At 44.8% G+C, this 143,224-nt stretch overlaps 1 protein-coding gene across 5 annotated transcripts; it reads right to left on the reverse strand.

Annotated features, from left to right (window-relative positions):
• Positions 1-16,301: 16,301 nt before the first annotated feature.
• On the reverse strand, positions 16,302-117,711 carry spop (speckle type BTB/POZ protein). 5 transcript variants are annotated; one of them, XM_035404774.1, is made up of 13 exons: positions 117,623-117,688; positions 91,824-91,906; positions 86,317-86,421; positions 81,375-81,466; positions 57,585-57,811; positions 55,677-55,798; positions 55,089-55,240; positions 43,219-43,346; positions 32,655-32,832; positions 31,396-31,451; positions 27,226-27,348; positions 25,666-25,808; positions 16,302-16,566 (listed from the first exon to the last, which is right to left on the reverse strand). In XM_035404774.1, the coding sequence occupies exons 5-13, from the start codon at positions 57,660-57,662 to the stop codon at positions 16,422-16,424; spliced, it is 1,125 nt and encodes a 374-aa protein (XP_035260665.1). In that variant the 5' UTR covers positions 57,663-57,811; positions 81,375-81,466; positions 86,317-86,421; positions 91,824-91,906; positions 117,623-117,688; the 3' UTR covers positions 16,302-16,421. The 5 variants fall into 5 exon arrangements, with proteins under 5 accessions (XP_035260665.1, XP_035260664.1, XP_035260666.1 ...); XM_035404773.1 differs by lacking the exon at positions 91,824-91,906 and having other exon boundaries at positions 117,623-117,711; XM_035404775.1 differs by lacking the exons at positions 91,824-91,906; positions 117,623-117,688 and adding an exon at positions 117,537-117,558.
• Between the last annotated feature and the right edge of the window lie 25,513 nt (positions 117,712-143,224).

The raw sequence follows: 143,224 nt of genomic DNA on the forward strand, positions 1-143,224 counted from the left end.
TTAATTTGTGCAAACTTGGCTTGTGGATTCTGGTGTGGAAAAAGGTGCCTGGCAACATATCATACTTTGAAAGGGAATGTGCACTTTTCAGTGCTCACACCATAGCAGTGCAGATCACAGCATGGCCAAGGATGTAGCCCAGACAATTGGGCATTCCAAATTGGAGAGAAAATGGGCGGAAAAGCTTCAGGTCAGTTTTAATTAAATTAGGACTGCGTCCATAAGGTATACTGCAAACCCTCATATTCTCTGTACTTACCCTCGGAACACTGGGGATCACATCTCCAAACAAGAAACCAGGTGAGAGAAGACTGTTGAGATGACAGCTGCTCTGTGTCTGTGCTGCCGATGGTAGAATTCTTTCATATGATATGCTAGTCATTCTGCCAAAAAATATATATATATATATATATATATATCAGTTTACAACCATTTCATTGATTAAAATAATTATACTGCGTTTTGATGATTTCTCTTCATTTTGGTGAGCAGATGAACTAATGTTAGGACTACTGACCATACCCAAATTGTGCTCATGGGGATTTATCAACCTCTGATCAGTCTAATCAAATAATAGTTTTAACAGATTATTCTATGGGAATAAGAATAATAAAATCTCATGAAACACTTGTTATTAATTTCCATTATCAGAGTTTAAACCTTCAAATTAACTTAAATCATTAGTCTTTTGTTTTGTGCAATTTGATGCAATCAATTTGGCCTGTGGCTATCACAGAAAACTATCATGTTGGGTAATGTGGGTGCAGTATGGATATTTAATATATTGAATTGTATAAATAAACACTACTTCCTGTTCTCTAGGCATTGGATCTAGGGTTGTCATAATATTGGTGTCATTATTCCCCCACAATGCATCTGAATGCAGAAACCGACAACTGCAGTGGATTATAATACATTTGAAGCAGCAGATAAAAAATATTATCTCTGAAATGGGCGGTAATACACTCTTCACTGCACTAGGTTAATGACTATCCTCTGCCGAGTTTTACTAAACCATAGGTAATTTCTGCACGTTGTTTATCCATATATGTGCAGTCAAATGCAAACGTATTGGGACAGTCGTGTCAAAAGTCAAGTTGTTTTTCCTTCATACCAATCTAATTTGTTTTTCAAACCAAACAATGACTATGAAGCTAAATTCACTGCGCCTGCATTTATTAATTTGATCTTTTTAAACCAACATTACAAATTACAACAATACCATTTAATGAGTCAAGTCCCCCTACTCCAAGTTAGTATAAGTACTGGGACAAAAGACTGTCAGCTGTTTCAGATTTCACAGGTTTGCCATATTGCTCTAATTATTTATGAATCGAAAACTGTTAGTGTCAGGGCATAGGTTATATAATTTGAAAGCATTTGTAGAGTCTACTTTATAAGCTAGAATATACATGACAAGCAGACTGCAGAGGGCCAGAGAACAGAGTATGACAACCAAGGTAGCTATTATGAGGATGAAAGAAATGAAAAAATAATTTGGGGCTATTCAGAATGTTTGTGTATTCCAAAGTCATCAGTATGGAATGCCCTAAAGAAGTAACAAACTGCTGGAGGACACAGGAATCAGCAGCGATCGGGCCGCCCAGGGAAGACATCAGAAAGGGATGACAGGGTGATTATAAGAGCCGTGAAAAAAGATGCTAAATTGTCGGCTCGAATAATTGGTAAAAGATATCCATACATTAGGGGTGAAAGTATCGTAGGACACAGACAAAAACCTCTCATCGGGATTAAGAACAGAAAGGCAAGATTGGAATTTGCAAAAAAAAATAAAATAAATAAATAAATTATAAAACAGATGAGCCTGATGAGTTTTGGGAACAAATCTTGTAGACAGATGAGACAAACATAAACCTTTACCAGAGTAAAGAAGTGTGGGGAAAAAAGAGAAACCAGCACTAGCACAGAGAGATGGCAATTATCACAATGACTATATACTAGGAAATCTAATTTCAGCAATGTTGTCACTGCCACATGATAAATTATATGCCAAACTTTAGGCCATCCGTTTTATTATTAATCACTGCTGATTATAACATAAATGGGTGTGCTTTTTCATCCATAAGGATATATTGGTTTTTCTTTCAAATGATACCCCAAGCCATGATACCATGTATTTCTGATGATATACAGTACAATAAACTATTATTTAAGGGTATGTGACACTAGGCAAAAATAGGGGGAAAAAAATTCATTGGTACTCAAGGAGCTACAAATAAAGCACTCTATCTTTGCTGAGGCCGACAGAGACAATAATCACTTTTCACAGGAATGCGCTTACGAAGACAACAAACATACACTTACGTGATAACACGGGCGCCAGGCATGGACATAGCTGCACCATGTTGATTTTCCTGTAAGTGCACTTAATACACATGCAATAAAGAATTGTTTGGTGAAATTTAAAGAACTTATGAGAATTGGCTCGGTAGTTCTGCACACATCAACATTTCTTATTTTGCTAAATGGAATGTCCTCAGAGTCAGACTGCCCTCCTAAATCCCAATCTAGCAACCACTCCTCAGAAGAGCAGGGAAAGGATCCCCTGTTGTTAGACTCCCTATTCTAGCCGCTCCTTACATGCAGTAACAGATTGCCTCGGAGTGCAATATCAGCGTGCCCCGGAGAAATAGAAATATGGAGAGAAGATGAAAGATACGGGGAGGGGGAAAGAGGTGGGGGTGGTTTTAAAAGAAGAGCTACAGTATTAATGAGGTCTGAAAAAACAGTTTCTTCGTAATATTTTCAAAATAGTTTTTTCACAATTTATAACAAACATTTATCAAAAAAATATATACTGGTGACAATAATTTAATTATTATTTAACATCAGCGCTAACTTTTAAGCAGACATATCCCACTTTAAACCATGTTCTGCACAGTGATGTACAATGAGTTCAATCAGTGTTAGATGGCAATAGACAACAATAGCAAATTGTCATTTAGAAAATTCATAACATTTATTGCAGAACATTACATGATTTAATAAAAGCTGATAGACGGAGTCTTGAATTAACCTAAATGATTATGAACTCCAGTCCACGTTTCCCATTCTATTCCTGATAATGTATTCATAAATGTCTCCAAGAGAGACCTGATTTTGTCTCTCGTTACTCAGACAACTCTATTCACAACATATTGCCCTTTAATTTCATTCCAGCAGAGTGCTTGCTAAATTGAATGAATGTACTGGATAGACCAAGACCACATATGAGAAGCCTCATATTGCTGAACCAAGAAATTGCTAGGAGTTATTAGCGGTGAAGAACGAAGGGGAGCAAAGATTACAAGAACCGATAATTCTTGAGTGCTTGGAGATCTGAACAACAGTAAGAGAAAAGAATCCTTTGCATTTTAATGAAATCTTTGTTTGGGTGTGCAAAACCAAAGGCCACCAACACAAGAAGGAAAGAAAAATGTGGCACAGGAAATTGCTGGCCTTTGATTGAGCTTGCTAAGCAATTTTTAAAAACTAGACGTGTGTTGATGGAACTGTGTATTACATGTGGGTAGTTTTAAGAAATGAATTACATTGATTACATTTCTGGGTGTGTGTGTGTATATATATACATATATATACATATATATATATATATACACATATATACATATATATATATATATACATATATATATATATATACGTATATATATATACGTATATATATATATATATATATATATACATATATATATATATATACATATACATATACACATATATATATATATACATATATATACACATATATATATACATATATACATATACATATATATACATATATATATATATGTGTATGTATGTATATATATATGTATATATATATATATATATATACATATATACATATATATATATACATATATATATACATACATACACATATATATATATATATACATATATATATATATGTATATATATATATATGTATATATGTATATATATATATATATATATATATATATATATATATATATATGTATATGTGTATATGTATATATGTATATATATATATGTATATATGTATATATATATATATATATATATATATATATACACACACACACCCAGAAATGTAATCAATGTAATTCATTTCTTAAAACTACCTATGATATATAGGTATAACTTCCTATGATATATACATATATATATATTATTTTATACCACTGTAAAGATTAAATCGATCACTTGGATATTTGGATGTTTATATTGCAATATCCAATGATAAGAACGTTTACATAATACATTTAAACAAGTTACATACAGCCACCATTGATTAAAGGTGCTATGTTCTGTAGTGGCAAGCGATGTTTTGCTAATTCCCTCTTCGTTCAGATTTCCAGCACATTGACTGTGATGCTCTTTCTGCCATCCAGTGACATATTTAAAGCAGGCTGGAGTCAAACCGGAGAAGTGGTGCTTGACTTGAATCAAAAATGAATGCAGCTCGTTAACAAAATGAAGGCAGCGGGATTAAATTGCAGGGCCCGCTGCTATTTGTAGCTGTAGTGCAGCCATGGTTTCCGAGCACACCTTTTCAACCACGGTGCTGAAAAGTCCTTGACTCTGCATTTCTGCCACCCATTATGATCACCACTCGATTAACACTTCTCTTGTCAAGTATTATATTACTTTATTAAAGCATGACGTTAACATTAGTGTATCTCTGCAACGCATTGTACCTGTGCAGTGTGTGTATGTGTGTGTGTGTGTGTTTGTCTGTCTGTCTGTGTGGTACATGTAGCACCTGGCTGAACAGTAACAGGCAGCGTTTTCACCAAATTTGCCAAAGGATGGATTCTTCCTTCATCGCCATTTAGAGAAGAATCAAAGGGGAACACAAGCAGGCACAATACACAGCACTTCAGTTTCAGTCCTAAGGTAAAAATAGAAGGTTGGACAGTTTTCCCAGGAAATGTCTCAAGGGAAGTTGCACTGCATTTGATTCTGTGTTGCGACCTTTTGGCACAGTATCTGATGGGATGAAAGAAATCAATTCCTTTATGAGTTTTTTTCTTTCTTTCTTATGAATCATACAGTTTGTCATTGTCATTTTTGAAGGGTTTTCCCCCTACATATTAATATCAATGGGTAGCACAAACTAATGGGCTTGATCAATTTTTACTCCACCCTTTTCTCATTTAGAGATAATGATTTACATGTAATGATTTATAAACACACAAGGCAGGCTACAGTCAGACATAAGGAAAACAATCATGTTCAACAAGACCTCTTCAGGGCAGGTACCTATAGTATTTAAGCAGCCAATTCCAAATTATTTTTTTCTGAAAATAACTATGTGTGTCAGGTCAATCCGCCTGAAAATAATTCAATGTCTTCAGGCGATTGACCTAGGAATTTTTACATTTGGAATAGGAACTTTCTTTATGGTCCTTTAATATAAATCGCAATAAATACTGCATTCTGATTAAAGCTGTAAACACTATGAAAATGAGTCACATCACATCTCTCTGAGACTAATTATCAGTAACAAATTACAACTGTAACAATGTCCTTTGTGCACATTAAAATCACAATTTTTTTTGTCAACTGTAGTGATGTGGAAGCATCAACGGCTAAATAAAAGAAGAAATAAACATGATAAAAATGGCAATACCTGCCACTATAACACAGACAATGGATCACCAGTGGACCGTGCAAATGTTCATCGGACTGGACACAATCCATCAACATCAATCTACTAATTAGGTTTCTGTCATTAATCCTCAGTGAAACAAAGTTTCTAAGTGTTTCAATTATTTCAGTACAACTAGAGACGACGAATGAGTTTGGCATTTGGTATTCATCTCCATCCTAAGATCATCGTCACATCCAGGCACTCTCACACTGCATATTTCAGTTGGAGTTAAGCTAACTGTAGCACAAACACACACACATAAACACACATGAAATCGTTTATGCTACATCGATCTGAAACATCTGCATTCCCACACACAGACGAGTCCCACACATGGTCATTCGGATGGTCAGTCGGTCTCTCTCTCACCCTCTTTCTCTTGGTATCTCACAGAGAAAGACCTGCCTTGATCTACTTGCACAAAGAGGTGAAAAAAAGAGGGGGGGGGGGGGGAAATGCTCTCATCTCAAACAGCCTCCAGCTTTCACTTTGCATTTTAAGCAAGACAAAAGATTAAAGCTCCCTCTTGAATGCTGCAGCACCCAATTACACTCCCCGGACCTGCAATGAAACCTGCAGTTTAGTCACGCTGAGGGACGAGGTGCGGGGATCCGCAGAGAGGAAAGAACATTTGTTTTTCCTTCGTTCCCCCGCGCCAAGCCAGCCGATGATCAAATGAGTCAGGCTCTCGCTTAACGGTCAAAGACAGGCCCGCCCTCACACCGGGAGGAAGCTGCATCTCCCGCACTGATCTGGGGGGTTCAAGGAACGGCCTCGGGTCCGTGCCGAACACGGCAATGTTATTTCTCATAACTATCCCCGTTCCCCTGAACCTTGACATCTTTATTTTCTTCTCTTTCTTCATAAAGCACCCCCATAACCCCGACAGACGCTGGTTTCAGCACAATCCACGATTGATTTGACAACAGGAAACGTCACCACTTGACTAACAAATACTCTGACTCGAATCTTGTGCATTTTAAGACTAATGTGATTTCAAACTGACAGGAGGATGTTTACTCCAAGGTGAATGTCTTCCTGGAACTGGGGGGGACATAAGCACAAGGATAAATTCAAGCTTAAATCCAATCACAGTCTGGGGAGAGGTAACTATACTGTAACCAGGTTCACAGATAAGATTTTGCAGCTAATACTATCCTTTGCTATCTTAAAGGCAAAGCCGAAGAAGTGGGTGAGAATGCTGCATCTTACTGGAAACCGCACAACTCTCATTGTGGCCTGAGGCACATCATGCTTCAGGCCACATTCAGACTTCAGCACTGCCGCAGTCCACGTTACCCCTTCCACATCAGCACAGCAGAAAATCTAGATAAGGAAAGGGGGTAACTGTTCTTTATCCCACACAAGCTGATAAATGCAGTAAATACTTTTTACAGGAAAAATATATAAGAAATTCTGTGAACAAGGGCAATTATATTCATATATATATATATATATATATATATAGTTTTTTGTTGTTGTTTGTTTTTTTTATATTGGTGAGAAACGCAGATTTGATACCTTTAAAAAAGATCTGCCTTCAAAGAGGGCTCATCTTGGGAGACTGCATCACTCATAGAGACAGGGCTGTGATGAAGGCTGCACAGGAGGAAAGCCAGAGCAGAGTGGTGTAGTGAACCCCGTGACTTCTCCCCCCGCCCCGCCCGGCCCCTCTCGCCTTGGCCAGGAGAAAAAGCGGGTCCCTGACGCGTAACCTTTCGGCCCATTTGTTGGGGGATTTGGAGCTACGGCTCGGTCAGTGTGCAAATTTAGAGCGGGGCCAAGGTCTGCATTTTAATCAGTGCCATGCAAGGCTCGGGTGGTGCTTTGTGTCTAATGAGCCTGAGAGAGAATGTTTTCATTTAGCGAGGTTCAGGTAACAAATGGTCCTTTGCATCTCTCTATCTCTACCTCTCTCTCTAGCTCTTGCTCACTCTCTCTCCAACTCTCCCTCTCTCTTTCTCTCTCTCGTGCTCTCTCTCTCGCTCTCTCGCTCTCTCTCTCGCTGTGCTTCTGTTTCTTTATGGAAATGCAAGGCATCAGGGTAGGAGGGTTCAGTTAGATCATTTAAAAGTGTTACAGGTCTCATTATCAGAAGGCTGGGGAAGGGGGCTCAAATAATTGCATAAATCTGACATTAATGATATCAGACCAGTTTAATCTCAGGTGCCCCTGCAAAAAATATTCAAGTGAAGCACTTAATGCTTGACATTTTGCAGTCCATTTCGCTTTCATTTGATAATTTATAGTGATAGCTAAATACCATGTTGTGCAGAGACCCAACGCAGACAGCCGCAGCTGTAAGTTTGATAACACACAGCAGCAACAGAGCGCAAGCACACCAGAGCTTGTGTTAACTGGTTGCCAGTAAAAAAGGCTTCTGAACATTCTGGGAAATGAAGGATAGAGCAAAGATAATGGCTCTTACCATTTAAAATATGCATTTCACTTAGTCTGCCTCATAAGTACACCAATATCTTCTCAGCAAATCACCTTCCAGCTGGCTGGTAGGTCTGGTAGACACCAAGCTCGATTTCTATTGGATCAAAACCACACCAAGAAGTCACGTGCAAGAGGCTACATGGCTAATGGGACTGTCAAGATGCACCAAAATTTAGGAGACGTTTAATTTAAAGCAGCTGTCCAGTTCCATACAATGAACTATCGCCTCAAATCAAAGGATCATAGAACAGATCAGATTTTTTTTTTTTTACCTCTTATAAACAGACCATTTTTATTCTCTAAAAACATGATAAACTTGAATAGGCCTAAATATAAGATTGATATAATCAGAAAAGGTCATTGCTATTTCGGCTTGCGATAGACTTTTTAATCAAAATGAGATTTTACCTCAGACATGCAAAACTGAAAGTGGTCAGAAACACATAATTGTGTGACCTCCAAATGCGCATTAGCATCTATTTCAATGTTCCTCACAATTTAAAATGATATTCCTACCACTTAAAATATTCAGTGACCTACCTTGTTAAAACTTGGAGAAAGGAAAATCAGCCATTGTATGTGCTGCCCTAAAAAGACATTAAGGATATAACTAAAAAAGAATTAAATTGAGAAAAATTACTTCAAAATTATTTTTTTTTACTGTCCCAAGAAAACAATTGTTGGCACATAAGTGGTTAGCTTACAGTGTACTACCATACTTATTTTTAATGCAAATAAAATCAAACCTCTAATATGCCCTTTGACTCCAAATGAATATGCTGAATAGACATCAGCAAGTGACATTAACTACTAATAGCGTGCATTTATTGCATTTATTTTCGTTCCTGTTTTTATTGTGATTTAGTCATACAATAAAGTCTGTTTTTTTTTTTCTGGAGATTGAGAGCTTTGAGTTGCAGATGAAACTGGGCTGGGGGTGTTTGTTAATCAGAGACATTGGTAAAACCTTAGTCAAAGATATAGGCTAAACCTTAGAGACGTAGGCTAAACGTTAGTCAGAGACATGGGCTAAACCTTAGTCAGAGACATAGACTAAACCTTAGGCTTTTCAAACTCAACTGTGCTCAAGCCTTTTCATGGCCATGATGCTGGCCTCCTGAAATCGCTCAACTCAGACATGTATTGCTCCTCCAACCATTTTACAAGTGAAAACAACAAATTATGTGTTCTAGCTTTATTAGTACGTGATTCACTGCAACAATGCCAAATATGGAGTTTCTAATCGCCACTGCTGCCATGTAGTTCGTCCATTTAAGGTTTAGCCTATGTCTCTGACTAAGGTTTAGCCCATGTCTCCGACTAAGGTTTAGCCTATGTCTCTGTTTCGTATTGTTTAACCCCTTAACTGGCATTATTTGGACCAGAGTAGGTTTATTTGCAGTTATTGCTTTTTTTTTTTGCAGGGAAATTTTTTGCAATCTGGTCACACAATATACTGTCTGAAAGTGTCAAAACTTATAGCAACAGTGGTTCCATATTTAGTAGCATGTGGACACAAAACCAGCTTTGGGGTCTTCACCTTCTATGCATGTTGGAAATCCACAGACGATACAAACCATGGTAAAGACAGTATCCTTGGAACATGGAAAGGGTCCAGTGAACAAAATACTTAACAGTTTTCAGTCCCAAAAACATTCGTAGTTCATAGTACTTTCCATTGTTTACTTGGCAATTTTACAGAAAATTTATAAATTTTGTCCATTTCTTCATAGCATATACATCGAGAGTACTGTCGACATGGGAAATGTTAATATCTCCAGTTTGTATGGACTCTCTGGAACAAGATGAGCCTACATTCAAGGTTCTCTGATCAGTACTGGCCAAGCAGTTCCCTAATATAGCCAATGGGACCCACCGTGTGCAAGCAACAACTTGACATGGACAATCTAAGTTGACACCAGAACACAGCCGAACAATGTCAAGCTATTATGCCCATGTCTAAAGAGCATTGGAGGCATTGGAAGAAATCACTAATCTGAGTGAATACACCTAAGGAGGACAATAAAAACAGCTTTGACACTACAGCAGATGACAGGTTCAATGTCCCATTTTAGCTCAGTGAGCATCTAAGCATAAAATCGTAGGTGAGAAAAAACTTCCACTGTGAGCTTCTGTTACTTTGTTTCAGTAATATTTAGAGTCCCAAGGGTTACTTTTCAGAAGAGACCAAGATTATGCAATTTTCAAGAACAGTAACCATTTATTTCTGGTATGTCATTTTTGGGCTTGTGTTAAAAAGGGGGTGCTTGAGAAGGGGTCAACATAGAAAGCAAGCCTGTGTTATATTGAATGTTCCTTGAATACAAAATGTAACTTTCATATTGCCTAAAACTGGCCTGTTATACTGATATTTCATTGATATTTCATTTAATGATTTTGAGAACTTATGGGGAAAAGTTTTCTTCTTTATATTTCTCTCTTGGCCAGTTTGTAGTTTTGACTCTGATACTGCTCTAATTCGCTTCAGTACCTGCATTCTTGCTTACTGCCATTATAAGCATTCTGCTATTTTATCCTCAGTTCATCATTACTTTCTGTAACCCTGTCATCTGCCCCCACGCCATCTCTCTATGACACACCACTTTAAAAACACAACTCTCATCTAATTTTCTCAAATCATACAAGGCTGAATGTCTTCACTCTTCAATATTTGAATATTAGCTTTGATTTAATTTCCTTATTTTTAAATAAAAAGAGTCTAAACATGAAATAAGATAAAATGGCATATAATACAATGTGTGACAAATAATGAAAGCAATAGGTGAACCTCATGGAATAGAGAAAACTTACTTTACAAACTTTATCATTTAAGATTAAAAAGGCATAATAATACGACAATAATGGTTAAACCAGGTGTTGGACAAGTAAAACTGTACAACGCCTGCCTGATTGGGCAAATAAAAATTCAGGGCTGATTTAGCAGTCAGATTTCCATGTGGTGCCAATAAGCTAGCACAGGAGCTCTTGTGTGTGAAAATAATCACGATTAGGCAGGGGTCCCATTGGTTGCCGAGACCACTGACCAATCATAGCATCGGGGTACAGTAGATCCTCCACCTGAGTCATCAACAAAGTAAAGTATTTAGTGACAACCGACTGCAGACAACAGTCCTAATACGATGACACTTCACATTAGTTCACATGGTATCTCATTACTGTTTAATAATGCAGCTAAACAAATAATATGTATTAGACTGAAACGGTTCAGACAACATCAATGCTTTTCATTTCATTTATTTTTCATGCCAGTTAATTAACATTTGTCACACTTTAGTTCACTAACTCTGCTGCATCAATGTGAATTGTTCCTGTTAAAGAGGGCATGAAGAATGTTGCTCTGATGCTAAATATAATAATTTCGAACATTATCAAACAATATCTGATTATACCACATAATAAGTAAGTTAAATGTTATTACAAAGGCTTCGTTTTTTTTCAGCACTTCACAGGAGACCCTATACTGCTATATAAAAACTATATCTGGACAAGTATAAATTTATTTTGGTCAAGTAGATTCCTATATCACAGTTGCCCAGTGCACACTAAAAATGTGTTTTTTTTTTTGTTTTTTTTGCACAGTGCCATACCTTGATAAAGATACATGGCCAAACTGAATCTTATTTTTTACTGACTAATCAAAAACAATGGTGATATGTGATGTCAATTCAAGTTTGTACGATTTTACAAAAATACTGTGTGTGCGTGCGTTTCCCTCGGGAATCTATCTTCTCCACTAGCACAGCCGGCAAGACTGGGAGGTTTTTCATGTTTTCGAGAAGATCAAAACAAATTCTCGATGGCCCTCTTCCTACCATGCACAACGCCCATCCATTCCCCCCCCCCTTTCCTGGAAAAGAGAGAGCAGGCATCAATCTTCACCAAGCAGTTCCTCCTCTTAAGCTCAGTGGGCTGACACAGTGCTTGTCAGAGAGTTTACAGCATTGACCTGCCGTGCCACCATCCCCGATAAAGAGGGTGAGTGATGTGGCAGGGAGCGGGGCGGCTCGATCAGCATGCAAAAGCACACAGCTCCTGGAGCAGACGCTGAGCTCCACACTCCCCTCATTCAGCCATCCATAGCCACACTGCCAATGCTTTACACTTGCATGCGCACACATTTTTTTTCACCCCTAAGTAAGAGGCATACATCACAGAAGTAATTTTTCTTCTCAAATGCCCATGGAGGAAAAAAAAAACTATTAAAATAAGTAACATAAATGAGATTTCCTTCAATCCATATATTCTGTTCTGCATGCTCGCTGTAAATTCAAATGGACATTTACAAAGACAAAATACTGGTCAAAGATTCAAGGATATGGAGGCGAAATGGGCTTATCTTCACGGGTTTAAGCGCAATGCATGCTCTTGGGGCTACAATTTTAGCGCTGGAATTTTTAGGGTGGAAGGTAAGTTAATATAATTCTTATTATATAATCTCAAAGATTTTTCCAATGCTGTGTTTAAGTAATTAATACTTCAGTTTTCATTATAAGAGACCGGTTTAGATTCAGTGGCTTGTAATGACTTTCCAAGATTTTAGAGAATACCGGATTTCCATGACCAAATCGCAGACTTGGTGCTAAGCTGTCACGAGCATTTCACGAACAGAAAGTCATTAATTGTAAAACACCACGGCGGTTTAATGAACAGCCGCATAATGCGATAACGGAGTTCAAGTGAAGGGTTACCGAATTGATATGGCTTCCACTCCCTGACCCCCCACCCCTTACCGCTGCCCCCGCCTCCTCTCCCTCAGCGCTCACACTGATGGCTGGGGCTGAGAGCCCATCTGCCTCTCCTACGAGCTGCCACTCATCGTTCCCATAGTGAGAGGTGACCGGACCCCTCAGACAGGGGATGCATTCCAACAGCACTGCCATTCATAGCTTATCATCGAGTCTCGCTACCTTATTTTACAACAACTCAGGAACCGACTGGGCTGTGAAATGACCTCCAATGATCGACACTGCAGGTACAGTACATAAGCACAAAAATCCAACGGTCTCCCACCCGGGCCTCTAGACCTGTTTTGCTGCCACCCAGCAAAAATTATTTACATCTTACGAATCTTACAAATTTTACTTCCAGCTGACAATACGCGGTTAAAAGTATCATAAGAGAACATGTGCGCGGAAAAACTTCAATCAATTATTAAACCAGTCCCGTAAAATAACAGATCAAAATGCACCACAGAGCCACATATAAATATTATGGCAAAACACAGTCAGACCACTTGAAGTTCAAGTAATCGCACTCAAATTATTACCACAGATGAGGTGCCTTTTAACATTTATGCTGAAATTACCTTCAGAAGAATGCAAAAAATGGCCCGCTACCCAAGACATTAAGAGATATTTAAGCTACTGCATTCATTTCAGCATTTCACCAAATTTACAATTCAAGCTCTCATGGAATCCTGCCCAATTCTATTAGCCAAAACGGCTCAAACTAGTATGGCATGCAAAGCGTACACAGGAATCGTAGCATTTTAGTTTATTCATAGGCAGTACATAGCTGTTAGGGAATTCCTTTTAGCCTGATTTCATTCATTTGTTTACAACTCAATTCTCTCAACAGAAAATGAGAAAGACAACCGCCAAGATGTGTAATAAAAGAATACGGTGACACAAAAGTAGTCCAGTAATTGTATAACAAAGTATTAAACATGGGGTCTTGTTACAAATATATTTGTGGTTTCATTAAATATTAATAACGATTAGCACACCGAAACTCCAAACAAGGATATACAGTACGTACTATGAGATGGGAGTAAATTACAAAGCAACTACTTGCCTTAACATTCTGCCTTTCATCCACGAGCAGGAGTCACATCCATTACAAAAAAGGAAACTGCATCGGTCTGTCGTGTAAACAGTAATTTACTCTCTTTTCCCACCACGTGGGAGTTCTTGAGGACATTTCTGGCTGGTCTATCCCAGCACAACAATCATCAGCGGCGTAGCATAATGGTTAGGGAGCTGGGCTTGTAACTCCTGAGGTTGTACCGTAGGTTTGGTTCTCAGGTGGGGCACTGTCGTCATATCCTTGAGAAAGGTAACGAACTCGATTGCTTCAGTAATATCCAGCAGTATAAACGGACTGTATGTAAAGAACGTTATCAGTGTACGTTTATCTGAATAAAGGCATCTGCTAAATACCTAAAGTTGCAAATTAAAAGCTCCGAGCAAAACAGTACCCTCAGAGAATTGAGTTTTCATTGACCTGAATGGGGCGCACACATTCCCTGGCATGAATTACAGTATTTTCAGTTAAGTACTGGTGTAACACGTCCATCGTTTATAAATCACTGAACGGAATCTCAAAGGAGAGTTCTTGCTGCAAAATGAGAAATATGCGCCCGGTATGATTAAAAAAGACACATAAGAGCTCCAATTGAACTGACATTTAGGTGTTGGCAGCTCGGCTGAGATATCTGGTTTTCCAAATTATAAATCTGACAAACTGACTGCCAATAAATGACTCCAAAATCTTCCTGCTGTAAAATGTATCTTTAAAAGAACCACTAACAAACTTTTCAACTAAGATTTGAGCATGTAATGGAAATAATCTCACGTGGATAAAAACTACATCCAGTAGTCATCTCAGGATCTGACCTTTTTTTAGCATGCATGAGACAAGAAATTCATTTCCTGTAAACACTTAAGTTTGCACAAAAAAATTTAGTACACTCAAAGTTGACCCTTGTTGTTGTAGATCCATTTAAATTCACAGAGGACTCGGACAAAATACAATACAAAATAGTTGCAATTTATTCCTTTAGGAACAAAACATTGTTACAACTATTTAAGTGTCACTTATGAACACCACCTATTATAAAGGAAAGGAAAGAAAGGGATTCTTTTTCACATGGAATATTGAAGGTGATTGCATTTGAGTATAAACAGTTGACGGTGTTTCATTTTTTGTTGGTTTTTGCATTTTTCTTAAAGAAATAATCTGGATATTTTGAACATTAAAACGTGTTCATTCAATTGTTTTTTTTTTTTACCCCAAACCAAAAACTGTCGTTAGTTTTTCAATTTTGTGGATGAAAAAGTTTCCTTAAATATGTTCAAAACATTGAGGTTTGTACAAACTGTTAAGAAAAAACATCTATAGTATAACAGCCTTTTTCTGAAATTAAAAAAGGTCAAAAGGAAGATCCGCATGCCTGATTGGACCTTGGAATTGTTATTGGCAATTTTTAGTTTATTATCTGAGCAACTTGACTTTTGGTTACTTTTCTCTTTTTGTACAGAAACCGAGGATTTTAATACACAAGTGCTACTAAGAGGAAAGAAAAATTCAAATACAAATGTCACAAAAATTAATTTACATTGTTCCAACTGTATGCTTGCGTAATTATATTCCTATATATCTTCTCTCAGTTGCATTTTTTAACAGCAAGCCAAGCAGAGTCCATGTTTTTCTTCTTGAGTCTCCTCAGTGCTCAGCTACTGGCTGGAATGTCCAGTCAACTCCCATATCTTCCTCTTCAAATTCTCAATATAAAGTCATTGTGGGCATGTACAACTGAGACCAGGAGCAGACAGACATCTACAGTAGTGCAAAGTTATCCGTTGCCGTTTTTTTTTTTTGTTTTGTTTTTAAATATCCCTCCATTTTTGTTTCTTGTGTATTTGCAGTTTTTGCAGAAGCCTCTGGAATGGCCGATGGCATCTTGGTGTCAACGGGCTTATCTGTTCCTTCACCTTGCTTTTTTTGATCTTCAAATGTTCCCCGCAGACTTTCACAACGCATTCTCCGATGTCACTACGCAGACAGGAGAGGGGGATGATGGGATAAAGATTACGAACTGTGCCTGGACATTTCATTTTTTTCTCTCTCTCTTCCATTCCCATTTAATGGATGCGGATTTAATATAACGCTATTAGTCCTTTCCCCCGCGGAGAAAGTCCGGCGAGTTTTTTTTCCCCCATCGGCCTGCTGGGCTGCCTCACTCCTGGTGGCGAGGTCACAGCGTGCGGCCTCTGGCTCACAGACGGGGCGAGCCGCACGGCAGCCGCCTGCCTCACGGGTCACCCGTCTCATCCCTCTTCGTTCTCCCATCAAGCTTTCTGAGATACAGATACAGCAGTATTGGCTGAGGGGGGTTTCGAGGGGGGCGGGGGGGTTGGCGGCGGGGGGGGGGGGGGGGGGGGGGGTTAGGGGGGTGGGGTAGATGTTTAACAGTGGACTCATCAGAGTGTCTGGAGGTGGAGGAGGTTGGGGAGGGAGCAGCTGAGAGCTTAGCTACGAGGGGGGGTGGGGTGGTGGGGGGGGGCACTGCTCACTAGGACTGTTTCAGCCGCTTGCGGGGCGGCCCCAGGAAGGGACACTGCGCGGAGGCCAGGGAGCGGTAGGCCTCGGCCACCAGGTGCGGGTGAGAGGCTACCATGGACTTCCACCCCGAGGTCTCCATCACCTCCGCCGCGTGACTGAAAGGACAGGGAAAGAGCATCCGTTAGTGTCAGAGGCGACGCGCACACACAGAACAGGCCAAAAGTGTAATGCCAGCTGTAATTTTTTTTAAAATGACTTCAGGTAGAGAAGAATTCAGTTAATATATGCACATTTATTGAACAACAATACAATTTTTTTCCCCCAATTTACACCTACAATAACACAAAAATAAGACTTACTTAAAAATAATCTTAGACACAACTTTCGTTTAATTACAATTAGATTCATTATTGTAAATCTATCCGATAATTTTGCAAAGCGGGAGCTGGATGGGTGGGAGGGAGCTGGACAGGTAATTAAATTGAGTGAAATCTTATCTACCTCAAGATTTTTTACCCCATGTAGCCTAATACCTTTAGCCTGTAGTGCAAAATAGGTACTAAAGTTGCACAAAATAAAGCAAAGGCGGCAGCGTTAGGCTTAGATGTGCAGGGCCAAGTAAACATCGTGGCAAGAAGGTCATTCTGAGTTAGAAATTGCAAAGAAGCTGGAGATTTTCAGGTGGAGCGTTCAGTGCACACTCAGAAAGTTCCAGTCGATGGGAAGCGATGTTTACAGAAGATGAAGAGGCAGAAGACAAATATCTTGTGTTGTCTAGCAAGAGAAACCGCCATAAAACTGCACCACAACTATAGGAAGAACTCAATGCGACTAGAGAGAAACCAGTCCCCCTGACTATAGTGAAACGGCAACTACAAACTGCTGGTCTAAAAGGATGTGTATGTGAACAGTTTCTTTAGCTGGACACCACAAGATATTTATATTCTGCCTCTGATGTCATCCTTCTTCTTCCTGGTCTTCTCCTATTAACATTACTGCCCATCAGCGGGGCCTTTTTAAGTGTAATGAACACTGCACCTGGAAATACTATCTAAGCTCAACTCCTTCTGCGGCATATTTCTTGCAACTTGGGTGCCTATTTTTCTTACATTATAGGCTACATGCATTAGGCTACCTGTGGTTTTAAAAAATGAAGGTAGATAAGATTTTACTCAATTTAATTAGCCAGCAACCTCCCTCCCACCCCTCCACCCCCCACTTTGCAAAATGATTGGATCTTCCAATAATTTGTTTAACTGTAATTAAAGCCAAAGGAGGCTATTTCAAGGAGTCATGTCTAAGATTATTTTTCAAGTAGACCTCATCGTTTTGTGTTATTATTGGTAGAAATCAGGGAAAAAATGTTATACTTTGGTTTGTTATTCAATAAATGTGCATAATTCTTCTCTAAAGGTTTTCTTGAAAAAAAAAAAACACAGGGGGCCTAATACTTTTGGTCTGTACAGCATACACATTCACAACACAAACCCACACATGCACACGCCATTAACAATTAAATCAGTTCTCTCTCCACACATGCAGCTAGGGTAGGCAGTAGTGAGGTCATCAATGACATCACTGGCTCTCTGCTCTCCACCTCCCTTCCCCTGTGCTGAGGAGAGAAGGTTGCCGTGCGCCCAACCTGCTCGCAGGTGGAGCGTGATTAGAAAGCCTCCACACCGCGTCTCTGGACATAATTATACACATCTACTGCCAGAGAGCACTTGACTCCTGGTAGGCCTCGCTCCTCAGCCCCGGCGAGTGTTATTACCCACTAATACGCACCCGGGCTGAGGCCCACCTTCCCCCCTAACCGCCCCCAGAGAGAGGCCCCCCGCGACTCAGCCTCGTGTCCCTAAAGGGCTCCTTCTCAGCGCTCCGTAGACGGGGAGAGAACAGCCCTTTAATGGCATTTCGCCCCTGTCGCTCCACTCGGCTCCCGCGGCGCACACTCCTGGCACGAGCGGGACGAGAAAGCCCCGCCCGCCCACGGCGACGCATCGGTCCTCCGGGGGCGCCAGACTGGGCTCCGTGTGGGCCGGCTCCTTCCCGCGGCGTACGTCCGCATCGGCTCCAGGACGGTTCCCAAGCGCCCTCCCCCACCCCTGCTCTTGCCATAGGCTCCTCAACTGAACGGCAGCTCCTCATTCGGCCTTGAAAGCCGTCCTGAGGTGATGCGGTGGGATAAAAACAAAAGAATAAGGGGGGTTGGGGAGAGAGCTGCTCCGGCGTACCTATTTATAATGGAAGAGTAGCATAGCGCTGCAGCCCCAAGCCTTGCGGTCCCCCCCGAGCGATGCCAGAGATCGCCTCCATAGCCGGACCGCGCCACTCGGGCGGGTAACACATCCGGGTCCGAAGGGGCCGCCCGAGAGCTGGCGGAGGTTATTAAATCACAGCCAGGGCCGGGAGAGGGGCTAGGGGACCGATGAGACTGGAAGATGTTTGAGCTAACCTTTTCCAAGACTCTCAACATCCTGACGCAGTGCCACCCACCATCAACCTACTACCCGCAGGTGACTGACGGAGAAAATAAAACTGCTATTGCCACCTTAATAAATTCTGAACCTGACAATCATCGGCTGCTGGTGGTGGGGGTGGGGATGGGGGTGGGGGGGACTTGTGTGACTGTTTTGGGTGCAATATTTTAATTTGCACATGCTAATTTGTTGCAGGGGGAAAAAATGACAGGAAAATGGAAAAGGTGGTGTCAGGACTAATCAGCAACAGGGAAAAGAAAGTTGAAGTCCCCACTGAGATAAAAGACAAGTAAACCTGAAACTTGAGAAGGCATTTAAATAATGCAGGGCACTTGTTACTGGCTCGGGCCCTTGGTTTTTGAGGCTAGCCACATCACCCCACCCCCACCCCCATGAGGGCAAGTTTTTTGACAGATGCTCGACTGATTACTTATCTGAGCAACTGGCATCACCGTCGGTTAACCCCCGAAACCACAGAAAAGGGTCAGCGGAGACACATTAGCACCATTAATACTTCAATATTCAATTGAGCAGTTGATAGCCCAGCACATATAAAGCCAAGCAGAGACTCTCAGTGCTTAAAGCAGAGCACTCTGCACAGAGAACTTCCACAGGGAATGGCGATCCTTGTACCCGGCCTCAGGGCTGAGGTACAAAAGCAACGCAGCCACACGCCAATTGCCTGGGACCGTCCTGCAGCCCTGCCGTCCTCAGGCGGCACCTCAGGGCAAGCGGCGGGAGAGAGAGAGAGAGGGCCAATGGAGGAGGCGGGTCTGGCAGGCACGGCTCCGCCTTCGCCTTCGCGTCTCGCTAAAAGCGCGGAGCATTCCTTACGAGCCTGCTCAATTTTCAGCCATTAGGGCAGAGTATCCCCCGGGAGGCCAGGGGATTTTATCCCGAGCGCTTCTTCTGACCAACCGCGGAGATGAATCGAATGCAGAACAAAGCCAGCTTTCAGATGCCTCGGCTTCCCCTTCGAGAAAAACCGTGTCACACTCGCTGAGTGCAAAACAAACAGCATGGCAAACGAGGACAAAGGAGGGGTATATCCCACACGGACGTGGAAGATGGAGAAAATCACAAAGCTCCGACCGGAAAAATCGCAATAAAAAATTAAAAGCATTCGGAGCGGTCAAAGATCAAATACCAGAGGGCTCATTTTGTGCAGGCTAATGACAAAATCCCTGGAACCAGGCCAGTTGCTGGTACGTTCTCAACAGACCAACTTCTAGGGAAAGCAAAATGAAAGTCCGGCCAAATTTTAGGGATTACACATAACAGTCTCGGATTGTCCAAATGGCATGGGGGGTTCAACACTGGGTACATTTACATGCACACCAATCATTTCATTTTAATCTGATTAAGGCAACAGTCTACGGATTGCAGAAGTTGTCATGTGAAATTCATGTATATGTTTATCTTAATTATCAAAATCGGTGTAAATATAACTATTAGGTGACCTAGATTTTTGCTCAACCTTTTGATTTGGAGCAGGTAAATGTCTGGAATTACACCAGAAGTGGAGTGTACACATAGCAGAAGTTTGCAAGTAGCTATACCAGAAGGGTCCACAAGAGGATTCTTGTGGCCTGCTCAGAAACTGCCTTCAGAAACAGGGTTAACAGTCCTTGCACATTACTGTTAATGAAATTTTCATTAACATCCCAATTAGCTAAATTTTTTAAGCCGTGTTAATTTGTATTATGGTGAATGCTGCATTTGCTTCTACCCTTTTTGAAACTGTTTTAAGTACTTTTTCCATCTTTAATGAACAAAACCATTTATCTTGAGGGTAGCTTATCTGTGGTAGTTTTTTTTCCCCTAGGTGAAGTAACTTGTTCGTTATGAAATCATGCTTTCAAAGTAGATTATCCACACTACTGATATATTTCAGTGCACAGGCCAAGAATGTTGTTGCTCTAGGTCTCCAGACCTTTGGAAACAGGTTGTACAACTAACAACCTCTGTTCACTCGGTGATAAAGAATAATAACATGCATACAGTACACAGCAAATGTCAATATAGGCAAATATAGGTATTTAGTTTTAGCATGACTTTCCCTGAGAACAAAATAAGTGGAGTGCCCTGCTATACAAATTACTTAAACAGACCTCAAAAGCCATGGCAACTTCATCCCAAGACTTCTCTTCCTTTAGGGTGTCCTTGTAAAAGGTGTGCTGAAGGCCCTACAGCCCCCAGTGCTTTTCCACCTCAATAATAAACCTTGGGTGGTCCATCTTGACAACCATCTTGAAAGACTGGATTTTCTTTAGGTTGTGTTGTGACTTGTGATTGGTTAATCTTTCATGAAGCCAAGAAGATCTATGCGTTTCTACACCCTTTATTTAGGCAACGTGTTGAAATAACCGCCTATATATATTTACTATCCCACATCCATTTAATTTCTTTTGGTGATAATTCAGTGACACACCCAATGTTAATTTAGAAAGGGATATTTCAAAAGCAGACCGGACATTTATCATCAATCGTTAATAATCGACTCTGTTAATAAACATCAACAACAATAAAGACGTGACAATCATCAAATACGTGGTCAAGGACTACGTTTCTGCGGTGAAATGATGGAAACACGACCACCGACAGTGTATTTCCACAGTGTATTTCTGTGAAATCAGCACGCCAGGTGAGGAGAAATTACACTTGACGCCAGCACACCTCACACATGCTCTCCGCGTGCACTCGTACAGCAGCTGTGTGCCAAAAGGAAGCAGGCTCTGCACTGCCTTTGTTAAGAGTGTGCTCCGCTTCCAGCATAATCCCAGCCTCATCTGATTTCTTCTGGCTTTTTTAAACTGTGCGTGTGAAAGGTCATCGCTACGCTAACATTTTTAACAAGGAGCACATGCGCTCATAAGTTAAATTTAGGAGCACAATAATGTATCCCAATTAGCGAATGGGCTCCTAAATTATTTTTTAATTATCCAGTGACCACACATCAATTTTCAGTAGCAGAAATTTCCTAAAACGGGAGCACTGTACAACCCTGCCAGACGCATTGAACCGAATGTTGTTCAAACTCAAACTAACATGGCAAACAGCAACACACAGTGATGTGATAAGTGGCGTGCAGTTATTAATATTAAATCATTTTGGACAAATAAAGTCTCTTCACGCTTAGTCAAATTTAAAGAGCGGATTATTGCCTCAGTTCTGACTTTATAGCAATTATTTAAAGAATCCATTTAAACCCGGGTATTAGAGAAATAGTGTTATTCCAAACCACGTAAACGGAATATTACTGCAAACTTAATACTCACAACAATTTGGATGCCAGTGTGCATGTAAAAGTATCCAATGAGTTTATTCACCTGAATCGATGTTCCTCAGAAATGCTCACTACAATGTCTTTGACTGCGGCGTTTGCATCGGTGTCTGCATACGCATCTGTGACACGGGTGTGTAAATGTGTGTCTGTAAACATGGTGAGTGCACATGCCTGCATGTGGAGTATACAGTGGTTGCACATGTGTGTTTGTGTGTGTGTGTGTGTATGCATGTATGTACAGGCATACTTGACAACACTTCTCATCGAAACCTATAGTCCTGCTTGCCCAAGTCCCCACCAGCCCAGCTCCAGGCAAAGATTACATTCAGGCCTGGGAAACAGGCAGTGTTGGAGGAAGGGGGGGCTGTGTCTGACTGGGGGGATTAACAAGGGTTAGAGGGCAGAAGAGTGGCTGAAGAAGGCTATTATATTGGTTGAAAACATGTTTTGTTTTCTATCTTATTGATTTTTTTTCTCTGCGAGAGGGTTCATAATGCTTTGCTGTTGGGAGTCCCCAGAGGCCAATTCTCTGAAAACAACAATATTGTAGCAAATTAAACTGTCATAAAGCCAGGGCTATAATTAATAATGAGGTTCAAGTAAGGAATCTGCATTGCAAATATAAGCTTCCAACCACATTTGCTCACAAAAAAAAACAGTGAACATATAAGCGAGAAATAAATATCAAGTACAAAAGATAACAGCTGGACACAGTTATGCCTTTTAATGCAGCGCTATAGAACTAAAATAGAAATAGTTTTATGTAACGCATAATAAGATTCTGCTGACACATTTTTGCACTCAAGTTTTTTTTTTATAACTACTGTCTGATTTAAGTTTTAATGAAGGTTTAATTTCAGCAGGAATCTGTCGCCAGACTTGAGACTCCAGAGACTATATTTTCAGTACTGCATGCGCTGCTTGCTTGCTTATCTAAAAGACAACAGACATGAAGCTCTATGACTTAATATTAGGCTATGTAGATAGGCCCAATAATGTATACATGAAAATAAGATGTTATCCTTGAAATGACTGCTAAGAAACTGAAGTTACACTGGTGAGTTTGTGAGAACATCTACATGTAGTGAAGTCATGAGGGTAGTAGTGACAGAGTAGGCAGCCCTGTTACTTTATAACTGCAGAGTGTGCTGCTCTAATGTGACCTAGTCTATATACAGTTAGCGCATTCTTCCCATGTCGGTGTCTGTTTCCTGTCGGGACCGTGTATTTTTTCCACAGAATGAAGACGTGCTATGTATATATGCAGGTGCATCTAAACTGCCCCCTGTGTAGGTGTTTCCTGCTCACGGTTCAAGGTCTGTACCTTCTAGGTTCAAACTCTGGCTCACCAGCACCCCCTACAGGACAACATGCTATTAAAAATGGACCGGTTGATATAGAAAATTATGGATTCCGGAAGACTTAATTTTGTAAATATAATAAATAATAATATATATTTTTTTTAAGATATCAGAGAATGGACATGCTTCATTGGTAGCAGTCATAGAAAGATGGTAAATGGTAAATGGACTGCATTTATATAGCGCTTTTATCCAAAGCGCTTTACAATTGATGCCTCGCATTCACCAGAGCAGTTAGGGGTTAGGTGTCTTGCTCAAGGACACTTCGACACGCCCAGAGCGGGGATCGAACCGGCAACCCTCCGACTGCCAGACAACCACTCTTACCTCCTGAGCTATGTCGCCCCTGCTGTGAGAGAAATCCAGCACGATACACAAGTTTTATACCCTCAAATTCACGGTTTAAATCACTGGTATTTGAAAACAAAATCAAGGGAGTTGGCCTGACTTTTTGTTTTCAAAACAAGCGGTGTATACCGTGAACCAATCAAAGAGGTTGGCCAGCTCATGTCATGAACCAATCATCAGTGAGACTGCCCTTGCGTGGTCACATAACAGTCCACATAGCTAGATGTCTCGACAAAGACAGAAAGAGTTTCACTAATGGAAGATGACTGGACTGATCTTGCATCGCTGGTGCTATCTACTGTCAAAAAGAAGAAAAGAAAATTGGATACAGCTCGCTATAATAGTAAAATAAGCATCAAAAGGCAGCAAGCGCTTCAGAAGCAGGTGGAGTTGAAGATCGATGTGGAGCAGGCACTGTTTCTGCTGGACAGTTAGGTCTAAATTTTAACACCAATTTATCTGGACTTTTTGCCAGCCAATTGTACCTTCAATGAATTTAGCCACCAAAGTAGCTTGGTAGCTAGTATTGATAACATTACTTTATTTGGTGGCTAGTTCTTGAAAGAAGGAAATGCTCGCTAACGCTATCTGTGTGGTAGGTGAACTTAGGTAGTTTACCAAGGCTAGGTAGGTACTGTAAGCTAAGGCCTATTGGATAAATCATGGCGGTTAAAACCCGCTAGAACTCTGCTTGCCAGCTGAAGCCAGTGTCTACACGACCAGACACCAAAAGGGTCCTAAATCAGGGCCAAACCTGCCCCAACACACGCTCTGCCACATAACTGTTTGATTTAGCAGCCAATTATATGATTACAGTAGTGCGGCATGAATTGACTTTGAAAAATGCAAGTAACCAATGTAGCTAGTAACGTGAACCTATAAAAATACGCACAAACATACTCTTTCTCTGTGGGCAGTGCCAACATGTGTTTTGATTTACAAGATGCTTTCACAATATTGCAACCTTTGAGAAAGTTACCAACTGCAGCTTTCAGATGTATTCATCAGAGGGAGAAGTCATTAGACCCTACTTAAAACAATCTGCATGTCATAAATTAAAATGTAAAAATGTCATACAACATTTGACCCTCTCCAAACTGCAGATACAAATGAAATAGCCACAGGTCTGCTGAACCAAACCAAAGTTTCTCTATTGTGCCATAAGAACATAACTGATTTTCATTTTCAGAATTCAGCCCAAAGCAAACGGAGACTGAAGAGTGTTAATTACCTGAGCTCTTTCCATGTGTGAGAATTAAATTGTTAATGTGTCTGCTCCACATGTCAACATGTTTGAAAGTGCTGCTTATTGTCACGTCAGTTCCCTCCTGTTGGCTGGGCGCACTTTCACACCATTTTATCTCATTCTATATCTGTTATCGCATGTAGTGCTTCATGACACCTTATTTATGAGTGCATATGAATAATGTGCTTAAACTTCTGTAGCTTTTACTTTCCATTCTCAACAAGCATTCACTTTGATTGGCTGCAAGTGGCGTTAACTTCAAAGATTCATAAAATGATGGAAGTTTGGCTGAACTGGCATTGCTGCATAACCCTTATTATGGAAATTAACATAATGTGCGTCTACTGTGCATGCGTGTGTGCGCATACGTGTCTGACAAGATTAAGGTGAAGTATTTAACAGAAGACAGCTGGAGGTGCTTCAGGAAACTATGACTCCAACGGCAGAGGCTCCTAAATCCTTGATGGTCAGTGGATGGTGTCACTGTTAAGGGCTGGTGACGGAAGGGCAGGGCAGGGCGTGGTGTGACTCACTAGTTGATGAAGTCGACGGCCTGAGTCTTGAGCTGGTCGGCGCTGTGCAGGTCGGCGAGGATGAGGATCTCGGCCGCGTTCTCCACCGACAGACTGGTGCACAGGGCGTCCTCGCACATCACCTTCAGCCGCTCCAGGGCATACTGGACGATGGGCCAGGGGAGGAGCCACATGGAGGGAGGAAGAGAGCGAGAGAGGCAGAGAGAGAGGGGGGGGGGGGGCCAGGGGAATGGAGACAGAGGGTTGAAGGACATTAAGGGAGAGATAGAAGAGGAACGAAAGGAAGGTAAACCACGTTGATGAGGGTCATTCAAAGTTCAGAGTCTTAATGACTAAGCGTGATGACCCATTCAATTTTTAGTGCCATAGCCTTCCACATTGTGCCCTGGAGAGAGAACCACCACAGAGAGATGAAGGAACACGAACATAGTCATCTGGCTTTTCAAGGCACTTCTACTTTTTTCCATTTGGTATCCCCAATCACAGCCGAATTTGTAATGTTTGCGAACTATGCAAAAGCATGGTCATATATGGTCCCTGCCGCCAGCTCAGGAGAGCGAAGGCTATCAGCGGTTCTCTGAAATGCGCCTTCCAGCCAGGTGCTTCTTTTCACAGCGCGCTCACAGGTCATGCACTCACAGAGCAGGGGTGGAGGAGACCCATTCATACGTGAGTGCCCGGAGAGCCAGCAGGAGTAGCTTGAGAAACTAACAATGCTATATATCCCTACTGACTGCACCCCTCCCATATCCCTGAGCACCACGAAGCCAATTATGCCGACCACATTCAGCGCTGGCACAGGTTGAATTCGATCCAAGAAGCAAGCGGTGCTTTTACAGAGTGAGCTACCCAGCAGCCCTATTCTTTTCAAGGCACTTTGATGACTTCCTTATCTATCACAATTTAAAATCAAAAGAATTATGCTGGAATTAAATCAAGAGAAATATGTGTGCCTAAATCACAACACAGCCCGATTTAAAGTTTTCACTTAACATCTGAAGGCAGGAGAAAAAATTTATGTGGCAGCTGACTGTTTATTTGGCCGCTACGAGAGCAGAGAATTATAAGGCCTCTCAGAAAATCTGGGAGAAGGTCAGGAAGTGCAATTCATTTTCACTTTTTCTTTCTTTGCTTTCTTTTCCTTTCCTCTTTCTTTGGTCCTTGTGAGGAACATTGTTCTGTTAAGGTTCTGCTCCCACATGTTTTGTTGAGCTGTCAAGTCTAATAGGCATCTTCCAAACTTGTCACTAAGTTTTGTGCGCAAGAATGATATTCACCCTATCAGAATAAAAAAGTTATTTAAAAAAAAACCTTGAGAGAAATGCTAAGGATAAGATGTTCATGAATTCAACTGGTTTCCAGGGGTGCATTAAGGGTAACAGTTCATTTAACAAGTCAGGATGATAGAAATTCTGTAGTTTCTGTTATTTATGGCAGTACCTATGCATGACCAGCATTTAAACATTTTAATGACTTATTTTAAGATTTTACATCTGCTCCACTCCACAGGTCTAAAATGGACGTATTTTAACTTAATTTCTTTGTAAGCTGGAGGCTCACCTTGTCTGCTGCTGCCAGCAGGTCATCGGCCATCTTGTCCAGGTTGGGCGCCTTGCCCGTGTAAATGAAGCACATCATCTCTTTGAAGACTTCAGGCTCCACGTCGTTGATCTCCACGCGGTTCTAGGTGGGAGAGAAATCCACACAGGGGAAACCCAAAGGCTTCGCTCAGCATGGTCTCTCACACTACTCTACCACTGGATGCAAACGGACTACTCATTCTGGCCACTACACCACTGAGGCACAGCACATATTTCTCATTCTTACATATATTCTTCCCGCACCCCCAAAAATTCACAAAAAAATAAGTGGATTTTATGACTTATTGTTTGAGTCGAAAAAAATCCAACATGGCTTTGCATCATTTGTCTACCTTCAAATGCGAGCTGGACAAATACATCAGTTTAATTGACATACTGAAGTGGTACAAACATTTATATTGGGCCAAATGATAATCTGATATAGACCCTTCTGTTTGCTTGGGTCGTCCTAACATTTGAACAGGTCCATCAACACAGAAAATAGGAAAACTTCTGTATTCATTGGTAAACCAAATAAAAGACAACGACCAGAGCAAATATAAGCCAGTGTCAAAGAAATGAAAAAAAAAAAAAAAAAAAAGAAAAACTCAAAGCGTTAAAAAAAATAAAATTAAACTCAGGTAACCGTGCTGCTTCTCACGCATATTAACTCCGTCTCTTTTCTGAAATGAAACAGAAGAAGTCATTTCCAACGAGCGGAGCCTGCAGCTACGAGGGCGCTCTTTATCACTTGTCTGCATGGTAATGCCAACCCAAACGTTTCCTCACTCCGACGAGCGGAACCGGGCGGCAAACCAATTATAGCTCCGTTTTATCTGAGCCGGAACACAATGCATTTCGACAGGGTCAGCCGTGGCAAACCAACATTTAATGCACTGGTTTATTATTCTGCTGTTCACTTCTAATGTTGTTTGGAGGTGGGGGTTTTTTTTGGGGGGGGCGGGGGGGTTTGCATAGAAACTTTTGTCTGTTTAAGCTAGTCTTCCAAACGACTTCATTAAATTTTCTTAGTTTTTTTAAATAGCCTAATTTGTCTTTATAGGCTACTCCAAAAGAAGGTTAACTTACTCATCCACTTCCTCTTCCTAAATGTACAGATACTACCTTCTCCCTCTGATTGAAAATAGGACACTTAAGCAGTAATTCCCATCCAAGCCTAGCAAGTAGCAATCTCACACCGACACGGCTGCTAAATCTCTACAATCAACGAAATGCTCAGTTTGAAGGGCCAAATACTGTGGGCAGGCGCACGCACACGCGTACGTACACACACACACACACACACACACACTCTTACAGCATGGGTCCTACACACCTCTGCAAGCACGCCCACCCACCTGTGTGTGGAGCTTAGCGAAGATTATACACTCATAATACAAGTCCAGGTCTCACTTGCAACTACAGGTTTAGCAGTTATCAACAAACAGTTTATCAGTTTAATAGTTGTAGCTTTACAATTTAATTTCCGTATTTTCGTTTGCATCAAAGAGTGGACGCTGAGACAGAAACCAAGAGGTGCAATGAGGTAAATAATTTGGGAAAGGGAAAGTAAAAGTCATGAGATGGTATGTGGCACAATCCGGAAAGACTTGCACGTCGCCCTAAATAACACCTTCAATGTCAAGTATAGAATATTTCACATATGCTTCTTTACTGTTTATACTTTTCTAGTCCATTTCTCATATTCCTGTTCCATTGCTGACTGACACAGGAGACTGGGTCCAGTGCTGGGCTTTTCTACTGTAAACAGGGTTTGGGGGTAGAACACAAGGGTCTCGCAGCGATTTAACCTCTATACTCCTGCCCTAAATCTCGAACCCTAAACAGTGCTCCAGTTTGTCTCCATTAGCGTGCGTGCTACTGAACGTTTACGTTAATTTTTGCTTTTAAGCGCCGTTAGGCCGCCGCGGCGCACGGGGAATGGTGAACTGCTCGCCCTTTCAACTGGGCCCAACTTCCCTATCAGAACACAGAAAAGATTATTCCATTCTAACACCGTGTTCTTTCCATTTAGTTTGGTTTCGCATCGGCAGTCTGTTTGACTGCTCCGAGAGAGGAGAGAGGTTAATACGAGGGAGGTGGCACTAAGTTTTTAAATAATATTCAAAATAAAGGCAGAACAAATCTTTCTTTTCTTTACAACTCTGCCTGCCTGCCACCCACCTTCCCCCATTTCTCTTGCACCCCACGGTTCCACCGGCAAAATCGTTTAACCCGCCGAGGCGGCTCCTCAAAGTGAGAGGACAAATATTTGGAGAGGATTAAATTGAGGGAAGGGGAAGCGATTGAGGGGAAACAGTCCTGCGGCGAAAAGAACAAGGCAGACCTGAGAGAGCGGCAGTTTCAGTAATGACCTGAAGCGCCGGAGGTCACGCTCAATTCTGCAGACACAATCTCATCCCGCCCGCCCCGCGTTGCTCCTACAGCGCTTGACCCGCGGATCCAAACCGACACAGCCCCGCCGTGTGAGTGGGGCATGGGCTTCTCGCACGAGGGCGGACGTGCACGCGGGCTTCTCGCACGAGGGCGGACGTGCACACGGGCTTCTCGCACGAGGGCGGACGTGCACACGGGCTTCTCGCACGAGGGCGGACGTGCACACGGGCTTCTCGCACGAGGGCGGACGTGCACACGGGCTTCTCGCACGAGGGCGGACGTGCACACCGGCTTCTCGCACGAGGGCGGACGTGCACACGGGCATCTCGCACGAGGGCGGACGTGCACACGGGCTTCTCGCACGAGGGCGGACGTGCACGCGGGCTTCTCGCACGAGGGCGGACGTGCACGCGGGCTTCTCGCACGAGGGTGGACGTGCATAAAGATCCACGGCCTTCGGCCACCGCCCCAAAAATCCACGCCCCGGCTTTCGGGCTTTCCCTTCCCTTTTTTCGATAGACGAGGGCCTTGTGCGGAGATAGTTATTCACTGCATGCGTATGCTCGACGACGCGCATAGTTTAAAAAGACGTCTCACAGCCAAACACGCTTATTCACTCTAATGATAGCAGAAAATACTACCGACAGTTCATCAAAAGGCCTCTCAGCACGGGATTGACTTTTTATCATTTGCATGGCGTTTGCGCGATTAAGCGCGCGTTTGCCTACAGGTACGCTTCCACCGAGAAGCGCCGCCGCTCCGGAGCTGACGCAAGGCGAGGAAAGAACTCCCCCCCCCCGAAAGCAAACCGCGCAAAAACGCCAGGGGAGGAAGCGAACGCCACCCAAAGCCGACCCCGCGTAGCGAACGGCCCCGCGGTCTGACGCTACCCCGCTACGCCGGAGGACCCCAGCGAGAAGACGAAGGACGCGGCCGTCCGTCCGTCCCCCCCCCCCCCCCCCCCCAGCCGAGCATCAGTATTCAACGGCGAGGGCCCGCAAACGCATAAACTGCGAATGAGGTCTCTTCGATCGCTGCGGAGACGGGGCTGACAGGCGCTCGGATAACAGTTTCCAGCCCGACAGGAATGAGATCATGTTAATTCGATCCAAAAATAACTGACAGGGAGGTTTCCTTTGAGAGGCACCCCGCGGAGCGTGGCGCTACTGTCGAGGATGGGGGGGGGGGGGGGGGGGGGGGTCGGGGGAGGGTCGGTTATATCTGACACCCCCACACTCTGGGAGACTAGTTAATGAATCAGGGATCCGCGGCTCTGTGGCTGTGTGCGCACGAGGGACGTTTTCCAGAGACGGAGAGATTGCGGCGGATTCTCTGGATACAGGGATCAGTGAGTGCAGATACAGGTGTGAGCCCCCCCCTCCCCCCCAGCACACTTTCAATACTGAGCCTGCAGTAAACATACCGGCGTAGCCACACCTACAATTCAACTGCTGAAATATGGATAGCTGGCAGCTCAGACCCCTCAGATGCCAGTTACTTTCACAGTAACAGTTACCTTTATTTTTATTTCTGCATGTATTTTCGGCAGAAAGCCGTACTACAGCGAGGGGGATCTTGTCTTTTGACACACCATCTCTGTATCTGAAGTCATGCAGACTATGTTGCAGAATGCAGCGCACGCCTCATCGGTTCCTTCCCTCACTGGCCCGACGGAGGAGGCGCAGCCGAGGAGGACGAGGGCCGCGCTGGAGAAGGGGGGCTGGGTCGGACGGAAGGAGGCGCCTCCACTCACCTTTTTGCTCTCCTCCATCTCGTGCTCGAACATGGCGCTGAACACGGGGGAGCGCGCTGGAACAGAAGGGGTGCGTTAAACACAGCCGGAGTGTGTGTTTTCATCACACAGGCACAATACTCATACACTACAAGAGAAATACTATTTCTACACCATGACAGTACATCCCCCTTTGGAGGCAACAAGGAACAGCACAGGAACTTGCATCTGGCACGCTGCACTCCCATTTTACCAACATTAACACAACATGACTATTTAAAAAAAAAAAAAAAGATAAGCAGTTAAATCTCATTAGTGAAGTATTTAATAAGGATTCGTGTCGGTTCGATTCCTCTCCTCGGTAATAGTTATAAGTGGAGTACGCCGCAATTCGTCTCTCCGCCGGTGTCAAAGCAGAGGGAAAAAGCTGTCAGTAAACACGAAAGGCTTAGCGGCGAGCTAACAAGCGACCCCACGCTGATTACAACAGGTAGGACTGTTTGGTAGGCAGCGCGACTGTCGGGAGAGACGGCCCCCGTGACAGGAGCCTGCATTAAAACCCTCTCCACTGCAGCGCAAACCATTATCCACACCTCAGCTCACCGACTCCATAATTAGCAGCCAGATGAGTCTCCGGTGGAAAATCCTCCCCCTTCATAAGTCCTTAAAAACTGCCTGCATGTAGTGGTACTGAGCCACAGATAACGGATGGCGTGGCACTGACAGTCATTTAAGGGCTTTTATTTCTGCCATTGTGGACGAGAGAGAGAGAGAGACAGAGAGAGAGAGAGAGTGTATATGTGCGTGTGTGTGTGTATGCAAGTGAGAGTGTGTCTGTGTACGAGAGAGAGAGAGAGAGTGTGTGTGTGTGCATGTGCATGTGCATGTATGTGTGCGCGTATGCCGGTGAGAGTGTCTGCATACGAGAGAGAGAGAGAGAGAGAGAGACAGAGAGTGAGAGACAGAGAGTGTGTCAATGTGTGCATGCATGAGTGCATATGAAAGAGAGAGAGAGACAGTGTGTGTGTTTGTGTGTGTCCGTGTGTGGGTGTATATCAATGAGTGTGTGTGTGTGTGTGCGTGTGTGTGTGTATGTCAGTGAGTGTGTGCGCGTGCGAGAGAGAGAGAAACGACGTAGCACGTGAGTTGGCTTAATAATTCTTAGCTTAATAAGCTTAAAAAGCCTTAGAGAGTGTGATAGTGCACTGTTCGTAGTGTGTGGTATTAAGAGTGTTTCCAGTGTGCACGGTCATGCAGCCTTTCCCATGGCGAGACTCTACCTGCCAGGATGGCCTTGTGGGCCTGGAACTCCTGCCCAGCCACGCAGAGGGAGCAGTCGGTGAAGCGCGAGTTCTCCCAAAGCCCGCCCAGCTCGTCGGCCAGCCGGCAGTCCGGCACCTTCACCATGTTCATGGTGTTCTGACCCGAGATGTTCACAGAGTCCTGCACCACGCTCACCTGCAACACAGGAACAGGCCCGACCGTTCAGTCACTCAACACATCAACAGGAGCAACCATTCAGGCACTCAACACATCAACAGGTCCAACCATACAGCCACTCAACACATCAACAGGCCCAACCATACAGTCACTCAACACATCAACAGGCCCAACCATACAGTCACTCAACACATCAACAGGCCCAACCATACAGTCACTCAACACATCAACAGGCCCAACCATACAGTCACTCAACACATCAACAGGCCCAACCATACAGTCACTCGACACATCAACAGGCCCAACTATACAGTCACTCAACACATCAACAGGCCCAACCATACAGCCACTGAACACATCAACAGGCCCAACCATACAGTCACTCAACACATCAACAGGCCCGACCATACAGCCACTCAACACATCAACAGGCCCGACCATTCAGGCACTCAACACATCAACAGGCCCAACCATACAGCCACTCAACACATCAACAGGCCCAACCATACAGTCACTCAACACATCAACAGGCCCAACCATATAGTCACTCAACACATCAACAGGCCCAACCATACAGTCACTCAACACATCAACAGGCCCAACCGTACAGTCACTCAACACATCAACAGGCCCAACCATACAGTCACTCAACACGTCAACAGGCCCAACCATTCAGGCACTCAACACAGGAACCGGCCCGACCATTCAGCCACTCAACACATCAGCTCAATCACTCATCTGACCAGCCAACTGCATCTCCACCACATTTTTATTAAAGCCAATTCAACACACCGGTTGTCTAATTACAGGAAATTGCAAATACGATTCACCAGTAATGTGAATATTTATAGGCTTCGGTGCCCACGGGGCTACTGGACTGCTGACTGGCGATTCGACGCTAAACTTCTTCACGTTTCCCCAAGACTTCCTGCGTTTGGCTCCATCTACACAGGCTGCTCCTCTCCCCGTCCCTTCCTGTGCAGAGGAAACCCCTAATCAGTGGTGGGTGACGGCCTGACAGCCATCGTTGTAGATGGGATTGCACTCTTTTGTCTGCGTGACACGTACTGCTTTCTCTACCGAAACAAAGGAGGACAAGTGTGACAACAGACTTCAAGAGCCTTCCGCTGTGCCAAAGAAACTTCTGAGGAATGCCTCCAATTTCCTTCCAGCTTTGTAAAACAGAGAGACGAAAGCGGGAGAGAGAGAGACAATCCCTTTCATTGTCTGCAACTGATGAGGAGTTCCTTCATCTGTCCATCTGACAGGGGGAGAGGAGAAAAGCGAAAATGGGAGGGAAAGAGAGGAAGGTGGGCAGAATGCCAACGCAGCCCGGACCTGGAGTGGAGGCGGGGTCTCAGGAAGGCAGCAGGCTGTGCAGACGCAGCTGCAGCCTCAGACGGAAGCTTCCGGCAGGGAGCACGGCTGGCTGCGGATTCCGTTCTTCCCACCCCACCCCCCTTTACTGTGCGCATGTAATTGTCTTTAATTCTCAGTAATGTGCGCAGCAGCTGCTTACCTGCTGCAGCCAATGCACCCGGCAGAGCGGTCAGAGAGCGGGCCGAGCTCCGCCCCTCACCACAGTGCGTACCGCGAGGGTCCCTCAGCCGTAAAGGCCGGGAACCGGCCGTTTTCATGTGGCCACAAACATCAGGGACCCGGGGGGGGGGGGGGGGGACGGGTCGCCAAAGCAGACCGAAAAGGGTGGCTGTATTTATCACCCACGATGAAGAGGTGAACTTAAAAGTCAGACAGCCAGCGGATTTAGTGCTCGGCCCTCCTCCTCCTCCTCCTCCTCCTCCTCCTCGCGGTCGGCCGGGGCAGCGAGAATTTAAAGCCCTCTCCTGTAACTCGGTCCGAGCGGCGTACCGAGATGCGCGATCACACTCGCGCTTACCCCATTTCACAGTCCGGAAGCCGCGGGCAAACGGATGGTGATCTTTACGGAACACTGAGAGGGACGCGAGAGGGGAGGGGGGGGGGGGGGGGGGGTGAGAACCCGGCTCGGCTTGGTGCGCGCGCGGCTGTCGGCCTGCGAGCGTGTCGCTGGCGTTATTACCGCAAGCTGTTTATTCGGGGCTGGTTTGATTTGATTAGTTTTGGAGAGCGCGCGCGTGTCCCTGGCAGTCTCCGCAAGGCCGACTCCGCCACCTGCTCTGGCCCCCGCCAGCCGCGCTCGTTCGTCTCCATCCATCTCACCCCAGGACCGCGCATATGCTGAGGAGCTCTCCCCTCTCCGCGTGCCAGAGCGCCTCTTAGCAGGAGCGGGCTTCTCCGCGCCCGCCTTCCGAGGGCCTGGACGGCTACGGGCGAAGTCTGGAGCGCGGAGGGGGCAGCGGACAGCTGTAGGAGCCGCTGAAGAAGCGGCTCGGATCGAAACCGCAAGCGGCAGGACCGGGGTTGCCAGACGGGCTCCCGGAGAGCCGACTCCGTCCGTACAGGGTCGTGAGGGGTCAGCTTGGGCTGCGAACGCACTCACCCTCGAAGCCGCAAGGCTGCCCGGCCGCAGAATTTGAATGCCTGTTCCCTTCTGACATTTGACAGTAAAATATGATTTCCTTGCACTTTCGGAGTATTTTACATATTTTAGTTCTCCATCGCTTGTGTTTCAAATACTTGAAAGGCTCGTAGCAGTATTTTACATTTGGTAAAATATGAGAAGTGATCAAAATGTGCATTTTAAAAACACACACTGGGGCAAGATAGCACTGATTTGTTCCAGTGAAAATCGCAGCAGTATTTCATCTGAAACAATATGATAAGCAATTGAAAATGTGAATTTAAAATGGACACACAAGAGCAAAGATGCACCCCCTGAACTCCTCCACCACCAGTGCCAGGGTACAAGACAAAAGCAACGTGCCGGTATCTTTCAGCTGGAAAATAGGAGGACTGCCAGGAAAATGTAACAAAATAAATGAACAAACCACAACTCGGCTTGCCTGTGAATGAGAACAGAGACATATTTGTCAAAGAAAATCCCCTAATTACGTTGAAATTGAAGAAGGAAAAAAAACAAATAGAAACCGACTAGATGCAATTGTGACTCAATGTGGAGAACAGTGTTGAGTAACGTAATGAACACCCATTAAGGAGGCGTCAGTATGCGCCTGACAAATGGAAAGAAAAGAAGATGACTTCCGCAGGGCGAAGGCAGGGAGGTTCCTCCCACGTTGGGCAAAGTGCTCCGAAGCTCAGGCCGGGCTCAGGTACAGGAAACAGACACTATCACTGCTCTCAGTGCCGTTCCTCATTTCCTGCAGCGATATTACAAATCCAAGGGCCCATTGTTCAAACTGGCAAAGACTCATCCATCGTCCATTCATCTCCAGAAAGCCAAAATCGAAACCACGATGGAGCACAGAGGGCTCCAAAAACAACAATAGTTCTTCTTATATCTACTCTCTCACCCTAGTATCTTTCTTCTCAACAGCCAACAAAGTTCTCGTCACATGCACAATCCAAGTTGCGTCTGCTTTGAGTAGAAGCGAGCCTCAGCGTGCTCAGTGAAGCGTACGAGCACGGCGAACGTTAGCAGCTCCTCTCTGACATCAAGAAATGCTACTAGGACTGTTCCCCGCCACTTCGCCCTTCTCCTGGGAAGAACAGAACATCAGTTCTAAACCTAAAGTAACAAATATTTGTCAGACTGGAACCTGAGAAAAGGACCAGCCAGCTGGAAAGTAACTTCAGTACTAGCCTGGTGGCCAGACCATTTACCACAGCTCACGAGCTAGCAGTGGCCGAAGGGTCCGGAAATGGTCCTCTGAATTTGTCAGCTTGTTGAGTCAATACTATTGTCTAGCATGTCTGATCACATTTCAGATGGAAACTGCCAGCTGCAATGGGTTTCAAATGGCCCAAAAAGAGCTTTACCAGAGCCAATATGTACTCTATGTAGCTATGCGCTCAGGATACCTCAGTATCAATGTCATCAGAAAACCCTGCCTTCATATCATGTCACCACGTGGTCACATGGTTCATCACTGAACAGAGGATGCAGGCTCCTTGCAGCAGCCCAGCTGCTCAAAACTCAAGACATGCCAAAATTCCAGATTAATTGAGCCCACAATATTTTAGAAAAATTAAGCCTGTTGTGGTACTACTATCAAAAAAAACTCAGTTAATATTTTACTGGTAAGGACAAACTAACCTCATATCACTTGTACTTCCACTTTCTTACTGCATTGTTAGTCTTCCACAACAGTACGCATTTGTTCAAGTGTTAACTAAATGTACGATCTAATCACTGCTGTATGCGAGGGTCAGCTAATTAAAGCAGCCTCAAAACAGTGACATTTATACAACTTCACTTTTAATTTCCACATTTGGTTTATGCTCCCTCATTAAATGGTGCTCTTTAATACGAGTGAAGGGGACAAGACCATGAGGTGCCTTCCGTGTCTTTGCTGTTGTCTTCAAAGTGCTTAACCCGGGATGGAACAATCCGAAATAATATCGATGCCGCGCAACAATGGCATTCAAGCGTGCCTTTTGATGGGGCCATAAATCCACACAAATGGAAAGTCGCTGGGCTCTTACATAACGGGACGGAAGCCAGGGCTGATGTATGTGTGCGAGCGCGCACCAGACCCCGCTGTATTAATCACGCTCCGGGGGACGCGTGCCTGAAAGCCGACACCGAGGGCAGACAGGAGCCATCAGTCTCCCTCTCCTTCCACAGGAATTAATCACTCACTCATTAGCAGCTGGGATAACCGCTCTGTCACCACCGCTCAAGGCGAGGCGGCGCGATGCACTGGGCGGGGGGCGGGGACGTGGCGGAGAGGGAGATGAGGACGAAGAGAGGAAGAGTCACTGAAGGAGAAGCAGAAGAGCATGCCGATGAGAGGGGACGGCTCGGGTGAGTGAGGTGGCGTGACGTTGGCACGGGCGTCTGCTCGCCCTCACACCACCCCAGTGTGACAGAAGCGTTTAAAAACACTGCCACTTCCAACGCGCAACAGCTCGGAAACAGGCGAGCCCACGCGGGTCTCAGCCAGAGACGGACGAATAAAGCAATGAACACTGTGCCACGAAACGTAGCAATCCCAGGTACAAAGTGTCAAATTCCAGCTAGCCGAGTTCCAAACTCGACTGTCTACGGGAACAGGCAGAAAGCAGCGACAAAAGTGTGGAAAAGGGTGCCTTTTGTGCCGCAGGCGTGAACAGGCTGGGCTTTCGAGAGAGAAAAAACACTCCCCGCCCAAATCTACAACCTTCATTTAGTCAAGTTCATCATACGGACTGCATCGCCACGGCACCGGGCCAAAGGTTCCCTGTTAGCGGGCTTAGTGCAGCTCATGGTCAGATCTTAATGGAATAATAATGACCTTTACCAGTGCCGTGCCTCTTATGGACCCCCTGGCAAGCAGGTCAAAGTTATGATTTAATCCCATTAAATACGTGCAGTACAACATAAGAGGATCCTAATAGAACGGCAATGCTGCATAATAATACCGTAACATGAATTATTCATGTATGCAACAAGGCATCAATCTCTTTCACTCTTTTTTCTTCCGTCGAGATATTTATCAATTTTCCATACGTGATGATGCATGAAAGAGCACAAAAAAAAATAATAATTAAATAAAAAGTTCATTAAGTTCCAGGAAAATCTCCCCGCCTCCCCACCCGCCTCCTCCTTGCCTCACTCATTTTTCCAATAATTTCAGGCCGGGTGAGTTTTTCAATCAGCCCTGAACATGCTCGCGTCCGCTCTACCGGGGGCTGTTTTAATAGATCCGTGATCTTTTAACTCCTCGTCTGGCCCGCCGCAAAACTCATCACCAGCTCTTTATAATGCATGACTCTCCGTCCGCCGAGCGTGTGAGCGGAACGTCAAAGTAAACAGCGCGTCGGCGCTCCTTCTCTCTCTCTCTCTCTCTCTCTCTCTCCCCCTCTGTTTTTTTCTCAGTTCCCTCGGATTGAATAATACCCCATATTTCCAACACCCCCCCCGCCCCCCCCTGCCACGCACCCAGACTCACACACACAAAGCACTCTTGTGCACAGCCACACAGGTGCTGGAGCGTGCACATATAGACTGATACAATTAACCCAGACGCAGGGGAGCAGACGAGAAACTCGCACAGCCTAGGACGGGATTGGAGTGGGGGGGGGGGGTGTTCTGGAGCGAGGGCATTGTGGGACTGCGTATTTACAAAATGGCCTAGCGTTGCGGCTCGGCCATGCAGAACTGGGCACGGACTCCTGATGCAATTGCGGCGACCGCTGGGAGCGGTCTGAGTGATTTTGGGCCCGGCGACCCCAGACAGTTCCGCTCTTTGTGTTGACCTCCGAACGACTCTCCAAAGGCTCCAGTCTAAACACTGTTCCGCCAGCACAAAGGAATGCAAACAAAGGGTTGTTTTAAATAGCCTGTAGGTCAACGCACATCATCGTATGCCCTGTATGTCCCTTCCCAAAGGTTTGTTTTCATGACAGAAAGCACTGCAATACAACTAAAAACCCACTGTTGACAAACATCAAAATTCACTTAATTACTTCACAAAAACGGCCCATGGACACTATGCTTCTGAGAATGATGAAAAGAATTCAGCACAGAAAGAATCGATACAATTTTCTAATTTCGCATTCCTCGCAGAACGCTTTTCAACTTGATTGGCTATCTCCAGGCAGCGCTGAGGCTGTCTATCTCTCATCCATCTCTTCATGTGTTACTCTTTGAGTTACAGACATCACACAACACATGGCAGCTTGTATTTCCTGGGCTGCTTTTAGACTGTTTATTCTGATTATTAATTGTAGTTTTAAGCAAAGAACAATCTTCTATCCCTTTATCTCTGCAAATTCTTGTCTAAACACTAAGATCTTTGCTTTCCTAGTAGACTGCCATATGCTTCTGTGTTTGGTGAACAATTCTGTATTGATTTTTTTTTTTTAGATGAACAGACATTTCCATTTCTGAATTCAACCTGAAGGTTTCCTTTGGAATAGTGATGACAATTTAAGCAGAGCACCACACGCATGCTAAACATCATTCTCTTGATTTTGGTTAAGATGCCGCATTTTGGATGGGAAATTAAATCATCTTGGTGGTCCACCAGTGAGCTCTACAGTGGGAGGACATGACGGCCATGCCTACAACAGAAGTTGGCAAACTGAGACCAGCTCAAACCCAGTCCTCATCAACTTATTGGTACCCTCCTGTATCGAGCTGTACAGAGCAAAGGAGCCACAGCACTCTTATTGGCCCCCCTGAGGTGGCACATTTAAGAGAAGGCCTCCAGAAAACTGTGTCTAGTAAATGGCATTAGCATGGTCTGGCTGTAAAGCTCAGAATGGAGCCTGCACTCACACCTATGGTACTGAAGTAGGGAATCCTATCAACACCAACATCTCCCTCTCTCTCTCCCTTTCCCTCTCCTCCTTGCTTCCTCTTCCCATCTCCCTCTCTCTCTCCCCCTTCCCGTTCCCTCTCCTCCTTGCTTCTTCTTTCCATCTCCCTCTCTCTCTCCCTCTTTCCCTCTCCTTGCTTCCTCTTTCCATCTCCCTCTCTCTCTCCCTCTTTCCCTCTCCTCCTTGCTTTCTCTTTCCATCTCCCTCTCTCTCTCCCCCTTTCCCTCTCCTCCTTGCTTTCTCTTCCCATCTCCCTCTCTCCCTCCCTCTCTCTCTCTAGTCAGAGTGGCGCCATGCCAGGGTGTGGGGGGGGAGCAAACGAGCAGCAGCTGCAGCAGCCTCCAAAAGGGGCGCACGGCATATGGCACTTCCCTGTAAAGGATGGGCGCTGTCATGAGCAAAGTGCTTAAAAAGAAAGAGAAAAAGAGAAACAGTAAAAGAGAAAAAGCTGAACATCAGCAAAGAGCTAGTTCATTCCACAGGAGCAGAGTCTCCCTGCTGGGCACCACACGTGGAGAGAGTGGTGTGACTGCAAGAAAGAGAGAGAGAGAGAGAGAGAGAGAGAGAGATAGAGACGGAGGGAGGGAGGAGTAGGAGAAAAACAAGATGTGCACTGTGGGCACTGAAGTTTTTTTTGTTTCTTTTCATCATGTTACTCATACTGATACAAATGCAGTGTAGCATCGGTACTTCGGAAACAAATTAGCCAATAACGACCAACTGAACAGAGAAATATTATCTAGAGCAGCGCGGGGCCTGTATGAAAGGACCGCGGCGTCTCAAAGTGTTCAGACGGAGCATTGGAAGGCCTTAAAACAAACCACATTCTGTTAGATGTTCACAGGGCAACAAGAAGAAAAAAAAACACACTTTTTATCCATCTCCCCACTTACTCCCCCCCTCCTCCACTGCTTACTGTCTTCAGGATTTTTTCCCCCTTTTCTTTTTGAACACGCCATCCCAGTAATGACAGCCAGCGCAGCGCCTTTAATGGGAACCATCTCCTCATTAAATACCTCCAGGTGTCTGGGGGCTCTGGCAGAGAAAGAGAGGCGAGCTTGTTCACCCGCTTTCGACATGACACACCGGCAGCTCCCCAGAGACACTTTCAAGTAACTAATACCGCTCGCCGTTAAAGCAAAGACAAGTTTTTTTAAACGGTCAACGATGCGGGGATTCTTTTGGCATCAGTCATATACCGCCGGCTTCAACTCTCCCTATCAAACATTCAGACTTATTCCTCGAGGATTAAATGGCTGCGTTTAGGCAAATTGTAGGCTCCATCTTAGGCAAATTGTAAAAAAAAAAAATTTAAAAAAAAAAGCTACCAGCTTGAGTCATTGATCCACTTGAGGTTCGATGATGCTACTTGGAATTAAAAAGAAACCAAACATTGAAATCGAGCAGAAAGTACGTTGGTAGATCAGAACAGAATTTATCACGTCTGGCTAGCGGCAGAAACACATACATGACAGCCGAATTCATTTCATCAATTAAATAATTTACCAGTGCAGTTAAAATGAAATAGTGCCAGTGACAGCCAGACTATGAAATTTTGATTTCCAGTCCCAGCTTCATCATAGTATTCGGGTGAAAAAGCAGTTGATGATACATTCTGCTTGGACAGATCCACTTCAGCCGGCTCCTGCTTCGAAGTAACTGGATTTGACTGGAAATGTGATTTTGACAAGCATCTCTCATGGAAAAGTAAAGTATCAAAATAAAACGGCATTCAATAAAAATAACGGATCCACTATTTAACACGTACATAAATGTCGCCTGTAGCCCTCGCCGAAGGGATCACCATCAAGCTTCACAACAAAAGAAACTGTTGCAAATTGTTGACTGAAAATCAGATTGGAGACTGGACCAGGGCTGAACTGAATTAACATGAACTGTCTCACCAGCTGTTTTTTTTTTTTGCGAAGGTCAGGTTAAACTCTGAATCACTGAAAATAATCAGCAGGCCATCGGCACCTGTGCCTCTGCAGACGAGTACAATGGCGCTGAAATTAAGTTGTTGCCATGAGCGATACGAGCCTTTGTTTCCGCAGGCAGCTCAGAGACGGCAGAAGGCAAAGGCCCCTCCACTACTGCGCTGATCTGGGCCGGGTAGGCACTGATGCGACTGACAGGCACCGCTGTCCCATCGTGTGCCCGGTGCCCTCTTCCTTTCCTCCTACCTATTTCCTCACATCAGTAGACCCTGTGCGGAAGCACTTCAAACGAACATCCACACGGCTTTACCCACGCCGGAAAACTTTCCGACACCTCCCTACCATACCCACAGGGTTAATTAGAATTGTATTAAACAGCCACCACACGCTATTGAAACATTTATGGCTGCATGCATAACGGGGAAAGATTAGCATATCTAGAGTTGAACCTACGCCGGTTCGCTTCTGAAAAGTGCTAGCTGTGCTGAACAGAGCCCGAAAATGCGATTTCTCTTCATGTCGAATTCAAAGTAAAGGCATTCACCTCAGATCGCCCGCTAAACGCAGCCCCGGGCTCCGATTCCCAGAGACCGGAATCGTTTCTGAATAAATAACAATGTCGCAGCCAGCAGGTTAAAGAGATGGAACCTGGGCTCAAGGTGCATCGTGTTTCACATTTATCAAAGCTAAGAAATTGATTGTAAAATCTCTCGCTCTTTCTCTCTCTGTCTCTCTCAGCGACAACAGCACAACGACTTTAGGAACAGTTTAACAGGGTACGTGGACAGTGATGCTCCACGCAGCAGTAAATATGTCCTGGTGTCTCCGTTAGGTACAATGCCAGTAATGTATCATTAACAGTAATACAAGTCATCATGACTCCCCATACCATGATGAGCACAATGAGCTGGACAGAGAACAAATAAAATTCATTCTGTAATAGTTTTTCTTTGGGAAAAAAATCTTTCAGAAACAAGTTTTTTGCGATTCATGACATGCTTCCTTGCTAAAAAACTGACCTCCAGTCTCTGTTTAGTTCACAAAACATTATTTCTGCATGAAGAGAATGCCTGTTATTCCATGGCATGATGGGGAGCGGTCCTACCTCACAGAACAGGGTGAGTTTGTCATCAGGGAGCAGTCCGTTGGCCTCGTCCAGCAGGAAGTCCCGGCGAATGAACTTCTTGAAGCCCCAGTCCTTGCCCTGGACGAAGCGGTAGGCCCTCTGGCTCTCTGCACACACACAAAGTGAGCAGGCGTCAGAACAGCCATCATATTACCTCACAATCTCATACATTAATGATTCCTGACAGCCAGTCAGCCTGTCCAAGATTGCTTTAAAGAAGTACTAGGTATTAAGTTAACACTACTAAGAAACTCATACCATTTACAAATGATTTAGTTCCATCAGACTCTGGTAAGACACCGCATAATAATCCTTAACCCTTTTCACATCAGAGATGAAACATGCCAACCGCACCTTTAACACTGAAGGTTGACACAGTGTGTCACAATTGCCTAATGTGTTACAATTTAACACATTAGGCAAAGCCACAGTGTACCCCCTCTAGTGCGCATGTGTAAGGTCTACATCTGGATATTAAAACCGTTTGACTCTTTAATGGTCAAAGCAACTTGCAGACCCGTTTATATTTTACCATGAAGCTTTTCACACTGTTTCCTTCAAAGGCAGTTTTTAACAACAGAATGAAATGGGGGGGAAAAACGGCTATAGTTAGCAAAATAAAAAATGATTACCAATGAATTATTACCGGTGTAAATCAGAAGGGCAGAACACCCTGAGAGTGGGAGAATTATGAGGCCGTATGAAGCTGATGCCAGAGACCATCAAACCGCAGGGAAATTATGTGTCTGTGCTGCAACTGCTTTGTGTCTCAGGGTGTGCATCAGGATGTGTTGCATCCTAAGGAGGACAGTTTTTGGCTGGACCGCAACAGCGGTGTGTCTGTGACTGACTGAGTGAGTGAGTGATGAAGTTACACCATTGGTCGGCCGGTTTGACCTGGTCATGTTTTATAAAGACTGTACTCGGCACAACCATCCGGTTGAAGCGCGCAACCCAAACTCGCGAAGCCCGCAGCACATGAAAGTAGTCCCACGCAGCACAACGTGTCCAAGCCGGCATGGAAAGCAGACGCAAATACGAAAGAATCCAAAGGCACAAACGGGGACATCTGTTCTCCCCGAGCGGAGACGACAGAGAGCGACGGAAGGCCGGCATCTGCGGCGCTCCCCGCTCCCCGCTCCCCCCCCCCCCCGGCGCCCGGGCCTCCATCGCAGAGCCGAAAGCGAGGGGGGCGTGGCCTGCTATCCGCGGGCTCCGTCGCCCGGTTCCCGCTCAAATTACAGCCCTTTTTACAAATCACAGCGCTTTTAGCATCCTGTGCGCCTCTCGCGGCTGTTTTCACTGATAAAAGCTCTATACCTCAGCTGTTTCATAAGGACTCAAAGAGAGGGAAGTAATTAAGTGTCATGCAGGGGGGGGGAAGGGGGGCGAGGGGGGGCAGGGGGGCTCATAGAAAACCTGTAGGAGTGGCACTCAGCGCCATGCCGCATCACATCGCACCATGTGATAACCCACTCCACTGCTGAATGGGTAAGATGCCTTTGCATGGGCTAAGAGAGGTAAAAACCTACACAGATGACACAGATAATTGCTCGCCAAGTAAAGAAGTGCCAGTGGTTTCAGTGCACAACCGACGTGGAGCCTTCGCTGAAATTAGTGGAGGAAGACAATCTGGGAGAAGGCTAAACCTATCTGCCACTTTGTGAGTGTGATCTGAGGAGGGAACCAAGGTTATGAATTGGTCATAGATCTGCGCACTAAAATTTGGTCCAACTGAGGTTCAAGAGCAGAACCCTATAATCCTTTGAGATATCTGAACCGTTCTGAACAGGTTCTTGATATATACCGTACTATAATGCACTATACAAACATTTTATAAATCATGTTCAGTTTTTGCAAATGTTGATCAAAAACTGTGTTTTGATATTGCCAACCCTCAGGAACAGTCACTCTTGCAGATAGATAGGACAGACTGAGCCTATGTATCAGATGAACTGTTCAGCAATAAGGGAATACAGCATAGTATTGCAATACAAAGTGAGTGAGACTTCATTTCTCATTCTTTAGTTGCACAAAAAAGGAAAAATAATAACTCCACTGTAACAGACAGAGATACCCATTCGGACAGACAGGAACTGACATGGACATGTAAGCCAGGTTGGAACAGAGGATTAAATAAAAATCAGCCTCAGTTCAATGAAAATCACGCCAACAAGCTGAATTCTCTGAACAATTGACTCTGAACTCGAGAAGGGAACAAACAGCACACCTGTCACCAAAGGAGAGCAGGTCTGTTTTTTATCCTCCCCCATTTCAATCAGTGGAATAAATGAATTCATGTTCTTACAGCCAGGCAGTGACTGAATGTTGGATGGGGCTGGTGGTGGTGGTGGTGGTGGTGGTGGTGGGGGGGGGTTGAGTGTGGAAGTGCTGGAGTGCGGACTCCAGTTTAATTCCAGTTGTATGGCCTTTTACCCCACTACAGCACAAAACCCTCTCCACCACCACCACCTCTTTTTTTCCGCTTAACGCGTTTGTTGCCACCGCCACTCGCTTGCTTTGTTAACCGATTTGTCCGACATCAAAGCTCCCTCTCCCCTCTCTCTGCATGCCTATTGTTATGACTTTTTTTCCCTTTAAGCAGAGGTTCATACTCTGCGGCGAACGAGAGCGAGACACCCCCGACTCGGGCAGCTAAATCCCTGTGAAATTGAACACTTTCAACAAATGACACGCTGAGGAGGTGCTGCCGGCCGGCCCCGGCCCGGACGAAAGAGGAGGCGTTTTTTTCGGGGATAAAGCCAAGTGTCGCGGTAAGCTTGGACGGTGCGGTGGGAGCTGGGCTGGGTTTCTAACCGAGCGTGTGAAGAGCAGGCAGCGGCGACGGTGCCAGCAGCGTTCCGAAGCGAGGCCGAGAGGCGGCGGCCATTTGGAGCGTTGCCTGCGCTCGAAACGAGCCGTGCGCCTCTTGGACCGGCTCTCGAGCCCCGCTGCATCTGGGCTTCGCTCTCTCTCGCGTGCCCCATCATTCCTCTCCCGCCCAATCAGGCGCCTCACCAACCTCCGCTGCGATTTTTGGCCAACACGTTCTACAGCCCCAGCAAAGTAGGGTGGCGGTTAGACAACTGGATTACTCGTCCTAAACTGTTTAAGTAAACGTTCATCTGTAAAAATTGGAAATATAATGTGCAAAAGCTTTCTTTCTGGGTATAGACCAGTCAAATGCTGTGCATGGTCACAAAATAGTACATAATGTCCTAGAATAGGACACACCCACACCATGAAATGCAGACAAAACAAATTCAAAAAAAGAGACCAGAAAAAATAACAAAACTGAAATGTTGAGGAATAAAGAACAAAATAACAAAATACAGTGAATGAAAACAAGGTCCTAATCACTGCAGACCAAAAACTTGTATAATACCTCAATCAGACTTTTAAATGGTTTTGTTCTGTCATGTGCTGCACAAATTTTGAGTGTGAGTCCTTGCTTTGATATGCACAATGACTACCTGACAATTAACCTAAAGACTGAATATCTATTGTTGCTATGACAAGCGCTAGACCAATTAAGGAAAAATAAGTTGCTGAGCTGATATCCTGGCCTGTAATAAATAAACTCACATATAAATACAGCCCAGGAAAAAAAAGGTGCTGATGGTTATATTCACACATTCAAACAAACCATAATATGCAACTAAGTTAATGACTAGACACTGCAGGAAACCTCATAAAATTCCAACCCCCCCCCCCCAAACCCCCTCCCCTCCCAGAAAAAAAGAAATGAAAAAAAGGGAAGAATACATGTTTGATGTCAACGCATCAGACAAATATAGCAATAGGAACATGTTTGTGAACTCTAGATGGTGAACAATTAGTAGTACAGGAGAAACCGCATTCCACCCTGTTGCCATACATTTTCCACAAATAACATGGTTACATGATCTGGCATATATGATGCAATGCACTGACTGAAGGTGACAATCTGAACCCATTAGCAAAGGTACTTTTACTGTATATGCAATATGGTGGCAGTCGCACGATTGTGGTCAGTTGCAGTATGTTTTTAAGTACATATCAGTACAGCAGTCATGTTATCAGCCTTCTTGCAACATTTGAAGCTTCAGTGAGTGAAGACATCAGGAGAAATGACGGAACAAATTAACTTATCTGTAATACAACAACTGCTGAAAAGGTCACATCCTTCAGGTAAACCCCTCTCACAAACTTGTCTGTTGAACTACCCACTGTAACTCTTTACTGAACAGACAAAGTGCATCACACTCCTTTTCCATTTGTTTACCTGCAGGTGAAGCAGCCTAACCTTTGGGGTAAGAGTGTGGCAAATGCCAAGAGTGATTGTGTTTTTTTTGGCGGGTCGACCAAGTAAGAAGAGACGGGCCTGCAGGGAGGGTAAAAAAAAATCTGTGAGAGAAACTGGACTGAATTTTTCCAAGCCTGACCAGGGCAATGATTTGACAGTGAATGATTGTCCATTCATAACCTGGAATCGTGTTATCGCACAGATACAAGATTCATAAATGAGGAAAACAAAAAAATCGACATGTACACCTCTCCTCCAATCAGCAGCTGTAATTGAACATGGCCTGCAGAATATGAAACGGCCACTGACACACGGGTGAGCGTAATGGGCTAGTAAACCCACTCCATTTGCAGTGCTCTTTAAACAAGTGTACGGCGATGCAGTAATTCAAGACGTAGCCACGACCGGCGCTACCAAACGGGAGAAAAAGAGTACAAAAATGATGCAAAATTAAAAAATAAAAGCAATTGAAGAACAGCGCTGAATTGCTTGACAATAAGGCCTTATTTGCAAGACTATGCCCTAAAAGGTTGTGAGCAGTCTTCCTGTTGAAATTTTAAGCATAAAGCTACAAACACGTGGGCCTCTGGAAAATTCTTTGCATTTTAGTACAAACCGCACAAAATCTTTCTAATTCACATCGCATTCATTTATCGTGTGTAATTCAGAGAGTCAAGAGTGAAGGACCTTCGGAGCACCAATAAACTCATTTCACCCTCTATTCTCTCGTCGCATCCAGCCTCCCAGGTTTTCCTTCTCAACTGCATGGACAAGCCAGCGACACACAAAAGGGTCGAGCACGCCTGTGAGGGTCCGGGGCCGCTTTTAACACCCGCGCACTCACTCACTCGAACCGCGAGCGCTCGCGGGCCAAGCCGGCAGAAACGGAGCAGCGCTCGGCCGAGCCCGACAGGCTCCGCTAGGCGCCCCGCGCTGCGCGGGCCCGTTTCAGGGTACCGCAGGAAGAGCGCCGCCCTGCCGCGGAGCTTTGCGCCGCCCCGCTCGCCGTCGACCTACGGTCAGAGTGCCGGGGCGAGCTAAGCGGCGCTAGCAGAGCAAAGCCTCCAAACTCCACGACCGCGTGCAATTCCCCAACGGCGGCAAGAGAATCCAAGGTTTCCGCCACGGAGAACTTTAATCCGCGACAACCCGCACCGTGCCAAATGTTATGTCCTAACGACCAGGTTTTGAATGAAGAATGAAGACGCCCGGGCAGAACGATGCCGGTCTCCACTGTGGAGAGGGAGAGAGAGCGGCCGCTCGCGCTGAGACCTGCACAAGCTCCGCGGGGGTCGGGCGTTTTCTCAAGGCGGTTAGAAGAGGAGAGACGAACTGCGAAACAAAGCAACGTCAGGAACAGGGTACTGTTATTTCTATGCTTTTTTCAAAGATAAAACTGAAACGCTGAAACAGAAGATGGAGGCCAAATTGATGAGGCTATTTGCAGCAATTACACTGTTAATTGGAGCCCACAGCGAACTGCAGGTTAGGCGAGCCTTGCAACCAGCCGACCAGGAAAGCAGGGTGTCAATCATGCAGGGTGTCAGCCGAGCTATCCATCAGCTGTCCGTCCGTTCCAGCCACCCACAGCAAGTCACTTGGATTACTAATGTGTCTAGTTTAATTAGACAGCCATCTAGTCAGAACAGCAGTGTGACTTTGTGAGACAGTGATTACATCAGTCAGTGGCTTCCCCCAACAGTCGTTCTGCGTAATAATGTCAATCAGTCAGTGTCAATTTGTAAACCAGTGCGCAAATCTGTCAGTGAAGCTAAGTGGGACTGTTCTTAAAGGGGGTAAACCAGCACTTGAGTAAGTGGTCCAATAGCTGGCTGGTTACCTTTTGCCAGGCTTATGACCTACAGGACTATGGGCCTGACCAGGCTGACGCTCTGATCTAAGATAATTCAGCCCAAGATCTATGGAAGTGCTGCTTTAATAAAGGAATGCTGAACTACATCCGATGAATCAAGGTGTTGTGCAGATAGAGGACCGTGGACCCCTGGTTGAAGACCCCAGATATAGTGCCAAGTGTGGGGGGGTGTTCTGCATCAGGGCACAAGCCATAGGGAGAAGTGAAATCAGAAATACAAGAGGCTTAATGCTATAACCAATCAGATCGCAGGATTTCTTGCGGAACCAGTTTCACAAAACTCACAAACTAATTTGCCTTTCCCGACGCTCAAGAGGAAGAAGAGCATCGTGGGTCAGGACTAATAGGGGGTAAGCTTCCCACCTTTCATTAAAGCAACATCATATAGGGATTTCCGTCTAATTCCATTTTAATGACATTGCTGTGTCCTTATTATCTCTGCCATGTTTCAACTGTGACCACATAAGTCACGCAATCCCAGGGTTTTGGCCCGGTACACAAATTCCCAACGGTGATACACATTATTCATCACAACCCAGCCTTCAAAAGCATAAATGAAATATTACCGAGTGGTATGATCACGATGTGACACACTGCCAAAAGCCGTTCAGTACTTTCATATTGAAGCGAGCTTTCTGTTTTCATCAAACGCACTTACGTGTGATCCTCGCCGCAGAACCGCGATCACTTATTCAAACAGCTTAAAAGCGCAGGAGTGAATGTGGAGAAGTCGCGCTCATAAGAGGATGTGTCGCATCGATATCATTAAACTCTCTGAAAACCCTTTAGCTCACGAAAACCCTTTCGTACATTTAACGTTAGATTGTCTTCATATCCCTTTCACTGTTAATAATTCTTGAAGCATTCACTGCTTTAGATGTCGCTGTTGATTTAATACGGGGCTCTGCTGTAGACCACACAGAAAAACCAGTTCAGCTCACTGACAGGGACATTGTATTACCAACCTGAATCAGCATTGTGCTCTTCTGGCAAATACAATCCAGACAAGACAGCCATTTCATCATCATCTCATCCCCCTGTATAGCTGCCTAAATAAGTCGCCTATGCCTACACCACCAATGCAAGGTCTGAGCATCAGTCAAGAAATTTCTAGTATTTGAGGTGAGCCAAGGTCTATGGAAAATAACAAATTCTGATGTCATTACTATTGTTTATTTTTGTTAATAATAATAATAATAATAATATGTGTGTATTGTGTGTGCTTCCGTCACCAACACTACTGGCTGCAGATAGAGATCTGGGATGTGTAGTTTTGAGGAGGTGCGGTGGGGGGGACAGGGTTAAGGTCCCCCCTCTAAAATCCAAATTCAATCTCAAATTTAATCGTCTCACTCCATTTGAACCAGTCTGCTGACCGCATCACTGCGGAGCCCGTATGTGTTTTTCCGTCGCACGATGAAAGCGACAGAGTCACTTCCTCGCGTACTGTCCCTTTTAACTCCCCGTTTAGTGCCACCACGGAAACAAAGGGTTCATATCTTCCTCCGAGCGGCTAAAAATAACAAATCAGATTCGCATTCATGTTCGAGAGACACACGCTGTACTGGCACCAGGCAAATTGTCGATGTTTAGGCTACATATACAATCTCTATGGCACCAATATAAAACAATTGACATCATCAATTACAAATAACCTTGTCAAATGCTCAGCGAAATGGAAACACTTTACTTGATAACAGCCTTCAGAGAAACCCTGCCTTGTTTTCCATCATTGTTCTATTAAGGCTTTCCACGCTGTCACACAAAGACAGCCTTGTACTAAAGAACATTGCCTAACCTGCCTTTCAACCACATGGAACTCTCCATTTGGATAAATGCTTATAAAAATCGATACGGGGAGCCCTCGGAGCTGTCAGGGATTTAAAAAAAGAAAAGAAAAAAAAGCTTGGAGCTGCGGTGGCGTTTTAAAAGTCGGGGTCTCGAAGGAAGAATTACAAATGGCCCTCCTTAGAGAGCGGAGACGCGCACGGCCGGGAGGAGAAACGATGCGCCGGGGAGAATGAGGCTGGGGGTGCGGAGGCGCGACGCTCGCGTCGGTAAATCCATCTCCATTAGCGGCTGGGCCCACCCGCCCGCCAGCCGGCCACGGCTAGGTCTGCGCGGCGCTCCTAAAGGAGGGGGGGGGGAGGAGGGGAGGGGAGGGGTGGGGGGTGGGTGCACAGCCGACGGAGCGGCCTCCGCTGCTCACGCTTCAGGGCGTCGGCCCGGCTCGTGCATCAGGGCCCGTGTAAACAGGCTGAGGCCGCTGAGCCACAGGCCGACGCAGTAAACGGCGCGCTCGTAAAAAACGAAAAAAAACGCGCGAAGGGAAGCGCGTACGTCGCCGCCACCGCCGCCGCCCCCCCCCCACCGGTCCCTCGGGCTCCGCCGTCACGCGGCCCCCGCCCGCCGCGCTCCCTCTATCCTCTCGTACCGCCGCGGCGGGGGCCCGGGGGAGTCGCCGCGGCGGCCACTTCCGCGACGGCTCAATCCGGAACCCGAAGACCTCGCTGTCACGCCCGCCGTGAGGAGGACCTCGGAGGACCGCGGCTGAACAATGATAGATTGCGCGCGCGTCTGAAGCAAGAGTCGGGGGGGGGGGGGGGGGGGGGGGCTGGGGGAAGGGGCCAAGGCGAGGCCCCACCAAACTAATCTCGCTCCTAACGCTACCGGCGACGGCTGAAGCAGATCCTCCAGGGGGAGGCCGAGATCAGCGGGAAAGTGCCGCTGTATTAACCTCCCGGCTGGCTCGCCGGAAGAGCTCTGCTGCTGATGAGGGTCCCGTCCTCTCTCTCTCTCCGCGCTCCGCAGGTGGGAATCGCACGAGTCATTACGCCGCCGTTCAGACGCAAAGCGAGCGCCCGGCGCAAAACGCACCTGCTTCTAATAGAGCGGGCCGAGCCTTCGCAGGGAAACGAGCTCGGGCTCCGGTCCGGTCTTTAAGGCTCAGAAATGCGAAAAACGTGACCCCCCCATACCCATGACCACGCGATGACGCGGCGAAAAGGGAAAAGGGAAACGCCAGATGTCTGGCCCACAATTCCCTGCAGGGTTAAGTCAAGCTGATCCGCGTCTCTGGTTTCGGCTCGCAAACGGGTGCCGAGATTAGGGAGAGATTGGAACGGAGTGACAGCTGTACTGGCAAAATGAAACACAGTTGCTCCGAGTCTCCTGAATTACGGAGGATTTGAAGTTTAATATGGTTAACTGGATCAATATGAAACAGTGCACGCTCCTGAATGCTCACACACACACAGACAAAAACACAAATAAACACACACACACACACACACACACACAAATAAACTAACAGGCACATACACACACAAGCATACACACAAACACACGCACGCACACACGCACACAAACACACACACACACACACACAGAGCCAAGCCAGGGAGCTTCCTTGTCTGCCTCCACCCGTTAGAATTCCTACTAAGCTGTCACATTTACAATTCTACTTATGTTCAGTTGTCCAAGCATGGGAGAAAAAAATATCAACGTTAAAAATAAATATTTGGAAATCCATTCCAATCACCTGTCACCCTGTGAGCTTTTGCATCTGGTAAGATATGTCAGCAGAGACACACGAACAGTGACAGCTCAACACACCTGTTGCGCGAAGAAAGAAAAAACCGTCAATGCGCCTCACCACGGATTTTGAGTACCGTGAGGCTAACTAAGCTTTTCAGAGACGCACGCAGTGCTAAACCTCCGTTTCGCTTTCTTTTACCATGACGGCAGCAGCCATTCATGGGCAATTCTGCAGCGTGACACTCGGCGCTGGGATAAAAGCACAGGGACAAAGCCGCAGAAGAGGTCGGATTCAACCAGTCCTCAGAATGAATTTGACGTCACTTTTGTCGCTTTACTCCTTCGAAATACGGTAGAGACGCGGTGATACGCACATCGGTTATGGACTGACTGGTCAACAAAACACGCCGTGAAACTAGGCAGCATAATGCACCTGCCCCCCTTACCATCACTGATGAAAAAACGGAAACTAATCGAAACATTCAAGGAAAAGAGGTCATGCTTACAAAAAACCGAAATACTGTTAAATAAAGCAGGGGAATAATGTCAAACATTTTGCACAAGAGGCAAAAGATAGTGTCTCCTTTTTCTCTGAATTGCATCATTCAGAAAGCTCATAGAGCAAATGAATGAATGTTCTAAGGTGATACTGACTACCAGTGGTTTGTTGTTGGCTTTTACTAACATTAAAGACAATACCTACAATATGTAAACACCATTAAGCAAATAAGACCATATTATGCAAGATTCCAGTCAACAAAGGATCTGAGTTTGTAAAATGAGTGCATTTTCATGACTTTCAAAGGTACAAACAGTTCTGAGAAATCTTCATTCCTGATATCTTGGCATTTCTAATGTTTATTCTCCCTTGAATTGTTACATATCATTTTTTTTGTTGGTAAAAATGAAGAATATTTTAAATGGACCCCCTAAAACTGGAAAAACAATGCCTCACTCCCTACAACATTCCCCTCCAATTTGTCTTATGTGCCACCACGGACATTCTTCTGGGCAGGACTGCAACAGCAATATGGAGCAAATAAACAAATACAAAGGTGCTAATGACGGCCATCTGCTAGCCGTTAGTGCGCGCAGGGCTATCAATCAATGCACGGAAATGCCTAGAAAAGCACAACATCATACAAAACTGCATCCCTTCAGCAGTTAGCGTTTAGCACAGATACAGGCAGTCTAATTGCTGAGGAGCTGAAAGAGTCTGAAAGATCTCACTGGTTTTATACATTATGCAGCAGGCCACTTCCCTTTCTGCACGGTCTTCTCTGAAATGGCTGTAACGGATGCATTTCAACGCCTTTAAATATAAGGAGGGAAAGTTTCCACACATCCAGTGCTCCACAGGATACTGGAGAAACTAACAAAAGGGGCCACATCCAGCACGGAGAAATGTAATTCCAGACCCGGCTTTCTCCTCTCAACCCCAAATCAATTAAAACGGGTTCGAAATGGAAGCATGCAGGGTTTCAATCCCTCAAAAGAGCCCAATATGACTTGTAAGAGTTGCTTTTAATTAAAACTGAAATTGCCTACTATGCTTTTAATTAAATATTGGGAAAATGGATCGGTCCCACTGAGATTGCGCACCCATATGGCCACCGGCAAAGCTGGTACACACCGGCGAGGGAGAAACAGGAGGTAATTCGGTCCAAACAGAGACAAGGCCCGTGCCTTTGCCCCCCTCGTCTAAAAGAGTCCAAAACCAGATGGACAAGTCAGCTAAACTGTTTTGACAACGATATTTTAGTCACGTTAGCCATTTCTGTCAGGACCGCAAACCGCAAGTATACTATGAATTTCGTTTCGTTTTAAAGCGGTAATAACAAGCATTTCATCATATTCAATGTAAATGAAACAAGCCTCTCATCTACTCGTCAACACAAAAGGCATACATTATGATGATTGGACATGTAAAACTGGGACAAGTAAAATATTGATGGATGAAAACCCACACAGTGCCAGAAATACTCAAAAATAACACAGCAGGTGGGGGGGGAAAACCCCTTTTGTTTACCTTCAGAATCTGTGTGTTCACACATCTATGCCTAGATTCATGAACGCAAGGGAAGCTTGTTTATGCTTTCAACGAGGCTCGTAGCGACGGCACAAGTACCAGCCGTGCCAACGAGGTCAACTCACCCATGGCTTTGGTCTCCTCCCCCTTGGCATTGAGGATGGAGAACTTGAATTTGGCACGGACCTCCGCCTTGGGACAGCTGACCAGGAGCAAGTAGAGGGACAGGTAGTCTTTGCTCTCCTCGTCCAGGCCTTTGGGGTTGACTCGCAGACACCTGCGCGGCAAGAGAGCGTGCGGTCATCAGCTCTGATTGGCCGAAGTCACGTTGACCCTTTCCCGAACGCAATCGAGCGCATTAATGCTGAAACCGAGCACTGCGAATCTGACATCAATGAAGGCAATATTACCCTTGTATAATTTTGGTTGGATGGTTATTTTATTTTCATTTGAACAAAGAACATTGGAATTGAATGTTACTATAAGCCTCTGTTGGACCAAAGCCATGAACAGTGGTACCAGTTTCTGGCCTAGTTTTGAAAGTTCTGCTTCTTTTCTCATATTAAGGCCAAGATCACTAGGAACGGACTGAACAAGTGAATTTGAGTGACTGAATTGACACCGGGATGGAAAATCTTACAGCTAACAAAGGTCAAAGACCGACTCTGCATTTACTTGTCTCCCTAATATACCACACCGTTTCCCCTTCTCACCATTTGAGCTTGTCATTGGCTCCCGAAGAGAAGGTGGAGCTCTTGATGACTTCGCCCATCTCCTCGCGGCAGAAGCTGAAGTTGTTGATGGTCCACATGTAGGAGAACTTCACCACTTTGATCTGAGGGAGGATGGTGAAGGGCAAGAGGAAGAACATAGTTCAAAAAAAACAAAGCAAAACCCCCCCCCCCCCCCCCCCCAAACAAATACAAAGTGCACGGTCATTCCAAGCTTCAAAGCCGCACATCAAAAGTGCCTTTCATCTCAATAAACACTGACAACGCGTTGGCAAAAACAAGAGAGAGCGAAATTAAAGACGGGACACACACAACAAAAAAAAAATTGACGAATACCGCTGGAAGCCGAGCGGAACGGGGCATAAAACAAACGCGGGGATATCAAGGAGTCCCATCAGAGGGACATAAATACAAAAAAAAAGACTAAATTAACGGGCGGGGGGAAGACAAACTGCGCGGGACGTGACGGCGTTCACGCATTTAAACCCGACATTCAATCTCCATCAGACAGGCACACATGAAATGTCACTCTGTCTCCGCCACTCCCCCCCCCCCCCCCCCCGCGCTCTCGGTCCGGTACGTGCGCCTGACAACCCGCGCGCGCGCCCTGGCGCCGCCGCGGCGACGGCTCCGGCGCGCTCGAGCACCGCGGCGGGCGCCGTTTTTTCGCCAAACCTCATTAGGTGAGCGAGATTAGTTTGTTTTCATTAGAGAGAAGGTGACGGAGGGAATATTCCATCGGAATATGAATTTCGGCGGGGGTGACACCGCGCATTAAAAGCAGAAGCCGCCTCCGAAGCGGACGGAAATTAACCGGCGATTACGAGGTCTGGTTTGGCTTCTTCCGGAACATGTATAGGCCGGTAAAGCGTACACAGCACTCCGGGTGAATGCAGGTTTGGCAGATTATGTCAATAGAATATTGCCCTGATGCCATGTAATTATTCATTATCACTATTATTTGCTCCATTGTCACAATTTGCCACATCTGTGAAGTTTCCCTTCTGAATACGAAAGTCAAAATCGTGACGTGTAATTTTTGTGACGTTCCTAAAAAGTTTTTGAGTTCAAGGGAAATGTCCCTTGCTTACTTTATTCCTTGCTTAAAACCGGCTTTCTTCTCACACATTTACGCTAGTTACATGACAGATACCCGCACACACACACCATCGCTCCCTTTCTGGCTGTCTCCAGTACTGCAGACTACTCTCTGTCACACACAGGGTCACACTCTCTAATCTCCCCTGCATTCCCCGTTCCTGAGTAAAACGCCAGCGTTCTGAGCACGCACGCACAAACACACAAGCACGTGTGTAAATGCACAGACACACATGCACACAGACCACCCTTCAGCGAAAGTGCCAGCTCGATGCACCATTCTCTCGCATGAACGCACACAAACGCATGCCATCTTTAACCAGCAATTTTCAGCACGTGCACATATGCATATGAAAAAACATACGTCAGTCATCGTCACCTTGTGTAATGTAACTCACACACACCCACACCCACCCCCCACCTCCCTCCCCACACACACACACACACACACACACGCCCCACCTCCCTCCCCACACACACACACACACACACACACACACCCACACCCACCCCCCACCTCCCTCCCCACACACACACACACACACACACACACACACACACACACACACACACACACACACACACACACACACACACACACCCACACCCACCCCCCACCTCCCTCCCCACACACACACACACACACACACACACACAGACACACACACACACACACACACACAGACACACACACACACACACACACACACACACACACACACACACACACACACACACACCCCCCCCCCACCTCCCTCCCCACACACACACACACACACACACAGTCCTTACCTGAGTGTAACACCAGCTCTCAGCCACAGGCCCGCTTGACATTTCCGCGGGGGGAGGAGGACTTGGTACTCTTGACATCGCCAGCTTTGACAGCGGGAGTGTACGGCCAGAGCACCGATGTCCAGGGGAGGGAAAAAAATTTAAAAACCACAAAAATGCCTCTGAATCGCTGGTCCAGAGAGAAGAGCAGGGAGACAGAACACACACGGGCAGCAGCAGTCTTCCTCCTGGAAGAAACGGAAAAGCAAGAGCCCCCTTTGGTCATCAAAGCTACAAACCGTCACTTTCAAACGGATAAAAAACGCTGCCCGCACGTTCACAAGCCTGGCAACACACGGCCCATAAGGGGGGGAAAAAAAAAAACACATTTATTTGTCGGTGTGAGGTGTCATTCGAGAGCCCGGTGGGAAAGGTGGCTCACGCACACGCACCTCGTGCTCACGCACGCGCACGCGCACGCACGGCTACGGTCTCAAACGCAAGAGAGAGGGGGGAAAAAGGAGGAAAGACAAACAAGCCTGGCTGGAAAAACTGCAGTTGAGCATGCATGTTTGTTTTAAAAAGTGCCTCCAAACACACAGAGCTGAGCGGCATTAGAACATTCATGTTCAGGAGACCCGGCTGCTCATCCTCATTAGCGTTCCCTTATGTTTCCCAGACACATCTCCCGCGTCTACAGTGAAGCGGCGTGGACCGCTGCCCGGAGCCTGTGGCTGCGACTTGAACAAATTGTCCCTGAACTCTTCGGGACAGTGGCGGATCGAAGGCCAAGACGCCGGCGGATCAATAGCAACCACAATACAATTAAGCCTGAAAATGAACTGCAGATAAACAAGAGGCTCCCAATTTTGAGTCCATTGCTAAAAAAAAAAAAAAAAAAGAACAAGAAGCAGGTTTAGCAGGCTCGCCACGCCTGTCCCTCCACCGTTCCCCTCCAGACATCATCTCCCCGGCGCTGTGATGGAGTGGGTAACCATCTGGCAAGAGGAATGATAACTTTTACAAAGAGGAAAAAAAAAAAAATCACAGTCCTGATCGAGGTGCGCTTTCCAGCGCAACTATGCCACGGGCACGCTATCCCAATTCTTTAGAACCCAGCGAATTAACTGAAATGCCACAACCTATTCGTTTTCTTCTGATGAAACGGGATTCTTGTCAGATGAATTCACCTGAATTAAAATGGAAGCAGAAAAACTGATAGCTGAAACTGCTGGGCATATAAACACCTTCTCAGACAGGCACTATTTTTGGGCATTTGGCTAGAACGTGCCACAGAGAAAGGTATATCCTTGTATATTGAGTTTTAAGGACAACAGCAAGTTAATCCTGAAAGTTACCATCAGCATTTTGTGCGTTCCTAGGCAGCACATTTTTTGTCAGCTTGCAAACCACAAAAGACAAAGGTGAACCTTGAGTCAGAACACAGCTTGTTTACATTACAAAGCATTGCATAGATTGAAATAAAAAAATATATATTCAAACATTTAAACAACAAATGTAATAGACACACCCTTTTACCGTCTATGACATTGACTGTAACATTTGGCTTGAATCTAAAGGTTTTGGTCCTAGGGAAGTGTGAGTTCTTTAGTGTGTCCACCCGGGGAGCCTATTTGCATAAGTTCACTGTATGTTGGTAGGACACCATCTGTATCACAGGTGATAACAATTACAAAAACTTCACAGTTCATACTTCTATCACACTCTACAAACACACACACCCAGACACACATACACACAGCGAACCACTGAAACCAACACCAATCAAATCAAAAATCACATCTCTCCATTTACAACACATAGATAACACAGTAGAGAAAAATACAAGTTAAAAAGCTGAATGAACGTATCTGCCTTTAATTAAGGCCAATGCCCTCATCACAAAAACAACAACATCAAATGAATGAGCCCATAACCACTCTGGGTAATATCATCTGTGGCTTTGCAGATCCTGGCATACCCGCTTTGGAGTAACCGAGTTCTCTAAAATACGCTGGACTTCACCTGTTGCATTTCTGAGACGAGCATAATACAATGTATTGCACACACCTGTTACCTTTTTTTTTTACAACACTGTGTAAACTTGCCACACAGGCGATTTATAAAATATAAAACCGCATAAAATCACAAAAGTAAATAGTCAAGAGAACAGCAGTTTCAAATAAATGGCTCCGAGCAGCCACATTACACAACCAGAAAAATATCATCTACTTTAGTTACAATAAATATTCTATTAATGCAGGCTAGCACCCAACACATTACTGTGTGTCACAGGGGAATTGTGGCTATACTAATGCCTTGCTATGGTATACAGTATGCAAGATAAATGACCTTTTTAACCCACGGTAATTTAGTGTTTACCATCATACGAGCATGCTACCGCAGTTACTTGGTTAACTGAATACCAGGAGAGCCCTAGGAGGTATTCATAAATGATCACATTTAAATGGAGCAATAACCTACACCTTGATTGTAACCTATCCCTAAATAAAGAAATAATTTTCCTATACTGTACAATCGATCTGATCCCAGTGCTGAGCATTAAAACACATGTAGTGGGCACTTCAAAACTTAAAGACGGCAAGAAGGGAGCATGAATGCTTAAGAATGGGCGGGAAAACAATTTTTCTGCTTTATATGGCATTAATGATTTACTGTTCGGAAATGTTTAATAGCACTTGATGTCTGAAACATCAAGACTGATATAACTAATGTGCATACCTTTCTGGAATTGTAACCTATTAATCTTACTTTATTTTTAAACAGACTACTGATTTCTTAATGACCAACGATCAAACAAGCAGTTAGTGACATCTTATTGGAACATTAACTGTTCTTCCTCTACATCAGCTTTCGTATCTCCTGCTCAGTGACCCGCTACCTTTGTCTCTTTTGAAAACTGATTATGTTCTGGATTTTCTTTACATCAAAAACAGTTTACTTCCAACAACGTTCTCTCGAACAACGGTGGTAAATATAGTGCCCCTTGTCAACTCCTTTTTTATTTTTATTTTTTTTATTTATTGAGTGTATTCAGGGTCTGAATACAATACAAACAATATTTCAACATGTTACATAATCATCATTTCTTGAAGAACTCAAGTTACATGATTTGACCCTGTTTGAGTTGCTCATCCACAAGTACCCTACAGTCACATACAGTTGTCACTACAGGTAATATTGCATCCCCACCCACCCAAACATATACACACTTATCACTCGCTCACACACACACACTTTGCCCCTGTCACCTCATGGGTTTGCACAGGTCTGGACTTCAGCTAACACCTGCGGAGTTGGCTCCCAATTTACTGTAACGCACCAATACCAAACAGTGAGCATGCTGCGATTAAACTGCAGGCAGAAAAAAATAAAATAAAATAAAATAAAAATCTAATATCTGTCTTGGGCTCTCCAAAACCAAAATATTACAAACTTTAAATGTCAAAAGAAAGAATACATGCACAGCAATTACAGAGAAACTGAAAACCTGACAGAGATATACAGGCAGACTGCGAGTTTAAAGAAAGTTATAGGAACAGTTATTGCCGTGTCGTAGGAGACATCACTGAGGGAACACTGAAAGGACAGCGCCGATCTGCCAGCGAGCTGGCAGCTTCTGACTGTCCCACTCAACATTAACCGCTTCTAGCGCTGTTAAAGAACAAGTGCGTCTGTCAAACGTGTCGAAAACAATGCGTTGTGACACCCGTAACGCTGCACAGAAGACACTGTCTCTTCGGGCCTCATTACTCCGTTCCCTCAGACACTCGCTCACCTCAAAAACTTGTAGCTTGCGCATGTAACCTGACGCACAGTTGAGGCGGTGTGCATTTTCCACTGTTTTTGTCAATGAAAAAGTGTGACTTCTTACAGTTTCCCGCCAAAAGAATCTACATGGTGTAATTCAGCAAGTAACTTTCAGGCTCATATATACCCCATTTGAGTTCACCGGTCGGTTCATGACTGCACGCGTGCATGGTACACAGACACAGACACTCACACTCACACAGAGTGAATTACAGCCCTGTCAAGGAACCATTTCTGCCCACCTAATGTATGAATTAAATTAAAAAAAGGTATGAAGCATAAGCAACAAACACATGTTCGTTTCATATGAACAGAAGCACTTGAGATCATCATGATCTGTCAGATCATTCAGTCCAAGTTTTCACAGCGTATGTACGAAGAAAGCAGGCATTTTATCTAAAAAAAATAAATAAATAAATATGCCAGCAGCCACGACAATGAAAAGTTAGTTTTTTACATAATGACAAACTGACAATGTAAACCACAATGTGGGCTGAGAATCTAGGTCGCCGCTGTAGACACGAGTTTAAATAATGTAAAAATCATAACCATGATCGTTTGTATCCAATTGTTTTTAATTGGCATCTTTTCTTACATTTTGTGGTCTGATCAGCAAAAAAAAAAAGAACTGCTGGCACTGTTAGTCAGTAAAAAAAATAAAATATTAATCGCAAAGTTGGAGAACAAGTGAGCCTGGATTTGCAATTTAAATGACTTTTTGGCAAGTCATTCAAAGCAAACTATGTACAATCCTCTCACCACCTCTCTGGCTCCTTATCCATCAAAGGTGTGCGTTACTCGTCTAACTGATAAATCAAGGTAATATCTCACAAAGAAAAAACAACTGAAAGTCATAATAATGGTAGAAGTGTTACTAATAACTGTCATTCAAATAAAGCAGGACGACATTCAGACATTTGGAGCTGAACTGAGATTTTTTTTTACAGAAGCTTGAGGAACAGCAGCAAAAAGGACTTGGTAATCAAGATCGATAGTTTGCTCCGTATAGTTATCCATTATTCTGTCAAAAGGCAGGAATAATGAGACAAAAATAAAGCACTACGAGCATACACTCTGTCAGAAACTACTTGCAAAAAATTATGAGTGGGAAGAGTTCCATTAGAATTTTAGCTAACTAGCCATTCAAGCTGTAATTATACACAATATAACAAGTTGAATATATGCCACTGCCCCTGCATCGCAATTGACCCATAACTCATAGGTAAATATTAGCGCTGTGCCCAATAGTGGCTTCCATGTCGCATGATAGAATTGGATTGATGGGGCTTTGCCATTAGAACACAACTACTCCTCTCAACGCGCGCAAAACTCCCTGCCTGTCGAACCACCTTTACAATTTCATTCTTTTTCATTCTACTGGCGGAAAATGCAAAGAAAGGGCAGGACAAGACATTTATATTCATTAGATGGACGCCCTCTTCACAGTGGCCACTGACTCCCAGACCACATCGGATGACTATACAGAACAAAAGATGGATCTACGTACAGTAACACAGAGGTTAAAAAACTCGAGAACAAAAAATGTCAAACGGATTTCACCTCATCCACATAAATCCATGTTTAATACAGAGCTGCATTTTTGATGGAACCAAAATAACTTATTGGTATTTAGAATAAGAAAAAAAACGTAACATTTAAAAATCTAAATATAACACATGTCCTTATCCTGGGTCCTTAAAACTTGCAGGCAACTCCCCTTATGATCACCTCCTGTCTGGAAGTAAAAATCGACTTCCGACCTCTGGTCAGCAGGCATTTTTAATTTACCTTTTACTCACTAATGGCAAATGCACTGGGCCTTCGACTTTTCAGTGTTTCATCATTGGGAAATCCCACCAGACTTGATTCAGACAATACAAAAGGCCAGAATATATTCACTATACTCAAATGAAATTATACGTTGTAGAAGTAATGGAACGGAATTATGTAATAATGGAATTATGAATGACAAGACAAAACTGAGTATGGGAAGAAGTATGGAAAATGGACTGGACAAGCCCCAGCATGGGGTGATCCATTCCCAGATACCTGTACAGTGGCATGGTTCAGTACATTACAATCCTCCTTTATTAGCTTTTCTCTTTTAGCTTTAATTCTAATCTCAAACATTAAAATAAATCTGTGTGCTCGCGAGCAATTCATGTTCTCATAGCTAAGCAGCAGTTGTAGGGAATGGTGGAGGGAAAAAACCTTTACAGGTACAACCGAACAAACAGTGAGAAACATAACAGAAGACCCAGACCGCAGTATACCTGCGGTGACTGGATACTTCCACGTTTTGTTGTGTTCTTTGGAGGGGCAAGAACTTCTGAGTTCGTTGTATGAATTTCTGTACTCATAAACAAGAGGAGGAAAAAAGAATACACATAAGAGCTTACATTTAAATTCTCTTTCACTCAGGACTTGAAAGTGAAACCTCAAGTACAAAGAAACCACCCACAGCCTCTCCCTCAGGGCTGAAGGAGCAAACTCACACAACTCTGTTAAAAGACTTGAGCCTCACAGGCAGGCAGGAGTCAACAGGATAGAGAAGTCCCAAGAATCTGAACTGGATAATGGAAGGATGCATTGCCCCCTCCACACCAGTCAACCAACGAGAGCCCTCGATCACCGTGCAGAGAGAGCCGAGGGCACGCCCACTCTCCAGCACACAAACAGACAGCTCCATAATGTTTGGGACAACTACCTTTTTGTTTTTCTCCCTTGATTTTGCTCATTACTCCACACTTCTAAATTTGTAATCAAATAATTCACATGTGGTTGAAGCGCACACTCTCAGCTTTTATTTAAGGGTATTTTCATACACTTTGGTTTCACCATGTAGAAATTACAGCATTGTTTTTTTTGTTTTTTTTGGGGGGGGGGGGGGGGGGGGCTGTGTGTGAAAAATGGCTGTATTTATCTTCTACAGGGTGAAACCAAAATGTATAAAAATACCCTCTAACAAAAGATGAGACTCTGCATTTTAACCACATGCGAACTGTCGGCTTAGAAAATCCAAAATTGCGGAGTACTGAACCAACTCAACAAAACGAATGTCTTTACTGTCTTTGTCCCACACATTACAGAGCTCACTGCATAGGCACACCGATGTGCACCCAAACGCAGGACCATTCAGGCACTCGCAGAAGCAAGGACCCCAGAATGCAACTCTCTGCTTCCCATTTCTCTCAAGTCACTTTTCAATTAGTTTGACAAAAAACTTGTTCCAATCAGCTTAGGGTTAATAAGGGAAAGGCTGGCTACATAAAGCTCATTCTCGCCACTACCAGAATAATATCACTAAGGTTTGCTTCCTTCCTTAAAAGGCTTCAGTTTCAATTCAAATTAAGAACTCGTGGAGGGGGGGGGTGGGGGGGGGGGGTGGCTCACTTGACTAATTACCAGTCCAGGTTCAAATAATGGAGGACATGGTGGAATGGCCAGGTGATGAGCGGGAAAGAGAGGTGCGCATTTTCCACTCCAGAGCTCAGGAGAATCGACTCGCCACGGTTTCCAGGTGCACACACTTCTAACGTGGACCAACTTTTCTTTTTTTTTTAATCTCGAGACTTCTCAACCGTGGGAGGGGTACGGAAAACAAAATGGGCTGATCCGCGCCGTTGCCCGCTAAGTAGAAAAGAAGAAGCGAAACTCCCCCGTAGTGATAATTCAGTGGCTTAATTGAATATTAAAAATGGGAGGATGTAGAATACTTGCGTTGAAAGGCCTAAATGTGAGGGGAAAAAGACAGGCATGACTGAATTACTTATTCCATGACAGACCCAGCAACAAAAAGATTAAATCCCTAATTACATTACATTACAAGCATTTAGCAGACGCTCTTATCCAGAGCGACTTACACAACTTTTTTTTTTTTTTACATAGCACTTTACATTGTATCCATTTATACAGCTGGATATTTACTGAAGCAATACAGGTTAAGTACCTTGCTCAAGGGTACAACGGCAGTGTCCTTACCCGGGAATCGAACCTGCGACCTTTCGGTTACAAGCCCAGTTCCTTACCCACTGTGCCACACTCCGTCCCTGTATAACTGTAAAACTCCCCCCTTAATAACGGCACACAAATCATAGTTTTAAGGTAGGCACAGCTTCATGTCTAGATCAAAATGCTTGTGCGCAGAGACTTGCACTGAACAGACCAATGAAGACTGACTTAGGAGGTTTTTACATTGGCAAATGAAAACTTAGGAGGTTTTTACATTGGCAAATTAAAACTGTCAGTGTTTGTGTGTTCCTATCGACAGCTTGCAAATGCAGGGACGTTAAGGCACAAAGAGCCTAAATATCACGCCATAGGCCCGAATCCTTGAAATAAAGTTTCCCATAGTGCACTGGGGCTTCAGCTTCTCCTCTCTGATCCTCAGTGGGTACTCGCACAGTGACACAACACAAACATAAACCTACTGTACACGTTTGCACCAGCTGGAATTCTCCCTTCCACTGTGGTCAGGAGTCATCCTCCAGGAGATCCCGGAGAAGGCGGGACTCAAAGCTTCGGAGTTTCAGAAGCGAGCGCGCGCAGGGGGGGGAGGCCGCCTGGTTATCGGTCTAAATTACCCGCGAGGTGCCAGTCGTCCATCTCCCGCTCGGCGGGCCCGAGAGAGCGCGTCCTTCAGCGCTCCCCTGACGGGAACGAAGCGCCCCTCCCCTCGCGCCGCCGGGCTGCGTGAGCGATGGGACGACCTTCCGCGCAGCGGGGGCCGCGCCCCCGGCACCGGGCCCGGGAGGCGCCGAGCCAATCGCGCCGCCGTGGCTCGGCAACAGCGCCACCCTGAGGCGAGCGCCGCGCCGCGGAGACCGGCGAACGAGCGGCGGCGCGCTAATTAACCGATTGCTTATTTTAGCCTTGTTTCTTCCCCCGCCCCGTTTCCCCCGCGCAGGCCTCAAAGGTTGAGCGCTCCTTTCCCCGGGGTGCGGGCTGGGCTGGACGAGGGGAGGGGGCGGCGCTGAGAGCTGGTGGATCTCCGCGCCGTAATTATGCCATTTCAGATTTAAAATGCTAATTAAGTGTGCGGATCTCTTCAAAGTCATGCAATTTCTTTTGCCCTCTTTTTTTTTTTTTTTTTTTTTTTTTTTTTTTTTGCATTTTATATAGCGTCAGCAAGCCTTCGGGGGCTCTGTGTGAGAGACAGAGAGTGTGTATGTATGTGTGTGTGTGTGTGTGTGCGGGCGTTAGACAGTGTGTGAGAGCGAGTGTGTGTGTGTGTGTGTGTCTGCGTTTAAGAGAGACTGTGTGTGTGTGTGAGAGAGAGAATGTGTCTGTGTGTGTGTGTGTGTGTTTGAGAGTGTGTGTGTGTGTGTGTGTGTGAAAGAGAGAGTGTGTGTGTGCGTTTGAGAGAGTGTGTGTGTGAGAGAGAGAATGTGTCTATGTGTGTGTGTGTTTGAGAGTGTGTGTGAAAGAGAGTGTGTGTATGCGTGTGTGTGTGAGAGAGAGTGTGTCTGTGTGTGTGAGAGAGAGAATGTGTCTATGTGTGTGTGTGTTTGAGAGTGTGTGTGTATGTGAGTATGTGTGTGTGTGAAAGAGAGTGTGTGTATGCGTGTGTGTGAGAGAGTGTGTCTGTGTGTGTGTGTTTGAGAGAGTGTGTGTGTGTGTGTGTTTGAGAGTGTGTGTGTGTGTGTGTGTGTGCGTGAAAGAGAGAGTGTGTGTGTGCGTTTGAGAGAGTGTGTGTGTGTGAGAGAGAGAATGTGTCTATGTGTGTGTGTGTTTGAGAGTGTGTGTGTGTGTGAGTATGTGTGTGTGTGAAAGAGAGTGTGTGTGTGCGTGTGTGTGAGAGAGAGTGTGTCTGTGTGTGTGTGTTTGAGAGAGTGTGTGCGTGTGTGTGTGAGAGAGAGTGTGTATGTGTGTGTGTGTTTGAGAGTGTGTGTGTGTGCGTGTATGTGTGAATGTGCCCACGTGTCTGTGTGTGTGTGTGTGTGTTTGAGAGTGTGTGTGTGTGTATGTGTGAATGTGCCCACGTGTCTGTGTGTGTGTGTGTTTGAGTGTGTGTGTGTGTATGTGTGAATGTGCCCACGTGTCTGTGTGTGTGTGTGTGTGAAAGAGAGTGTGTGTGAAAGAGAGTGTGTGTATGCGTGTGTGTGTGAGAGAGAGTGTGTCTGTGTGTGTGAGAGAGAGAATGTGTCTATGTGTGTGTGTGTTTGAGAGTGTGTGTGTATGTGAGTATGTGTGTGTGTGAAAGAGAGTGTGTGTATGCGTGTGTGTGAGAGAGTGTGTCTGTGTGTGTGTGTTTGAGAGAGTGTGTGTGTGTGTGTTTTTGAGAGTGTGTGTGTGTGTGTGTGTGTGCGTGAAAGAGAGAGTGTGTGTGTGCGTTTGAGAGAGTGTGTGTGTGTGAGAGAGAGAATGTGTCTATGTGTGTGTGTGTTTGAGAGTGTGTGTGTATGTGAGTATGTGTGTGTGTGAAAGAGAGTGTGTGTGTGCGTGTGTGTGAGAGAGAGTGTGTCTGTGTGTGTGTGTTTGAGAGAGTGTGTGCGTGTGTGTGTGAGAGAGAGTGTGTATGTGTGTGTGTGTTTGAGAGAGTGTGTGTGTGTGCGTGTATGTGTGAATGTGCCCACGTGTCTGTGTGTGTGTGTGTGTGTTTGAGAGTGTGTGTGTGTGTATGTGTGAATGTGCCCACGTGTCTGTGTGTGTGTGTGTTTGAGAGTGTGTGTGTGTGTATGTGTGAATGTGCCCACGTGTCTGTGTGTGTGTGTGTGTGTGAAAGAGAGTGTGCGAGAGCGAGCGTGTGTTTGAGAGTGTGTGTGTGTGTGCGCGCGCGTTAGAGAGTGTGTGTGAGAGCGAGCGTGTGTGTTTGTGTCTGCGTTTAAGAGAGAGTGTGTGTGTGAGAGAGAGAATGTGTCTGTGTGTGTGTGTGTGTGAAAGAGAGTGTGTGTGCGTTTGAGAGAGTGTGTGTGTGAGAGAGAGTGTGTCTGTGTGTGTGTGTTTGAGAGAGAGTGTGTATGTGTCCACGTGTCTGTGTGTGTGTGTGTGTGTGTGTGTGTGTGTACATGCTTTTCAGTAAGAAGGCGGGGCCGCTGATAAGGTGCCTCTGCGGAGCGCTCCCGAAAAGCTCCGCCCGGCTCGCGGTCCTCCTCCTCCTCCTCGGTGAAACACAGCCGCCGCCGGCAGCAGCAGCAGGGCCGCCGCCGCGGGAGAGGGCCGGAGGAGCGGAGGACAAGAGCCCCGGCGGCGCCGCGGGCCAGAGGTGACCCGAGGTCCCTTCCGAGAGAGGGAGACCCCCCTTTCATAAGAGCCCAGAGAGCCCGGGTCCCGCTGCCCTGCCGCGGGCCTCGCCGGGGCCCGAATGTTCACACAGGTCATCACGCCGTCGCTCGCGATGGCTAACAGGTCAGCGCCGCCCGGGGCCCGCGTAACGAGGCCGCTCCGGCGGCGCGGCCTTGCGTGATGGGTTTCTGAGCCCGGCGCCCAGGCGATCAGAGGCGTGCGAGAGAGACCGGCCTCATTAAGGGGGGTCCTCCCCCCAGGGCTCCATCTGCACGGTCCCCTCATTTGCATCTCCGCTACAAAGGGGCCCCGGCAAAGAGCCCGCTCAGCTCCGAGCGAGTAACGGAAACCTAATTAATACTTTTTTTTTGTTGTTTTTTTAAAGAACCTGGTCACACGCTACACTGTTCCCCCCCCCCACAGCAACAAAAAAAATGAAAGGCGCCACAGAGAAAGAGGCGCGTCGTCCTTCAGCTCGACTTTGCCAGGTAGCGCGTCCGCCGCGATTAGCGCCGAGCGCATTTCGAACGCCCCGCGCGGGGGCGGGCCCGCGTAATTACCTCCGCTCCCCTGTTCTGAGAAAAAGGGGGGGGGGGGGGGAACACAAAAAAAAAATTAAGCGTGTTACCTGCTTTTCCCACTTGCTTAATCTCCTCTAATCCCACCCGAATCGGGGAGGGGAAAAAAAAAAAACTGTCACCTTCGTGCTTCCTGATCGCCAAAGGCACGCAAAAAAGCGAAACGCGAACGCGCTATATTATGAGCGTCCGTAAAAAAAAAAAATAATAAAAAAAGGGAACGCAGGTGCCTCCGCCACGCCAGCGAGCGGTCGGGGGAGTGGCGGGGGGGGGGGGGGGATGGGGGAGGTCACAGTCTGGGGGCCGCTTCGCTCCCAGCCGGAGCCGGGCTTCCAAACCGCGGCGCCGACCCCCACGCAGTTAGCCACAGGGTTTTCATATTTCCCGGCGCACGCATCGAGGTCCTCCCCGCGGAGATCTGTGCCACCGTCAATACATCGCTGATCAATCTCCGGTACCGCGGGGCCAGTAAATCTCTGTGAGGCGCGGGGCCACACGCCGCCCCTCCGAGAGCGACGCCGCATCAAAGCAGAGGTGACTCAAACGCACCGCTCCCCTCTCTTCAGAATGGGCGGGCGCAGATGGTAATTTACTCATTGACTTCTGGCCTCTCCCTCTCATCCCCGACCCCCGAACTCTCGTCGCTGCTCAATTGCGTCCGTCAGTTATTAGTCATTTGCCAGCGGGTTTAAAAATCGATGTTTGGACGTGGCCAGCTTAAACGAGCCGCTCTTGCCTGTTAAGAGATACCGCCCGATTCGCAAACCAAACGAGCGTCGCGAGGAACCGCGAAAAGTCCCGTCGGGAAAGGTGACCGGCGGGAGGCGACCCCGACTGGAAACAACCCGGAGGCCGGCTCCCTCCCCCCCCCCCCCCCCCCCCCCCCTGTTCTAACTTCGATTAAACCCAGGAGGCGAAAAGCGCGCTTTTAAAAATTCCAATTAATTCCAACTTCCAGAGCGGCTACCAGCCTTTCCCTGTGAAGTTGTTTGTGTATAATGCGTGCCCCCCGCCCCCCCTTCCTGGAGCGCCTCGTGCATCGTTTTGCATTTTGATGGGGTTTAAAGTGTGCGCGCACGCTCCGACGCGCAGGGACGTAGCCTCGGGTTCCTCTGCGCTTCTTATTTCCCCGGACACCCGTAAAACGCTCCGAGGGCGTTTCCCCCCAGCTATTCCCCCCCCCCCCCCCCGTCCCCGTCCCTCCCCGCCTTCCCTCTCTCACCGCTCGCTCGCTCGCTCGCTCGCTCTCTCGCGCTCCCGCCGCTCCCCCGGCGGCTCCCGGCGGCGAGACGGCCCCTTCTCCGAGCGAGCGGGCGGTTGAATTTCGCGAGACCGAAACCCAGACGAGGGAGCGCGAGGAGAGGAGGGGAGGGGAGAGGAGCGGAGCGGGGCGGGGAGGGGAGGGGAGGGGGGACAGGATTCCGCGGGTCGGCGGGCAGTGGGAGCCCTCGGCTGAGCCAATGAGACCCGCTCTAATTAAATAAAGAAAGCTGTCACATCTCCTCAGCCGACGGGCCGCCGGCGGGAGCCCGAGCCGACGGGGCCGCCGCTCTCTTCTCAAACTCTCACGGCTCTCCGGCGGGGGGAAAAAAAAAAAAACACCGCGCGCGAGCCAGCCCGACTTTCCCTCCGAAACGTCCCCCCCTTTCTATGACGATCCTTCCATTTAAGACCCTGCCTCCTCCCTCTTCTGGCATCGAGCTGGGGCTTCGTTAAGTTTCCAGGTGCGTAGTTCCCACATACGAATACCACACCGTACATACAAGAGAGCTGGGAGGCCCGACAGACCAGCAGAATACAAGATGAATACAAACTGGAGAACAAATTTAGAATATTTTCTTTTTTTTTTTCGTACTCCATTCTTCCAATTTGGAAGCATCCAATTTGTGCACCTTCACACTCATCGCCGCAACCTCCGTCAATTTGAGAGCACGGGCGAGAACACGCTCCCCTCAGAAACACGTGATGTCACGCCAAAGCTTCTTTTCACTCTCCAGCCCTCCAGTTAGTGCTAGTCCACCATCTGAAGTTTATTTCATGTTATTTCAGTTTTCGGGTCGGTTTCTGACTGCCCCACGCGGTCATAATGAGCATCGAAGGACGCTTTTGATACTTACAGAAGACGGGGACATCAAGCCAGCTTCACAACGGTCAGTTTAAAACACACACTAAAACAGAAAAAATATCAATGGAGTTTGGAAAGTGAACTATTGCCATAAGCTCGGGCAAGCAGAGGAGGACAGTTCAAGCGTAGCTTGTGCTGCAAGACAGTAGGCCTCAGTTTGGCCAGAGTGAGAAATAGCTTAGACTGGGATTCCTCCTTCCCTGGGTGCCACTTGGTAAATGGTAAATGGACTGCATTTATATAGCGCTTTTATCCAAAGCGCTTTACAATTGATGCCTCTCATTTGCCAGAGCAGTTAGGGGTTAGGTGTCTTGCTCAAGGACACTTCGACACGCCCAGGGCGGGGTTTGAACCGGCAACCCTCCGACTGCCAGACAATCGGTCTTACCTCCTGAGCTATGTCGCCCACTTCAGCCGATAATGTGCCATCCTCCCGGGCACCAATGCGCTCTGGATTGGAAAGACCAGGGGGGCCATTCACACAGTGCCTTCACAGGACGAGCCATCCAGCGGCCCTGAGGAATCATCATTAAGTGCTACGTACCGTATTATAGACCAATATATTCAAACTGCTTAATGCAAAGTAGCATTTTTGCCCGTTTATTTTACGGCTAATGAAAGGCTACAATTGGGAAGGGAGACAAATAAACATAAATGGTTCTAAAACACTGACAAGTTGTTTACCATGTACAGACGCATTACTTTTGAAGCCCGGTCCAGTGCACTTACCACCCATTTATTTTAGGATCTTCATGCAGTGCTCTTATTGGTAGCTTCTACAGAGGAACGAGAGTTTCCTGTCACCTGCTGACATTTTGATGCGGGTAACAGTACTGCACTCTTTTCCGAAACAGAACACGCTGTCCTCAGTTACTCCAGTTACTTCCAGAAGAAAATTTCACAAAATCCGCCGAACAACTCATTTCCCTTAACCGACACTTCCCATGGTTGTGCAGGTTGATGACATTTAAAACTGCAAGATGGCACTCAAGAAGTGCAGCGCGCACCTCTGCCAACACTATGCAATTATCAAGATATGCCGGTTCCACATGTCGGGTATTCACCAAAAGCTAATCATTTCCTTCCGATGCCCTTCACGTCAGAAAATGCGCGCGTTTTCGCAACCCTCTCAAATCGAGCGCGAGATACGCCTGTTCAAGTTCCAGCCGCGGTGAAGTACTCTAGCCGGTTATCACACCACCATATTCATTGGGCCAATCGGTGAGTGGAACCAAGCTCCCCAGCACCCCCATTTAGATTGACTGGGCCAATAACGTAGGGTTTGCCTCTTATGTCTGAAGATAGGTAAGCAAAGTGTCATGGCGGTAGGCGACATCGTCTGGAAGGTGCACGGCTTTTGCACACCCTCCTTTGGCCAATCAGGGCGAAACTGTTCTCCTTTGCCCCACGACCAAGCTTTCCACAAAACGCTAATTCGTTCATAAAATTAAATTGGAGATATCCTGCTAAGCGACAGGACAGAATGGGGTGAAAACATTACCCCTGTCCACTCGAAAGTGAGAGACGTTCAAAGTCTCGAGTTTCCTCGAGTGAACCTAAACTGTGGGCCTTTTCAAACATTTTCAGGGAGCAAACCTCTCCTTTTTACGACAGTAGATGCAAAAAAAAAAAGGCACAAGGCGTCGCCGGAAAAACGAGGATCCTTCCTTCGGAAACCTCACCTCGTCTCGCCACTTTAACCTTCTCTTTTTAACCTCACGCCCCCCCCCCACCGCAGAACTCTCGAGCGGGCGCGACCAGGCGCCCCGCGGACCAGTCCCGCCGAGCCAGACGTCCCAGCAACTGGGGGGTGGGGTGGCGGAGAAGACCGCACGCAGGGAGAAAAACTACCAAAAAAAACCTCCTCTCCTGCAGGGAGCTGACAGGTCCCACTGTGACGGGGAGTTTCGGGGGGGGGGGGGGGGGGGGCAGGTTTGAGCTTATTCCGCTCAGACCTCCCCCTGCCTGAGGAAACGACACGCTCCCAAACGCACGCGACGGCTGCTGGCTTCGCAGCGGGGCCGAAAGCAGGAAGTGAGCGCGGCGAGAGCGCGCCAGCGCTGATCGGAGCTTGGCAGACTGTGAGAAGTGTTAAGTGTCACAGTGTGCTCTTTGCATCAGCATGCGGCGTTGCTCTTTTCAAAGGGAAAAAGGTAGCGCGCTAATAAGTTCAGCTCCGTCCATCTCCCGTTCCGTACACAGGGCCTTTGGTGCTCCCGCTTCATTTACCTTTCCAATTATCCATTACTTCCCCCGCTTTGTGCAACTCCATTTTAAAAAAAAGTTCAAGCAGTGTTGAAAAGTAAACGTTAACTCCTCTGGGAGTCTCTTTACTTGATGGGGAAAAAACTTAAAACATCATCTTTTAACTGTATTTTGTACAATTAAGCATTTAAATCAAGCAGACGAGCATTATGAAGTCAGATGCCCGGTGGTGTATCTAGCATTAGTGATGTGATGTGCCCCACAACCCAGAATCAAATCCAGATCTCACCCAAATTCAAAGCCGAGTGGAACACAGTTGGGGACAGGAGGGAAGGTTTGATTTGACGGGATATTCGGTGCCTAGTCGCACAGCAGTGACCCCTGTGGTCAGGCAGGTATACGCTGGGCCACTGCACATGCAGTGTGGTTCTCTGGACTGGAATGGCTGCACAGCTCAGCTGGTGGGCTCCAGTGTGAAGAAGCAATGGCTGGCTGAGCACATTATACAGAGCCTCATATCAGCTGCTCATTTCAAATGGGAAAGTTCAATGAATTAGAGGAGTAAAACTTTTACCTCCTTTTAATGTATACATTAAAGCAGGCAAGCAGAAAGACGGAAACAAAAGACAAAAAAAAAACTTACTCTGACAAAGATGAAACCAGATAGCATGTCCCACTTAGTAAGGACAAAAACTCTCAAGAACGAACAGCGACAATATATCTTCAAATATGCTCACTTTACTGTTGCAAACTGACGCTTTTCGACAAACTGTCTTCGTCAAAGTATGAAAGATGGAATCAGCACAGAATTACCAGACCAACGGTGCACTGCCAATTGCAATGTGCGCTTCAACAGATAGCGTTTTTGTTGACCAGCAAGACATTATTTCTTCAACTGCACTTCTGTAAGGCCATTCATGTTGTGAAGTAAAACAGGTGAGGGAGATTAGGAGGAGATTAAAGTTGTGCTGCATGTTGCATATGGCGAGGGAAGGGGACGAGAGCGATAAAAGTATGTACCTATGTTGCATTTGATTGGTTGGTAGGAGATTGACTGCTGCTTGTGGCTTCACAGTAATGTGGACCCCTTAATTTTAATAGTAAACGAGGATAGACAGTGGAGTTCTACCACTTGTGAACAGCCAGCTCAACTCCAAATGCCCCAGTGGGAAAGTCCATCGGCAATTAATCAGAACACCCTCCATCTCAGATGAAGACCCCGTATAGACATTAGGAAGGGAGAAGACCTCAAGAAGACGCTGCTCCCACCGAGGGTTAGCCCTGCACGCGGGGGGGTTAAGTGTGGATAGTGTCTGCCAATCTGCCTTCTTAAAGCACCTCCTCAGAACTCACGAAGGCACTATTATTGCCTCGGGGATTTTAAATGTCACACAGATAAGACCGCAGCATTGGGCGCGCACAATGCCAGTGTGACATTTTAAAGCAACACTTCTTAAGTCAATGGCCTGCTACTTGTTACCTTGTTCCAACTTCACAAACTTCGGCAAAGACCCCGCCACCTCACGAGGACTCTTCCGAACCTTCACTCAACCCTCCCGGTCAATACGAGTGAATAAACTTTTTAAATCGCCCTAATAAATCAAGCCGCACATCCACCTCAAATCCCTTTAACAGATTAAAGTTCCCTAACAGCACATTAACTTCTATTTTCCAATTTCCCCCCGTTCTAATCTAAATCAAGAGTAAAATCAAGTCTCCTCGGAGAGACAAAGGGACTGTAGAGCAGGGGAAATTAAAGGGGGGCGGGGGGGGGGGGGACGCCAGAGCGGATCACAATGGCAGAGATGTTCTGCTCCCTTTCTAATTAGCGGCGGCGCTGGATGTCTGAAGGCTGAAGGGGGGAATTATCCAGCTGACAGTCCTTCCTCCTCTGGCTGTTAGCAGGCCTGGCCCCTGACGGATGTGCGAGACCGCCAATGCTCACAGCTGCCGCGCGGGCGGAAGCCTCCTCCCCGAGAACAGCGGACGAATGGGGTTTGAGCTGCATTGACATGTCTTAGGTGGGCTGCCTAAGTTTTCTCAAGCTGCCTATTGGAGAAATCATGCAACAAACAAAAAAAAAAAAACCTGTGAAACAATTACAAATAGTCTGCTATTTATTGTTACTATTTGGTCGTGAATGATACTGAATTTCAAGTTATGACAGTTTTGACTGCTTTCGAGTTTACGTACAACCTCAGACACGCTAAATTAACTTCAGTAGAATCTGCTTAATTGCATAAAAGAATGACACAGTATGCAGAGGGTGCCAGCAACCGCACATACTACTCATATAGTATAGACGTGACTTTCGACAAAAACTGCCAACCTTCGTAAATTTTGGCGATTTTGTGTCTTTTTATGGCAATTGCCGGTTTATTTATGAGAAATCGGGCGACTTTGAACATAGATTTATAGATCATTATGCAATATAAGTAGCCATAATTCCATGAAAATATAGAAAATATGCGATAATGGTTTATGCAAATATGCAATCTCTTTACAATGGAATGAATGGGAAATGGTTTGGGATTTGGCAAGTCTTAATGCAAATCCCAAATTATGTGATAATCCGTTATGCAATTAAGTGGATTCTACTGTATTGTCATTAACCAGTTTTTGCCTATATGTGCAGATTGAACTGAGAAATAAAATTCTGAAAAATCTTTTATGTTGTTACAAGGTAAGCTACAAGTTACACCAGTGACGAAATGGTTCAAGCATTCTTTGAATGAATGTGTAAAAATAATTTAAATACATTAAGGTGCCATTTAGGTGGATTCATTTAGTTATAAGGTTAATATAGTAGGCTAACCTAAATATTGAGTAACAAAAATGAAATGCAATTGAAGATATTGCAATTCCATATACTATTATTCAGGTAGAATGAGCCCTTACAATGTGTTAATTCTTCATTACAGACTATATTCCAACCAATTCTGGCACTTACAATGTGTAACTCTTCAATAAATATTTAAATTGTTCTAATTTGTCATTTTTGCCACATGCTTCATTTTAATAGCCTAGATTCTCAATGCACAGTGGTGGTCTCTTGAAGACTTCACAGAACTTTACATTCTAAAACAGCGAAATATAGGCAGACAATGCAACGAGTTGACAGTGGCAGCAAAGCCTGACTGACAGCAGTCGCTGTCACAGAGTCACCACCTAAGCCGTATTCTGAGCCAGAAAAAAACCCTGACAAACCCCCCCCACCTTCACGCTGAGACCAGCCGAGCACAGCCCACTGACACCACTCACACCGGGCACTGAAACCAGTGTAATTAGGGTTAGTCTAAATGAACGGTAATACAGTACCCATCCGGAAGGGAGCAGCACCAATAAAATCACACACCCCTCCCCAAGGCTGACGAACAGGCCCACGTTCCTGACATGGAGACCAGCAGGAACAGCATGTGCTGACACCACACCAAGGCCGAGCGCCGGGAGAAGGTTTGGCGAACGGCGACATGGTCACATGATCGCAAAACAAGCAGCACCAAACAACCTCGTTGCCGAGGTTCATTACCGGTCTCTCTTAGCGACGGGGGTAACAAAGCAGAGCGTAACGAAGTGAGTTAATGAGAATAAGAATATCAATTATTCTCACGCACGTGTGCAAGCACGAGGCGACATACTAATGCAATTGCATGCGTTATTCCAGGAGCTTGCACTGCGGGGAGACGCATTCGGGAAGAACAGAAATCAGCCGTTGCAAGCCGCCTTCTCATTGGCTGAGGCGCGCGGCAGCTCGGAGGAACGCGCGTCCAGCCTTCCGAGGGGTCACCGGCGTCTGGCGTTCGCACGGAGCTCGAACGCAAGGGACCGAAGCGGCTCTGCCGCGGCTCGAGGACGACGCGCTCGGGCGCTGACGTCCAGCGACTCGGAACGCCACGTTCAAACGAATTTAAAACAGCAGAAAGAAAGACGGAGGAGCCGCCGGCGTGGTTAGAAACGGCTTCAGCAACGTTTCCTTAAAGACCCGCGATGGAGAACGTTCGCTTTTGTTGCTGCACGTGACAAGGAATTAAACACTTGGCAATAAGACCCGTAAAGAACGCATTCCTCTGCGACCGAAGAAAGTCCCACGATGCCTTTCCAGAAGCCACTAGCAGGCCCGCTGGAGACCATCTCTTCCCAGCCTTCTCGAAAGGAGGAGATGTGAACGAGCCTTACGATAATTACTTTTGCTTTCACGCGTACCTCTGTCTTCCGTCTCACATCGCAATTCAATACTCAACACAAGTGTGAAGGGGATAGGAGATGACAATTTTCTTTATGCCAGCTAGTACTGGTCAAGCAGAAAATAAATATATTTCTGAGGGAAGACCTGAAAGGTGTTGTGTAGGTATAGGCACTGCCAGTCCATACCTGCCATCCTAATATGCTGGCACATATCCAGCTGAAACGCAGTAACCACCACGGAGGCCAAGGGGCTGGGTCAATATTTTGAGGTATTAGAATCTTGAAAGGTTTCATTCATTTCAATTCAATAAACTTTATTTATCCCCAAGGGGCAATTAATTGCTGGGCATGTTATCAATCAACATCAAAAACAGACGGGACCTAATATACATAATGACCTGACGTCACATATAATAGAAATTTAAATAAACAAGTAGAAAAGAAAATTCAGTAAAAAAAAAAATATATATATTGCAATAAGAAGGGTATTTAAGATGGATTATGTATGTATGCATATAAACACGCACATGTACACATTCACTTGTGCCACTCGAGCTCAGAGTGGCATAAACCACAACTACTGCTAACATATTCACATTATACACGCTGTTACAAAATGATCAGTGGAGAGAGACAAACAAGAGTGTGGTCCAGGCGGTTACAAAATGCAAGAATGGGCCAGGGCATAATAACGGCTTGTTGCTTTGTATTCTTAGGGGAAATACAGCCTACATTTCCCCTCTTCATCTGTGAAGAACGAGGCACTTTAATTGGAATGACGCAGATCACCTGGCATTGACGGATTTCACTTTGTGGCATTCACAAAATATTACAAATAAGTACAATTCTACCAACAATAAATGGTGATGTTTACAAGGTACAAATGAGATTGCCTTACCAGACAACAATTCTATCACCGGTCTTTAATGCACCAATATGTTCAATAATCAAAATTCCACATTTAAACACTGGGCCATTAGTACCCCAGCTAGAAACATTACCTCACTGGCTATAACAAACAACATTTCCTCGTTTTTGAGTATTTTTGAAGAGAAACAAAGTTTTTGAACCCAGTCCACCGCCGTGAGTGAGCCAAGCCATCAAGCTCCTGTATCTATCCCTCTTCTCAGCTCCACAGCCAACTGTCATTTCATCAATAGAAAATGAATTTTTGCCCATTAGGGCTGTGTGACATATGGAATCGCAGGTTTTTTAAGCGTAATAAGAATAACTGCTGCCATGGGGCGTATATGCGATCTTTCATCTTTTTTATGTAATCATACCTGATGCGGTAGTAAACAGCCAAATATCAGAGGAATGCGGAATGCTTCAGGGGAAAAAACATCATCGCTGATATCTATTGGGTGCTGATAAGACAGCCAATCAGCAGCAAGGACTTGCATTTTCCACGTGACTTAAAAAACAAATCACAAGGTCACAGAAAGGTGTACGACCTTGCTGCTGATTGGCGGTTTAATCAACACCCAATAGACATCAGTGATGATGTTTTTTTTTTCCCCTGAAGCATTCCACATAGCTTCTGACATTTGGTTGTTATTACTAATTTGGTTGTTATTACAAAGATGTAAAAAAATAAATAATATAAAAAGGCAAAAGATCGCCTATAAGCCCCATGGAAGCAGTTATTCTTATACAAAAAACGCAGTTCATGCATCATGTACCATGCAGCCCTAATGCCTATTAGCCTAGTTGGTGTGCTGAATGCAGAGCCCTCTGATATTCTGTTGTTCTATATCAGATTTTTAGTACCTACCTCCTGCAGGTTTCTAAGCTAGATATTACAAATCCCTTTTAACTTCCCTACCCCGTATTACATGGCTTGTGATTTCTTAAAACTATAATATTTATACTTGTTATATAAAAACAAGTAAATGTCAACTGACTTAACATTAGTGGAACTAATGCTTCAGAAATTCAAAATGGCAGTTAACAAAACAAGTAATTTCCATAGTAAATGAGAATTTTGGCAGTGAATATAATATCCAGTGGTTATAGCTAACCCTATAAGCAGGTAAATATTCTGAGATGTCAACTACAGTGAATGTAAAAATCAAATGAACACCAGTCACAGCTGGGCCATATTACATAGGGAGGTGAAAACTGTCAAAGGACAATAGTCAGGCTTGTTGAATCATTTGCAGCTAATTTCTTAAAAACAACTAGCTTCATGGAACAAACGTTTCTATCAAACCAGAATACAAAATTGGGGGGGGAGGACACAATTATGGGTTCTGTTACTTAGCTTGTATGTTCTGGCTAGCTAAGACATAGCTAGGGTGGCTACAGATGTTCACAAACACACCATTTTGAATTTTGTAAAATTGAAATCTTACATTTTAAAAAACAAATTTCAGCGCTTGTACGTCCTCCTTTACCATTTTAGGCTTTCAAAAGAAAGCCAGAGACAAGCCAACTGAAGTCCAATTATACTCTGCATCTATAATGGCGAAGCACATGATTTCATATCAATCCCCACAGGTGCCAGTGTCTCCATTTGGCCTCAATGTGCTTCATTACTCATCCATCCTGTTCTGCGCCAATCGGACATCTTGCCCCCTTAGCAGTGATCCAATGGGCTGCGTCCAAATGTAAAGTGGTTCGCAGGTGTGGGGAAGCTGCCTAAACCCCCATAAATTCAACCAATGCTCCATTGTGGGAGGTTTAAAATGGCGGAGAGCAGCATAAACCTGTGCGTCCAGATGTACAGATCAGTGGAGCCCCTGTCCATCAGAGGGTACAACGCCAGACAGGCAGGGGGAGAGAGAAATAAAAGAAAAACAAAGAAGGATAGAGGCAAGAAAGGGATAGCAACAGGCAAGGAACTAATCACTGATGTGAGCGATGCCTCAGGCTTTCTATAAGCAGCAGAAAAATACAAATAAGATTCAATCATTGAACAACATGAAAGTTAACGAGCAGCAGGGGAAGCTGCTGGCAGTGTTTTACATGGTTGCCAAGGCAACTAGAATTAGACCCCAGGATAACAAGAGGGCCATGAGGCACTGAGAACAGGTGACAAAGTAGAGGCAAGGCAAAGATGGAGGAGAGAGAAAGAGTGAGAGACAGAGAGAGAAAGAGGGAGAGCCTATATGTCTGTAAACTGTATGTCCACGCATATGTTCATGTGTTCAATGGTGTATCTTCTTTACATGTTCTTTTCTGTGCTTTGGCAATGTAAGTTGTATCTTGTCATGCCAATAAAGCGTTTTTGAATTGAACTGAATTGAGAGAGAGAGAGAGAGAGAGAGAGAGACATGTGTGGCTGAATATGGGGAATGACATGCCTTTCACAGAGCTCTCCCTGTAAGGCGTTCAGCGTGCCCGCAGTTCAAATGTGAAACCTGTTGAAATGCTAATGAGCGCGCCTGGGCCTGTTCACACACCGGAGGGTCTGAGCGCCAGGGTGCTGCCGCGCGGCGTAAATGAGCCACCGCCTCAGATCGCAGCCGCCCCTAAACCGACCCTCTGCTCACTCCCCGCTCAGGGAGTGGGTGAGGGGGTGGGGGGGGGGGGGGGGGGGTTGAGTGTTGCCAGGCAACCAGCAAGGGCGCCACACGTTTCCTGGCAGAGCACACGCCGGTGAGCGAGAGCGCGTGTCAGTCAGCAAGTTGTGTCCGGCGTAGGAGGCGTACGCTAACCAACCTGCAAAGCTGCCCCCTGCTGCCCCGCCTCGCTGTGCCGCTGCGGTCCCCGCTCGCGCGATGCCGATCCCCCACGCCGGAGTGACACGGACCCTGCAGGGGGGAGAGGATACGGTGGGGGCGGGGTCAGCAGCACTCCCAAACAAAGGCACGCGCCAACGCCTGTCAGACACAGCCCAGCCGGAACTCTCCAGAACCTTTCCTACGGGGCAGACCGACCCGGCCAGGCACACAGATCCCCCCCCCCACGCACCTTCCCTGCCCAGCAGACAAATGAGCGCTCTGCACAGTGACTGAACGCTGTTCCCCACTTCACAGCACACGCGGTTCACCGGAGGACCTGATTTGGAGAGATTTATCGCTCGCGTTTTGTGTTTGAGAGACATTCAAATTCCCAGCAGTGCCAGCATTCGGGTCAGGGACTCGGAGAAGCCTGAAGAATGGAAGTGCTGTGGGAACCTGAGGTGATATCATGCCTTCAAGCACATGCATCCACACAAAAAAAAAAATAAAGAACACCTGACAAGATCATCACATCCCCCCCCCCTTCTCACCCCCCTCGGCATTTCACTTTTAGTGCACCATCTTGGGATTTGCAAGCGAAGTTAAAACCGCAGCTTGTCTCAGCCGAGGGAGGGAGGGAGGGTCTGTACCGCTCTCCATTAGCAGCAGGATCCAAACATCCGGGAGGGAGGCTCCCCAGGCATCCCTGGAGATCAGGTGGCCTGGCCAGCAGAGGGGTGAGCGACGGGGCAAGGCGAGCGCAGTCAGAGCTCACTATATCACGCGAGTTGCCGCCGGCAACCGGTCCACATTGACGTCAATTACCGGGCTGACTCAGGCGTGACGGCACGGGAGGGAGCGACGCCGCCGTGCAGAGGCGGGCTACTGCAGAGCCTCCACAACAAGCCAGGGTTGCCATATTAATGTCATTCCTCAGCGGGCCTGTGGGGCCTGCGCAACCCCCCTCCCCCTCCCCCTCCCCCTCCCCTCCCCCGTTCTCATCATCTGGTCTTCGGAGGAGGACTTAACCCAGTTAGGTCCCACCGGGCTCTCAGAGCCACACGAAGGTTTCCTCGCACACAGGCGCGCAAGTCTGCCCGCGGCGAACCCTCCCGCCCCCCACCGCCGCGGACGGGCCACGGGCCATCGAACCCGCCAGTCGCAGCCGAGCTCCATCTTCACGCCACGCTCCCGCTTTGCTGGCCCGGAGACGGGCGTCAGCAAACACGGCGAGCCGAGGCGGTTAAACACTGTCTGCCTCGCAGCGGGGGGGGGGGGGGGACAGGCGGAGCGGCGTACGCGCGCGTCTGCAGTCTCCAGAGCCAGAGGTATCGGTCTCTCCGAGGGGGGCCGTCCGCTCCCCTGGGCCGCGGGGGGGAGTCGGGCTCTGCAGAAGACGGGCTCGTCTCGGGGGGCGAGGGGGGTTGGGGGGGGGGGGGACGCTAACAAAGAGCCACAGCTGCCTCACTTTAACTGTGAGTCGGCTCGTACCGTCTCCCACCGTCGAGGCCGTAAGTCATCGTGAAACAAGCGACCCGGGGCCAGAGCGGTTCGCCGCGCGGCTCTGGGAAAGGCGCGTCGGGCGACGAGCCTCCCGCCGCCAGTCTCCGGCGGCGCGACCGGAGAGCAGAAGAGCCTCGGGAAGCGGTGTTTTGACAGGGGCGGGCCCGGGGGCGCGTAGGACGGATCAATGGGGCGTGCCGGGGTAATGGCACATAAAGCAGTGTCGCGGAGCGCGGCTGACAGGCGCCGGCCCGCGCGAGCGTGTGTGTGTGTCCGCGCCGCCGCCGCCGCCTCCTCCTCCTCTCCGCAAGCAGACGGAGACAAACGACCTCGCCGCCGACACCGGTCGGGGACAATTTCACCAATTTATGAGTCTCTCTCGGCTTCAGGGAGCCGGTAAACGATAACCTGGGCCTCATCCCCCCCCCCCCGCCCCCCGCCCCGCCGCGCGCACACACAGACACACGCGCGGGCACCTGCACCTATGAAATTTAGCCTTTAGTTCTTCATCCATAAATTCAATTTGATTCAAAAGGCAGGGTCATAAATTCTGGTGTCGGTTGGCCGTGGTCTCTGCTCCCGGTGATTGTGTTTTTGAGCTGAGCTATGGTGGCAGTCACTATTACAGACAGTGCTGAGGGGGAGGACAAATTCACCCCAGTGTTTTAACAGGGGGAGGGGGGGACGACAGGCACCACTTCCACCTCCAATTATTAATTACTAACTTTTACATAAGTCTGCAAAGTCCGGTCATTTGCGCCCTGCTTCTGTCAGTTAGCCATTGAAACGTACAGTGAGTGGAATAATGTTTGGGGAAAACACTTTTTTTTTCTTGATTGGGCTCTGTACTCCACAATTTTACATTTGTAATAATTGTAATGTGGTTAAAGTGCATAGTCCCGGCTTTTATTAAAGGATATTTTTTTTAATACATGTTGGTTTCACCATGTAGAAATGACATAAAATTTTATACATGAGAGTAGTCATGCTTAGTACTTTGTCACATATCCTTGGTATGCACCGACTCCGTGACCGATAAATAATCACCAGGTGCTGAGTATCTTGTGGTACTCTGTCAGGCTTGTACTGCAGCCATCTTCAGCACATGCTTGTTGCAGGGGTGAGTTACCTTTAGTTTTCTCTTTAGCACATGAAACATGTTCAATTGGTTTCAGTTCGGGCGACTGACTTGGCCGGTCAAAAATTTTCCAGTTTTTGGTTTAGAAAAACACTTTAGTTTTAGCAGTATGTTTGGGACCATTGTCTTGCTGTAGGATGAAGTGCCGTCCAATGAGTTTCGGGGTATTTGCTTGAACTTGAGCAGATGAGATGCTTCTGTATACTTCAGAATTCATTCTGCTGCTGCTACCAGCAGTTACGTCATCACTGAAAACACATGCCATAAATGCCCAAACCATAACACCCGCACCACCATATTTCACTGGGGTGGGGGTGCTTTGGGTCATGCGTAGCTCCCTTCGGCCTCCACACTTTGCTCTTGTCATCACTCTGATTCAAGTGAATCTTTATCTGTCCACAAGACCTTTTTTTCCCAGAACTCTGCAGGCTCTTCAAGATACTTCCTTGCAAACTGAAACCTGGCCATCCTGGTTTTGTTGCTAACTAGTGCATCTTGCAGTGCAACCTCTGTAGTTCTGTTCAAGGAAGTCTTCTGCAGACAATAGTCAATGACACACCCACAGCTGCCTCACGAAGAGTGTGTCTGATCTGTCGGACAAGAGCTTGGGGGTTTCTCTTACCAGGCCCTTTATGATTACTGAGCTCACCAGTGCTCTCTTTCTTCTGAATGATGTTCCAAACAGTTGATTTTGGTAAGTCTAAGTTTTGGTAAATATCTCTGACTGTTTTTTCTTATTTCCTAGCCTCATAAAGGCTTCCTTGACTTTCTTTGGCACAACTCTGGTCCTCATGTTGACAAACGGCAATAACAGACTCCAAAGGCAAGCCCAGAATCAAGATTAGATACTTAAAGCTCTCTTGTACCTGCACCAAGGAAGCAATGAACACACCTGATTAATCTGAAACATCTGTGAAGGCCCAAACATTTTTCTACCTGAAATGGGGGGCTATGTTTAAAAAGTGCTGTAATTTCTACATTGTGAAACCATGTATAAAACTATTCATTCATTAATAAAAGAGAATCTCTACTTTAACCACGTGTGAATTGTTTGATTGCAAAATTGTGGAGTACAGAGCAAAATAAAGAAAAATATGTCTTTGTCCCAAACATTACGGAGCTCACCATCTGCAAAACGTGCGCGCATTAACAAATGCACATTGAAATGGCACACTGTCATTTTCATTTAACGCAGAATGCATTAAAAATAATTTAATAAATGAAACAAAACAGAGCCAATAAGCTCTGTACCATAAATTTCACCAAGTATTTGAATTGTAAATAAAAAATGCACCAGTACCAGCAACTTACAGTTATTTCAGTAAAATGAGAAATAAAAAAAACGAGATGTTGCAGTTCCTGTGCATTTTTAACTGATGCTTTACTGATGCACTGTCTATTGAGGCTTCACAGTTTCTCAGGTTAGCCTGGATCAGAAACCTCCCTCCCAAACACTTGGGACTCCTGGAACATGCACTCCTGCTTTCCATTCTTTCTCCATCGTTATCTCTGTCCTCCATTCACATTTCTCTCCTGCTCTTTCTCCTTCCATCTGTCTTATCTGCAATATCTCTCCATCTTTTCTTCTCTCCCGGGCACCGCGTCTTTATATTTTTCTTCATTAATTCTCCCGCTCTCTTAAAGGCTATACGTTTTCCGTCCCCTCCTGCGATGTCAGCACTCTCTGACTGCAGGCGCTCTGTGTTTTTTTTGAAGGTTTTGGATGGGGAAAAAAAAAAAAAAAAACATTATGTCACACGGGGAGTCCGTTGCGAGATGTACCGCCGAACCAAACGTGGTTTTCGACTTCCGGAACACGGCGCGGCCGCAGCGACGCGCTCCGTGGCCTTCGACGCCTCCGCGTCTCTCCCCCCAGCCGTCTCACTCTTCACACTCATCGTGTTGCGGGGCGGTTAATGAGCCGGACCCGTCGCCCGGACGACGCCCGCTTTAATTCCCCAGGTGGTTTATTGCCCGTTTACCCTTTGGCGAGGTGCTGGACTTAACTGCTGCTGCAAACGCCCCAGCCGTACAAAGGCATAAAACGTGAAAACATGTAAACCGGGTATTATTTCTCAGCCTGCTCATAAAATAAATAAATAAATAAAAGGAAACGGGCCGATCTAATTGAGGAACTGTTAGTGGCCCGCGTCAGTCTATCACACTCTTCCCTCAAGGCCACAGATAGATCCCTCCCTCCATCTTTATGTTTAGTTCTGCTCCCCGCTATCCTGGTCTCTTTCCCCCCCTCCCCTCCCCTCCTCCCTCCCTCCGTCACCTGTCTCCCCGGTGCACTCACCCAGATCAAAGGCCCCCAGGCATCTGTGTGACTGGATGCAGCACAGCGGCGGCCGCGCACGCTCGCTCTGTCCGCGCGGCGTCCGCTCCTCGTCCGTCAGTCGCGCTGCGGGGACAGGCAGGGGGGGAGAGAGAGAGAGAGGCTTCAGTCGGCGGGTGAATTACGATGCGTGCTCACAGCTCTGTCACCGAGAGGGGGGCCATTTTCCTCCCCCGCCTACATCCTATTAAGCCCCCCCCCACCCCCACCCCCCCCACCCCCCCAGGCACCTCCGAATCAATGCCGCAGAGACGCACGAGGGGGTCTCGTCTGCAAGCCCCGCCGCTTTGCGGGCGCTATAGCCTGCAGGTCCGCCCGCGCGTCTGCGTGTTAGCGCACGTGACTTATAGCGGAGCGGGCCGGACTGAGCGGCCGCCCAGGCTCCGGACGCGCGGCCCTTCAAAGACTGGCGGGACAGCTTCGCTTCTCTTCTCGTTCCAACGGCAGTCGCGCCCTGACGACGCCGCCGCGGGTTCCCCCCCTTTTCTAGAGCCCCCGGCTCGCTCCCCGCACCCGGACTGCGGCGCCGCACCCCTCCGACAGCACAACCGCGGGCACACAAAGCGCACCGAAACATCCTGCGACAACGAGAGATCGCTTCACCACGGTGCCGCTTCACGCAGGAGAACTAGGAGGACAGCCTTCTTTGGCAGTGCTGAATAGAGTGACGTTACACAAGAGCATTTAAAAAATGAGACTAAGCCTTACATCTCGAAGAGGGGTGCCAAACTTCGGTCCTGGAGGGCCATGGTGTCTGGAGATTTTCAGAAAGAGTGACTAATGCAAGTCACTGATTGGCTAAAGAGTCCACACACCTTGTTTTCAAGGCCTTAATTGGATGCTGATTGAAAGGAGACCACAAATGCCTGGAGGCACTGCGGCCCTCCAGGACTGGAGTCTGAAACCCCCGATCCAGAACAACAAGCTGAGGCTGCAATAAATCCAGTACAAACAAAAGTTGTGTAGATTTGGCCGGCTAAAGAGCTTATGCGTTTCAGTACATTACCGGCAACAAAAGCGCAGGTTAGCTTCTCCCAGGCCACTGTATTCACGGACTGCATTGCAATAAAAAGACAAACACAAAAAGCGAGCCACAAATGCCAAATGTTTTAAACGGTCTGGGCAACATGGCAACTTCCAAAATAACTCCAACCATAAACAGAGCGTCAGACAGTGTGTTCTTGACATTAACCAAACCGTCTGTTCAAATTTTAAAGGCAAGGTAGAAATGATCTCCTCCTACGGTTTGTGAACACAGACAAAAAAAGTTGGGTCAAAATTCCACCAGTGTGATTCGCAACAGGCTATTCGGACAGAGCTAACGAACCGACTGAGCATGGCCGTGACCAAAGGCCTCAGCCCTGAAAACGAGTTGAAAACTTTTGGAAACTACCAAAAATGTGTTCCAAATGGAAAAAAAAAAAAAAAAAAAAAACTGTATTTGGCGTTAAAAGAAACATTTGGTACAAGGGCAGAGCCAGGGTTTGGTAAAACCAAGAGGAAGGTGTATCTGTGGACTACAGAGGGTCTGCCGTTTGGCCAGCTCTACCCACATGACTGACAGTGGAACGCTGGTCACTGCCACAGCCCTGAAGGTCCGGCAGCCCGCCTTCACTGGCCAAGACTGCAGCAGCCATTCATTACCTCAGTGAAACCGCTCGTCAAATTATTTTTCACTTTCGCTTTTATTACCATCGAAAAAATCACGAAAAATAACTGATGGGTCTCATTATAGGGGCCTACATTCTAATTTATGAGCTTTATTCATGAGAAACCACTTGAGGCACTGCCCTACTACTACTACAAGGAAACATTGTTTTGGTATTTTCCACCACGTTTTACATTGTTTGGAAACTCCCCAGCTGTGTAACCTAGTTAACGCGGTCTACGCTCATTCACACAAAACGTCGGGTAAGGTACGAGAGAAAGTGTCGGCAACAGATATTTGACAGCCAACAGACAGCAGCTAGCCGGCAAAAAAAATATTCATTCACCCAAGAAACGCTTGCGTTCACGCCAACATTCAGTCATTTAGAAAAAAAAACAGTCGTTTAGAGCTACGGCTTAGAGAGATTAGCGTAAAGGTCAGGTGCAGAGATTAGCACTAGACCGCGAGCCACTGATGCAGCCCTTTTCCCTTAAGAGGCCCCTCCGTGGCAACGAAGGCATTTTTAGCCCCATCGTTAAGGAACCACAAGCTTCTACAACGAAAGTTAAAAAGCCAACCGTAATATTATGGAGGCATCTGACGTCTGACGTCAGATACTCCGCGTCTTCGCGGCGCGTGGGAATCGACCCGAACACGCGGGACGCGAACGCGAACAGCCTGTCTCGCACGGGTCGGTTTTTCCTTCCCGTTCCCACGCTTTCGGAAAAATACGACTCGCCCCAGCCCCTCCAGTCGTCGTAAAAAAGGGCCCATAAAGATAAGCACCGCGGCACCCGGTAAACTGGCGTCCATAAAAAAAAAAAGAAGAAGCCGGGCCATTCTTATTACAGGGGTGTCGATCTCGCGTAAGTGGAACAGAAACTAATTATAAAAGCCGACGTGATGTTTACTTATTCAGCAAGCAGCTGCAAATAAGCCTATGGATCCAGCTCCCGGAGGGGTAGCTAAAGCCGTTGCTGACAATACTGTAAGTGATATTTTTTTATTTTTTTTACATGGGGTGGATTTCTTCGTTGAGAAACGCCAAGTCCTTTTCGTACCCGATACCTACACGCAGCCCCCGTGCCCATCTGCATTTCTGCCTGTCTGTACGCCCGCCTTTTGTCTAACTCCAGGCGCACCTGTCCAATCGCAGCTCTCCCTGGCAGCCGTGGCAGACGGACAGGCCCGACTCAGCGGCAGGGTAATAGGCCCGGACACCAGGAAATGATCACCGCCCAAAGCGGGCAGTCCGGTAATCGGGGTCGACCCGCCGCGCCTGCGCCCGCGCCCCCGCCCCCCCCCCGTTCCCGCTCTCAGCTCGGTTGACAAAAGCGGCTAATCCCCCCTCCAAACTACACGGACACGCGCAAACCCGTTTCTCTGTCCATCTGTCTCTCTCGGGCCGCGGGCAGGCGAGACGGACGGGCCTGGACCCCGCGACCTTCAGGCGGCACACGGGACCGTCGCGCGGCGCCACGCGGGAGAGGGTTCAAGGGGAAGGCTCCCCGGGGGGGCCGTTCCCTCTTTATAAATGGCCTCTTCAGCACGCAGCCTTGGACCTCAGGCGGAGGCAGGGCCGAGAGCAGATGGAGGGAAAGATGGGGAGAGAGAGAGAGAGAGAGAGAGAGGACGAAAAACAAAGCGAGGCGCGGGGAGAACGGGCGAGCGGGAAAAACGGCGGATGAACGATGGGCCCGGCGCACCGGCAGGCTGATGAAAGAGAGGACGCCGACGGCGGCCCAGACAAAAAGGAAGGACGAAAAAGGGAATTTAAAAAAGCGACGCGAGGAAGGAGAAGAGACGGATTCGAGGGAGGGCGGGAGGCGGCAGGGCAAGGCAGGGGGAAAATAAAAAGAAACGTCAGCTTGAGCGAAAACGGGAGGAAGGAGAAAAAATGTCCCATTCCGGAGTTAAAAAAACAGACCGCTTGTCTTTCTTTTTTTTTTTTTTTTTTTTTTTAAGGAAGGGATTTTAGAGAAAATGTCTCGCCGGAGGGGTAGTTGGGGGGGTTTGAGGGGGGGGGGTTACATCAACCGCTTGACTACATTTATAAGGCGCCACTAAGACTGAATAAACTGTCACAATTAAGAGCGTGGCTGTCATCCGGGGCTGGTCGCACCCCGAGCACCCCTGACACCAGCCCCTCCACAGCTGCTGCCACGCGCCATAATGAGCGCAGCCTGCCGCCAGATCTGGGGGGGGGAGCGAGCGCGAGAGGGGGCAAGAGGAAGAGATGAAAGGAAGGGGGCGAGCGAGGCGGCGACGCAGCTGCAGGTGCTTGGGGCCGGAGTGCCCTCGCCTTCCTTAGCATGCTGCTCATTTCACCCAGAAACCAGAGCGCAGGTAAGGAAATGAGAGAGGGAGGCAGAGGGGGAGAGAGGGGGACTGAGAGAGAGGGGGAGAAAGAGAGGGACAGAGAGAGAGGGGGGAAGAGAGGGACAGAGAGAGAGGTGGGGGGAGAGAGGGACTGAGAGAGAGGGGGGAAGAGAGGGACTGAGAGAGAGGTGGGGAAGAAAGGGACTGAGAGAGAGGTGGGGAAGAAAGGGACTGAGAGGGGGGGGAAGAGAGGGACTGAGAGAGGGGGGGAAGAAAGGGATTGAGAGAGAGGGACAGAGAGAGAGACAGAGAGAGAGAGAGAGAGAGAGAGAGAGAGAGGGAGGTCAAAGCTGACGTTGCGATGCAGCAGGCGCAGTCACAGCCCACATTACAGTCCATCACGCTGAAGAAAGCCGGGGCTGCTCCCGGCGCATTAGCCCAATCAAACCCAGGGAGGGCTGAGACCGTCAGCGGCTAACGCTAATTCTCCACGCTAACGAGCGCGCGTCAGCGCCCGTCTGAGGGAGGGGCCGGGGCCCAGACCCGGGGGCGGCGCCGGCCCTCAAAAACACGCCCGGGCCCCGGCGACTTGACGGCTCTCGTTCCTCTCCTTTTCTCCGTTCCCTCCCTCCTTCCCTTCCTTCCTTCCTTCCTTCCTTTCGACCACAGATGGCGGAGCCTCCCCTGGGCATGGCGGCAGGTGCGCTGCCCTCTCCTCCTTCCTTTCTCTCTCTTTGGTTCTCCTCCTCCGCAGCTGTGAGACGCACCGGGTCTCCATTTTGGCTCTCTGCCTCTCAGACCCGCCCGTTTCCCTTGCTGTTAGAACAGCGCCCCGACTACCTGAGAGACAATGTCTGCCTCTGTACTTCCCCAAACAGCACTGTGCGTGGAATACTGTCCGAAAAGTTTCCCCTGTGACAGATATCCATGATGCACTGTGCTTGTGTGTGTGTGCGTCTGTGTGTGTGTGTGTGTGTGTGTGTGTGCATGCTTGTGTGTGTGTGTGTGTGAGCTTGTGTGTACGTGTGTGCGCACAGGTGCTTGTGCATGCATGTGCGCGCGTGTGTGTGTGCGTGCTTGTGAGTGTGTGAGTGTGTGTGTGTGTGCATGATTGTGTGTGTGTGTGTGTGTGTGTGTGTGTGTGTGTGTGTGTGTGTGTGTGTGTGAGCTTGTGTGTACGTGTGTGTGCACGGGTGCTTGTGCATGCATGTGCGCGTGTGTATGTGTGTGCGTGCTTGTGAGTGAGTGAGTGTGTGAGTGTGTGTGTGTGTGTGTGTGTGTGTGTGTGTGTAATTCTCTCTTTCCTGGATCCTTTCAACACCCCCTGAATACGTGTTATAACAGTAAATCCTGACTGGGGAAAAACTTCATCTTCAGGCCCTCAACACCACTCTACATTTCACATCTCCATTCAGCAAACCCTCTTTCTCCATCCCTCCATCTCCCGCTCTCTCTCTCCATCTTCTGCTCTCTCTCTCTGTGAAAGATAGCGCTCCATCACCTCAAAAGGAGACGCATCACTCTTCCTGCACCGGAGCAGGGACAGGAGACGCCAAGACCGGGGCTGGCGACTATCACTCTTCCCTGGACAGGAGAGAGAAGGGGGGTGGGGGGGGTGAAAATGAAAGGGGAGGGAATGAGGAAGAGAAAACAACAGACTGCGGGGTGGGGGTGGGGGTGTGGGGGTGTGGCGGTTTTGCGGTGAGACGGTTTCGAGGTTTTCCAATTACCGGCCAGCGACCGCAAAAGGAGCGGCGCCCATCGCGGGCCGCTCCCGAGGTGGCGACTCCAACGCGTTTACCCGCCCTCGTCTCCGTAGTCACCCCCACCGCGCTCTCCCCTCCACGCACGCATGCACGCCCTCCATACAGCGGGCGCCCGCCCTGCAGGAAAGACCGACCCGTTCTCGCGGGCACGTGCGGGCCGCCTGCGGGCCGCTCCTGGTCCCGCTCCCCGCCCGCCCCCGCCCCCGCCGCCCCCCCCCGCCCGCTCCGCGCCTCCCGCAGCTGTCGCCCGGCCCAGCGGTGCGCCCTGGCAGCCGGCAGGAAAATGACGCCGGAGGGACGGGGGGATGGGGCGCGTAATGACAGTTCTGGGGCGGGGGGGGGGGGGGGGGGGGGGGGGGCGGCGGGAGGTGACGTCTTAAAAAAAGGAAATAAGCGGATCCAGAAATAAACGCACCGGCAGGACCCGCGTCATGCATATGATGCGCGCAAGAGCCTCCCCGGGACGTTTAGGGTACGCCGCAAAGAGAACGGCGCTAAAGATGGCCGCTAAGCTAAAGCTCGTCCATCGAGACGCCGGAACCATCGACCGCGGCGACGACCCAAAGGAAAGGCAATGAAAACACAGCGTCAGACTCACTGAGGGATCTGAGGGCGGCAGCCGTTCCCAGTTAAATCACAGATGAAAGAAAGGAAGGAAGGAAGGAAGGATCGGGTCAACCAGGCGCAAGACCAAACGTGGGGGAAAAAAAAAAAAAAGAAATTGCGGACACTGGAACAGAAAGAGGGTGGACTTCAAAGAGACGCCACCGAATCGGGGGAACGAGAGAGACCCTGGGGGTCAGCCAGAAGCGGGACGCGGGTCCAAAAGTGGGGGTCCGGTGCAGCGGAGCGGGAATAACGCTAACGCGCCGCAGCGTGCGCGCGGGGGGGGGTCCGAGGGACCGGCGGGCGGGCGGGCGGGATCGAACGGGTCCGGGACGAGGCGCGCCTCCTCGGGACGCCCCAACGGCAGGGCAGAGAGGGAGGGAGTTCAGGAGCGGATCGACGAACCCAACCTTCCGCACGCCTCCGAAGAGACGGAACGCGATGAGAAGGCGATCGGACTCCACGGCGCTGAAGTTTCATTACAGAGTCCGGCCAGCTGCACAAGGTTGGGGGGGGATAGAGCAAGATCAACCGCCCGTCCCCCCCCCCCCCCCCCCCACGCCCCACGCCCCACCCCCCCAACGACCGACCGCACACCCCTTCCTTTCTTTCAACCGTAGCAGGTGTACACAGACGCGCGACAAACGGCAGAGGCAGAGATGAAAGGTTTCACAGATCGTTTAGCAGACGCGGGGACGGCTCTGGTACCGGGGCTGCAGGGGCCTGACACCGCGCATCTGTGGCTTGGGGGGGGGAGGGGGGGGAGGGTCACAGCCGAGCAGCAGGAGAAGAAAGGAACGGAAAATGAGAGAAGACAACAAACGTTAAAAGCCGGCCGAGCGAAGGAAGAAAGGCGGGACCGAAAAGAAGGGGAGGAACCAGCGGAGAGAGAGAACGCAGTCAGCGCGGCTGAGCGCGAGCGCGCGGCGCGTGGCTGGTCAGCGGGGAGCGGCTTACCCAGCGCATCGGAGGCCGAACCTCGATACCGCGTCGCCCAACGACGGCCTGGCGGAGTCAATGCCAGAGGCGCCGCGACGGCTCCGTCGTACGGTGAAATTAAAAGCGGGCTACCTTGTGAGAGAGACCTGGCACAACCCGTTTCCAACACGAAATGGAAACAGATTCACTGTGCACGCAGCATATCGCTCCAGTGGTCATCTACCAAATATTCATTTTCTTTCTCTCTGAGATTTGACATTCCAAAGCGCGCACGCGCGGTCCTAATTCACCTCTTGATCACTCTGCCTACGCGCCAACGCTGATTTTGCGTGTTCAGGGGAGTCGCCATCTTGTACAAGGGTTGTCCCAGAACCGAGTGAGCCCAATTCCAGCCAGGGATGTCGGCTGTTCGGCCCTCCAACGCTCCCTCAATAACAAGAAAAATGAAAGTTCTGGCTTAAAAGCGAGTGTTAACCCAGCAAGCACAGCGTTGCTTAATGCCGAGTCTTTAAAGCATGGCTGAGCTAACCGCATTCATGTGTAAGTGGACGGAGTGTAGCACAGTGGGTAAGGAACTGGGCTTGTAACCGAAAGGTCGCAGGTTCAATTCCCGGGTAAGGACACTGCCGTTGTACGCTTGAGCAAGGTACTTAACCAAAATTGCTTCAGTATATATCCAGCTGTATAAATGGATACAATGTAAAAATGCTATGTAAAGGTTGTGTAAGTCACTCTGGATAAGAGCGTCTGCTAAATGCCTGTAATGTAATGCAAGTTGACTGCCGGGTCATACCTTTTTTAAAAGACAATTATCATGTTCATTGCAGTTTCGTCTTGTTCGCAAACAAGAGTTGCGTCAAACGATGCTAATTTTGTCTATAAAAGTAACAACAACTGATAACAACAATATAAAATAAATTGCGTAATCATTGGAACGTGGTAGTTCACTGTGCCCAGCTGTTAAGTATATTCTTTTTTAAGTGACGGTTTATTATTGATAATGATTCATTCATTCATTGTAAATTCCGACCTGCAAATTCCTATTTGTTGCAACAGACCAAAAGTGCGTCCCCCGCTTTTTATGCTCCCGATCGCCTCGATGCCTGCCCTCGCTTGTGATTGGCCCTCAGGCAAGTAACACTCAATTACACGCAACTTAAAACAGAGGGGGAGCGATTAGGAGGTGAATTATGGGATACAAACCCAAAAAAAAAAAAGGATTTGAATATTGTATTCCAAAAAATAACAATTACATATAAATTTGCAACAGTACCGCATTGCCCTAAAATCCATATGACACTTCAATGTACTTCCTGTTATGTGTACCGCGTCTCCAAAAGGAGGTGCAAGGAGGGTACAAAGGCTAATACGCCAGATTTACAATCACCGCTTCTATATGGCAACAAAACAAAGCAGGGTTGGTTAGCCATTATTTACTACAAGTAAACTGGCTGACAACAATAACGGTTCTAACAGCTTGGCGTGTTTTATATTGACCGTAAGGTTCTCGTTCCATAAATCTGACCTGAGGAACGACAGGGTACATTTAGGGATGTCCCGATCCGATCAAGGACTATCGGTACCCGATACCACCGTATTTTCAGGATCGGCTAGGACACGCGCGATGGGAACCCAATCCCATCTGACTCCGATAAGCATATTATTTCTTGCCTGTAGCAAAGCTTCGCCTCTGCACTTTCTGACTCACACTCCCGTGAACAAACACTATCCATTCGCCACCTCGAACAAGGCTGTTGTTTATTGATCAAGGCGGTATCTGCGACGATGTTTGCTGCGTGGACTGTACACAAAGTCCAAAAGCAGCACTTGCAATGCCAGTGCTTCAATGGGCGGCATCAGAACAGCTTCTTACAGTACAACAAATCTGATAAAGCATCTGACGAAAGACCACTGAAAGGAGCATGACTACAGCTATAGGCTATAACTACCGGTATGAATTCATGCAACACCGTTCAGTGTTCATTCTCCCAATAAAAGTGAAATGGATTTTTTTTTTTTTTTTTTTACAGCCATGGTAGGCTTTAAGTTTACTTCTCCCATAATTTGCATCTGCAAAATCAAGTCCCATCAAATGGAAATGGAAATAATATGAAAAATATCATGATATTTTGGCCATATCACCCAGCTCTACTTCTCTGTAGCCTACCATTTGATAATGTTGCATTTGGAGACCATTAAAGAAAAAACTTTTTTAAAATGTCAGCCATATTGTGTACCTGTATTTAGGCCTACTTATTCTCAAGCAGAATTATTTATTTTTGGTATTTTGTATGGGTATAATTTGTTTAAGCTTATCTTGCCTGCCCTGGAATTGTTTTACTGATTTGAAGCCAAAATGGGTGTTCTTGTGTGTAGGCTAGCTGTTTGAATCATTTTAAAAAGACAAAAAACAAATAATATCGGTATAGGATCGGTTTCGGCTGATATTGAATGTGGGGGACACAATTAAGTACATAGTTTCACTCTCCTATTGGAGGAAACACGATCATTCAGAAGCAAGAGATAACCTTCGGAAACATGGACCAAAAAAAAAAACTGAAAGTAATTTTTATTTCCCAATCGAGGATTATTTGAATTTTTCTTGAAAATCTCACGGCTCTACGTTTAACAAGGCTAATTTGCATCAGGTCAGATGACAGACTGCAATGGAAATGTGCACGTCACTGAAAGCTCTGGTCTTGCCGACATTTTCATACAGGCTAATGTAATCAGTCATCTAACCTGGAACGGACTGAATGATAGCAGACAGTAATCACCCTGTCTAATACGCTTCGTTTATGGTGCCTTGTGCACCTTTATAACACGACGCCCAAATAAGGCAAGAGCAATAAACAAGTAAACACATTACAGTATGCAAATACCCAGCACTGGCGTGAGCTTATAATGCTGTACCCTAGAATATGCATGGAGCAGACACATAACTCTATCTGACACTGTTGCATCAGACCAGGTACACTTACTGTTCACAATGAAACAACTGCTGAACTTTTCCCAAAGATATCAGATTACAGGTTTTAAAACTTTCTCAAAATTCACATCCACGTGTGTATGAGGATTACACACTGCACTTCGCTAAACAGTACAAAATTCCCACATTTCTAGCTGTACAAGACAGGACGTTTTTTTTTGTTTTTTTTTTTGTAGAAAGCACATTGGATTTCCTCGTGTATGAAACGCGCTATATAAATAAACTTGAACTTGAACATGATCGCCCAATGAGGACTCATGACAGACACCAGAAAGAGCTCGTGCCGTTTCCTGTTCGGTTGCGTGTCCGGTGCCCGTTCGCTCCCGGTGCATTAGAGGGAGAACCGCAGGCTCGCTCGTCAGTGGCAGAAAAAAAAAAAAGGCAAAGGACGCGCATCTGTGGAGAAAGCGAGCCCTTCCGTTTCACCGTGACCAACCACTAAACCGTAATGGCGCAATCGGACTTGAACAATTTGAAAAGATTTTCAGCAACTTTTCATTGAAAGAAAGGGCCCTGCTGCTGTGTGCTTATCTGAAGGAAAAAAAGGACTGCATGTGCTTCTGCACACTGCTTCAGAGGCGAAACGAGGGAGACTGTGAGTCATCCCCGACTGTAGCAAAACACAGGCCGCGCGATTTTTCCAGTAAACGGTGTCCCACGGCAACCGGATAATTGCATTTGGCCACCTCAACACTCAAAATGAGAGGAGTGGCTGCTGGGGGGAGACGGGGGGGGGGGGGGGGGGGGGGGGGGGGGGTTAACTTAATTTACCAATAAAAAGCATTCATTAGGTCCATGTGTTTGTAACTGCAGCTTCTGGCTTTGCCACCTACTGCAGTTTCGCGGTAATTCATTACGACTCCGCGTCCACGCTGCGCACGGGCGAAATGGAAAGCGGGAACACGTCGGACCGGATGCTAACGCGTCCACAGCACAGCGGACACATTCTGTCAGCGCGGCGCGCGCGCTCGGATCCAGCCGGAAACGTATTTAACGCGGACAAAACAACTCACGAATCAGTGAGCCGAGGGACGAACACACACTTCCATTCGCAGCATCACCGCTGAATCCTACATGGGTTCAGTTCAAACCAAGCCATCTGAATCCTACACGGGTTCAGTTCAACCCAAGCCATCTGAATCCTACACGGGTTCAGTTCAACCCAAGCCATCTGAATCCTACACGGGTTCAGTTCAAACCAAGCCATCTGAATCCTACATGGGTTCAGTTCAAACCAAGCCATCTGAATCCTACACGGGTTCAGTTCAAACCAAGCCATCTGAATCCTACATGGGTTCAGTTCAAACCAAGCCATCTGAATCCTACACGGGTTCAGTTCAAACCAAGCCATCTGAATCCTACATGGGTTCAGTTCAACCCAAGCCATCTGAATCCTACATGGGTTCAGTTCAACCCAAGCCATCTGAATCCTACATGGGTTCAGTTCAACCCAAGCCATCTGAATCCTACATGGGTTCAGTTCAACCCAAGCCATCTGAATCCTACATGGGTTCAGTTCAACCCAAACCATCTGAATCCTACATGGGTTCAGGTCAAACCAAGCCATCTGAATCCTACATGGGTTCAGTTCAACCCAAGCCATCTGAATCCTACATGGGTTCAGTTCAAACCAAGCCATCTGAATCCTACATGGGTTCAGTTCAAACCAAACCATCTGAATCCTACATGGGTTCAGTTCAACCCAAGCCATCTGAATCCTACACGGGTTCAGTTCAAACCAAGCCATCTGAATCCTACATGGGTTCAGTTCAAACCAAGCCATCTGAATCCTACACGGGTTCAGTTCAAACCAAGCCATCTGAATCCTACATGGGTTCAGTTCAAACCAAACCATCTGAATCCTACACGGGTTCAGTTCAAACCAAGCCATCTGAATCCTACATGGGTTCAGTTCAAACCAAGCCATCTGAATCCTACATGGGTTCAGTTCAAACCAAGCCAATGGACGACTTGTTTGAGGCGTAAAAACTAAAAGATTTCCAAAAATCCTTAACGCTACAAAAATGATTTATTTCCAGCCAAGGAGAAAGCATCATGTTTTTTTTTTTAACCTAACTTTCATTAATTAAGGCCATTTTTTTTAGATTGGTTCTAGCCACAAACACTGCAGTAAGCCCTTTGACAACTAGAAGGCCAAGAAAATTCAAGAAGACGGATCTGATGATAAAACGGAGCGAATACACTTAAATGCACTCAAGTACAAGCACTTGACAGGATACTCAGCTACTGGTCAATCCATTCAGCGAAACACTAAATTCTAACTTTGGGGAATCTTGGTAGCAGGCCATATAGCAGTGAATCTGCCAAGTGTTTAACAGTGAGCAGTGCTGTTTCTGGCCTACAGCTGGGCCACTCCTGCACTTCATAAAGCAACGTCTCTTAAAACCACCGCTGCATACCGTATTAATGGGCCGCATTCATAACTTGGGCATGAGGAGAGCGTCTGAGACGCACGGCGCAATGACTGAGCGCGCTTTAAGAGAGGAAGGGCCGAGGCGTCGCGGCGTCTGCTTTGGGAGAAGCGGTCGGGGAAGCGGCTAAGTCGGGACGCGCAAGGGCACGGGCCCGGAAACACAAAATCAAACTGAAAAGTTTGTTTCGCCTTGCGCAAAGGGGCGAGAGAGCGAGGGGTCCCAGCCATCCCTCGCATTAAACAGAGCCCGACGCTCAGCGGATGAGCCGGCGAAAAGCGTCGCGCTCAAAAACCCCGGAAGCCGAACGGCCGCGAGCGCGATTGATTATTTTTCCTCTTTAAACTTTCGCCGGCTGTAAAAAAATCTCAACCTTTACAAACCCGCACCCCAAAAGAGCGATAAAGCTCTGAGCTCTCGCAACGTTATCTCCAGAATCGCTTTTTTCGCCGAAGCTAAAAAGGCGCAGGAAAGGTTACAGAGTTCACAGCGAATGCAGCGGAGAGCCAGGAGAACGGGAGATGAGCAGAGTGTTCCCATCATTTCCCAATCTTCGGCTCTGTCAAAGCCAGAGGCGCCTCCCTTAAAACCTGATCTGTTCCGTCACCTTGGTAGGTGTTAACTACGAGGTGAATAAAATGGCTCTGATTAACCACTTCAAACGTGTAAGACATTTTTTTAATCACAAATGCAGGCAAGATGCTTTGCCATCAGCATAAGAGTATTCACCCCCCTCCCCCACCACCACCACCTAAAATAACACAGGAGATGCTTAAAGTTGTGATTCAAAATTAAAGCTGAGTACAGTGACAGTTCCGACATTCCTGCCCGCTAGAAAGTATGTGACATAGTTGTGAGACACCCATTGAAGGTGTAAAACATCTAATATCAAGGGCATTTTTCTTTTTTTTAAATGTCAAAAACTGGGAAATCTAATTGGATGCACCTTTGCTGCCTGGTCATGCCTACAGCAACCTCAGTGGCTGACCATCTTTCAGCCCCACACCTATTTTTTATACTCAATACAATTTTTATTCTGCAATTATATTTAACTCTGCAAGAACTAACATTAAAATTATTATTTCTTGTCCAATAACATTTAAATAAGAAATAATAAAATAAAATCTTTTCTCACAAAATAAAACATTTCATTGTTGTCATTTTTTACAACTTATTTTTCACATTTTTCCTCTAAACTTTTTCCCTGTAAGTGTAATGAATTTATATCTAACATTTCTCAGTTATCAACCAGTCTGCACATAGTTCACTCATCAAAGGCTGTGCGCAAGGACACTGTTACGTTTTAACAATGTTGTCAGAGGGCCCCGGAACACTGGAGCGCTTTGATTGAGACTTTCCGTGGACACAGCTGCCGTGCTTCTGTAGAAAGTAGTTTTTAATGAAAACTTGCACGACAAGGTCTGTGGATGTACACGTCTAACTGTGTCGTTATATTTGGAAAGCGACGTTGCCGTGGAGTTTTTCAAATATAAATCTTTGGCGCTTCTGGCACCACGAACATTGGCACCGTTGAGGTCCATGGTGAGCTGCAGGGAATATCTCCAAAACTCGTCAAATCTCAGCAAAACTATTTGGATTGATATATAGCACATCGAGTGGAAATACAGTTTTATTTTATTTATGGGCACACTGCCCCTTTAAAAGTAAACCATTACATATTGATGGAGCACTGTCATATTTCTATACCTGCTGGTTTATTATTAGCATGTGAATTCATTCTGCATCTCATGCCCATTAGACTACACATAAATATGCGGTTCAGTCTACAGTCCATCCATTGAAATATGGAAAGACAGTAGTGAGCAAGAAACAAGGTAGCCTCAGATTCATTATCTCACTTAGCAACACATCAGATGTGAAAATAAAGCTCAGACTTGTTAGCCTAGCTAATTAGCAATCATATAAAGTTATAAAACCACCCGCCTACCATAAGAACCTCATGTTGCACAGTAACTCGTCTGAGTGGAGTTTGTTATTCCGGTAAAAAAAAACATAAAGAAGAGTTACAAATCTGACACATCAGAGCTTACATCAATAAAATTTATGTACTGCAGAAAGTCACAAAAGAAAATAGGAAGAAGGTTAATTAAAATAACTGCATTTAGTATGACAGATCTGTGAGAGCACTCTTACTTGCTTTAGCAATTTTTCTAAGGGTGTCTGCAGAACTGGAAGCATTCTTAAAGTGCAGAGTATGAATGACAGAATGAGGAACATTTATAAAGGGAATTAGTTTTTAACCTTTCAAAGAGTCTGAAAATAGTATGTGCTCATCCATCATTCCTCAGGTCCATGGTAAAATACTAACATCAGATGAAAATCTTATCTACAGCTCCCAACAACACACTGCATCCTGCTTCTAAAGAGCAAATGATGTTTAGCCATCATCTGGTCTTCATCAAGGCATTGCGTCATTATGCACTCACAAGTCTGAGAACATTTTACACACACAGGCCACACAGAACATGACAGGGGGGCTGGCACCAATCAGAGGAGAGGTTAAACTCGCGCCGACAGCCACCAGTACGTGGGCACTTTGCTCGTCATAACATGGAACCGATTCCGGCTAAAAACCGCCCTGCCTGTATGGAGGCCAACTGTTCCCACCGCTACAGATCATATCTGACTAATAGCCAAAGCTGGACCTTGTGACTATGAGACTCTGGCTCCACTTGGGGTGAGCACCTTTATCACCTGACCCACTCTGGAGCAGACCAACTGCACATAAAGTTAAAGGAAACCTCATCTTAAATCGTGTTATTTTCATGTTATACTACAGGTGTGTGTTCTATCAAATATATTTCACATGAGCAAAAAAGAAATAAAAAATTCATCGACTTGCAACATTTTCAAGATTCTTCCCTGACCCGAGTCTGGTTTAGAGGAGGCTGTGGGCATTCCACGATATGCAAACGTCATACATACAGAAAGCTTCATAATGGTTTTTTTTTTTTTTGGCACAAAAGTCAAGGAACGGTAACCTTAATTTGTCTGGCAAAGTTGATGCTGCTGCTAGTGGTGTTACAGTACAGTACATAGCGAGCTGAATGCAAAAGACATGTCAAACTAACTCATCTAGCTATGCAGCTAACTGTACCTCGTCTCACTTACCAGGAATAATGATCTACGAAAGTCAGGTTGTCAAATAATTGACAATATTTGTCTATCCATTGGCTGAACAAAAAGTAAAAAAGCTGTGAAAGATTTTAACCAGGAACTCATGCAAAATTGTTGTTATTATACCTTTGGGGTAATGTCATGGCTGTCAATACCCCAAAGATGTGCGTCACTGCAAATTCATGGTTTTTAGGTGACCTCAGCTTTAATGACCGCCTTGGTGTGGGTCTAAAATGGGTTCAACTGGATCAGCCATATCCCCAAGAACCATTCACTAAGGCCCAAAAGCGCCAACACATTTATCTAAAAGACAGATATTTATGGTTTTTCTTTACCCTTTATCCCAATTTATTTGCTTTCATTTCTTATTCTGGAAAGTCAAAGTTATCCAAAGTATCTCCTAAATGACTGTGATGTGTAAAACAAACTTCTACTCCACTCACCTCTCGACGCACAAACACCGGGTGTTCATACTGCAGAACCTCCAAATTTCCCTCAAAGCATAAACGTCTCAAAATGGCACCTTGGCTGGACACAGAGGCGTATTTACACAGTGAGAGGGCAGCTCTATGAGCCACAGCCTGAGAAAGACGTTTGCGCTCGCGACGCTCCGAGCACAAACCTGTTTATATTCAGCAGAGTGCCGCGAGGAAAAGCGAACGCGGGACGACTTCAGACCGGAGCGCGGCCCGCCGGACCGGCGGAAAGTCAATCGAGATCGCTTCCCAAGGTTAAAAAAGCTGGCGACGCCGAGGCCTCGAATTCCCAGAGCATCTGCGCCCGCAGAACGGGCTCTCCTCCGCTGCCAGCCTCGCGCTCGCACTCCGAGCACGTCCACACGACACAAACCGCGGTCTGAAAATCGCGTTTGCCGTTTGTTGTTTTCTTTAAATCGCATTTCGCCAAAAGAAAAGCTATATAGGTAAACACCCGCACTGAAAACTCATTTTTATTTCAGGTGTTTTTTTGTTTTTTTTTTTATTTGGCTGACGCTCAGCTGCATGTGGCAGCCCGAAATCGGACTTTTCGTCTTGATTATTTAAGGACAGAACAGCCCCCACAAGAAAGCAGCTTTGCTGCAGCGCACAATAGAATCACATTCGTTCACAAATAATAACAGGGGCAGCATTTCTTTGGGGAACTGTAGCATTCATTTAATGGATTTACGAGGAAATTCTTCAGAGGATTTTTCATTAGCATACCCTGCCGGACAACCGCAGAGAATCCACAAGAAAAACAATATTCTTTTTTTTTTTTTGCAACCGTCAGAAATGGACAGAGAATTATTTTTAGGACCGAACATTTTTAGCGCTGAAAAGTTATAGCGTAAGCCGATTAATATTTACTATAGCCAAATGGAAAAAAAACAAATTACATTTTTTAATCGTTTTTACAAATCTCCAAGTGAACACAATTACATTCATTGCAATAATCCTGAATGTTTAATGTGAGTAAACTCTCTGTCCAATCGCCGGGGCGTATCCCTTGAGAAACATAGCGGTGCAGACATATTAAACATACTTCCAGGGACGGCGTAAAAATAGAAAGTGGCGTAAACGAGCCGGCTTTCTCCGGCGCGCGGTGAGCGGGGCCCGCTGGGGGGGGGGGGGGGGGTCGTGACCCGAGGAGCGCCAGCCAGACCATTACTCACACGACTCCGCCGCACGCCCGCCTCCCCGGCCGCGCTCATGAATATTCATCCGCCTCATTACTGCACGAGGGGGACGTGAGCAGATATACCGGGGTCCCTCTCTGCGACTACAGGCGGCGGGGCCAGGAGACGATGCGAAAAAGAGAGGAGCGGACTGAGGAGAGAGAAAAGGCCAGAGCACGGGGGGGAGGGGGAAACGCAGAAGCCTAAGCGAAAGCGTTTCGCGGCACGCCGTCCTCAGGAACCGCGCTCGGGCAGACGGGAATGTGAGTCACGGACCCGATGCACTTTACAGTGCGGCGTCTGCGCGATATTGTTTACGATCCGAGAAACGCACTCGAGTAAATAAAAACAAACTGCCGGAGGAGAAGAGCTGTGTGATATACACTCAGGCCTGCATTTACGGAGCCAGAGTGAGAAAGAGGCCCTGTTAGCTTTACAGTCGCCCGCCATTAAAAGTGTTATACGTCCATAGGATTTCCCAGCTTGCGTTCTGCGCAGTTAAAAAATGAAGCAGACATCATTCACGCATACAAGCTCGCTCAAACGATGGCTGTAAACCCTCATCTGCGTATGACGGCAAAAAAGTCCGACTCCATAAAAAAATGAAGACAACGTAAAAGAAAACAAGTGCCTGATCACAGAAGATTTCCAGCACACGGGTTCTGGAACCAGCAATGGTGGTACTGTCAACTTAACTACGCCTGACAAACTGTCACTTCTACAGTGGGAGAGGTGAGGGCAGCAGGGTAGTATAATGGGTAAGGAGTGGGTCACAGTTTAGAAACCCAAGTAGTACACTGCCATTGTATCCCTGAGCAAGGAACTTACCCTGCACTGCTTCAGCATATATCCAGCTGTATAAATGGAAAGCAATATAAATGCTATGGGAAAGTTGAGTAAGTCGCTCTGGATAAGAGCATCTGCTAAATGCCTGTAATGTAATGTAATGTAATATATTGTGCTTCAGAGTTTACGCCAGGCATGCCTATAAAGTCCAGAACCAGCGTTCAACAGCATGAGCGCGCACAAGTACGACTAAATTCCAAACTGCAACAAAAGAATGGATTCCCCCCAACATGCCAGGACAAGGGCTATTTGTTTCCCCCTGAATGTGACCGCGGCTGCCGTAATTAATGTGAGAGAGGCACAGAACCAGGGCAGGAGAGGGGGGGGAAAGACAGCTGGGCCCCGGATTCTCCAGGATTTATTACCCAGACAAAGGCCACCAGGCAGGGCGAGGGCAGGCGGAAGTCGGACGGACGTGTCGGGGGGGGGGGGGGGTGGGGAACGGCGGCGGCCCGCGAACTGCCGACTGCATCCGGGTCAAAGCCCCAGCAGTGCCCTGGGCCCGGCCAGCCGTGGCCGTTCCACCGAACCGGGCGGGTCAAACACACAGCACGCAGGCCCGTCCACGGGTCCACCAGCCCGCAGCAGAAGAGGAGGCTGAACGGACAGCGCTACACAGCGCTGCACAGACTCTGCAGTCTCAGCAACCTTACGACAGGCAGGACATCACGTTTCAGCATCTTTCTTCCTTTCTTCCAGGATCTACGTTGCAAAAGGGAGCCACAAAAAAAGACAGAAATAAAGGAAGCAGCCTCTCTTTACTACGCAAAAATTAAACACTTAGACACTGAAGCTTTAACCACCGTTACAGGTGCAACATTTCTCATCGGCTAAGGCGGCGAGGGAACATATGCACATCGGCCATTAGACGCCATTTATCAAGGCTGATAACAAGCCTTCATTGATTGCATCCATTATTTAATGCTCATACATGTTGGTAACAAGCATAAGAATTGACTTGCCTGAGGAACCCATTCAAATTCATCGCCCTTTTTTTTTTTCTTTTTCTTTTTTTTTTAGAAAGATGTGTCGCATTGAAAGTGGTGCCAATTTTAATTTGTTTGAGCCTCCAACTGATTGTATAACCAGAGGGTTTCTTGCACACTTGTGTGAAGATGTAAAACTGAATTTATTGATGCGTTTCAGCAAGATCCCTTGTTCAGGGTTACCCTTCACCCAAGCGTGCAAGAAACCTTTTTTATACTTTTATTCACCTTTATTATCACCTTGGAGTGTTGCAGTGAAGGAGCACCAGTCAAATCATTTAGTCTTTAATTGATTGGAAATGCAAGTTACATTACAGTGGCCTTGTTTTAAAATAGGTTACTCATTTTGCACATTTAAATCTACACAAACTGTGAGATATGGCATATGGGGTGATCATGGAGTGGCTTTCCAGTGTGTGCATATGAGTCACATGGACTGAAAGCCATATTGTGCTACAGAAATCTATATTAATATGCTCATAGTCATTACTCCTGATCCATCCCTTGCATAACCTTCAGGTCCTGCAAAGAGGTTCTTAATTTAGGTTACTCTGGGTTTACAAATCAGAATTATCTACGCAATATTCCAGGGTCCAAAATGAACTTGTTTCTCCATCAACCACTGTGGCAGGTAGAAACAGATTTCCACTAGCCACCCGGATTTTTTTTACCAGTCACTTCTGTAAACCATGTGGAAAACATTACAATTACAAAGACCCATTTTAGAATTCAAACAGTAGTCAAGTTAATGCAGGAGTTTTTGAAGAAAAAAATAGCCGAAACAGAGGGAAAAAATACAGTGCGTTGTATAGCCTAAATTGAAATATAGAATCTTTTCTCTTTTCTTAAGATTACAACAGGTGATAACCCTGTCTTTAACAACAGCAAAATAATTACTCTTGTTTCTTTGAGCCAAGCACCTTTCCATGTCTGACATTTGTGTCATTTATTGATCATGATATGTACACACCCATTGGTAGCATTGAGAGATTCAAAAAGAAATGAAAATTGAAGTCGAAATTGAGTCCATGCGGAGGTATTATGCCTGCCCGCATGTCAACACAGTATTTTCGACCCTCGGTACAAATAGGCTAATTGTAACATATTTTTATAACTATATGCTTAGTCATGTCATGTTAAATTGTATGCAGTAATTGGTATATTTGCAAAGGTATAACTTGATTTTGTAACCTGTAAAATGGCCGTCTGGGTTATTGTCAATACTGTCAACGTATAGGCCATTTCCAAGCTGCAACGCAGCCATGTACAAAGCAGAGCTCTTTTGCAGCTGGGCTAATTCTATGCAATCAAGAGACAAGTGAGCAAGTGTCTGAATGTTGACATCTTAAATATAAACCTAATTTGATGTGGTAAGGATCTGTGGTATTATGGCGAGGTTGGTGTCATCATGTTCGGCTGGCATTGTGACGTCATATAGGCCTACAAGCCTGAACGTTCCACTGCAGAGTTCAAAATCACCCGTTTGCTCATATTCATTAAAAAAAACACCCAGGACAATTTCATAGACAACAATTTACCCACATTTGGCTGGTGGCAGGTGTTAATTCCAGACCCTGATATTCTATAAAGGCAAATTGCAATTCGCTAGGCAGCCATGTTGCCTCTAGAGCTGGGTGATGTGACAATTACTGTAACTCACAGAGAACAAAATTAGGACATGGCTTATATGCACGTTTTGCCTGAAACAACCTGCCGAGCACACACAAAATATTAATACAAATCAGGTGGTTCCATTCTAAAGCCTTGGCATGAAAACAACAAGAGCATTGTCAGTTCAACCGGAATGCTAGTTGCAGCATAAGGCTCTTGCAACATTTGTAAGATTCTTTCATACAATTTTCATTTTTCTTTCAAATCAGTACTGTTAACTTGTAACCCAAATTAACTTTCTAACAAAATGTATTAAAAACAAATTTTAGATGATGTAGCCTAACACAGACCATTTCCCAGCATATAAAAGTGATATTGTATTTAGCCTATAATGCCCATATCTACTTATTACATTAATTTGGTTAAAGGAAATTTCTCCTGATATGCTCCTCAAAACACACTGGCTCAGAAAACAAGATGGCCATACTACCTATAGGCCTATACATGCATGATAGTAATTTCTCCAGATCTGTGACTGGCATATCCTCGAACATTGCAGGTAGGTTTCACAATGATGAGTGAAAATATTTTTTCAGGCTGAAAACCTGTACAACATTCTGAATACCTTGAATATGCTTTCATTATAAAATATCCCATCTCTATTTGAATCAAACTGGCTCTGTCACTTGACAAGGCAGTCACATTGCCAAAGGCAGCTCTGTTCAGATACATTTGAACAAACTGTCAGATGCATCACCTTCAAATGACACAGTGACACATATTACTTTCCACTTTTACACACAGCAACAGTGTTACACGTATTCACAAAAAAAGGTTCTTAGAGAAATGTTCAAGTTATATTTCAAGGGATTTATAATGCCTCCTTAAAATGGCCTTTTGAACACCTCGGCCAGTGAACATGTGAAGCCCATGTACCTTCCCGAGACCGCAAACCTCCACAGCTTCCAGTTCCAGGAAGGGCTACCCAAAAGGACGGAAGAACGAAACTGGCTTATACACACAGCCCAACCTGGGGACACTACCCAAGCCAGAGCCTGGGACAAACAGGCCTCGAGACCAACCACACAGACCCAACTGCGCTCCAGTAGTAAGACTGACAAACATCATCCAGGCATTAGCTTAGGCAAACTTCAGTTTGTCCCTTTTCACTTAAGTATTAGCCTAGGTACCATTTAATATAGAAATTCAGAATCATGATTTTACAATTAATTTTACGAGACTGAGTAATTAGGAGACATATTATACTTTTGCATCAGTTGGTCACCGCATGAGCTTCTTAATATATGTTCATTCTCTTCACTAGTTGGTACTCATGTGGGAGTATATGTGTATATTACCGGCATAGTTGGTAACCCCTAGTGAGGCTATATAAATTTATATTTATATGCCCTGTACTCCTTGTTGCCTACATATGAGGACAGCAAAGACGGACATGTTTTAATTATCTATTCTCACTATTCCATAATTAGCAGAGGTATCTCTCCTACACTAGCGAGCTCAAAACGGTATGGCTGTGGCCCATGATTCATTGCATAATCAACCTCATCCGTCTCCACTGTGGCATTCATATTTCTGTAAGAAATATGCTATAGCTAAGCGACGCTGTAGTAATCTCACCTCAGGGACCAAATCAAGTTCAGCCGTAATTATAAGAGTTTAGCGTTTTTAAGTGTTAATTTTTCATAAAACGCATAAAATCCAATTGCTACTTCATTTTCCCGTGCATTATTTCACTGGGGACTTCAAACTTAAAATGAGCAATTTAAAGAGCCACATAAACCAGTCCTTAACGTCTAAAATACGGCCGGGATAGAAAGCCGAAGTGCGAGCAGGTCTAGTTCCAACACCCACGTTTTCACACAAATCTGCGCTAGAAACCAATTAGTCGTCATACTTTTCATTGCTTAGAATGCATCTTTAATCAGAGGCCTGTGCGGTTTACATTTTTGCAAATCACTCATTTTTACATCCATATAGACCCGAAGCAATTCAGGTTAAACCACTCCTTCCAAAGGACACGGGATCACACGCACAGGTTCAGCTACACTACTGTGTTTATATCCAACCCCCCTTTAGTAGGTCATCCGAAGTGGGTCTGCTCATAATATTCTTTCTATTCAGAAGTGTTGCAACCTTCAAAATGTTGTTTTGTAAAACTTGATTACTAACTATAACGCCAGGAGTCACAACTGTCGTGATTGCTTAATATGTTCAACACAACCATGCTTAACAGATACATAACGGCTGATAGTCATCAACAAAGTAAAGGAAACTGCCAGCATGTATAGTCTGGGTACAAATATCCCCTTATTTAGGCAGGAGAAACCCACCAACCACAAGAGACTGTGCTTTCAGGAGGTGGAGAGAGGCATCATCACCATTTCCAGGCTAGCAACTCAGTCGAAGAAATTAACAGGTTGTTAAGAACAGCTGGATCCAGTGCAGGTAGCTGGGAGCTGCCTCATTAGGTCTGGCTTCCTTCAGCATTTTTCTAATGCAACACCCGGATGAGACACCATTTTGTGTGTATATATAACTTTTAACTGGAGTACACGCTACATCCTGAAAATTTAGAAAGTAGAAAGAATTCTTGTGGCCGGTGATTCTCCACAAGTGAGTTTATAAGTAAAGCTTGAGGATTCCTTTTGAGAAAAAAAAAATCCACCTACTCACTTCAGAAAAGGAAAGCCATGGAGAGTGCTAAAAGCAATCCAGAAAGAAAACGATTTTATGAATCTGACTGTACAACAAAAGGCCTGAAGTGCTGCAATTTCTCTCGCATCTGTTCCCTCAACAGAATGTGAATGGTGGGTAGCACTTCAGTGCGTCTCACATTATCTCCCAGAAAGGAGCAAGAAAAAAAAAAAAACAACAAGCATGGCCAAAGTCTTATTCGCACTTCAAGACAAACTTTCAAAAAGCTGTTCGTGACACATCCCAGCGAAGCTTCATTTGAATAGGGGAAAATATTTCATTGCATGTCAAGGACTAACAGCCAAAAAATACAATGAGGAAAACTGGAGTTTTTTATTTATTTATTTTTTTTTTTTTTTAAATGTAGCAGATGCCCAAGACTCTTTTTTTTTGTTGCACACTTGTCGATAAATGGGATAACTAAAATGAACCATTCCAAAATCCATTTCTTCACAGAATTACAAAATTACAACCATGTCTGTGTGCAGGCATGCCTCTTACCAATTTCTAAACTAAAAAGAAAAAAATGTCAGCGGTATGAGTCCGGGCCTCAGAAAACACAAAGTCAAATGTCTCCCAGGCTTTGTCTCAATGCGTTATAGATCTTTAAGGACTGCAGTAAGCCTGGGACAAAACTTAAAACTATAATTGATACAGGGGCCGAAATCAATAGTGCTGTTCGCATTAGGCTTCTCCGAGAGCAATTTCATATTCTGCCTAGCTTATAGAATTCCTCCTTTTCTAAAAACTCAATTTCAGAAAGGTATGAACTATCGATTTTGCCACTGCGATCCTCTCGCCTCCCCTTCCCCGCCGTCCTCGGCTCAGGCTGGCCGAAGGAGCCCGCGGAAGGGGATTTGCTGCGAGGCGCGGGGGTATTACTTCAGACACTTAACCCTCTCTCGGGCCGCCTCGGCCGACGGACTGAGCTGCCCAGCGCCCTGCATCCCCGCCCCGCGGCTCTGCGTTCCGGCAGCTCCAGCAAAACAACGCATCCCTGGATGTCCCCTGAACTTTGCCCTCTTTATGAAGTGCCACTGCGGCGTTGGAATACCTCATTATCCAATGAGAATCTGGGCCCCTATAGGAAGAGATTCCCTTGACAATAGACACCCAGGCCCTCATTTACTACAGATTCTTATGCCACTGAAAAGACTTCAGGGAAGAAATAATTGTAGAAATAGGAACTGATTAGTATTTTTTGTAAGGAGAAATACATCTTATGGACCAATTTAGCAATGCTTTGCGTTTCTGACATTTTAAAAGGTATAGAAATGATTTCCATATTTTTGTGTGGTTCCAGATTTGTTTTACATCAACTCACAGATATGACAAGCAATGACAGCAAGAGGGGAGGAAGACGGTTGCAATGCTGAGCTTTTGTTAACCGTTTCTGAAATCTCACAGTGAATGGAAGGGAGACGAGTCAGCACACCCAGGCTTTTCATACTGAAATTGCAACCCAGGTCAGAAGCCATCTGTGCTGTGGGTAGCTGGGAGCCTCTGCTCCATGTTTAGTCTCTTTTCTATTCCATGACAACAAGACAGAAACATAACGGCTGCATATTTCAGATCTTCTGCACAAGTAAGAAGCAAGAATGGCCCAATGAAAGCAGTATATAACTACATTTTTAAATAGTTTACCATTTAGGGTTCTCCATCCATTTTGTACCTGAATAAGACTTTACTAAAAGTTTTTTTTTTTAATTCTGTCAGTTTAAAGGCATACTATGTGGGATTTTCACCAATATAATTTAACAATCATGCTCAGCCTGCATGCACTTCTGCCTAGCCCTTGCTCGTCATTGTATTTATTTTAGGTAGCTGCCGAAGACTAAGTCTCCTTTTATTTCTTACCACTTTAAAGAGGAAGCCCACTCTATCTATGAATCTACAGTACATAAACATATCCTTTGTACTGTAATTTTTGATTTGTTGAAAGAAATGCTGTCTGTTTGCATTTACCGTAACTAACCATCTTTAGGTTTGTGTATTAGCCTAACTAGCATCACTCAGACTATGACAAACACAATACATTCCCAGAGGCCATAGCCATCTTGCAAAGCCACATATTCACAACTTCAGCCTTGTCCCTTCATCTTATGCAAACTCAGTGCTCGTGTCTCCGCCTCGCAAACAGTCGAGTCAACAAAACGAGCACTGGAGAAATGACCTTTTTATAAAGTAAAATTTATGCCGATGCACACCACACTCCCCGCTGGTAGTTTATGCAGTCTTGTATTCCAAGATCATAGAGTATCTAGTGACACAACTGCACAGGCACATCTTTGGCACAGTACTGCAGAACTCAATGCAGGAGTGCACAGTGAGGCAGCAATAAATGAATTTTCGGGCATTTACAGTGACAGCTTTATGACACTTTCGCCTCCTCTGCACTTAAATTATGCCCGATTACCAAGGGCGGTTCCGATTTATTTCCTTCTTGGTTACGCTTCAATTGCTGTATTTCCCCATCTGCAGCAGCAGTTACAGGTTGGGTGCAACCTCAATTACTGATCCAGGATCAGTGAGCATTTTTTGCCCACTGATTCACTGCCAGCACTTGGAAAGACTCTACCACCAACACTGGGGTAGGAAATATGTCCGGATGCAGACCATCTTGCAGCATGCTTCCAGATGTACAAACAGCAGACAAAATTGTTGGAAACCTTATTAAAATGGCCACTAATCTCAAGTAGCAAATATGCTCAGTCTCAGTTGTAGACTACAGAAATGGCTGCTACAGTCCCGCTATAAACAAACTGACTAAAAGTTATTTGTAGAATAGAAGCTAAGCTTTCAGTTGTACTGCCTTTTATTATCATGTAGCCTACATTTAATGAGCCAAGAATTAATCAATCAATTCCATTTTTCAATTGGCCACCTTCCAACTGAAAAATATTCAATAGATTAAATGCTACACAATAAGGTAAGACATAAAAACACCACCTAAATACTGTATGATGCAGCCTACTAATCATTTGTCTACTTATGAAATCAGAGTGGCTAAATGAACATACTACCAAGGACAAATCAAATATTCTCTCTGATGCTCCGGTTGTCACCATTAGGGTTGGGAAAGCCACAAATAATACCAGAAATCTAAAACCCCCTTTTTACTTTAATTTCTACTTTTAAATATGCTGTTCACAGTTAACTGCAGTTAATTTGTGTAACAGCTGCCAGAAAAGGCTGAGCAGGTGGTAGGAAGTGTGTCGATGTGGGCTGTGGCCGTGGCCGGCGAAGAGGAGGAACCCATGAGACCGCAACCGCAAAAGACCCAGCCCTCTGAGGTTCCAACATGCATATCAGGGGTGGGTCCTTCAAGATTTTTTGACTTCATACCTTGGGTTCTAAGCTGAGGAATATGCCCACCAGTTCTACTGCAAACACCTTGCTGGTTCAGCAGTAGCGTTTAGCTAAAGAGTAAAGGGAACTAACAAATTAGCATAGTGTGCTAGTGACTGAAAACTTGTTACAAGTTCAGCTATCTACCGATCAAAAATTCACTAACTAATGAAACCTAGTGAAGTTTCAGTAACAATGAGCTATAATGTAAAGTAAAGGCATAATCAACAAGGACACACAAAGTCATTGATGCGAAGCACCATGAGTGTTACTAGCTCTCCCTTGTGGAGAATCATCAGCATGCTAAACGTGAGTGAGGTACACTACATAGCCAAAATGGTAATAATAATGGTAATGATAAGTCACCACTTGAGGAAGCAAAGGCCTCTAAAAACCAGCAGTATAAATGTTTAAGTGGAAGGCTACTCTACAGTTATACCAAGCTATGAGCTCATGTAGATATAGTAAGTCATTTCAGCCTGCTAGAAACTGAAGAGCAGATCATCTTCCAAAAGTAACAAGGTCTAGGCTAATTGCAATCCTGCCTTCCCAATCTAGGAATAATCACCGTGATTGTCTACCATTTTGTCAAAGCAACTTTAATCAATGGTCTTAGGTTGCCTAGCCCTGGCAATGCATGCAAGCAGCTGTGAGTGCTCTGAAGGTATACATTGGGAAGCGGAACACCATCAGCATTTCTGGTTAATGTTTCTTCATTCTACTTCCGCCTCAGTTTTAAATAATGGAAGAGCCTAACCTGAGTGCATTTAAAGAACCAAGAGAAAGAAAACCTACCGAAAAGGTCAATACAACCGCACAGCAACAAAAACCACATTTAGATACAACAGACAAACAGGCAATTTAACTGTGATGAGCATGTTACGGAAAACACAGCAACAGAAAACAGAAGGTAAACAATCCACATTCAAGTAGTCAATAAACAGAGTTCTATTTTTTTAATGATCTAAGAGTAAAACTTATTATTCATGAGGAAAAAGCAAATTATGATATCACAGAGCTGGAAATTAACTTCTTTAGAAAGAGTGTCAAGTGGATAATGGATTTTCCCAGCCACAAATCTACTTGTTTCACATCTAAGTTCAAGCATTCAGTTACCAATCACACATCAAACCACTGCGACACAGACCATTACATTATACACTGCCATAGGCTCAAATGGCAATGCTTGCAATTTAGCAAGCAGGGATTAACTGAAGTTTTAAGCGCTGTTCATTACAATAGCATTCAATGAACATTACCACAAACAAGGTTGAAGGGAAATTGCCATCTTGCACAACCAGCTATTTATTCTTTCATTGACTCTGTTACTCAAGGATAATCCAGACAAGAATGCTACCATTTTGTAGCTTTATAGCTACGGTAACTACATAGCTTGCTAGTAGGAGCGATACCATTTACTCGAGTAAACAAGTACTCACCGGCAGTTTCTTAACCGCTTACAAAAAAAAGTGTTTTTTTTAGTCCAATGAAAATTGGTGGTGCAACTTATATACAAAAATAAACAAATAAATAAACCTAAATAAACTGTAAATGTCACGTGTGTGTGTGTATTCACATTTAACACACACACACACACACACACCCCCATTGACTAGGCATTTCATTTCATTGCTCCTTGTTACATTCGCAAATTATTTTTCAAACTTCCATGGGGATGCAGATAACAGAACATTAGTAGTGCTGAAGCATTTCCTCTCCAATATAAAAGACAAACATTTCCCTTCTCCTTCCAGTATTGAGAACTTTTAATTGAATATATCTAGTTTGTAGGGCACATCCACAGAAACATCAAACACTCCAGGCCCAACCCCAAGGGGGAAAATTTGGCAGTTTCCATAAGAAATCAATGAAGCGGTCTTTATAGGCTAAGTCTTTAAATTAGGACAAAATTTAGTCGCATATTAAAATTATAGTGATATTCAAAACCCCAAAAGCTTATGTATCGCTTACTGCACAACAAACAGACTTAAAAACCCAGATTTGAACTTTTATTTAATTGCCAAGAAACCCGTGGCTAGCAACAGCTAATGGCACTAGCCCACAAAATGACACTTCTGCAATTGAACACTCAAAGTGAAACTGGTCGCTCATGGTCGGCTACCCAGTCTAGCTAGTTAGTCTACTTTTCATGGTTATTGACCATAACGTAGTCAACATGGTTCCTTCTGAGGAGATTCAATAAGACAGAACAAGATGGCAGGGAATGGTACCACAGGCCGAGTTGGATCATTTGCCCACTCAGTAACTGGACAACACTCGAGTCACATTCGGTTTATTTTGCCAAAACACCTCTTTAGTAAGGACTGAATGTAATTTCTTGACAGTATTATTTATTAAAATAGAAACTAAAATAGAAATTATCTACAAAGGGTCCCCATTCACAACAACGCCAGGTGCAGGTTGGTCTTACCCTTCATAAGGCTCCGTCTAGGTGCCTATGACACGTTACCGACTGGATCTATAAGCCATACTCTGCCATTGTTCTTAGCTTCCTTCTGGTTCCTTTTCGTCATTGTTCGTCCTTTTTCAAATGGGTCAAGTGTAAATTCCCATGGTAATACTACAACCTTCCTTGAAAACAATCTGAGGCATTAAGATACAGAGTATGACTAGTAGTCAAAAGGCTAGGCTTAACATTAATAATAAGGGGGATGCAAATGCACATGGTGTATTGTGCATATTTTTTGCAATTACAGGGATTTATGAATGATAACTGGAAACTGTAGTGAAGGAGCCCAATATGATGTAAATGTAAAAGTGAAAGCCCACCAAAGCAGTTGGTAAAGCTTACTAATTCACCCACCACAAGTAATTTTTTCTTGCATTCGGAGGCATTTCAAGCCGTGGTTTCTTTAAGACTAAATGCATACCATGCCACAACATTTTTTAAATAATTAGCTTTCCTGTACAAGGTATTATAATAAAAACCCGCTTTAAGCTACATCTATCGGCTAGTGGCACTCCAAGGTGCACTGACAGGTGCTACCAAGTAGGTACAACAGTCCCTTCAGGTACCTGACATTTGTGAATGGGCTTGAGAAGGTCTGCATCTCAGCACCCTCTGTGTGATCATTCCAGACAATTATGCAGCTACTTCTGCAGCATAAAAAGTTGGTACCTTTAACCAGTAGTGTGTAGGCTGCATCGCTCACTCACACTGTAGTCGGCAACAATGTTTAACGGAGATAAACAGCTAATTTCTTTGTCAATACATTTTGGTGGATTACGGCTGTACTGCCTACTCGAAACTAAAAACGTTCTAAACACCTACTCCTGTCTCTTCATGTAATGGATGTTTGCTTGCGTCACGCTGACCATAATAATTCGCCTTCAGCTTACTTGGTGGTCGGTCCTAATCCTGCAATGCAGCAATCCTTCGATATCACCCAATATACTGCATTTGAACCTCACTGGCACTGTGCATTCATGCAGCTCTTTCAAACACATCCTGTTACTTGACTACCATTTGGTATGATATTACAACCGCGGGCACAGCGCAAGCGCCAGTGCATCACTTTCACAGTTAAGGTTCAATATTCATTTCACCAAGTAAAACAGTAAACTATGTAGCTAGCTAGTCAAGCCAGATCATCATTTACACACAGGCCTTTTAACAACGGTCAAGACTCCTTTTAGCTCCGAGTATTCCGTAAAATACATACAAAGTGCTGCAATATGTATAAATATTGTGCCCGAACGTTCACTCTTATTAGGCTAGTTTGATAGCCAGCTAGCTAGCTAACAACTCGTCGTGAGCGAACTTGCCCTGTAAATATGTTACTAGGCAGCTAGCTAGCGTTTAGCTTGCTAGCAAGCAAACAAAAACAATCGTGATGACACATATTCACCCATATGTTTATAAATACGACCAGTTAGCTAAGCAGGCTATCTAGCGAACTTATTACTTATTGAACAATGACGATTCTTTATTCAATGAAAGTCCTGCTAACTGCTTTTGACAATATATAGCTGAAAAATTAAACCTTAGCTACTACCTGTTTTGAGATTAGAGCATAAGCGATAGCCTAGCAATGCAGGCTCAACTCCCCTCAAGCTAGTTAGCTCATGCTAACGCTAGCTAGCTACAACAGCAGAAGCTTCTATCAAGAGAAACCACAAAAGTGCATCTTACGCATTCACAATAAAATATTAGGCATACTTACCTCATTGGATGGCATATCAACTACCAAAGCGCATAATACACATATATGTTACATTAAACTTCTTTGTTTTGGGGGCTTAAACTCACCTTTTAGGATCAGTGCTTCGCCCGGATCGGATTTTCTCACAGGCGGCCCTTTACATCCGGGTTAAGGTCGTGACGACATGACCGTCGACTCGAAAACCTGTCATTTATGCGGACTCCACAAGTCAAAATAACGTTGCTTTTCGAGTTATTTCTTTTTTAAAGATGTGATATAGTACGCTATTGGACTACATTATCGCTTGTTGTTAAGCTTTTTACTTATAAAAGTGAAAAAAAATAAAGCCCTGTGGTTAATTACAGTTATGTAGTTAATCAATTTCATTTATATCTGTCCTACCAATAGGCTAGTTTAGTTGAATTGGTAAAATAGATAGTGCATCCCAAGTTTTAGTTATCACGGTAGGACAGAATAGTGCATCCCAACTAGCAACAGGTTCTAAAATACATTGAGCCATTGGACACAGGGACAAAGCCTGGTAAATTGCTGAATTATCTATCCACATGTTTTAAAAAATGTTAAATGTTGCTGGATCAATAAATCACAGGCTCGTTTTTTTTTTTTTTTTTTTTTTTTTTTTTGAAGCTCAAGCGTCTTGTCTCATATTGCATTGTTTTTCCACTAGGTAAAAAAAAAACACAGTGATGCATTAACAACAAAATCATTGTTATGTTCTTTGTATCGATCCCAGTTGTTTGAAATATTGTTAACATCATCATATTTGGTAGCATATTTCGTGTTCTCTTGATCATCTCTGACAGGCTTTGGCTACTTTTGTCTGCCAACTAATAATTTTGAACCAAGATAAAATAATAATTTGTACTTTAATAATCCCTAACAGCAACAATGTGATTGACTGCTCTGAAGCACATGCATAATTTGCTATGGGTATTAAATTTGATTAACAGGTGGGTCTCATTTATTTTCCTGAAGGACTCTTTTATGAATATCCCTTGTAAATAAAATACAATAAAAAACTGAATGTGCACAGAGGTTCAGGGCATTGACAAAGATTGGAAGACATGAGCTATCAGGGAATATTTCCTCCTCTAATCACTCTTCATATTACAGATCTGGCACAACTTCTATGAGCTGCTCCATTCTGGAAGAGCTTTAATTAAAATATAAAAAGATAAGCATGTGGTGGAAAGAAGACACACCACTCTTTGGGGACTGGCCAAGGGAAGACAAGAAATTCAATTAAAAATCCAGAAACATTTATTCTCACATATGAAATAGTCTCGTATGTCTGCATGTTGTTTGTGTATGTGCCTTTTTATGTCCATGTATTTTCATGAGTTTGTTCATGTGCCTTATATGTCTTTGTACATGTTTTTCTTCACTTTGTAGACACTTTATACACCAGAATATTCCATGCTAACATCACGTCACAAGATCGCATGTATTAAAGATAGCTTTGCTGGATTGCAGGGCTTTTGTGCGCTTGGAAAGAGATTTAGGCTATCTGTATATACATTTTCAAAACACTCTCTGAGTGCTGAAAAATAAACTGACTGAACAAGCAGGTGAGAGTGGGAGAGAGAGCACTGGATGGTAATCATGACACGGCTGCCTCGTCATGCAAAACAGAATAAAAATATAATAATTATGTGGACAATTCATTACATAACATTACAGTCACTTAGCAAATGTTCTAATCCAAAGAGACATGCTGAAGTGGAGAATGGTGTTAGTAAAATAAATTTAAAAAATGAGGTAGCAGAACAGAAGGTCTGATAGATGTGTAGGGTCTTATGATCTTTTGGAGATATAACAGAGTAGCCCCTTTAGCTGTCTCATATGCAACTCAGAAGTTTTGAATTAGATATGAGTTGATATAGGTAGCCAGTATGAAGGGTAGTGACATGGTTGAGCCAGGGGAGGATGTAAATCAGATTAACAAAAGTATTCTGGAGAGGTCTGATGGCAGAGGCAGGGTGGCCAGCAAGGAGGGAGTTGCAATAGTCCCGATAGAAAATGACCAGCGCATGGACTGAGAACCTAGTTGAGTAGGTGTTGAGGAAGGGATACATTTTCCAGATGTTGTGCAGGAAGAATCTGCATACCTAAAATACTGCTGTTCTCAGAGTTCTCCAGAGTGGAATAGTTTGTTGTCTGGTAAAACTCTGAAAATCGTAGCAAATGAAGGTCCAGCAGGGGAGAAGTCTTAGCTCTGTTTTAGCTAAGTTCAGCTTTAGACCATGATTTGTCATCTACCTTGACATATCTTGTGGGCAAGTTGAGATGTGTGCCAAAAGCCATAATATTGGAAGGGTTGTGTCATCAGTATAGCAATGATAAGCCAGACCATGGGTGACAGAGATGACAGAATCAAGAGACTTGGTATAGAAAGAGAAGAGATGACCAAGGATTGACCCTGAGGGAAACTGTTTCTGAGGTCGCAAAACTGTGCATCCCTATGCAAACCTGGAAAGAGCAACAATCACGGTATGAAACAAACCATTTCAGAGCTGTGCCACAGATGCCCAAAGTAATCAAGGATGACAGCAGGAGGTGTTGGGCAACCACAACAAAAACTCCAATTGAGGTCATACCCACAATGAACTCTTACACATTAACAACACTAAATCACTAACACACTCATTGTTGACTTGAGGGGGAAGTTTATTTTTTTATGAACTGCAGTATTCATTGGATTCTCAATGAACTTGGAAATATTGAATGGAAATGAAAGGACATGGCAGTATGGATGTGGTCAGAGAGAAATGGAGGCTTGATGAATACAGTGGTGGGGATCCATTTGTGCGTGGCCTCCATCCTGCTAGTATTGCGGGTGTCAGACAGAGGGATTCCACAGCACTGCCCTTTCAGAAGAGTGAGTGAACCACCAGTCTCCCTGTAATTACTTCTGGGGTGTCAGGCGAAGGCGCAGCTAATAAAGCCTGATGTCGGAGTATTGAATTTGCACTTTAATTAGAGCGCTTATAGAGTGCGGGTTACAGGCAGAGCTCTGCTGCCACCGCTCACTCAATTACACACACCCGTGGGGGGTGCCATCATGGGACTGGTGACTGCATTGTAGGGTACAGGATACTCTCAACACCCAGGAAGGAGGTTTATCTTCAATCTATAGCCATTTCTGAGATGGTTTCAGTCAGCAGATTCATGTGCTTAAATTTTACAAATTTCAAATGGCACATTACCTTGCACATTCATGAAAATGGTCAAATTAAAATGATTTTTAATCATTTAAGTTGAGCAAGGTTTCTCCATTGGAGGAATCAAGCTTTCCTCAGAGTGATGTGACAGTTGGGCAGAAGGGACTTCACACTAAAAACACCTGACACAGAGACTTCAGCAGTCTATCTCCTCATCACCTGGTTTTCTGCAGCTTCCTATCATTGTATCTCGGGGGGGAAGGACTGCAGGTTTGAAGGAAAGGCAGGTTGTATGAAGAAATACTCTCTCCCTTGAGCAACGCGAACAAAAAAACAAAACAAAACCCCAGTGAGAGGAACGGCCAGTACATCACCCCAAAAAGCAATTTATGTTTGCTTATGAATAGCATAGCTGTATTTTTAAACCAGTAAAACAGACCACTGAAAGTGACTCCAGGGAACAGTGTCTGTTGAAATGCTCATTTATTCATCTTTTTTTATTTTTCAAATCCTGCACTGTTTATAAAGTAATTCCCCCTCAAGTAGATGCTCTGGAAATTCAGTACAAAAGAAGACCGGCAGAAATGTGTTGGAGTCCCTGGACAGATACACTGATGGATTATAGGGAAATAAGCAAATAATGCTGACTGTTTTAAGTAGATTTGTCTGTTCGGTAGTGATAAACGATAGCTGGCTTTCTTCAGCTTAGCTTTTCATTTTGAAAGGAGAGTGCTGAAGGACATGTGCACAAAAATAAACAGGGCAACAGCAAGACTAATTTGGTGGCTCGGCTGTACTTAAAAAGACAACACAAGATAATTTGAATAATTAATTGTTACAGGTTCTTATGATGAGACTCTTGTTGCTTAATTACTGATTGTGTTATGCTCCTAAGACATACTCAGCTTGGAATAGCCTGTACACTCATTTGCAGCCATAGCTGAATTGAACATCAAGAGCAGAACTGGCAGGGACAAAGTAGATAAAAACATTTTCATAAGTCACACACAGCTTCTGCCCTCTTGGGTAGAGCACAGGATTCATAAAGCTGCGGGGAGTGTCTTATGGTAGAATCCCTGCTAGAGAATTCTGAATTTGAGAAACAACTCTCTTCCTAAGCATTCTGTGCAATACTGGCTATCCCAAGTAAATAACTTAGCTAAACAGTACATGTGGAATTTGGTTTCACAAGCAAACATTTGGGTAAAAAGTCTAATTGGATACAGTACATCTTGCGAGTGAGGACACAGAACTCTCACATGGGTTTAAAAAAAAAAAAAGCAATTTGGTGTCCAACGCAGGGCTGAACATTTCCGATTCCCAGCCTAATTTGGAATTTCCGATTGACTATTTGTAGCCGTGTTCATGTGTCATCTCAGCTGCCGATTCAGGGGAGTGAAGACATCCACAGTTCTCCACTGAAACACATGGTGTCACCAGCCTGCTTCTTTTCACACCACAGCCCACAGCCAAGCTCACACAGAGCTGAGTTGGAGGAAGACATTTCATGTGCGGCACCGGCATGCAGTCTACACCTTACTCCTTACTTACTGTGTATTCATATACAGAATAATCACACCAGTGGTTGTAAGAGAGCATAATCATTTTCCATGAAGCACATGAAACAATGACAATGCAGAGAGAGATCCACTCAGACAAAGGCAATTAATTAAATCATTTTGTGTTATTTTGTGGTTAAACTTTCATTAAATATGGACTGCTGGGAATTGCTGTATTGAGATATGCATACACAATGGGCCTGATTTATCAAACGTGAGCCAAACTAATCGTAAACCCTTTGTTGAAGCAAGCACAAGCAATGTGGGATTTATGAATGTTTTCATATGTCAGTTTGTAGCATCCAAACAAATTTCACAAGTGCTCTAAACTACATATTTTGTGTGTTAATAGAAAAACACAGATGTAAAGTTTGTTTCGTGTATTGTGCTTTTTGTGTATTGTGCAATTCAAAATGATTTCAATAAATTATGTCAATTGAATATTAGAACTTTTCAAATGATCATATAAAAAATCACAACTGGATTCAAATCGCGGATGTTTCTTTTGCGTAATCCAGATTAATCTAATGCTCAATTGCAAATGAACATAAATTCCAAAGAACGCAAAATGAAGTTTGCTACAAATAGGGCACCAAAGTCAAAGCTTGGGCCTTCAATGCTATGACTGACCTTGCTTTATTAGAAATTTTAGAAATATTCTTCTTAGCATCCAGTTGCGTGTAAAACCATTTTTGCTTTACCGGGTATGTGGAACAACAACAGCTAGGGAAGAGTCGCAAAAAATGAAACAATATTTTTTATTTTGCTCATTTGCTCAGAAAATAATATTATATCATAATATCATACGCCTTGTTATAATCAAAACACTGAGTAGCTTCTTCAAAGAATACCAGAGGGTTTGTCAGGCATGACCTTTCCTTGCAAAAACCATGCTGACTATCCGTTAGGATGTTGCTATTTTCAAGAAATACTTGCAATTTGTCATTAGAGAATGTTAAAATATTTAGCTGAGCACTATGAAATTATACTTCAAACAGCTTTGACATGTCAGTTGTCATTATTCGTTTAAATTACGTTCATAACTTAATTGAGTCGTATACAATTTAAGCCTCAGTACACACAATCCGATGTTACATTCATACCACCTAGTTGGTATGATTGTAACAGAGGTGTGGAATAATTGTAACAGTAAATGAAAAAGGGTTTTCTCTGCATATATTAATGATAATAACATTTCCAATGGTAACATGAGACCAGCCACATCCTCAGATTATGAAGCACGTATGAGTTTTATTCATGAAAAGAATTTGTAATGAACAAACTTACCGTAAGTGAGTTGTGGTCCAAATAGATGAGGAAAGCTGCTTTTGTTTATTTCTTAACACCCAGTTAATCTTTTACAAAGCAAATAGCCTACCATGCAGACCAATATGGTGTGTTTTTATTATAAATTCCTGAGACCAAGTGACTTTTTCTTTCCCATTAATCACTTGGAGTATCCAGAAGATGAGGCAATGTCAATGCAGCAAGCAAATTAGCTGAACACATTTAACATTTGACACAAAACAAATGAAAAAAGTCAAACATGTTGAAGAGTAAAATTAATTTCTTTAATAAATATTGAACACCATTTAAATGCCTAAGGTCTCCCCAAAAGAACATTACATGTAGATAGATTTCAACACCATCTAGTGTCCCTAATCTCCTAATCTGAAGCCCTCTCCATGACCTCCCTGGGTACCAACCCTCCCATTTTCTCTTTAGATGACATTCTGTAAACACATGTTGCAAAAAAAAGCATGCTGTTTGTTAGGAACTCAGAGGCGGCATAACTGTAACAGGGATTACATTTATACAAACGGGGACATCATGTTTTTTTGGTAATCTAGCATCCAGTTCCTGCTAGAATACACTCCATACTAAAAAAAAACCATACTAACTTTTCAAGGACAGATAACTTTTTAAATTATGTATAATTTGATTTATTGTAAATAAAAATAAAGCCTCATATACAAAATAAGGCCCTGATACTCCACCGCTTACACTACTGAATAATATATGTTTTGGGCGTGTACTTCCATTGAATGCACTTCATCCATCCATCCATTATCTATACCCGCTTATCCTGGTCAGGATCGTGCTGGAGCCTATCCCAGCATGCATTGGGCGAGAGGCAGGAATACTCCCTGGTCAGGCTGCCTATCTTTCGTTGGGCACATACACCTTTCACTCACACGCTCTCACGTATGGGCAATTTAGTGTCTCCAATTAGCCTACCTGCTATGTCTTTGGACTGTGGGAGGAAACCAGAGTACCCGGAGGAAACCCACACAGACACGGGGAGAACATGCAAACTCCACACAGAAAGGCCCAGGCCAGGATTCAAAGCCAGGACCTTCTTGCTATGAGGTGACAGTGCTACCCACTACAGTGCTACCCCTATCAGCAATTCAGTTTTTATTGGCCATCTCTGTAAATTGCGTGCAACTGAATTCCAAGCTCCTTATATGGTATTTTAAGGGGGTCAATTTATGAAAATTGCAAGTTCTGTAAATGCACTTTTCGTTTACGATTGATTGGTATTTATCAACATACGCACGTGGATATGAAATAAAGCTGTGTCTATGTTTGTTTGTTTCTTTTCCGATTACCCATAAATTTACACCCGGTTTTACGAATATATCTATAAATGAGGCCCAATGTGTGTTGATTCAAGTCTCAAGCAGGGCCACCAAAACTGAGCTGCATTGGTCTTTTTCAGAGTGATCAACATCAGAAGATGTAGGACATTAATAGCACTCTGTGGGAATGTACAGTACACTAAGGGCTCTATAGGAACTTGTAGAAATTATATGAGAGCTGACTCACAAAAAGTTATTTAACAGGTTGAATACAAAACTCACTGACAGAGGTCATACCTGTAAGTTTGTGCTATTAGAATTGGTGGAACGTCATTAATCTCAGATAATGCACACAGTAATTTAGTGCTGTGAAAAATGATAATACATTTAAGCTTAGATGGATGGGGGATACTGCCCAAGTATGGCTTGGACTGATCGTCTTCCGGAATATTTTTACCACTGTCCACTAAAACATTGCCTCCTCCCACAGGCCCTAAAGGAATCATACACAAACACACACACACACACACACACACACATACGCGCATACATAATCACTTCAGGTCAAACTGTCTGGCCCACATCAAGTACAACACAAACCACAAGAAACTGAGACAGAAATTTGAAATGGTGTGCCTTTGTCTGGCACTATCATTTTTCCACTTTTAGATTTCTCCTCAAATAAATTAAGTGCAAAATGTTCTTGGCTTCCTTCTCCAAAAAAATGAAAAACATTTTTAATGAGAATTGCATACCTGTTAGCCTCTTCAGAATAACATCCTTTTGTCACAATCTGTAAACATTTGTCATTTGGACTTCAAACAATTATAAACATTACATTTGCAATATAGTGTTATATTTATATCTGTACGTATGTAAGTGTGTGTGGGGGGGCAGGGCGGGGGGGGGGGGGTTAGGGTTATGGTTAGGGTTAGCAACAGTATAGCAAAGTAATGAAGTCATTTCTTGTCCAATTTGCACTTCACTGACACTATACAGGAGCCAGTATTATTTTTTCCTGTGACTTGCCAAACATAAGCTTGTGGGTTGCATTTATCCTAAATTGAAACAGACTACATTTTAGCCAAAAATGTAACAACACTAATTATGCAACCTAGCTCGCTTAACAATTTTTGCTGTTAGTTAGGCTGGTAACTGCAGTATCTAACTGAAAATGTAATTCAATGCATAGCCAGTGGTAGTTACAACCCACAAATGTTCAAAATGTAGAAGAAAATAGACGTTTCCACACTTATATTGTAAAATAGAGTTTCTGGGCACAGTGTGCCTCATTCATGAAACATGCATACAATCAGATTTGATCATCAACTGGGTGTTAGAACGTTTCCACAAACATTTCAGCCTTCATAATTTTTTTCTAATCTGAATTTGTTCTTCGGTACAATCAAAATCTACATCTGTCCGGAATAGGGATGCAAATTTTCCGCAGTTCTTTTAATCAATCGTTGGGGTCCATTAATCGATTAACAATGATTAACTGATAAAGATAAAATCTACTATATGGCCTATAAAAAGAACGACTCAAAATACCAATTGATGAGCTGTATATATCTGAGAGGTTTTATTAAGACATTCTCAAACGATCATGAATACAGCTTGCATTGGCCATGATTGCAAGAAACTAAATTATACAAACAGATTCAGAGACTGAGAAATCTGCAGGAGAGGAGGGACTGCTGAAATTTTTATTACAGGCTGACTGAACTGCCACTGCGATGGTGACAAAAGATGCTGTTTATTAATGCCGTTTATCAATGCTTAATGTTGTAATCAACAAATTAACCACTTCAGTTATTTTTTGCTTTTTTTCTGAGAATACCTGTAGCCGCAAACCGGTCTTATAATAAAAAGAACACATCGATCTATTCAAAAGTGTAAATCTGTGGTACAAGTGGTAGGCTGTTCATTTAACAAAACAGTAGCAAGTTCCTCACTTTTTAAAGTAGGCCTCCATCTACAGCAAACAAAAAAGTAAGTAAAGGTTTAAAATAAAATGAAGTGTCATGAAACTCATTAATAGGCTATATTCCTGAAGGCTGTAACATGTAGTAGCAACATGAACAACACAGCCTATATTCCATTACCTAACTTAACACCTAAATTATTAATCTCCAAAATTATTCAAATGCTTACCGTACTAAGGATGAACAAAAAGGCTATAGAGTATACTATAGGGACTTAACAAGAGCCCCAGGACCCGTATATGCATAACAACCCCATAACTTCATTTTAGGTATGACGTTCTGCTCAACATAAGCATTATTCTTCCAATGCCATGCCCGCTACTGGTGATGTGACCAAATTTTTCTGCTCTCCAACTCTGACTACTTTGCTTCAATACTAAACACAATTCCCCAAGTTTAATATTTACTACAGACTGCATTCAGACCTTTAGATTTGTCAGAAGACCAACCCTGCAGCTCAATCACATTGCGTGTAATTGTGACTTTGAGGGTTAAGTGCACGCTCTGTATTGATATGACACCAAGTGGAAAACCAAAATCTATCTAAACTAATATGAAAAGCAGCAGCTTAATAGTCTGTTTAATGGGACTTTATAAAGACTGTTACTTTTTCTGTTTAATCACTTCGCCATTAGATTGCATTACTTTCTCTTTCAATTAGAGGCATCCATTGGAAAACAGCCCACTTTTCCAAATTAGGTCATTTTGCCACAGAATGGTGGAAAGAGAAAAATAAGTAGCAATAAGCACTTGCACTTGCTCCCTCTGTTGATGAACTTGAAATGCCAACTCATCTGTGCACTGATTTGCCCAGACTTGTGATCTGGAAAGAAGCAGGAGGAAATTATTTTTTTCTTTCCCTCATCAAAATGTTTAGTCGAAAAAGTTCTTCTGGAAATCTTCTGAACGCTATCACAAGGGATAATTGTGTGTTGACAGGACTTCTTGAGCACCCAAAGCATTTGCATAGTTCTACACCCTGAGCCTTTGCACGAGAGGACAAAATTAGTGTAAGCTGACATGCCAAATGCAGTGGACTGAGCAGTGGGGGAGAGTAATTTAATATCTTAGATGATACCCACCAGAGAAATATCCAGATTTCTGTTTCTTCTGTCATTGCCTGTTGGGGGAGCAGGTTATTAATGTTAATATCTTAATTAGTCATTGGAACACGACAAATAAGAGTGAAATATTATTATATAACTATAATATTATTATACTATTATTATTTCAATATTATTATGTAAGTAAAAACAGCCTGGACACAGTATGGGTGGTAACCAACGCTATGCAATTGAAATTCTAATAGGGTAATAAAGCTTAGAATTTAAATTTGTGTTCTTGTTTGCAAATACCCACCAATGGCAAAACAAACAAAGTGATCTCTCAGGGAAACGGGCACTGTCTCAACTGTGAGATTGGAACCCGGAACAAACCACAAGGGCACCACACTGCTGGCGTAATAACAGGTTCTCTAAAAATGATATGCAAGCCTTAGATAAGGTGCGGCACACAAACAGTGAGATTAAACGTGCGCAGACAAAACAGAGCTACAGACGAAACGCTGGATGGGTTCCTGCTTGGATTTTTGGTTTCACCAGTGACTAATTCTAACTGGTGCCATTTTTTGTGCCTAGGCTGAGTATTATGAGCGGGAGCTAGTGGTCAAGTGGCGACTTAGCTTTATTCATAAATGTCTCTGGCCGTAATCCCAGCACAACAGCACGCAGAGCAACAACCGCTCCTGTCAATAACGATGCCATCACTGATTTAATTGAGCCTCGTGAGGCCCTATCACTGTGGACACAATGATGAGAAATTTGAAATTCAGCTAATCGGTGATTCCTTTGGCATGGGAGTAGTAGCAACTATTGCTATTTAATTTATAGACAGAAATATTAAAGACAATGATCCCCCCATTAATGTGAATGATAAATATTAATCGCAGAAGCCTCACGATCTGCCTGTCATTTGTCAATGCTGTGTTGTGCTGTGTTATGCTGCGGTATGGCACAAGGACAGTTGCAGCTCATTTTCAAAAATGCCCAAAGTATAATAGCTCTGAGACCTCGACCAGAAGTAGGCCAATGCCATCAAAGGAAAACAGCCCATTGCCGGGTTCTGTCTTACAACACAAAGGAGGTTTGAATCATTTTTAACTTACTTAAAAAAAAAAAAGATAGCTCGCAGTTTTGTGCTACTGCAGCTCTTTTTAGACCATTAGAATACTCCCACAGTCAGCTAACAATCATCTCCAATCCCCCTGTCCCTTGTTTAGTTTACAGATAGGTTGCGATGTGACATTTAAACGGGGCAATATGCCAGCCCAGTGATGCCCATAAGATTCACATTCCACATCCAATAGAATCCCTCCAGGGTCCAACAAGCATTCTGATGTTTTAACCAACCCCGTCTCAGTATCTTGCTGTCTGTCCTGAGTGGTGCTGCACCTTATCTGAAGCCGCATCAGACAGTACAGAGGGAGCCCACAGCATTGTGTAAAGACTTTAGCAGAATCATAAAGTTCAGTCAGAATGGATCTTATTTCCACCCTCACCAGGTCACGGTATGAGAGAATCGAAACCGTGCCCACATCCAGGACATTAACTCCAATCAGTTTGGAAAGTGCAGAAAAGGAAATGGGTTATTCACTTTACAGGAGCTCACTGGAAAGTCAATTATCAGAAAGTAATGGGGGTCGACATTTGTTTGTAAGCTTCAGTTGTTTGCTTAATTACAGATCTATTAACGACATTTGCGCTCATTTACATATGTAAATCATAGCAGGGCACTTGAGCAGATTTTGTACTCCTTGCATTTGCCAGGGACTCAGCACACAGACCTCTGCAGGGATTCCATTCTGTTTAACTGAGGGGATCACCGGGGGCATTACAATATCTGATTGCAATTCCAGTGGTTCATGCAGTAATTTAAGATTTGACCCCAGTCCTCACACCAGGCTCAGCCTGTTCAGCTGAGATCTTCATATTCTCTGAGCTAGGTTGCTGTGTACTGGCTCTGCAGTTTAAGTCTTCTTTGGTTGCTATCTCCAGAGTGAAACTTCTCTCACAACGCCCAAATCACAAGACCTTTTTGCCTCACATGCAAAAACTGCCAAGGGAAAATGGTCAAACGAACTGCAATGAGCTTTGTCTGAAACTTTCTCCAATTTGCAGGCTGCAAATTCATTTGCAACTTTTTTTGTTATAATTCTGTCTAAGTAACAAAAAAGTAACTCTTGCTAAATTTTTTCATTATTCACTGTTCATGGCGAAACCTGTTAGGGTTGAATTGAATATGAAGCAATAGGTGCATATTGCAACATTAAAGAAAGAATAACAGGGAATGAACTTGGACCAGTAGTGTAACATTCATTTGCTACCATACCTCTGAAAGGACCAGACCTCATTACAAACATATGGCTCCTTTATGTCCATAGAGCCAGTTCTTATTGGGAACTGTGTAGAAATGTGTAGATTCCTGCATTACAGCATCTATAGAAATACGGTTCTATGTAAAAATCAAAACAAAATAAAACAAGAAGGTCCACAATATTTGCTCAGTGAGGCAAAATGTGAGGGATAACTGCAGCGGGACAATTTCATGAAATCACTGTTTCAGCTGATTTAATTTTGCACATCAGTTGACACATAAATATATTGGACAGGACAAAAAATAAAACAAAAATAAACAGCGTTTCAAGTCTAACATTGCCCGCCCATTTTCTAAATAAATTCCTGATTCAAAATGTAGAGCATTTGTGTTCAGTGCATAGAAAGAGATATGGCTTTCTGTGGCTGGCACTGTGCCCAGTGAAGGCATGTGGAACAGTGAAATAAGCCTACTTCATTGCCGTATTGTTTCATTTTAAATGGATGAAATACATTTTTTCCAGCACTTGGTTTGTATTTACTTACACATTATTTGAACAAAGCCACACGAACCAGATCCGGATGAACAACATTAATTCCAATCATGTTCAGTGTAAATGTGCACATATAAAATATGTTAATAACCCTTGTTAATTACCTTTTCTTACAGAGAAGTGAGAAAGCATTTTACAGCCTACATTAGTTCATAAACAAATTGTTGACTTTTATTAAACAAGTTCATTATAGCGAAAGAAAGTCCATGCACAAAATAAGTCAGTTTTAAACATTGACCTGACATTATATAGGCAGTGAACAAATAAATGTGAAATCAGTTACGAGATTGTTGGGCCACTATGACTAGCTATTACAGCCAGTATGTGCCATGGCATATACAAATACATCAAATTCTGCAGGAAGAACAACACCACTCTTCCACAAGAAAGACTATTGACTCAAGCTTAGTTGATTGAAGTAGAAAATGCAGTCCCAAGAGTCATAGCACAATAACTCCTAAATGCTTTATTGCTTTATTCACAACTGGTGACTGGGAAGGCCATTACTTATGGATAATGTCAGTGTCATGTTCCTCAAACTATTGGGTGACAACTCAAGCATTGTGGACAGGGGGATTTCCATCTAAGAAAGCCAGCACTCTGCAGAAAAGAAATACTTTAACATTGGGGTAAAGATGATAACTCAGCTTGATGACATCAATCTTACAAGGGCGTGAGTCCACCCAAGACGTGCTAGGAAAACGAGCCCAAGGACCACCAGAATCCTTCACTGATAAAACCGTTTTGTTTCCATTTTTCACAACCTGTTTATTTACTGTGCTAAAACCTATTATTGCTTTAAAAAGGAGTATTTTTGCTGTGCTACTTAATTTATTTGACAATTAACCCAAGAACTGATTTGTTCATCATAGGAGACCCCTATTATTTCAGCTGTTTAAAAATGGCATTTCATAAAAATGAATGTATTTCTGTCATTACTCTCTTAACTGTTCATTTGAGGAGATAAGAAAGGCTTCAGGATTTAATTAGGTAATATATAACAAAAAGATAAAAGTATACAGCCATTGGTATTCTTCCAAGAATACCTTACAAATTGGACTACATTCATTGGAATGTCCACAAAACATAGGTGAGGTTCAAGATTTTGATGAAAATCTGCTGCTTACATGTTTTTTCTATCATTCTTTGAAAGGTAGTACTCTCAGACAGGTTGTAGATTACAATCCTGCTTTTGTTTTCTTTTTTGTTGATCTATATTTCAGTATGTTCCAAAACAGGCTGCAACTTGAGTTGGAATTTTTTTTACAGAAAGTCAGTCATAAAGGCTGAATATGTGAAAATCGTCTAAACGGACATTTTGACAGTTCTGAATTCATGGCCATGATTTGTGGTACTCCAGCATAAACTTTCTTCTGCCGTGCATGCGTGTGGGTTTCCTCCAGCATCCTCCTAAGGTTCAAAGACACGCAGTTTAGGCTAATTGTCTAAATTGCCCATATGTATACGTGTGTGTGAAGGTATAGGTGACCTTTCCAGGGTGTATTCCTGCTGGAATATTCCGGTGTATTCCGGAGTATATATGCTGGGATGGGCTTCAGCCCCCCTGTGACCCAGACCAGAGATACGTGGTTTAGATAATGGACGGATAGACGATCCATTTTGTAATAGAACCTTCTTTTAGGTCGTTAGAGCTTTCTTATGACCAACAATATGGTGTTATCTGAATTCAGTCTACAGTATCAATAATTCTACATCTTAAATGCTTTATAGCTATAACCATAGACACAAACATACAAACGCACATACATATGAAGCAGTATCACCACAGATTTCACAAGACAGAGCATTTCTGAATCCCACAGCTCTTCAAACATGTTGTGCATCTGAAGTGTCATAAATGCATTCTGGCGTTTTATGGGCAATTCTGATAGTACTGAATTGGTAAGTGTGATTTGTCCTCCCTGTTACGCGAATAGCTGTCTCCTTCACAACACAAGCGGCCCTAATTATGTTTCTATATATTTTAACAAGTTTGGAGCTGAGCAGTAGCTGCTGCCCTGACAGAACAAAATGCTAATCAGCACTCTTTGCTCACTGACAGCTGGCGCGCTGGCCCCAGTGCTAAAACGAGCGCAGATTACACAAGGAACACATTGATTTATCACCATCTTTAATGGGCGCATTGACTGAACTTACACAGCAGCGATGAACACTCCGCAATTACTCTTGCCAATCAGAAAATAATAGAATAATCATGGAATAAATTCAGCCACAGTCTTCTGGAACATGTCTTTTTTTTCTTTTTTACCTGTGCTCCAATCCACTTTCGCTGAGGGGTTGTCTACGGCAGTAATTACACCATCGTTTTGCAGCGGACTGTGCAAAATGATACGGCTTAGATTCAGCCAGCAAACCTCAGCCTTGCGTCAATTAAATGAATGATCGCAAAGTGCATCTTTTTAAAGGCACTAGCACAACGCAGATCGTGATCCCTCCAATTTCACCTGTCTGGAATGCAAGCTCTAGATTTTCAGACACAGAGAGTAGGACTTGAAACGCAAACAGCAGAAGCAAATATGATGAGAATTACCAGTCTCTCTTTATTTGTTTGCACGAGTATCATAATCCTGCTGCATATGAAAATCAGTCCCAGTGCAATAGATCTGTGGGTATGTTATTAATTCATTTTAACAGCGGGATGGGGGGGGGTTGTTTTGGGTGGAGTTCTCACTAGAGCGCCAGCAGAAGCAGTCGCCCCAGCTCCGGTTTTGGCACGGCTTAATAAGAAAGAACGCATCTCTCCAGCTCCTCTGACGTCAGCAGGCTGCGAGAGGCTTCCCGCTCTGGGATTCCTTCCCATCCGCGCTGAAACGCGGCAAACACATTCCTCTCCGTGTGCTGGGCTGTTTGTTCTCTCCTTCTTATCTGTGCTCCCCCCACTGCGCCACGCTTCATGGAGATTAGGGTGTTTTTGCGTGCGTATGCAGAACGACCTGTGCTCCACTCCCGCCCACGGGGTCCCATCTCTTTCCTTGTGCCAGGCAACGCTGCGCCTTCTGCCCTTCTGTTGCCCCTTATAGCTGGTGCCAATCTACGAAGAACCACTTCAGTCAGGACGGTCTCATGAATGTAAAAGCACCCCCTTTAGACCTGGGGGCAATGTGGGGCTGCGCTTGGCAAACCAACTTGTAACCTGTTCCTTGTCCCTAGTGGGAGACTGCTCTTGTACCCTTGAGGAAGGCACTTAATCTGAAATCCTTTGGTCAATATCCCCCAAAATGAAAGAACAAGTATGTCAAATCTAATCTATGTACACTAGCCCAGTTACAGTCTGTCACGTTCTAAGCAAATATATGATAATGTATTTGCTGTACGGTTCTTGTCACGTCAGAAGACAGACACGGCACACATGCCCACCTGTGATGTAGCTGAATGACATCTTCCTTTGGTGTCGAACTGTTGGCTCCGGTGAAATAGCAGGGCAGTCAGTTTTGTCTCAACCAAGATCAGAAGAATATGCAGCCAGAGAAGTGTGGGTTGAGACAAAACGCCATTGGTGTCACAGGCATGATTGAAACCTCCAAAGGGCGGTCTGAGCCTTTGAAGCAGATTATGGGAGAGTACCACGTGACACAGTGGGTACAGTAATTGGGCACCTACATCTGAACTGGACATAGGGCTCACAGGGCATAGATTTGATTTCTGGGGCAGGCACTGTTGGTGTACCCACAAGCCAGTTCACTTAACCTGAATTGCATCAGTTAAAAAACAGCTCTATAAATGGATAATATGGGAAAATGCGCGCTACTCTGTGTTAATTTTCCCCTGCAGACACGTGCTATGCAAATAAATAACATAAGCAATTTATATGACTGCCATGGTCCACATGTAGACCAAGATGGCAATAATAAGATCATTTATTTCTGCTTCGTTCCACAAGCTGTATACTGACTGGAATGAAGCACCCCCAAAAGACCAAAGCAAATAAACCCAAAATAACGAAATGAAAGACTGCTGGAAATGTGGTGAACCGACCATATGGCGTATATGAATATGAATTCATTTCAGTATCGAATTTGCAGGATTACATACAGATAACTTGACCGAAGACCTTGGCATTATGCGTGTTTTGTTCTTCAGACGATGAAACCCAGACAAAAAAATACCCATTAGAGCAAATCTGATTACATGGATTATTTGCTAATGGTGTGGAAAAAAAGGGGGAGGAATTCTCCTCGGGCCTCTAATGGCAGCCAGAGCAAACCTTTCCCCAGCAGCCTGCCAGATGTGCGCTGGCTTCAGTGAAACGTCCCCGCGGAAAGGACACGGCAGCGGGACAGTGGAAGGACTGAGGCAGGCCTAATGTTCCAGAGTAAATGACACCCAGTTCCCTGGAGAGTGAGCCAGAAACCAAGGCCCCTGGGTGCCATAAATCCACATAAGCACCTGGAAGGAGAACCAGGGCATCAGCACAGGTGCAGCTTCAGGGTCAGGTAAAAAGGGGAGACTATGGAGGTCAGTGGGGGGGGGAGGGGGGGGAGCTGACAAACAGGACACACAGGGTCAAAGGAGTGCGGTGTTAGGAGCCCACTAAAAGGAGACACGCTCACCCAAGAGAATTCAGGGCAGCTCGAAAAAGGGGGCATCGGCATCAGGCGTTAAAACAAAGTGACCGGGGGTATCAATCAGATGGCATGAAGCACCCTGGGTAAGAGCACCCTGGGTAATTATGAGCAGGAGGAGGAAAGAGGGGCTGCCCTCTGAAAATCATCGCCATAAAGCAGAGCAATAAGCTGAAATTCTCAGGTAACATTTAACCATGCACCTTGACATTCAATGGGAAATTAGCATGCGGGGTAACAAACTGCAGACAGATGATACAACAAGGAGTTGCTAATGGAACTTTAGCTTCACTCTGCTGAGCATTATAGTCTGGCGCTCTTCTTCTTCAGCACACAGCTCTGCACACCATTGTGTTTCAGAGAAACCAGCATGGATGCTGTAGGTCTAAAGAGTAATAAGACCATATGCATAGTAGCTAAGTAGACACGCTCCTTTCTGAGTTATTCCCTCATTGCTTTTCATAGATCTGATAACAAAACAAGCCCCTGGTGCAAAAATGGTTTAGCTTTTCAGGATTCTCCAGATGGTGCGAAACCCATGAACCATATGTCTAAAATGGACTGGATACAAACGAGAGAAAAAAAAATTCTGGCTAAAATATCAAAAGAGCAACTTCAACCAAAGAAGGAAAATCAATGTTTTCCTCAGCTTTCAAACTTTCAGTCTTTATAGTGACTCAAAAAATTTCCTGAATCACAAACTAAACAGAACCTAGTGAAATTCCTCACATCATTCAAAGCCAAACTGTCTGTAGTGATGTGTGTCAAAAGAATTGTAGCTTTGGCTCCTTCTGACACAACCAGAATGAAAATGCTTTGTGGGGGCTCTGGCGCCTAAATTTCCAAACCTGTCGCTGAAGAGCCATTGATTCAAAATTGACACGTGTAGTTTGCTATATATATCTAGACTGTGGGTTTTATTAAAAAAAAGCATAAATACCCACCCCATAAAAAAGGTAAAAACCTGCTTGAGTATGGTGATGTTGGAGGAATATAGGGCTTGTCAGTGTTTTCTTTAAGATTTTCACTCTGATTATCTGGGTCGGCCTATTCCCCAATTACCACAGCACTGCCATCCAAACAAACATAGGCAGAAAGACAGTTATGAATGTCAAGTTTTCTGGTTCATAAACGGACTTCCACAGAAAAAAGAACTGGTCAATCAAGTGCTCCTGCACACAAACATTTGACTTTAACTCTATTCTTGTACAGAGAGTTTGTTTGTTACTACCAGTTCATGTTTAGCTGGTAGTAATTTAGTTTAAATATATAGAAACATACACTGCCTGGCCAACATTTTGTTCGCACACTCTAACATTTTGTTGGACCGCCTTTAGCTTTGATTACGGCGCGCATTCTTCGTGGCATTGTTTCAACAAACTTGTGCAACGTCACAACATTTATTTATGTCCAGAATTGCATTAATTTGTGGCCAAGATCTTGTATTGACTAAGGGAGAATCGAACCACTCCGTAAAAAAGTCTTCCCCAGCACATCCCAAAGACTTTCAATGGGGTTAAGGTCAGGACTCTGGTGGTCAATTCATGTGTGAAAATGATTCCTCGTGCTCCCGGAACCACTCTTTCACAATTTGAGCCCGATGAATCTTGGCATTGTCGTCCTGGAATATGCATGTGCCGTCACAGGAAGAAAAAATCCATTGATGGGATAACCTGGTCATTCAGTACATTCAGGTACTCAGCTGACTTCATTTTATTGCTGCATAACATTTCTGAGCCTAGAACTGACCAATTGAAGCAACCCCAGATCATAACACTGCCTCCAGAGGCTTGTACAGTAGGCACTGTCCAAAAAAATCCAACTGGTGACTTTTTTTTTGTTGGCCAGGAATTAGCACTGCTTGTGTTATGAAGGAGACAGACAGTTATTCACGTAGCAGGGGGGACAAATCAGACATGCCAATTCAGTACTATCCACTGCTATTCTCGTTCCCTCCCTCTCCTTCCTAACTCTCACTGTTTGTTTAACAGAGAGCTCATAAAAGGCTTTTAACCTCTAGACAATACAAGCTGTTTCTTATGAGAAAGGTTGCAATGGTTGGTTCTATTAGTAAATATGTACAATGAATAAATGTCCTTCAAAACTGATTGTTAGAGTAAAATTCAGTGGGGAACCATCAGGGCCCTTAAAGATATTTTACATTTTTATTTTTTTTTAAAAACAATTATTTATTCATTAATTTTATATTCATTCATATTCTTAAAGAAAACCATCAAACCGAAAACGTTTCCTAGTCAAAATGAACCTTTCCACCCTGTTAACTGTCTGTTGGAAAACAAAACGTTAATACAGAAGAGAAAATATACCCCACTGTGTCCAGGATTTCGCCAAAGCCCATAGAGAGGGAAAGTTCTGCCACTTCCATTGACACAAAAAATCTAAGTGCAGTGCTATGATTTGACCACCAGGGGAGTGCTGAGAGAGAGGGGTAGTGCACATATTTCTGCGTAACTGGAGTATTACTGTCATTGCTACGCAACCTAATGTTTATAACGAGCACATAGTTATAAGCCAACATGCAATTGATGGTTGTGCAATGATCTCGCTTTCGAAACATTTCTATTAGCATTGAGGCTACGAAATGTTGATTGGTTAGACGGTTCATTAATAATAATTCCCAGCTCCTCAGGCGACATTCCGTACTGTTTGCCGCTAGCCAATTAGCCAGTAATAGCAAAGTAGCAAACAAGCATTTGTAACAGAGATGATTTACTATACATCAATGTAGGTTAGCTATATCAACACAGTGGAAATGTAAATGTACTGAAAATGCTAATAAAGTGATCTTATGGTATTGAAAATATGTGACGTCAATATGAAAAGTGATTGACGTGCACTGTATTAATTATGTATGCACAGGCCAGGAGAAGAGGGGTGTCCCATTCCCCCTGTCATTTAGTAGATGAAATGTGTGCCTTTCTTTTAGTTTTCAGTAGGTTTTAACAGTTAGTTGGAAGTGGCCATCTGAGTCTTCCATCTAGGTCTTACATTCTACATTTTATTTCTGGTCTTTTTGCAATGTTCTGTCGTCTTTTGGTTTTTCAATTTCAGCCTTGGCACATCTTGGAATTATTTGGGAGAAACAAGCTTTGATTTGATATCTTCTTTCAGTCATTACTTTTGGCACTGTAACTTGTCTATTTGTATAACCTCACTGTTTTTTTAAGGTAGTTTAACCTCATCTTTAGATTAGATGTGAATATTTGTTGTAAATTAATACATTTCTTAATTTTAATCTGGTTGTGAGTTGTATATTTTGATGAAGTGATCCAACAGTTTTCTCAGCCTATCAACAAATTCAGCAGTTTAATTGTTAATTGATATATTTGATAATAATTATCAAAAATCAAATACATTTTACATGTTGGCTAAGTGAGGTGTTTTAGCTGCTGATGCACTTCCATCAATATACTGAGTGCTGAACAAGGATGTTAGCTGCTAAAACTGCTGGATTCAGGAAATAAACATAGGACCATCCAAGGACCACATTTTACAGTGTGGATAGATGCACTTTTTTTTCTCTCTCCGATCCAAGAATTTCACTATGTCAAGTAGTTTATTTTTTAAGAGCTGTGAGTAATAGCTGCCGTTAGCTAAACGTGGTCTTTGTTCACTGTCTCCATCTTGTTCCTACACAGAGTGGGACCAAATGTCGTCTGTTAGAGTTAAATTAACACAGGACATTTTGCAGTGTCTCAGTTCACATTGTGTGCATTTTGCTTTTGATTCACTCAGAATGATAATAGTTGTTATCTACATTTCCAGCATGGGTTACGTCATCGTGTGTTATTTTTAACAGTTCTTTGGTGAAACGGGGTGTTTACCTGCAGACTTCAAGGGCTAGAGTGGGATGCTAGGCTATTTGTCTTTGCAGGAAATAATTTAGGCCCATCATGTTGTAACTCATGAGCAATAAAAGCTACGGCCATGTGCATGGTCGTACCTTGCAGGACAGATTGGTACTGTGGATTAAGTGCTGCTTGTTTCAATTAACGATCGGATGATTCAGCGTGTCATTGCTTCGCTCGCGATAATGAGGTATATGTCAAGTTTTTTTTTTCCTTGACGGGGAGGGGGCGGGCGGGGTGGGTGGGTTACAGAGGGCCTGGGTCAAATAGTCACCATTCGCTACAGGTAAAATTATTAAATGAAATTAAAGCAAAGATAATGGCTACTATGGGAAACTTTCATCAGCATCTCATTTATTTACACATTTATCTTACAATGCATATAGTCTGTATAAAAGCATTCCTATCTTTCTTCAATATGAATGCAAATAAGACAATCATTTTAAGCTGAACCCAAGCAAATTGTGCTTCCTCTGCAGATCTAAGCCTAACCATATAAATGATGCTTTCACAACACAAAGACAACTATTAAACATTTTACAGCTTAAGTAACACTTCCCCTGCCGAAGGCTGTTGTAATGAGCACCCATATGAGTCCTGTGAAATTGTCTGCTATTCATTGAATATAGACACACTTTAAAGGTAATGTCAGACAAAATACATTTTACATTTTACACCAGGTCCTGGTGGGATAGTCAGCAACCAAAAACTGTCTTCTCGTTCAATTTGTAACATTCTTTTTGGATCCAGCATTTTGTATAGCAAGACCAGTTGTGGTGATCAGACACAAGGTGGCTACTACAAACTTACAATAGCCTCAAAATGCTATCTGTTACTGAAATTACTCTGTATTTTTAAAACTGCCTAAACGGACCAACAGATGGATGGACAGAGAGGCTTGTGCATTAAGAAGCCCGTGGATACTGCACGAAGGAGCAGAGCAGCGATTTGTTGGCAGTCAAACGCATCCCGAGAGACACAGTGTCAGTCACCATTACAGTAATGATCATACCGAAGACGCATGAAGGCAATAACAAGCAATGGGATTAGACTTCTCATAAAAGCTAAATAAGGCAGATATAGGATATTTGTCACTGCTCTTGCTACAGATATTGCGGCATTTTGCGATTTAGGCTACTGGCAAAAAGCCGTTTAACCCCCGTTAAACTGTGGACATCGCAGAATGTCGCTTCTTTATTGCGCTCGAGTGTATGTCGCTCTGCTAAATGTATTTTTTTCCTATATGTATTAATGGGACCAGTTTAGTTTTATCTGAAACTACTCGGAGTGACCGTGGGTTATAACAAGCGTGTATTATTCGAGCAAAAAGGTGTAGGCCTAGGCCTACAGCACCGTGGAAATCTCAGTAAGTGCCTGTTAATTAAATGGTTAGGTAAAAATTAGTTTTTAAAAGTGTGACCTGTACACTCACTGATGCAAATTATCCTGACACGTTGGCTTTCATTACTGTTCACAATACATTCCTTGTCGGGTGCAGTATGCAGCCCATTGCAATATTCTGAATTTGGTTTCTGAATATGCTGAAGATGAATTAGTAGCAATTTGTTGGCTCACACTGACTGAATTCAAAACATAGCCAATAGCATGTAAGCTGAAGTGATTTAGCTCTGATGAGAAGGATGGGTCTGCCCAAAATCTTTGACTGCTTTGACCTTTCTGCTGCTGGTTTGGATTAGGGCACTGCGCAAATAGCCTCCCCGTTATGGATGGCCCATAATTTCTCAGGTTTCCAGTGAATAATGAGTATCCAGATTAATCAAAATAGGCTTCCCGAACCGAGAACCTGAGTGCCACCACAAAACCGATGATTGGAGGAGAGTTCAATTTGCTCTTGTGGAGGGTAAAATAATGATAACCTACCGTTTTCATTGTGCGGATATTTTCTGGTCTGGAAAAAAGGAAAAGAAAATGGGGAATGAAATGGCTTTGTAAAGCGACCATTGACATTCCACGGGCGATGTATCATCACCACGGCACGGTGAGAAAGCCCATCTGCTGGTAGTGCCGCAGTAATCGCCTCTGTTACCCGCCTGGCCATTTCTCGGATCTGATTGTGACTTGATTCCTGGCGCAACCGTCTGCTATCTCCTGGGACATACCGGACAGACGAGGAGGAAAATTAATATTTTTCACTTCACTCTCCTGCTGGTGCTTCCCGGTAAACTCGGACAGGGAAGGAGGAAAATGTCCCGCTGAGGGAAGCTGGTGGTCTCTCAATTCTCAGTTCGACCTAAGTAATCTGGGTGGCTTATAACACATTCACTTAGTGTCATTAGTTTGGGATTGCTGTGGGGTCACTCAAAATAAATCAATTAAATTTTTTTTAAAAGAATAAAGTAATTTAAAACAGAACACCTAAGAAAATTAAGGTTTGATGAAAAACTTAAAACGTTTTTACAATGAGGGATATACAGAGGCCCCAAAGACCATCAACAGAAATATCTACTGTACATCTCCATCTTCTTGTATTTCCCCATTTACTTTGCATGAGATATAAATATTCAAAAAGTACAATAAAAGAAGCAATATTACATCTCAATCCAAACTGTTTCACAGTCAGGCGCTCTGGCTGTCTGCTCAGTAGCCTACATTCACAGCAGGCACTCACGCGGGCTGCACAGACAAAGGGAGATCTCACATCTCTGTCACCGTAATGTAACCAGCCGTCATTTATCCGTGTAATATTCCTACTGGAATCAAGCGCATCGCATGGTGAGTGAGTGGATAATAGTGCTATCTATAATGACGTTTCGTGTAATAGCGTAGGGTTTTTCAAGAATTATTCTGTTTAAAAATGCTTTTACCCCCATTTTGGAATAGCCAATGATATGCAGCCGTGCTCATGCTGCAACTCCGCATCCAATGCAGGAGAGACTAGAGAAGCATGCACTGTCCTCCAAAGCATGTTCTCCAGCTGCTTCTCTTACACCACAACCCACCAGCCGAGCTCGCACAGACGTGGGTCAGAGGAACACACTTCATGCACAGAAGACCTAGGGCACCCCATTGATCAGCTAGAGATAGAGAACGATGAGACGCGGTCCTCAGCCAGCAGGATCCTTCCTAGCCCTGTGCGACGCTGCCTCTAATTACGTGCTGCCTTGTGGGGCTATTGGCCACAGTTGGATTGTAAAATTCATAAGCCTCGAGATTCCCAAAAAGACAGCACTTCTGTTTGAGCAACAGTGACACAGTTTAATAAGAGAGTGGCACATTCTGGCAATTTTTATATGTACAGATGCATAATATCCCACTATTCTCCAAAAATCACATTTAATTTAATTTTTGGTTGGAACTATTGCTAATGGTGAATGAAACCATTTTGTAAGTAAACACTATAAAATGAATCTGTTCAAATGCGGTTTCTGGAAGCATGACATCACTATACAAGCTGTTTTGGAGCTACCTGAAGTATATTTTCTTGCTTTAGCCGTCAAACCACTGAATGCCTTGTAGGCAGGCCTACCTGTCTCTTGTAAATCTGAAACGTCACCAGAAATGTATTTTTTCTTCATTGATATTTATGATTAGTGCTGGAATATTCAATTAATAGATAGACACTCTCCTAGAACAAATGTTCCTGAGATAATGTATACTTGAGAACTGACATATCATTTAGTTTGGTAGTGGTGTACTCTTGCGACAGTAAGGTAACTTATCACATCTAGTCATGGTTTGCATAAACAGACATTACTAAGTAAAAATCAAAAGGGGGTCTTACCTTTGTGTGTTCATGGTAGATTCTGTAAGTGTGAAAGGAAATTACATGTTTGTACGCTTCTTGTCGAAAACTCAGGATATGAAGAAGGCCATCTAGGAAGTGCCAATACAGCCCTCCAGTGGCCATAATATATAACTGCACACACTTATTTATATTGGGCATGATATAAAACACAAATAGAGCTTTGCCGGTTGAGGGAATTGCAGCTGTTAAAATAAACATCTTAAACAGCCTCAATAAACCTCTGGTATCCTTAAAATACAAGGGGATAAATACAGCTTC

The sequence above is a fragment of the Anguilla anguilla genome, chromosome 2 (assembly GCF_013347855.1).
Source record: "Anguilla anguilla isolate fAngAng1 chromosome 2, fAngAng1.pri, whole genome shotgun sequence".
NCBI lineage: Eukaryota > Metazoa > Chordata > Actinopteri > Anguilliformes > Anguillidae > Anguilla > Anguilla anguilla.

Excerpts from the sequence above, each read along its gene's own strand:
- spop (XM_035404773.1), bottom strand. The coding sequence starts at position 57,662 with ATGTCAAGAGTACCAAGTCCTCCTCCCCCCGCGGAAATGTCAAGCGGG. Across the intron at positions 55,241-55,676 it reads GCCAATGACAAGCTCAAATG|GTGTCTGCGAGTCAACCCCA; the intron begins GTGAGAAGGGGA and ends CTTGCCGCGCAG. Across the intron at positions 25,809-27,225 it reads TGCTGGCAGCAGCAGACAAG|TATGCCCTGGAGCGGCTGAA; the intron begins GTGAGCCTCCAG and ends CCCATCGTCCAG.